Raw genomic sequence first — 144,179 nt, forward strand, 5'->3', positions numbered from 1 at the left:
TACTGTTGATCATAATATTTTATTAGAGCGTATCAAAACGCGTATTGGGATGTCAGACTTAGCCTTGTCTTGGTTTAACTCTTATCTTACTGACAGGATGCAGTGTGTCTCCCATAACAATGTGACCTCGGACTATGTTAAGGTAACATGCGGAGTTCCCCAGGGTTCGGTTCTTGGCCCTGCACTCTTTAGTATTTACATGCTGCCGCTAGGTGACATCATACGCAAATACGGTGTTAGCTTTCACTGTTATGCTGATGACACCCAACTATACATGCCCCTAAAGTTGACCAACACGCCAGATTGTAGTCAGCTGGAGGCGTGTCTTAATGAAATTAAACAATGGATGTCCGCTAACTTTTTGCAACTCAACGCTAAGAAAACGGAAATGCTGATTATCGGTCCTGCTCAACACCGACATCTATTTAATAATACCACCTTAACATTTGACAACCAAACAATTAAACAAGGCGACTCGGTAAAGAATCTGGGTATTATCTTCGACCTAACTCTCTCGTTTGAGTCACACATTAAGAGTGTTACTAAAACGGCCTTCTTTCATCTCCGTAATATCGCTAAAATCCGTTCCATTTTGTCCACAAATGATGCTGAGATTATTATCCATGCGTTCGTTACATCTCGTCTCGATTAATGTAACGTTTTATTTTCGGGCCTCCCTATGTCTAGCATTAAAAGATTACAGATGGTACAAAATGCGGCTGCTAGACTTTTGACAAAAACAAGAAAGTTTGATCATATTACGCCTATACTGGCTCACTTGCACTGGCTTCCTGTGCACCTAAGATGCGACTTTAAGGTTTTACTACTTACGTATAAAATACTACACGGTCAAGCTCCTGCCTATCTTGCCGATTGTATTGTACCATATGTCCCGGCAAGAAATCTGCGTTCAAAGAACTCCGGCTTATTAGTGATTCCCAGAGCCCAAAAAAAGTCTGCGGGCTATAGAGCGTTTTCTATTCGGGCTCCAATACTATGGAATGCCCTCCCAGTAAAAGTTAGAGATGCTACCTCAGTAGAAGCATTTAAGTTTAATCTTAAAACTCATTTGTATACTCTAGCCTTTAAATAGACTCCCTTTTTAGACCAGTTGATCTGCCGTTTCTTTTCTTTTCTTTTCTACTCTGCTCCGGGGTGGACCGCTAGCCTGTTCATCGGATGGGGACATCTCTACGCTGCTGACCCGTCTCCGCTCGGGATGGTTCCTGCTGGCCCCACCATGGACTGGACTTTCGCTGATGTGTTGGACTTTCACAATATTATGTCGGACCCACTCGACATCCATTGCTTTCGGTCTCCCCTAGAGGGGGGGGGGGGGGGGGTTACCCACATATGCGGTCTTCTCCAAGGTTTCTCATAGTCATTCACATTGACGTCCCACTGGGGTGAGTTTTCCTTGCCCGTATGTGGGCTCTGTACCGAGGATGTCGTTGTGGCTTGTACAGCCCTTTGAGACACTTGTGATTTAGGGCTATATAAATAAACATTGATTGATTGATTGATATATATATATATATATATATATATATATATATATATATATATATATATATATATACAGTATATATATACCCTTTTTTAAATCGATTTTTAAAAATGACGGATCAAATTAGAATTGGGATGACTAAGAATTGTTTTTGTCCACCCCAAGAAGTGAGGTTTACCAACCTATACACATGGGTGGTCACACTGGCTGTAGGGTGCAGACCTCTGCTAAAGCCCCACCCGAGAAAGGTTGCCATTGGGAGACCTGGTTCTTCTCATGCATAAATCACAATGTTTTCACAATATCCACTGGAAAAATGCTGTCGGTATTACACTTGCTTTCAAAGTTCAAAGGCCGCGGCCCCGTGCTGTTGACAGCACGCGACGCACACACAACACCCAGCGCCGGCGGCGAACTTGAAGGGCATTTACATTTTATTTGTGTGACATCGCCAAGGCAACCTGTAGAGAAGGAGGAGGACGAGCAGGAGGAGGCGGGCCGGTGCTAAAAATAGTGGAGACGTCAGAGCGCTGGTACATATATGTCCATAAAGTGTGCACACTACATTCCCCAGATAACGGCAGATGACTCGTGGATAGCAGCTTGCACGCACACACACACATGCACACACACGCACACACATTGAGAGAAGTATAGGTGCAATCTTGGGGGGCGTGGTTGCTCACCTGGGCCGTGCAACAAGGTGAAACGGGCAAAGTGCAAAGGGCAAAAAGTGAGGAAGGTACTATTTTTACTTCTTCATCCTCGGGTTGCACGTTTACCACAATTCTACTTCTGGTTGTGTCTTCACTTCCCCGATATAAAACACACGCACACAACCATAGACCTTATAGTTCCCAAATCCAGGAAGTCTCCTCTTTCTTAGTGTCGCTTCTGATGGATGAAGGCCTTTTTTTTTTCATGTGCAGGGTGAAGTCATCATCAGCGTGTTTTTTTCTTCTTCTCTGATGTGCATGATGAGTTTGGCCGAAGCCTTCATGGAAGAAAAAAAACTTCAAGGTGGGGGTGGGGGTCCTGGAGGAGGAGGTTGGGGGGGGGGTCAGGAAAGAGTCCACGACATCATCTCTCCAGGCCTTTTAAGGAACTCTTCCAGCGGATGGCTGACAGCGCTGGCCCACTTTCCCACTGGAGCTTCCCATGCAGCCCCTCTCTCCTCTCCCACAGGACGCCATTAGCCAACACAATATGGCCGCCCCTCCGTGTTGAAACAAACGGCTTCATTCGCAGCAAAGCAGGAACGCTGGTTGCGACACGCGTGTGTTGCGTCGCGGTGACACTTTAACGAGGGTGCGTGCACAAACAGATGAGAGCATGCGAGTCGATTCATCACAGCGGCCCCAGATGTTGTCAAGGAGGAGGAAGAAGAAGAAATAAGGGGAAGTGAGGCCTACTCTACACTCACACTTGACCCTTCACCAAATCCACACACACACGCACACACACACTGTAAAAATTTACCAGGATTTTACACCATTTAATATTATTTTTAACAGTAATATTCTGTAATCAAAACATATACTGTAACATTACAACAGATGACTATGATTACAGAAATAATCACAGTCCTCTATATCAGGGGTTCTTAACCTATTTGACCTCAGGGCCCAACTTTTCCACAACAGAGGGGCCCGGACCCACTCAAATATTAACACTGAATTACAGATCTTACTCTTGAGATTAATCGCATTCAATAGTTATATCTAACCTACTTACAGTTTAACAGGATAAACCTTGTCAAATAATATGAAACCATGTGTTCATCACAAAAATTATTATCAAGGCTTAGGTCAGGCTGATTACAAAAACAAATACCAATCAAATATACTGCAAAAGTGGGCACTTGTGAAAACTGATGAAAAAAATAGTTAACATCCAATTATGCTGTGCTACAATTGATAAATTAATAATAAATAATAATAATGTGTATTTTTCCTAAATAAACTGTTGATAAATTGAAAGTGCAAATGAAAACCCAGCTTCACCTCTTTAATCATATTTTTTGCGCTTAAACTTATGGCTCCACACTTCTTCTGTTTGTTTGAGATTGTCATTACTGCCAAAAGTGGTGGAAAAGTGTATTACAACTGAGTACCGCTGCGACCCATATGGACCACAGCTGAGAAACTGATATTTTGTGTTGGCCCTCTCCAAAAATGGAAAGAAACACTGCCTTATAAGCTATCACAAAGTTTTTTACGGTAAATTCAAATTAATTAGCATACTTGCCAACCCTCCCGAATTTTCCAGGAGACTCCCGAACTTCAGTGCCTCTCCCAAAAACCTCCCGGGACAACCATTCTCCCGAATTTCTCCCGATTATCAGCCGGACTTAAGGCACGCCCTCTCCAGGTCCGTGCGGACCTGAGGTATAGTGTTCTGTGGTTACTTTTTGGTTGGCCAACGGTATTGTGCGCCCTGACGGCAAGTGTGGGAGTCGGTTCTGAAGTATGAAGTAAAGAGACGTAACTTCCTCATCTCGCACTGAAATTCAAGTATTTTTTTTATTTATATATATATATATATATATATATATATATATATATATATATATATATATATAATAAAATACATATATATAGCTAGAATTCACTGAAAGTAAGTATTTATTTTATTTATATATATATATATATATATATATATATATATATATATATATATATATATATATATATATATATATATATATATATATATATATATATATATATATATTAGGGATGTCCGATGATGGCTTTTTGCCGATATCTGATATTCCAATATTGTCCAACATTTTAATTACCGATACAGATATCAACCGATACCGATATCAACCGATACAGATGTATACAGTCGTGGAATTAACACATTATTATGTCTAATTTGGACAACCAGGTATGGTGAAGATAAGGTCCTTTTTTTTTAAATTAATAAAATAAAATAAAATAAATAAATTAAAAACATTTTCTTGAATAAAAAAGAAAGTAAAACAATATAAAAACAGTTACATAAAAACTAGTAATTAATGAAAATGAGTAAAATTAACTGTTAAAGGTTAGTACTATTAGTGGACCAGCAGCACGCACAATCATGTGTGCTTACGGACTGTATCCCTTGCAGACTGTATTGATATATATTGATATATAATGTAGGAACCAGAATATTAATAACAGAAAGTGTAAATGGGGGAGGGAGGTTTTTTGGGTTGGTGCACTAATTGTAAGTGTATCTTGTGTTTTTATGTTGATTTAATAAAAAAATAAAAAATAAAAAAATAAAATTAAAAAAACAATACTGATATTTTCCGATATTATATTTTAAAGCATTTATTGGCCGATAATATCGGCAGGCCGATATTATCGGACATCTCTAATATATATATATATATATATATATATATATATATATATATATATATATATATATATATATATATATATATATATATATATATATATATATATATATATATGTACATATAAGAAATACTTGAATTTCAGTGAATTCTAGCTATAAATATACTCCTCCCCCCTTAAATCCTCCCCCCCGGCTCCGCCCACCTCAACCCCCCCAAATCTCCCGAATTCGGAGGTCTCAGGGTTGGCAAGTATGTTAATTAGTCTCTTAAGGGGTTCTGGAGATTATGTTGCATACTCTTGCACAGTAGGTGGCAGTATGCTGTTAAAACGAGAGCGTAATTAACAAAACATTTATAACTGTGAAGTTACAGCATTTGGTTGTAACTGTAATTAACTGTAAAATCACAGCTCTGCAGTAACAGTAAATTGCTGTAATTTCACAGTAAATTACTGTAAATGTTACTGTGAAAATAATGCAATTGTTAGCCAGAATTTTGCTGTGAATTTACAATGAACATTTTTACAGTGTGAGTGACAGACAGACACACGCAGACAGAGGGACACTGGAATATAAAGAAATAAGTGACACAAACTGACAGGAAGTGCTGTTTGTGCGCCAGTGAAGGTGCCGGATCTCATTAAAAATCCAAAGAAAATAAGTATACAATATGAAATCAATAAAAAGTAACACAATAAAGCAGACAAGTGAATTTGTAGACTAAACTTTGGTGTCGACCAATCTCATCTGATGTGGGATCTGAACCGAGGGTGTCGTTGTGGCTTGTGCAGCCCTTTGAGACACTTGTGATTTAGGCTTGTCCAGGGTGTACCCCGCCTTCCGCCCAAATGCAGCTGAGATAGGCTCCAGCACCACTCGCGACCCCAAAAGGGACAAGCGGTAGAAAATGGATGGATGATTGAATGATTGAATTGGTGCCGTAAAAACGTCTTATTTCGAAGGGCATCTTGGGTAAACCAGACGAAGCATGCTAGTGCTGCATTGAGAAGAGTGATGGAAGCGGACAGGACAGCTGCAAGGTTGTTCTCAATTATTGTGCAGGGTTCTAGATAGAAGACGTCCATATTTAGCAAAATGAGCCAAATAGGAGACATTTTGGGTAGCTGTGGTCCCCAATAAAAAAGTGTGCATAAAGTCAGGTATAGTGGCATATAAAAGGTAAGCAGTGTTGACATAAATCCTCTGCTTTTGCAGACTCATGAGCTTCGCAGCTGCTCCTCGCGCTCGGACTTTTCCGCACTCGTGAACCCAAAACTCAAACTAGTTATCCCCACCCACCTCCCTCCTCCGGTTGCCACGGCACCGCGCCTCTGTGTACCTCACAGCGCACGGAACCTCGGGCACCCTTGTCCGCCTACCGGGTTTAGCAGATCCTCTCCTTGTACTCGGAGGAGGTGGGGGGGGGTGAAACCTCAATTACCGGCAACACTTTTTCAAGCGCCGCACGGCCTATTATGGTCAAATGAGACGCGATGGCGGGCCGGGAGCAGCGTCTCCTCCCCAGTAAATCTGAGAGCGTTGTCTCGTGCTCAGGGTGCTGTGACAGGCCGGGGTCGGGGGGGTCGCACCTCCAGGTGATGTGTTTCCATAAGGCCGCGGCAGGCAAATGCACATATATGGCGTGCTCTTTATTTAATAGCCACCTTTTAACTGCCTATATGAAACTTGAAAGCCTCATTTGAAATAATGTTACCTCTCCAAAATGCGTAAACTTTAGTGGACAAGGCCTAAAATACTCCCCCACCCCTAGGCAGCCTGGACACTGTGAGGTGAACTTGACAGTCAGCACGTGCACTCTAGTGGTCGGCCCAGCAGGAAATAAGGGACGGCTACGCAGCTTTAACGTGCTTCCTATTGAGACGGCGGGGGAAAGGGACGGGGGGAACATAAACAAAGGTTAATCTGGATGCTTATTGTCTCGGCCTGGGGTCTCCACAGGGGCGCTATGCTGGTCTCTGTCCATCTATAGACGCATTGATGTCTCATAATAAACAGTACTGGAGGATATAAGCCCATTATGTCTCTGGAGAGGGAGGAGGGGGCAAGCATGATAGCAGTGACAATAAAAGAAGCCAGGTGCCTCCGCACTCCCGGCCTTCGCTATAAACAGCACTCTCGCCGCAGTAAATGTCAGGTAGGCACTTTTGCACACATACACACACACACACGTCTCGCTGCATGCGGACCCACTCCTGGAGATTCTGCACATCTTCAGCAATCCTCGGAACCGCAAAAGGCCCCACTTAGCCCGCCTCTTTAAGTGTGCGTTCACACGTGTAGGTCGTCGGACGATGTATACGTCACATAACACGGCATGCCTATTGTGTCCTATATTATTTTTTTAACATGTTGACCGTGCATGCCAGGGCAGCATAATAACATCACGCTTGATAATCAGGTTGCATTAACCACAGCGTGGGTGTTGGTTTATGTACAGCTGATTATTCATCATCAGGGTTCTTTTTGAAAAGTCAGCTTGTGGTTGATGAGACAACTTTGCTTCCAGCTGCTTGAACAGTTTTTGTTTGTTTTTGTTTTTTTTTAATCCCTAGCGCCACTAGATGGTGCTGTTGCACCGACTCAAAATGGAAAACACAATCCTCCAATTTGTTGTAGAAAATTATTACTAGGTTTACATTTTTGACCTCTGCTTGTTTTTTCAAACAATGTTAAAACATGCCAAAACACTATTTGTTTGTCTGTTTACTTATCTGGAAAGGCAAAGCAAAATATGAAGTGACAAGTACAGTTCTTTTCAAAGAGTGGGGGGCGGCACATGTGACCCCGGGGAACATGCTTTATCAGTATCCTGCAGTATCGTGCTACATACGCCGCTTCGAAAAGCTGTGCACTACAAAACATGCTCATTGTAGCCATTAATCCTGACTTCCTCATTTTGATTTAATTGTTTCCATCCATCCATCCATTTTCTACCGCTTGTCCCTTTTGGGGTCGCGGGGGGTCGCTGGAGCCTATCTCAACTGCATTTGGGCGGTAGGCGGGGTACACCCTGGACAAGTCACCACACAGATAGACAGACAACATTCACACTCACATTTACACACTAGGGCCAATTTAGTGCTGCCAATCAACCTATCCCCAGGTGCATGTCTTTTTTTTTTTTTATTACATATTTTTTTATGTTAATTTTTTTTCTGTAGTGAAGTTGATATTTTCTATTGAGGGGGCCAGATAAGGTGGTTCGGGCATATGATTAGGATTCCCCCCGGACGCCTCCGTTAGGAGATGTTTAGGGCACGTCCGATCCGTTAGGGGGCCACGAGGAAGACCCAGGGAGAGTATGTCTCCCTGCTGGCCTGGAAACGCCTCGGGATGCCCCGGGAGGAGCTGCATTTAATGGCTGGGGAGAGGGAAGCTTAGGCTACTGCCCCTGTGACCCGATCTTGACTAAGCAGAAGAAGATGGATGCAATTTTATTTTTTTGTATCAAATGGTTCAAGTAGGTCAACATTTTTTTGTTTAAATAAAGATTTCCTTTTTTAAAATTCCAGGCAAAGTGATGCACCTTAAATATTTTCTGTTACAGACTAAAACAATGTTAATAAAGTGATTTCTTGTTGTTTCTTTCTTTTTTCTTTTCCTTAATGTCAATAAGGATAGAATGTTACGTAGAGGTATTATACCATTTATAGTTGTGGTGGAAAAGGAGGGTGGGGGATGTTTTCTTCTTTCTAGGGGGTGTAACAGAAAATAATTTAACAGCACTGAACGAGAATGAAATGTTCAGAATTAATATTTTTAATTAATTAATTTGTATTATTATTTTTTGTTGAGACAAAGGTTATTAATGTATTTAATATGTGTTTGCTTACTATGGTATATTATTTATTTATTTATTTTTTTGTTCACTGTTCTGTTACAGAGAACAAGGAAATTGGATAAAACTGCTATGGTATGAAAAGGGGTAGGATTAAATGAACTCTGCTTCTTCCTACTCTTTTTCGGACGTGTTGTAATTAGAGATGTCTGATAATATCGGACTGCCGATATTATCGGCCGATAAATGCTTTAAAATGTAATATCGGAAATTATCGGTATTGGTTTCAAAAAGTAAAATGTATTACTTTTTAAAACGCCGCTGTACGGAGTGGTACAGAAGCAGTTGCGTCTCCCAGTCAACAGCCCCTCCCCTCTCCCACACACAACACAGGAGTTGCAGCACGACTGCAGCATGAGAGGTTTACTGGCGACGCTTGATGACCTCATCAAACCGCCGCGAGCGGAGCATAACAACAACAAGAGTGTTGTTGCCGGTGCTGCAGCCGTGGCAAACAAGTGAGCTCGCTCGGTGACTGACTAACAACATGGTTTGGGATTATTTTAAAGTGTCTCTGACGGAAAAAAAACTGGCAATTTGCAATGACTGCAAAAAGTTAATTATGCGAGGAGGAACCAAGACGTCTTCCTTTAATATGAGCAATTTGATCTCCCACCTCTTCAAGAATCATAAGGAGATACACGATGAATACAAGCGGAAGATGGATGAAAAGCAAACACCGAAAAAAAGTAGTACCACACAGTTGTCGCTTAAAGACTCAGCCGAGAAAAAACAAAAATACAACAAAAACCACCCTAAGGCGAAAGCCCACGTTGTGGTCAGGGACAACGCACGCAGTATGTCAAAAGCTACGGTGGAGTTTGGTGTGGCTAGTCTGCCCTGCAGGGCGCACATTTTGCAGCTTGCAGTGAACGGAGGTGCTCTGTCTCAACGCAGCATTTCAGAAGCTCTGGCTGACTGCTAGGCCACTTCAAGCACTCACCACTAGCTTGCAGCACATTTGTGTTACTCATACAAATACGTTAGAGCAGGGCAGATTGAGCTCAGTTTATAATTTCCTGTTATACAGTATGCCAGGCAGTCTTGCACTAAAGGAGGACTATGTTATTGTGTACTTTATTACTCTAGTATACTCCGGACTGAAGCTGTGTGCCTTCATTGTTTTTGTAGCTGTATATGTTTAAAAAAAATAAAAAATAATGCACTTTGTGAAAGTCAAAGTATAGTACTTCCCATAGTTCACTGTGCAACCTACTAATAAAAATCTCAATCAATCAATCAATCAATCAAGTTGTAGTCGGTATCAGGATTATCTCAGGGAGAGCATGTCCCAAATTCCAAGCTGCTGTTTTGAGTCATGTTAAAAAGAAGAATGCACTTTGTGACTTAAATAATAAATATGGCAGTGTCATGTTGGCATTTTTTTCCATAACTTGAGTTGATTTTAATTTTGGAAAACCTTGTTACATTGTTTAATGCATCCAGCGGGGCATCACAACAAAATTAGGCATAATAATGTATTAATTCCACGACTGTATGTATCGGTATCGGTTGATATCGGAATCGGTAATTAAGAGTTGGACAATATCGGAATGTCGGATATCGGCAATAAAGCCATTATCGGACATCTCTAGTTGTAATGAAACAACTGGAAATGTGCAATGCATTACATTGTATCGTATGCATGTTCCAAATAAAGTGAAACTGAACTGAATATTAATAAAAAATAATATTATTATTCTCAACAATCTTTATTCTTCACGTCCTCTGTTTGTAATGGGGATCCAAATAAATAAACCATAGAGATCAACAAATATTTGACGAACCAAAGCCAGTTTATTTCATCCATACGAATATTAATTCATGAAAATGTATTTAATCAGAAAATGTCGTCGTACGTTAAAATTGTATTTACTTTTATTTTTCCTGTTTGTTTCAATAACGTGTAAAAAAAGAACTACATGCAAAATGGAGGTCGAGCAACAGCAGCCGTCGCAAACGATGCCGCAAAGCAGCTAAAATAGTCGCGCAGCAGCTCCTGATGTTCTGCCTGAGAAGCCCCGTCGGTCTCTCCGTACGGCACCCGAGCTGAATACGGTATGTTCCTCCACTCGATGCGTTATTATACCATAAATAAAGTACTTTTAGACGTGTTTCCAAACTAATTACTGTACGGTGTGTGTTTCAGAAACATGCCGCCAAAAGGTCCCCTGCAGTCTGTCCAGGTTTTCGGACGTAAAGTAAGTAAAATTCAGAGAATTAGCACACATGTGGCGGTGCTGCTAACCCGTGTGGCCTGGGCACATTAGCTTATCGAGTTAGCTTCCACGGAGCTCTTTAGCATTTTGTTAACGTTATCGCGTTAGTTATTGTTCATCCTAACACGTGTGTGCTTGGAAGGCGCTATCATAAATATAGAAAAGTGTATATTGTGTCCAAAACTGGTAATCATTTAAGGTAATACCCCAGTTAGCCCGTGTTGAATTGGCTAATGCAGACAAGCTATGGCCGACTTCATCGATGGATTCATTACAGTCATTAATTTATCACAAACTATACATGTGTCATGATATGAGCTGTTATTCTATTGTTTTTTAAAAGACCTGTCAAAAAATCATGGTTAGTTGCTAATGAGAGGAAATAAACAGTTGCAAGATGCTAACGGGGTGATTGTGTGACAGAAAACTGCCACAGCAGTCGCCCACTGCAAGAGAGGCAATGGCTTGATTAAAGTCAACGGCAGACCCCTGGAGATGGTGGAGCCTGCTACCCTGCAGTACAAGGTGAGCAACTATTATATATTTCAACTTGACAATGTCTCTGCACTTATGCCATAACTTACTGTTCCGTAACAAAAAGGGCTGAAGGACCAAATCCTCAAAGGTGTGTGATCCATGAATGGATTAATTAATGTCCTTGTTCAGATATAACTGGTATTGTTCCTGATGCTGTTCACATTTTTAGTACTAGTTACAATGCTTTAAACTGGATGTTCTCATAGGAAAGTGACCACTGAGTTTAGAGTCATCAGCAGGTTACAACAGCGATCGATTAGAACAGTCATTAACTATGACTGGCAGACAACAAATTTTGTTGGACGATAAATTCATTTATTATTTTATTATTCCCTTCGGAATAAGCGGTGAATTTATCTACAAATCATTGCAGATAAACTACTGATTTAATAAGATGTAACAATAACGCATGTATACCCTTTCAAACGCAACACACTTGTAGTTCTCATATTTAAACATTGTAATTGAAATGTAAACTTTTGAATATCCATGTCAAAATACAGTGACGTGAGCATCATTCGAGAAAATAGAGGAAAAAAGTAACGTTTCTATCTGCATGCAGTGCTGCCACACAAACCCCCAAAGTAAACTTTAGAACATAAACACTACATTCTGTTGTGACCTCTGTTTTCAATCTGTCACATCAAAAACATACCTTGTCGCTGGTTACTAATAAATACTCTAGAACTACAACTGTTTCAGAACTAACAGTGTTGGGATTGTAATCATCCGAACATGATTAGCAGCAAAGTGGGCAGCTGTCAACGTTGTGGCTCTGAGAGCAAAGGGAGGCGACAATATTCTCCCCGTCTTGCAACTCAGTGGGACGTTTAGGCAAGAGGAACAGCGAGTAGCCAAGGCGAGCGTTTAACACATTTTGTTTACATCCTAGTTTTTAATTGATAATTCATTCTAAAACACAGACGTTAATTTATTACAGAAAAATGAATGTGTAAAAAGGCTGGTTTTTGCGGACATATCACATGCTAGTATATAAAATAAACAAAATATACTTTTGTCTGTCATGGTTATCATTACTATCGCGGTATTGTTGAATGTGGTCAAAAAGTACTTCTACGCGCTAAAATCTTTTAACCAAATAACTCAAATAGACACAAAGTGCTGTCTTGGCAGAGGAAACATCAATTGTTCTTGCTTCATAGGAGCCATATCATTTTTGTTTAAATATATTTATCTTCTTTAATTTTAGAATGTCTTTTTTCATATAAGCAAATTGGGTGCTCACTTCAGTTCACTTCCAATTTATGTGACATCGCGTGAGTTCTTACTTACTTATTAAACTTAGTTTGTCCCGTTCCCATTGGAACATTGGGCGATGAGTCCCCTCCATTTTCTCCGGTTTCTCATGTGAGTTCACCTCCTGTTGAAAACAGTGTTTCAACTTGAAACTGGACTATATATTGATAATTTTATGCAAGGACAGGACAGCCTTTATGTTCAATGTGAATACTGTATCTTGGTATTTTTGACATTTATGTGTTTATACAAGTTTAGATTGGGGTATGATGTTTTTTCTTAATAGGGAGACCTTAATGTCTCTCGTTTTAATGTTAGTATTTAAGCTAGCTAGCAAGCTAACACTAGTGAGTTAATTTTTATTAAAGTGCAGTTATCAATCATTTTAGTTCAATATGGCAATACTAACCGTCGGGAGTTTTACAGCAGTTACCATTATTACTGTTTGTGCTTTTAGTACACATGCCTGCAGCTGCTGAAACCGGTGCAAAGAATGACCCCACTTGCAGCCCGTAACCATGCATGCGATTGGCAATAATCAACGCTGGCAAAGTTATCACATTCATTTATCGTATGATTAATTGACTCTTTGACTAATCGGTTGTTTTACTATTTTAAGAAGGCTCTTAATGATTGTTGTTAATTATATATTGTTTACTCTTGGCCATATACATCTTGCCCAAGGACTAAGGTTGGAAACAAGCTTTGTAGCTAAAACTTACGCGTTTACAGCAATGTTGATCAATGTGCGTGGTCCCTGTTCAAATAAACTAATGAAATATTGAATATTGGCCAGGGTCTCCCTATTACTTTCTGTGACTGTGTTGGTGCATTGATGGATCAGACACTTGCTATGAATTTTGCTGTTCAGTTGTTTGTTGGATACCGTTGAACAATTTTAGTTTAGAGGAGGTTACATGGATTTTAGTGCAGTTTAGGTCATAAATATTCTTAGCTTCCTGTGAGTAGCACCTGCAGGTTATATGTACTTAATATCCACCTTTGACTGTCTAATGCAGCTGCTGGAGCCTGTGCTGCTGCTGGGCAAGGAACGTTTTGCTGGAGTTGACATCAGAGTCCGAGTGAAGGGAGGTGGACATGTCGCACAGGTTTATGGTAAGCAACAATGCTAAAGGCCACATTGTGAAGCCTGGCTTTGAGTCATCTTACGTTGTATTATTTCCTGCTTATCAAAATGTACAAATACTCTTTTCACCTCTTCTAGCCATCAGACAGTCCATCTCCAAAGCACTGGTGGCGTACTACCAGAAGTGTAAGTACAACAACACTGTCAGTTATTTAAGTGATTATTGGTCCAAAGTGTAATTGTGCTGTCCCCCTCCCGGCAGATGTGGACGAGGCCTCCAAGAAGGAGATCAAGGACATCCTGATCCAGTACGACAGGACCCTGCTGGTTGCCGACCCACGTCGCTGCGAGTCCAAGAAATTCGGTGGACCTGGAGCCCGCGCCCGCTACCAGAAGTCCTACCGTTAATCGCAGTGTACATTTTCAAAATAAAGAGGAACAAAACATCTCATTCTTTCCAGTTTTATCTGTTACTCTTTGCATAAACACAAGACTTTTCTAATTTCTGACACTGTGTTGTGCTTGACTTCTGTAAAGAACAATTAGTTCATTGTTACATTGCTAATTTGCTAAATCCAATGTAACAGTAGTCATTCCAAGTGAAGCTACTTTTACTACAATGAAGATTAAAAACACTTTTTTCTTACCTTTCCTAAATCAGACCCTCCAGGATTTTTTAATACACTTTTTACACGACCTAGCAACTTCTCTGCACATTTTGGCGTACCTGGAGGCGTTCGGGTGGCATCCTGACCAGATGCCCGAACCACCTCATCTGGCTCCTCTCGATGTGGAGGAGTAGCGGCTTTACTTTGAGCTCCTCCCGGATGGCAGAGCTTCTCACCCTATCTCCAAGGGAGAGCCCTGCCACCCGGCGGAGGAAACTAATTTTGGCCGCTTATACCCGTAATCTTGTCCTTTCGGTCATAACCCAAAGCTCACGACCATAGGTGAGGATGCAAACGTAGATCGACCGGTAAATTGAGAGCTTTGCCTTTCGCCTCAGCTCCTTCACAACGGATCGATACAGCGTCCGCATTACTGAAGACGCCGCACTGATCCGCCTGTCGATCTCACGATCCACTCTTCCCTCACTCGTGAACAAGACTCCGGTACTTGAACTCCTCCACTTGGGGCAGGGTCTCCTCCCCAACCCGGAGATGGCGCTCCACCCTTTTCTGGGCGAGAACCATGGACTCGGACTTGGCGGTGCTGATTCTCATCCCAGTCGCTTCACACTCGGCTGCGAACCGATCCAGTGAGAGCTGAAGATCCTGGCCAGATGAAGCCATCAGGAACACATGATCTGCAAAAAGCAGAGACCTAATCCTGCAGCCACCAAACCAGATCCCCTCAACGCCCTGACTGCGCCTAGAATTCTGTCCATAAAATTTATGAACAGAATCGGTGACAAAGGGCAGCCTTGGCGGAGTCCAACCCTCACTGGAAACGTGTCCGACTTACTGCCGGCAATGCGGACCAAACTCTGACACTGATCATACAGGGAGCGGACCGCCACAATCAGACAGTCCGATACCCCATACTCTCTGAGCAATCTCCACAGGACTTCCAGAGGGACACGGTAGAATGCCTTCTCCAAGTCCACAAAGCACATGTAGACTGGTTGGGCAAACTCCCATGCACCCTCAAGGACCCTGCCGAGAGTATAGAGCTGGTCCACAGTTCCACGACCAGGACGAAAACCGCACTGTTCCTCCTGAATCCGAGGTTCGACTATCCAGCGTAGCCTCCTCTCCAGTACACCTGAATAAACCTTACCGGGAAGGCTGAGGAGTGTGATCCCACGATAGTTGGAACACACCCTCCGGTTCCCCTTCTTAAAGAGAGGAACCACCACCCCAGTCTGCCAATCCAGAGGTACCGCCCCCGATGTCCACGCGATGCTGCAGAGTCTTGACAACCAAGACAGCCCCACAGCATCCAGAGCCTTAAGGAACTCCGGGCGGATCTCATCCACCCCCGGGGCCTTGCCACTGTGGAGCTTTTTAACTACCTCAGCAACCTCAGCCCCAGAAATAGGAGAGCCCACCACAGATTCCCCAGGAACTGTTGCATCAAAGTCACATGTAAAATCCGACAAAAATAGCTCCAGTGTCTGCCACATATTTTAGCAATTTTTTTCTGGTTCAATGTAATCTAGTTGGGTTTCACCTTGCACTTCATGTGCTGTGGCTCAGATAACCAGCAGAGGGAGACAAAGGACGCAATAGTGTTTAGTGACTTCATGATTTTACACATGCAAGTCCACTACAGCTAAAAGTCCTTTGTAAAAAAAAAAACAACAACAAAAAAAAAAAAACATTTTAACAAACAGTGCAATGCACAGACAAAATGCAAATGTTTAGTCATGGTTATTAGAGACTGTAATATAGTTCCACAACAAAAACATTGCTAAAATAATTGAAATTGAGCATTATTATCTTTGTAAAGGCAGAATTAATGAGCTGGTGCAGGTGTAGCTAATGTTGTTATAGCCTTCATCGCCATCATAGTGAGGAACTGAGCTGATGTCCAGATGTTGTTGGCCTAGCTGCGGGCCGCCAGCAGCAGCCGTTCCCGCTTGGCGAGCTACTGGCCCACTAATAGGGGTTTACTGTTTACAGCCCTCCAATAATCAACACCGCAGGGAGGCCCACTCCCCTACTGCTACTGTTGTTTACTACTGTTTACTCTTAGGGTCTTACCTCCTCCGATGGATGCCATGCTGCAGCGGGAAGCCATGGCCGTCACGTGCACGACACTAGAGGGAAAACAAAGCAGGAACGATTACTTAAAAAATAATTTACAAGTATATAAAGAAATCAAGATGTCCGATGAATGCGTGCAACATTTAATGTGATGTGGCGTGACCGTGTAAATGTCAATACAATGACAGGCATCAAACCAGATGACATACTTTATTAGCGAATGTTCACCATTTAACATCCCAGATGCCCACTTCACGGCTCTGTTGTGTAACGTTCCAACTTTGTAGAAAAAAAATACGCCTTTCCTCTCTGCATGCTGATTACTCAGTAAAGGTCACTGTTGTTTTGAAAATAAAAAAGGATACACACAATGTTGACAGCGGCTGAAATGTCAATAAAGTGTGCAGGATTTCTTCCTCTACGGCCGCGGCACACACTTAGCACCTGCCTTTCCTCTGTTAACACCTACACTTCCAAACCCCGAGGTGCGAGACCAGGATGCATTTTGTCATCATGAGCACCACCTCTACCCACACAATTTAACGCATGAAAACATACAAACATATTTATGTCTATGTTAGTTAAGGGTGTCTCGATCCAATACTGATATCAGATATCAGTCCAAAATCGACAAAAAAAACAAGTTTGAGAGTATATGGTCTTGCATGTAAAATGTTCGATACAAGCAGCGTGTTCACTTGTGGAAAGCTGGAGAGCCAGTTAACATCTAAATGTCCTCCAATAAGCACACAAGGTTGGTCTTTTCTTCTGTTTTAGTCAAGTCATTTACAAAAGGTAAACATGATAGGCTTAAGGAGCTAGCAGCTACACAACAGCTACGCACACAATAGCAGACACACTGCAAAAACTGAAATCTAGATAAGATTAAATATCTCAAATAAGGGTGATATTTGCTTATTTTCTGTCTGATAAGATAATTCTTCTCACTAAGCAGATTTTATGTTAGACTGTTTTACTTACTTACCCCCCCCCCCCACCCACCACAAAATAATCCAACGCTTAGTCACCCGTGACTTACTGTTAGTTTGTGTGCGTAATAAGGATGTGCCGTGTCATAATGCGATCGCTCCTCTTTCAAGTAACTAACGATAGTTGCCACCTTGCACCATAGCAATAATCAACTATACATTTAGACTTAGACTTCCCTTTATTGTCATTCAAATTCGAACTTTACAGTACAGATAAGAACAACATTTTGTTGCATTAGCTCATTGTAGTACAGGATAAAAGAGCAATAAGGTGCAGATGTAAATAGATTACTGTACAGATAAATATATTGCACTTTTACATATGCATCCATGTTTATGGATGTATGTTATATTGTCTTTATATTCCAGCGAGTTAATCCGTTTTTTGGGGGGAATTGAGGGGATTATTATGATGCGTTCATTCGTTCAAGAGTCTTATGGCCTGAGGGAAGAAGCTGTTACAGAACCTGAAGGTTCTGCTACCCAGGCTGCGGAACTTCTTTCTAGAGTCCAGCAGTGAACACAGTCCTTGGTGGGGGCGGGATGATGGCCATAGTCAGGGCACTGGTACACCAGAGTAAACGCATGAGCATGCAGTGTCAGCAGGGGTCAGCAGAGTACGAACGGGAGGAGTAGTGGCTGCGAACTTTCTGCTAGCGTCGTTCTTGCACATTTTTATGCAACATGAGCATCAATCCAGCGGCTTGTTGGCCAGCGATCCAATAATTGCATCCGGACTTCACTGGAGCGGCCACCTGGAGGTTCTAAACAAACCGTTTGGGAATCGGATGTCGATGACAACTTAAAAGTGAAATCCCACGCTCCTTCGGGTTTCCCCTGGCTAGCTGATGACTGATTCATCTCGGCTGCTTGCTTGTTTTGGGCTCAGAAAGCAGCGATCACCAAGCTACTGGCTCGTTCGCCCTCTTCCATCTTTGTACGCTACAAGGCCCGCCCCTCGCGCAGTGTGACCCGGGTCATTCAAGGGTAACCGAGAGCTTGACTGCTACGCCCCCTGACCCACCGCAAGGTCACGCGCCGCGCCGCACACACTGCGCCCTTTGCCCCAGTCTTCCCTGCTCAAGGCCGCCATGCTGCAACCTGCGCTGGAAGGTCAGCGCTCGCCTCTCTTCGCCGGGCAACCGGCTCGAGTTCCCGAGGCGGCACGCCAGACGTGCTTTGAAGTGCAGAGGTTATCTGTCATGGCTGACACTTCTGTTGTTGTTTCTTTTTGAGCGTCCTGCAGCTACGCCGTGATGCTTTTATGATATTATCACCACAACAGTACACTTCCATGACATGCTCATTACCATTCATGTGTTATTAAAGGAGAATTGACTTTAAACATGCTGGCGTTTTCTTGCTAACTAAGCCGTGATGAAGCCTTGGTGGAGGTAACAGTTGTTGGGCTGCTTTGATCCAATTGTAAAGGCTAACCATTGTTTTGATGAATGTACGTATTTGCTAGTGGAACACTGCTAAAAGTCAGTGTTCAAAAACAAGGGAAAAAATTTCAAAAATTAGGGGTATTTTACTTGAACTAAGCAAAATTATCTGCCAATAGAACAGGGGTGGGCCATTAATTTTTACCGGGGGCCGCATGAGCAACCCGAGCACTGCTGGAGGGCCACATCGACAATATTTCAATTAAATTTTGCTCAATATTATTTTTGATATATACCGTAAGATAAATAATAATAATAATAATAATAATTAATAATAATAATAATACTTTCATTTAACCTAACTTAACTTTATACCAAAAGCACTGCTTTGGGAATCATTTGTACCCCTTTCAGAGATCACATTTAGTTCCCCTTAAACATCCTCATGTTGCACAATGAAATGCAAGCATAGGATGAAGTGTGCATTCCTGTAACTTTCTCTAGTAACAGCATTCCATGATTAATATAAATAAATTAACATTAATAATAAATGACAGTAAAATAAACTGAGGAGTCTTAGTGTAACTTTGTGTGGTGTTTGAGTTGTCCGACTTTTTGTGTGGCCATAAACGCACCAGTGGTTTAGTGGTATGCGTGTTGGTGACAGATGACAAGTTCGTTTTGGCCTGGTTTGTACGGCAGAAAATGACTAGTTTTTCGAGATAGAAGTGTTTTACTCATGTTTTTGGTGTGGTTATGGCCGAATATAAACAGTTTTGCTCAATAAAGTGATTGATATAATTCCTGGCCTTGAAGCATCTCGATAGACGTTACAATAATTGAACGGTGTTCAATTGAACGGTGTTGACGAACACCGTTAGGGCCGCTTGTTGTCACTGTCACTCAGAGTTGCATTGCAAAATTACACAGAATAAATGTGTTTATTTTGTTTAGAATTCAGATGGGATTTGATTTGGTGCGCGGCATGTATTTGCTGTGCGCAGAGGACGCTTGAGCAGTGCGCAATTGCGCAGGCGCGCACCTTAGAGGAAACGTTGCTTGGCAGTCCATGTCTTGTGGAAAACACGCCATTCGTCATCAACTTTTCTCTTTTTAGCGTCTCGGGTGTAAACCGTGCATCACTTGTCGCTGTGCACCTTCACTCACAGGTTACACACGGACATACGCCCAAAAATAACACTTTTCAAAATAAAAGCAGCACAGTTGTATTGCGCGCACGACATAGATGTTTTTTCAACTTTATTTTGTCATTTGTGATTGCAGCTGTTCACATTCACTCACAATCACGCACACGCAAACGTCCACACAGAAGTAATACAAATAAAGCTTTTCAAAACAAAAGCAGCACCGTTGTATTGCACACTCGACATAGATAATTTTTAAAATGTATTTTGTAATTTATGATTAGCCTCACGCGGGCCGGACAGGGACGCACAAAGGGCCGGATGTGGCCCGCGGGCCGCAGAATGCCCAGGTCTGCAATAGAACAAGAAAATTTGGCTTGTCAAGACTTTACAAAATATGTAAAATTATCTAACCTCAATGAACCCCAAAATACCTTAAAATAAGTATATTCTCACTAATGGGGACGGCGTGGCGAAGTTGGTAGAGTGGCCGTGCCAGCAATCGGAAGGTTGCTGGTTACTGGGGTTCAATCCCCACCTTCTACCATCCTAGTCACGTCCGTTGTGTCCTTGGGCAAGACACTTCACCCTTGCTCCTGATGTCTGCTGGTTAGCGCCTTGCATGGCAGCTCCCGCCATCAGTGTGTGAATGTGTGTGTGAATGGGTGAATGTGGAAATACTGTCAAAGCGCTTTGAGTACCTTGAAGGTAGAAAAGCGCTATACAAGTATAACCCATTTATTATTAATCATAATAACAAGTGCACTTTTCTCGATATAAAAAACAAATATGAGACCTTTTTTCTCAATATGTTGAAAAATATTCTTAAATTAAGTAAATTCTAGTGCCATTATCTTGACATAATGATATGCGCTCTGTATTACATTTCTTGAAACCAGCAAACTTATACTAAAAAACTAGTTTATTTTTCTTAATGGAAAGGCAACCGCTTGTTACTCTCGGGGTCTCAGGCAAATCATATTGTCTAAGGCCAATTTTTTTTTTTTTTTGTAATTTTGAAGAATTTATCTGAATGTGCATGAACTATTTCTGTTCAAAATGGTTTGAAATGTCAAATGTTTAAATATTAACTGTCAGTTTACTGTACTGTGCCAAAATAAAACAGCAAAGTCCATTTGGCTGTCATCTGTTTTAATTATGAGACACAATTGTGTCAAAGTCATGATTTTTTTATTTCATGCTTGAAATAAGAAATTATTATTTTGAAAAAGCAGTTTCATACTTGTGAGTGTTGATGACACAACTTTGCAACAGTTGATATTCTAGTTCCAAGCATGTTTTACTCAATATAGGTCATAAAATCTCAGCAACAAGCTGTAATATCTCACTGAGATAATTTAGGACCAAAACACTTAAAACAAGTAAAACACTCTAACATCTGCTTAGTGAGAAGAATTATCTTATCAGACAGCAAATAAGCAACTATCGCCCTTATTTGAGATATTTAATCTTACTTAGATTTCAGTTTTTGCAGTGAAGCCAACTCTTCTACTCCTGAACCACTGCACACAAACATGCACTCCTACTTAGGGTTGAGTGTCCTTTACATATTGTCCAATACGGGCGCCAAATGGGTACTTTTGAAACAGTGCCAATGCTTAAACGCTGCCCAAAACACACTCAAAAATAGGAAACGCACATTTTGTCAAAAACAATGCCTTTTTTAAATGGAGTTTTGTCATTTAAATTATAATTCAAAATAAAACAATTGCATTCATTAGAATGTATTTTAATAATATAAATCTATTTGATATAAATAAAATGATAAACAAGTCATAAATTCACAAATCCACAATAAATTAATGCAGCAAAACCAGCAGCAATGATGATAACGAAATTTGGTATTTTCCTTCCCCTACTGTGTTGCCTGTGTACAAGACTGGTCCAAAGATTATATACATATACAGTATATATACATATATTTGTACCGGTATATATATATATACATATATACACAGTACAGGACAAAAGTTTGGACACACTTTCTCATTTCAATGTGTTTTCTTTATTTTCATGACTATTTACATTGTAGATTGTCACTGAAGGCATCAAAACTATGACACCTGTGAAGTGAAAACCATTTTAGGTGACTACCACTTGAAGATCATCAAGAGAATGCCAGAGGTGTGCGAAAAAGTAATCAGAGCAAAGGGTGGCTATTTTGAAGAAACTAGAATATAAAACATGTTTTCAGTTATTTCACCTTTTTTGTTAAGTACATAACTCCACATGTGTTTCATAGTTTTGATGCCTTCAGTGACAATCTACAATGTAAATAGTCGTGAAAATAAAAACGCACTGAATGAGAAGGTGTGTCCAAACTTTAGGCCTGTACTGTGTATATAAAAATATTTCATATATAGACCAGAGGGGGAGCACTTTTAAAACCGACACACAGTCAATTTGAAAAATCCCTCTTGTTTGGGACCACCCTAATTTTGAAAGATTTCACCACCAGGGGTGCAAATAAGACATTCTCAATGGTTTCCCGTATTGGGACCATGATTTCGGTCCTAACTTGTTCACCGGTTCTCATATGAAAGGTACTTTTCCTTGTTGATGTCTCAAAAATGGTAGGAACACACACACACACACACACACACACACACACACACACACACACACACACACACACACACACACACACACACACACACACACACACACACACACACACACACACACACACAATAAAGTAAAGTATTATTTTCATGTGCATAATAACACCGGCATGAGACAAGCAGTAACAAAAATGTTGCTAAAAGGAGCTTTTTTAAAGCAGATCTGGAAAAAAAAATAGCAGTGACGACTACAAGATATACATACTGTATATATCTATATCTATATTTATATAATATATAACATTGATTGATTGATTGAGACTTTTATTAGTAGATTGCACAGTACAGTACATATTCGGTACAATTGACCACTAAGTGATAACACCCGAATAAGTTTTTCAACTTGTTTAAGTCGGGGTCCACTTAAATTGATTGATGGGGGGGGTTAGGTTTGGTTGCTTTCATCAGTCATCAAAAATTGCGTACGGAGGACCACCAATACATATCTGTTTATCATCTGTAGTCCGTATGGGCCGGTATTCAGTTGAAATACACTTTTGCACCTCTTGTTCGCAGTATTGACAATCGCAAACAAACTTAAGTGCACAAATTAGGACTACAGTGGTGAAGCTGTATTTTCATTTGCACTTTCATCCTATTGACAGTTTATTTCAATAACATATACAGTACTATATTATTACTTATTAATTTAGTTAGAATGTATTTATTTTAGCACTGCATAATTGTATGCACATTTTTTTTTTTATCAGTCTTTACGAGTCCCTTCTTTTGCAGTACATTTGATTGTTTTTTTGGTTTTTTGTAATCAGCCAGACCTAAGCCTTGATAATAATCTTTGTGATTAACGCGTGGTCTCACATCATTTGACAAGGTTTATCCTGTTCAACTGTAAGTAGGTTAAATATAATTATTAAATAGCATTAATTTTTTTAAATTTTTTATCAGTCTTTACGAGTCCCTTCTTTTGCAGTACATTTGATTGGGGTTTTTTTGTAATCAGCCTGACCTAAGCCTTGATAATAATCTTTGTGATTAACACGTGGTCTCACATCATTTGACAAGGTTTATCCTGTTCAACTGTAAGTAGGTTTGATATAATTATTGAATAGCATTAAAATCAAGAGTGACATTTCTAATTCAGTGTTAATATTTGAGGGGGCTCCGGGCTTCTCTGTAGTGGAAAGGTTTGTCCTCAAAGTCAAAAAGGTTAAAAAGCTGTGGTTGAGACTAGGAGGAAATTGTTTTTTTCATAAGTCCCCTTAAAAACACTGATTAAAAAAAAGTAAATCATAAAATCTTGCAATGTTTTCTAAAAACCTGCTCAGTGGCCTTGTGGTTAGAGTGTCCGCCCTGAGATCGGTAGGTCGTGAGTTAAAACCCCGGCCGAGTCATACCACAGATCATAAAAATGGGACCCATTACCTCCCTGCTTGGCACTCAGCATCAAGGGTTGGAATTGGGGGTTAAATCACCAAAATGATTCCCGAGCGCGGCCACCGCTGCTGCTCACTGCTCCCCTCACCTCCCAGGGAGTGGAACAAGGGAATGGGTCAAATGCAGAGGGTAATTTCACCACACCTAGTGTGTGTGTGACTATCAGTGGTACTTTAACTTTAACATATAAGCGTCAAACCATCGCAATTTTCATGGCAAAATGAGTCTTTTTATGTAATTTCCCCCACAAAAAAATTCACCAAACAGCCTGCGAAATCCCGCAGGGACTGATTGGTATTATGATATGCGGCGATGCAGCAGCATTTAATAGGATGGTCATTTTTAGCCATCTGCCGCGAAGCATCAGCCGTCATTTAACGAGCCGTCACGCGTTGGGGAAAAGACGAGGAAAAAGCGATAAGAAGAGCAACGTTTTTGGCAAGTCTCCCAGCAACCTGTTGCTCTCCTTTGCGGGCTTTGGCCTCCTGGGCCGTCCCGCTAAGGAGCGCGTGGGCCGCCTCCAGTCCAACCTGTCAGTGGAGGGGCGGGGGGGGGGGGGGGGGGGTGTGTGTGTCATGGTAGAGAATGTTACAAGCAGAGAGGGGTGTGAATTGATCGCCCCGTGCCATCCGCCGCCCGAGCGTCTTTCGCCCTGTCATGGCGGATTAAATGTTGTTGAAAGGGGGCCTGAACGCTGCCACCCTTCTTTGACACCCATGTGTTTCGACAGAGGGGGGGGTTGGGGGGGCGGTTAAGCGTGACGGAAGCAGGAGGCCCGGGTTGAGGCGTCCCACCTGGCCGCCAGAGCCGCATCACCCGACAGGGAATTGTAGCGCTGGTAAACTGCCGTTAGTCATAACTGCAATACCAGACCTTCCACTGCCAGCCTGCATCTTTTTTTTTGGGCGGGGGCGTGGGAGGGGGGGGGGGGGTGTGTCTCCGAGGCTCAACACCTTATCCGACGTCTCCTGGCGCATTCCGAAAAGAAAGAGATGAGAGCGTGACAATCGGGAAACAACGGCTGTTAGTTACAGAAAATGCATTAACGGCGTGAGCCCGGCCGGCGCGGCGCAGAGGAAGTGGTGGGATTACGCCGAGCTCGGACCGAGCGGGGTTCACTTCCTCCTCCCCTCCCTCCTGCCGCAGTAAAGTGTCCAAATTTACAAGCCCTCTGGGGGGGGGGAGAAGACACGGATACGCCAACCTCATCCCCGTCAGGATTTGACAACTCCTGATTCTAAGATAATGCTAAATCAGCGTTTGACAGTCGCCAGCGGGGCATCAGGAGGTCAGGGGAGCCAGGGAGATTGGGTTTGTGAGGGGATGGAATTCTGGGAAACACTGTCAGCGATTCCGTATATTTCAAGGCCAAACAATCTGGACCAGTTCTACCAGAATTTCCCTGAATCATCCGACTCAACCAGCAATGATAGCTTTCCTGCGCCAAGCCTCTAATGCAGGGGTGTCCAAACTTTTTCCACTGAGGGCCGCATTCTGAAAAATCAAAGCAAACGGGGCCATTTTGAAAATTTTTTATATTAAAAACCAATACAATATATGTATAAAAAATATACATTTAGGCCTCCACTCAGGCTTGATCCCCAAAGGGTTTTGGTCAAAAAAATATTAAAAATGTGTCATTATTCAGTATTATTATTCAAGTTTTAAATCTCTAGATCAGGGATAGGGAACCTATGGCTCTAGAGCCAGATGTGGCTCTTTTGATGACTGCATCTGGCTCTCAGATAAATCTTAGCTGACATTGCTTAACACGATAAGTAATGAATAATTCCGCCGGTAATCACGATGTTAAAAATAACGTTCAAACTATAAAACATTCTCATGCATTTTAATCCATCCATCCGTTTTCTACCGCACCTGTTCAAGAAATAACAATGTTATTAAAAAGAATTAGAGACCTATTATACTCTAAAAATGTTGGTCTTACTTAAAAAATGCACGCATTTAGTTGTCCATCCATCCATCCATTTCCTACCGCTTGTCCCTTTTTGGGGTCGCTGGAGCCTATCTCAGCTGCAGTCGGGCAGTAGGCGGGGTACACCCTGCACAAGTCGCCACTTCATCACAGGGCCAACACAGACAGACAACATTCACACTCCCATTCTCACACTAGGGCCAATTTTAGTGTTGCCAATCAACCTATCCCCAAGTGCATGTCTTTGGAGGTGGGAGGAAGCCGGAGTACCCGGAGGGAACCCACGCAGTCATGGGGAGAACATGCAAACTCCACACAGAAAGATCCTGATGACGATTGTGAGGCAGATGCACTAACCCCTCTGCCACCGTGGTTCCTGCATTTAGTTGTATTCAGTGTTAAAAAATATGATATGGCTCTCACGGAAATACTTTTTAAAATATTTGGCTTTCATGGCTCTCTCAGCAAAAAAGGTTCCCGACCCCTGCTCTAGATCAACATTAGGTCTATCTGTCAATATAACGGTTTTAAAGATTGAAATTGTATGCTCTTGTTGTCAAAGAAAACCCTGTTTTTTTATGGAAAAAATACAAAATATGCAATATTTTCACACAATAAAATTTTTAAGTGGAATTTTTGAGATTATATAATAACTGGAGCCTTAAAAAGGTCAATAACTCATAACAACATTGATTTTAATTCATTATTATTTTTTGAGCAATGACACTTAAAAACAAATCACACTAAAGTTATTGGGGATCCAAATAATTATAGTGTTAAAAAAAAAAATCTATTTTTTTGTTTACTTTTAACACAATAATCTCGAGATCAATTTCAGATCTATTCGTCAATTATACGTTTTATTGTTGTTTATGTTTTTCGTTTGTTCGTTTTAGGCCCTTCTTTATAAAAAAAAAAACCTCAGTTTTTTTATATGGCAAACACAAAATATGCAACATTTTCCCCCAAAATATCTCAGATGTGACGTAATTGGAGCCTTGAATAGGTCAATAATTCATAATGACATTGAAGAAAGAGACAGCCTGCATGGCAGCTTTGTGTTATTAGAGTATACATTGCGACATTTTCTTGTTACCTGCGGGCCACAAATGGCCCCCGGGCTGCACTTTGGACACCACTGCTCTAATGCGATGGCGGCGGGCCTCACTGGGCAGAAACAGGAAGCATTTTGTGTGGCGCGGGTTGTGACCCCTCTCATTTAGCCCCACGAGTCAAGGGCAGCCCACCCCTGATGAGACACGGGAAGCTTCCGGTCCTGCCAACAAGGTGTGGAAGGATATTGGTGGAGATTTTAAGCAGGGGGTGGGGGGGTTGCTGTCACTCAGAGTGCACATCTGTATGTGTCAGAGAGAGGGGGGGGGGCACATCTGTTGAGCGGTTACACACCATGCAGGCAAAGATCCGACACTTTACATGTGGTTACTAGCTTAGCGTATGTTTCCATTGTACATCAAAAAATACTAAACTACATCAGTAACGTGAGAAATTGTCATATTTGCTCCTACATTAATCCTGCACATGGTGAGCGGATGCAGTTAGCGCCAGAGATTGTGGTGTTTTGTTTTTTTTTTGGCCCAAAACACGGATGAGGTCATGGGAGTTAATGTTCACGCATCATCTGAGATTTCACTTTAATGGAGGCGAAGCGAGGAGGAGAGATTTGGCTCGACGGAGAACGGGAATTTAATGTCCAGTATCGGATTCCTCACACCATGCTGTTGCCTGCTGGTACTGGTTCTGTTTGATTCCTGCACGGCCGAGAGGAGCAGTTTATGTACACAGTGTGTTGTTTAACATTAAGCGTCTTTAGCCCCGCCCCCGACTTCATCTCCAATCTGAATTCTTATTAGCGTTTGCATGACAATATCATAACTGGTGATGGGTCAAACGATACAGAAGCATTATGCAATACCGATACCCCGATGTGTTTGTCACTTTAGGGAAAAAAACACATGACCGGACATGTAGGCCGATATTGAGAAAAAGAAAAAAATCCAAAGTGTGGAATCACCTTGATCTTATAGCGCCAATGCTATTTTTCTGTTTACTATCGGGCTCATTGATCAAAGTTGCAAGCTTTCTAATGTATAAAAAAATACTTCGCTAACCGTTAATTTAACTTGGAATGTAGTGACGTTTTTAACCCAGCAGATGGTGCCATTGTGAAACACCAACATTGAATCAGGGCAGTGTCAATACAGCCAGTGAGTGAGACACACATTCACTGAGGCGCCATTTACCCATCTCTCATCACTTGGGTTGCAGCTTTCGATTATTTCAGTCATCCAGTACTATCAGTCTGTTCGATTAATTGAGTAATTAAATAAAACACAGTTCATGGCCTCAAAAGGTATTTTAGGGAAAATAGTTGAAACAATATATATATATATATATATATATATATATATATATATATATATATATATATATATATATATATATATATATATATATATATATACACACACAAACCCTGTTTCCATATGAGTTGGGAAATTGTGTTAGATGTAAATATAAACGGAATACAGTGATTTGCAAATCCTTTTCAACCCATATTCAATTGAATGCACTACAAAGACAAGATATTTGATGTTCAAACTCATAAACTTAATTTTTTTTTTTGCAAATAATAATTAACTTAGAATTTCATGGCTGCAACACGTGCCAAAGTAGTTGGGAAAGGGCATGTTCACCCCTGTGTTACATGGCCTTTCCTTTTAACAACACTCAGTAAACGTTTGGGAACTGAGGAGACACATTTTTTAAGCTTCTCAGGTGGAATTCTTTCCCATTCTTGCTTGATGTACAGCTTAAGTTGTTCAACAGTCCGGGGGTCTCCGTTGTGGTATTTTAGGCTTCATAATGCGCCACACATTTTCAATGGGAGACAGGTCTGGACTACAGGCAGGCCAGTCTAGTACCCGCACTCTTTTACTATGAAGCCACGTTGATGTAACACGTGGCTTGGCATTTTCTTGCTGAAATAAGCAGGGGCGTCCATGGTAATGTTGCTCCAAAACCTGTATGTACCTTTCAGCATTAATGGCACCTTCACAGATGTGTAAGTTATCCATGTCTTGGGCACTAATACACCCCCATACCATCACAGATGCTGGCTTTTCAACTTTGCGCCTATAACAATCCGGATGGTTCTTTTCCTCTTTGGTCTGGAGGACACGACGTCCACAGTTTCCAAAAACAATTTGAAATGTGGACTCGTCAGACCACAGAACACTTTTCCACTTTGTATCAATCCATCTTAGATGAACTCAGGCCCAGCAAAGCCGACGGCGTTTCTGGGTGTTGTTGATAAACGGTTTTCGCCTTGCATAGGAGAGTTTTAACTTGCACTTACAGATGTAGCGACCAACTGTAGTTACTGACAGTGGGTTTCTGAAGTGTTCCTGAGCCCATGTGGTGATATCCTTTACACACTGATGTCGCTTGTTGATGCAGTACAGACTGAGGGATCGAAGGTCACGGGCTTAGCTGCTTACGTGCAGTGATTTCTCCAGATTCTCTGAACCCTTTGATGATATTACGGACCGTAGATGGTGAAATCCCTAAATTCCTTGCAATAGCTGGTTGAGAAAGGTTTTTCTTCAACTGTTCAACAATTTGCTCACGCATTTGTTGACAAAGTGGTGACCCTCGCTCCATCCTTGTTTGTGAATGACTGAGCATTTCATGGAATCTACTTTTATACCCAATCATGGCACCCACCTGTTCCCAATTTGCCTGTTCACCTGTGGGATGTTCCAAATAAGTGTTTGATGAGCATTCCTCAACATTATCAGTATTTATTGCCACCTTTCCCAACTTCTTTGTCACGTGTTGCTGGCATCAAATTCTAAAGTTAATGATTATTTGCAAAAAAAAAAAAAAAAAGTTTATCAGTTTGAACATCAAATATGTTGTCTTTGTAGCATATTCAACTGAATATGGGTTGAAAATGATTTGCAAATCATTGTATTCCGTTTATATTTACATCTAACACAATTTCCCAACTCATATGGAAACGGGGTTTGTATATATATACTTTCCGCTGTTTGCTGCCACACAGATCATAGCACCCACACACCATTGCTCTCATGTGCGCTCTATTGCAGCGGACTCACAGAAACTATTTGGAGTGCTCGGAACTCCATGCCGCCCAGTTTTTATAAATTTTTATACATAGTTTAACTCTCATTAAACGATTAATCGTTGCAGCGCTACTCATCCTAACCAGTAGTAGGCAGATCAAGTTCGGGTCCGGTCTTATAATAAATAAGAAGTGGACGCTGAAGTCGACAATTACATACATGCCTTTTAAAGACACACACTTAAACTTTTTGCCATGGACATTTTTTTTTCCAAGTTCCACATTTCACAACTGATTAAATGGTAAATGGGTTATACTTGTATAGCGCTTTTCTACCTTTTTTTTTTAAGGAACTCAAAGCGCTTTGACACTATTTCCACATTCACCCATTCACACACACATTCACACACGGATGGCGGGAGCTGTCATGCAAGGCGCTAACCAGGACCCATCAGGAGCAAGGGTGAAGTGTCTTGCACAAGGACACAACGGACGTGACTAGAATGGTAGAAGGTGGGGATTGAACCAGGAACCCTCAGGTTGCTGGCAGAGCCACTCTCCCAACTGTACCACGCCGTCCCCAGATTAGAACCATTCCACCATCAAAACACTCCAACTTACACTCCTGGATCCAGGATTTCCAACTTTTCTGTAACACTTATTCCCTATCAAAAAGTCTTACTACTTCCACATTTGACCAATTCAAACTGTCTCAAAGTCAAAATTATTATTGTTAATATTAGTCAAGTACTAATATGCCAAACCTTTTAGCTAATTTTGTAGGTATACAGATCTGAGTAGTATATTTTGGTACTTGGCACTTGCTAACCGTTAGCATGTTTATGTTAACATTAGGGAGGTAATGATCAACTGTATAATGATAAACCATGGTAAAACTTCCCACGGTTAGTATTACCGTTTTAAATTAAAATGAGTGTAAAACTGTGATTGATAAACTTTGATAAAGTCATGGACCGGTGACACTGCTCATTTACTGGAAATACTAGCTATAGCCTGCTAGCTTAAAGACGATCATGAAAACAAGAGGCATTAATGTCTCTCTCCATTGAAAAGACGACATTCCCCGATCTGAACTTGAATTAACACATTACTGTCTGAGCAACTAAGGTATTAAATTGTGCACATTAAACCTGTGCTCTGCTCGCTTCAACAGAGAGATCGATCCATACTTGAAGCAATATGACAACAGGAAATGAATTTGCGTGACATCCCACAAATACGTGAAGCACCCAACATACGTTTTTTTCTTAATCACTAAAAAAACATTACAACTTTTCTAAGTTATTACTGTGGTGGAAGGTCCGAATCTTAAACAGCAACAAAAGTGAATTTAGTACAAAAGTTGTATTTACCCATAATCAAATGGTACAAAGTTGGATTGAATTGTCATGCAAACAGACAACGTCCTCCGGAGACCTTGGATGAATCGAGAATCATGCGAGTCATACATAGACTTGGTCTACTTGGCCATTTATGTGCTTTCCTCGTGTGTCAAGGTCCCGTTGTTTTGGACCTGTTTATTCTGCAACCTCCTTGAATCCTTAAGCCATAACAAACAATCAAAACATTTTGTAGAATGGTCAGACCGACCATATATTCAACTTTAACCCACATATGCTCATTCCAATGGTACAGAATAGAAAAAAGAGAAACGATCAGACATTCTTAATGCTTTTCGACCTCGCTCTCTTTTCGGACTGTGACAGACACAAAATATGGTACAAAGGTCAGAAATGCCACCACATTACGATAGAAGATAAACACATTTACACACTAAAAATAATGAGGCTCCTAAGTAGTGAGAACAATATTACTTTATACAACATATTTCTTCTGCCAAGAAAATAGATTGTGTCTATTTATTTATTGTATTATATTTCTTACATTAGTGTGTGAATGTGAGTGTGAATGTTGTCTTTCTATCTGTGTTGGCCCTGCGATGAGGTGGCGACTTGTCCAGGGTGTACCCCGCCTTCCGCCCGAATGCAGCTGAGATAGGCTACAGCACCCCACGCAACCCTAAAAAAGGGACAAGCGGTAGAAAATGGATGGATGGAAAACTTAGTTATAAGTGTGTAGAAGTATTTTTCGAGCACATTCAACAATACCTTGATAATAGTAATAACCGTGATGATTTTGGTGACAATAACCATGATATTATTTTTTTAATACCATTACATTCTTAGTTAGCACGTTAGCTTTTTTGGGAGGCAAATTTTGTCATCATATTTTGGTACTTGACGCATGCTAACCCTAGCATGCTTGCTTTTTTACATTTTTTGTTACATTTTCTTGTAACTTATGCAACATGATCACTACTACTTACTTCTGCTACTTCTCCCTACATTGTTTTTGTTTTGATTTAAACAATGGAAACTCTAGTGTTGATAAAGCTTTGATAAAAATGTTGTCGTCATATTTTGGTACTTGACGCATGCTAACCCTAGCATGCTTGCTTTTTTATCCCAGGTACGCTCCTAACAGTCGTATTTTTGGTTACTCGAGCAGGCGTGCTGATGGATAGATTTTCAGTTTGGATTTTCAGCAATCACATTAAATTTCTACTGATTTTGCATTTTCTTGTTACTTATGCAAAATTATCTTGAGTACTTACTTCTGCTACTTCTCTCTACATTGTTTTTGTTTTGATTTAAACAATGAAAACTCTGGTGTTGGTAAAGCTTGTCCTTCATTTTACGCTGATGATATACAATGTGGTTATGAACACTGTACGGTTACTAGGGGTGTAACGGTACGTGTATTTGAATTGAACCGTTTTGGTACGGGCGCTTCGGTTCGGTCCGGAGGTGTACCGAACGAGTTTCCACACGGACATTATAAGTTGCGTAACGTACGTTGTGTAAACGATGCACACTGAGGCACAACACACGGCATGCTAGCAGCTAACGGGCTACGATAGACTGACCATACGTCCTCTTTTCACCGGACATGTCCTCTTTTGCGGAGCTGTCCGGGCGGAGTTTCTTAAATGCCTCAAATGTCCGGCATTTTGAGTTAGGGTTGCGTGTATTTTCAATGTACGTTCAGGGTTAAGAAGGGGTTAAAAACAAAACAAATTGTGCGTGCAGCAGCATTCGTGAGGGACGGGCAGAGACAGAGAGAGCGAGAGAGTTATGATAAACGCGCATGCGTCGCCAGGCTCTGCTTTTTATCCATAGATTTATCAGATTAAATTTTTTATTATCTATAGCAGGGGTGTCAAAAGTGTGCTCCGGAGGCCATTTGCGGCCCACAGCTAATGTTTTAAAGGCCCACGGCCCATTCTAAAAATAATATTAAAATAAACAAAAACATAACAAAAGTGAAATAAAAAAGCTTAAAGGGTAAATATAATTTAGAAAAAGACGCAATGTTGACTAATAAAACAAAGCTGTTTTTTTTTCTTTCGAACTGTCATTGCTCAAAACATAATATTGAATCAAAATCAATGTTATTATGAATTATTGACCTATCCAAGGTTCCGATTACTTCACATCAAATATTCCACTAAGAAAAAAATTTTTGGTGGAAGATTTTGCAAATTTGGTAAATAAATAACCCAAAAATTTATATTTTGTCGTTTTCTTACTGTACCGAAAATGAACCGAACCGTGACCTCTAAACCGAGGTACGTACCGAACCGAAATTTTTGTGTACCGTTACACCCCTAAAGGTTACATTTTTTGTTTACATTAATTCAAGGGTCAGAGCTTTAGAATAATTTCTTTCAGTGTTGTCTTATGAGGTGTTAACAGTAATGGTGGGTTATTGTGTGATATACGGTATTCTTGGGTGTTGAAAATATTTTTTTTTATACCGAACCAAAAAAAATGTGTCACAAAACAGTGATAAGATCCAAACCGTGGATTCCACCCCTAGTAATACCTAGTAGTACCTCTTAGTGATCCCTTATGGCGACCATAGTTGAGTTGTGTCAGTGTCAGTAATCCAATCCTCAGTGTGCTCCATGGCGACAACAATCATCTTTTTAACGAATGACCGTCTTAAATTTATGCCCGGCCACTTGTGGTATTTGTCCCTGACCAGCTGTTTTCTCTCCTGAGGTAAATCTATAAATCAGGGGGAGTTAATCTGAAGAAGCTTGTGTGTGTGGGGGGGTACTCTTTACCTCCATTGGTTACAGAGCATCCATCAAGTGCTCAATGAAGGCTCAACAGATCCCCGTAACCCCGTCATCACCCCCACAACCCCACCTTGGTTCCTCCTTGTTCTCCTGTCAGGGAAATTCGATTTCATTCAAAGAGAGGTTTCTTCTCAGGATGTAGAGCAGCATCACGTGAATATGGTTGCTATCTGCGATCTTCACGCCGCTCTTCTATTGACAATAACTCTTCCTCCATCTCGGCCGATTCTTGACGCTTCGGAAAGTCGATCCGATTGCCCCGTCGTCCATCATGTAACTTTAACTGGAGGTGACTCAAGGCCCCGGCCGTGCGATGGCAAATCATCTCCAGCGGGTGACAGCTTTTGGAACATTCCATTCAATAGGTAAAGGCCTCCATTGGGTTAACAATCCCGCTTCTGATCATGCTTTAATTGTACGTTACTCCGACTCCACTGCCAAAGAGCCTACACAATAGGGATGGTTGATATGGCCTAAAATCTATATCATGGTATATATTGCAGCCAATTGATATTTTTGTTTGTATTATTTTCTCAAATTTCAAAATTTACTGGTAATATCGGGTTATTTTCTATTGTAACATGGTTCTAGCTACACTTCTGTTAAAATGTAATAAACACTTATTTTTCTGTTGTTTGGACACTTTATATTAGTTATGGGCGATACAACAAATTTGGGGATCGATCCAATACCAAGTAGTTACAGGAGCAGTATTGGTCATACAAATGCTGATACTTCACATTTCCAAGATAATTGAATGAAAAAAAAAAAAATCACAATTTGAATCAAGCAAAAACACAGGAGGGCTGTGTAAAAATATTAATTAAATATTTAAATGATTTCCTTATTCCCTTTTATTACATACATAATTTATAATAAAGTCAAAATAATTAAACAAAAGGCAAAAATTGCTTTTGGCTCTAATTTCCTGAGTTCGTAAACAGTAAGAAAAAAGACAAAAAATGATTATGTAATAGTAAAAATTATTGATCTAATCAATATTGTATCAAGCAATAACGGATATTATACTTGGTATCATCATTACTGTCAATATTTGTATAAAAGACAAAAAATTATGTGATAGTAAAAAATATTGATTTCATTAGTATTGAATCCACCATTAACTGATTTTATACTTGGTATCATCATTATTGTCAATATTTGAATTGACCCGGCCTTCCTTTTTTACATTCCAGAGCTCCAGCTTAGCAGATAGCTATGCTTTTTTTGTATCCTCCTACAGCGTGTAGTGTAGCATGTTTTGCTATTCCTTATCCTCTAGTCCTCCAGTAATAAGGTTATATGTAGTTCCTTCGAATATTTCAACTGGTCGGATTTCCTACTTAAAAAGTTGGAGCTTTCTCACCACTCCCGAGTTGGCTTCAATGGTGGCTGCTCTGAATAAAACAACAACATAAGCTTCTATATTATCCGTTATTCACACTTCTGATTAGTTTTTGTCGCTCTAAATCAGCCATATACAATGTATTGTTGGACGTTTATACAAACCCCGTTTCCATATGAGTTGGGAAATTGTGTTAGATGTAAATATAAACGGAATACAATGATTTGCAAATCATTTTCAACCCATATTCAGTTAAATACGCTACAAAGACAACATATTTGATGTTCAAACTCATAAAAATTTTTTTTTTTTGCAAATAATCATTAACTTTAGAATTTGATGCCAGCAACACGTGACAAAGAAGTTGGGAAAGGTGGCAATAAATACTGATAAAGTTGAGGAATGCTCATCAAACACTTATTTGGAACATCCCACAGGTAAACAGGCAAATTGAGAACAGGTGGGTGCCATGATTGGGTATAAAAGTAGATTCCATGAAATGCTCAGTCATTCACAAACAAGGATGGGGCGAGGGTCACCACTTTGTCAACAAATGCGTGAGCAAATTGTTGAACAGTTGAAGAAAAACCTTTCTCAACCAGCTATTGCAAGGAATTTAGGGATTTCACCATCTAGGGTCCGTAATATCATCAAAGGGTTCAGAGAATCTGGAGAAATCACTGCACGTAAGCAGCTAAGCCCGTGACCTTTGATCCCTCAGGCTGTACTGCATCAACTAGCGGCATCAGTGTGTAAAGGATATCACCACATGGGCTCAGGAACACTTCAGAAACCCACTGTCAGTAACTACAGTTGGTCGCTACATCTGTAAGTGCAAGTTAAAACTCTCCTATGCAAGGCGAAAACCGTTTATCAACAACACCCAGAAACGCCGTCGGCTTCGCTGGGCCTGAGCTCATCTAAGATGGACTGATACAAAGTGGAAAAGTGTTCTGTGGTCTGACGAGTCCACATTTCAAATTGTTTTTGGAAATTCTGGACGTCGTGTCCTCCGGACCAAAGAGGAAAAGAACCATCCGGATTGTTATATGCGCAAAGTTGAAAAGCCAGCATCTGTGATGGTATGGGGGTGTTTTAGTTCCCAAGACATGGGTAACTTACACATCTGTGAAGGCACCATTAATGCTGAAAGGTACATACAGGTTTTGGAGCAACATATGTTGCCATCCAAGCAACATTACCATGGACGCCCCTGCTTATTTCAGCAAGACAATGCCAAGCCACGTGTTACATCAACGTGGCTTCATAGTAAAAGAGTGCGGGTACTAGACTGGCCTGCCTGTAGTCCAGACCTGTCTCCCATTGAAAATGTGTGGCGCATTATGAAGCCTAAAATACCACAACGGAGACCCCCGGACTGTTGAACAACTTAAGCTGTACATCAAGCAAGAATGGGAAAGAATTCCACCTGAGAAGCTTCAAAAATGTGTCTCCTCAGTTCCCAAACGTTTACTGAGTATTGTTGAAAGGAAAGGCCATGTAACACAGTGGTGAACATGCCCTTTCCCAACTACTTTGGCACGTGTTGCAGCCATGAAATTCTAAGTTAATTATTATTTGCAAAAAAAAAATAAAGTTTATGAGTTTGAACATCAAATATTTTGTCTTTGTATTGCATTCAATTGAATATGAGTTGAAAAGGATTTGCAAATCATTGTATTCCGTTTATATTTACATCTAACACAATTTCCCAACTCCTATGGAAACGGGGTTTGTATATGGTTCCGTTATTGAATTTTAAACTAAATTTTTTTCATGTGGTACATACAGTCTACAATGCTAGCAATAGCGTCTGTGTTTCCTATTCATCCATCGTGAAAGAGTGCATATTTTCCCAATAAGGAGTTTATATTCAGACAAGGCAAGCCCAAGAATACCATTCGTGGATGTGGCCATCTTGATTAGCGACCCCTCGTAACTGGAACGCTCACAACTAGGTTGTGATGTAATTTTCCAGCTCCGACTTCCAACTTCCGAGGTAAAGCATTAGAAGCAGAATCGCAATGTGGCGGGACATTAGCCGCTAGCTCACGAGCAAGGATGCTACATTGTGTTAAGGACGCTTTCTTTCGCTTGCCGCTGTCAAATTTGCGGGACACGGTTAGAATGTGTCATCAACATGCATTATCATGATGTGACGATAGTATTTAAAGCTCTATTGTCAGCCAAATATATATTATTTATAACTTATATTGTCTCTTTTGCGCAACCCTAGTACACAAATAGCCAAACAAGCTATCAGTCTTTAACCACGGTCAACAGCGATGCTACTTTAGTAGTTCTAGGAATGGATTTTAAGTATCTTGCAATGTTCTCCATAAAAGTCTGCTTTCCAGCCCTTCAGAAGTGCGAAACATTATAAGATAATTTCTGTAGACATGCAACAGACTTCAAAGCGTCCACGCTGTGCGTGAAGCATGTAAGCGCCTTCATCTTGATGCTCATCCAGGCCTTTTAGTGACTGTTGTTCCAGGTGAGAGGAGTATTTTCACACTCTCCTCCAAACAGGCCTGGCCTGGCGACCACACGGGGAGCAGGAATCAAGGAAAACGTGTTGGCCAAACAGCACGCGACGAGCGCCCTGACGACGTTACCCTTCCAAGGACGTCGCTCGGCGAGGCCTCGGTGATTAATTAGCGGCCTGCCGAGAGCAAAGACTCCCGTTGTCCTGCACGCTTATGACGGGGTCAGCAGGGTCAAGAGGAGGCTGACAAAGGGGGCGTGGGGGTCGAGTTGGTGCATCGCAGTGAGATGACTCCATCGCCTCCTACTGTTCATCATTTTGACTGTTTTCTTTCCATCGGAGAAGCGTGAAGAAGTGACTCAAACTGACCCAAAGGAACCACTCACACTCGTGGAATGTTCAAATGAGCGTCCAGGGTGGTGGTGGGACGTGGGCGGGGGGGGGGGTATTTGGGGTGGTGTTTGCCAAAAAGTCTGCAACAGTGCGGATTGTGGGAAATCAAAATAATAGCAGTTTAAAGTTTCAAAGCAGAGACTTTGACTGCGAGCCAAAAGGAGCCGAGTGCTTAGCGCCAGGCTAGGCTATGGTGATTAGCTGGGGAGGTTTGGTATGGTGGGGGCAGGGGGGTGGGGGGTGGGGGGTGGGGGCGGGACAGATCCCCACTGGCGTTAACTGTGGGTGGCGAGGAGATAAAACGCTGCGTTGTTTATGCTGCCTGTTTGTGCTCCACATCCTTATGTCCCTGCTATGTAGCACAGATGCTAAAGGCTCCTAATAACGAATAACAGCGCTAGGACAGTCTCCATTAGACGCCTCATTTCAATTTAGTTCAAGAAGATCTGCTTATTACCTCCACCAGGGAGGCTACGTTATCACTGACCGTTGTTTTGGTATGCGAGCTAGCAGGATTTGGCGGGTGTATGGGCTGAGAAGGACTTTGACTGGATACAAGCCAGAACTCTTTGACAGCTTTGATTTATACTTGGCACACACTTAAAAAGCAGAGCCAATGGATTTTAGTGTTTTAATCCACCTGGGGGGACACAGGACCCTCTCTTCTGGAGGTCCACCTTAAGTCTGGGGGGTCCCACCTGTCCCCTTTTAACGGATCTGAGCAGTGGCGTATAGATAGGCTCATTTGCCAGTGGAGAGGTGGTCCGCCTTGCTCCATCCTCAGCCCGTCAACGCTGCACAGTGTGAAACAACACATTAAGAGCCCCCCACCACACACACACACGCACGCCCACACGCTCACATGCACACACACACACACGTCGCCGTCCAAATGCCGGACGGGACAAGTGCTTGCTTTAACAACGACCACCACGCATCCCCGTTGTCTTGCTGTGTGGTCCCCTCCCCTCCCTTACCATCTTCCTGGACCCCCACCACACGATGGAAGACATAAACTTCATGAAAAAGTCAACAAATGTATTTTTCTAATGTCTTTTTGGTCAATATATAGACTGAAAATGTGACATTTGTAGTCTGTGATCAAACAAAGACTTTAAATATGTTTAAAAAAACACTATGAATGACATGTCCAGTCACTAGTTGTCTTTTGTTATTTGACTCTCTGGGCGATTGTCATGAAAAAAGTGACAGAGCGCTATTAATAATTTAACAATTCCTTTTTCTACCGCTTGTCCTTCTCGGGGTCACGGGGGTGGCTGGAGCCTATTGTGCCTGGATTATTCAGCTACATAAAAACTCTCTCCTATATTATCTCCTATATTAGGGGATCTCTTAGATTAGGGAGACCAAACATTTTCCACCGAGGGCTGCATACTCCTTGGTCAAATCAAAGAATGCGGGGGCCATTTTGATATTTTAAATTTTGCAAACAGGCTAATATGTATGTAAGGAGTATGCAGCCCTCGGTGGAAAATGTTTCATTCACAATCTCTATGTAAGAAAAGAACATATGTTTTTCTTTTTTTTTTTATTGCTTTCTAATTTCTAATATACAGCAAGTACGTGATGGATAACAATGCTGCTATGTGAGTACTATATTGCGCCCATAGAGCCCTCTGAAAAAACATCCAAAAACCATATGCAATATTAAATTCGTGACCTGAATATTAAAGTCAAAGTCAAAGTCAAAGTCAAAGTCAGCTTTATTGTCAAACAACTGTTTGTACAGGACATACAGGTGGACGAAATTACGTTCCTCTCACAACCACGGTGTCTATAAATATAAAGTGTAAAAGAAGAATAAAAAAGACAACAATTTAAACAGTCGCATGAGGGGGGGGGAAAAATATACAGGGGAAGAAGATAATTACCAGAATATCTATAATATCTATCTATTGTATATACAGTATTGCAACGTAAGTATTCAAGTATTCAGATGGGAGTGCAAAGTGCAATGTAAACAGTGTAAACAGTTAAAACAGTTAGCAGCATTTTGAGTCCGGAGTAAAGTGGCTAAGTGATAGATGGTGTGTGTGTGTGTGTGTGTGTGTGTGTGTGTGTGTGTGTGTGTGGGTGAGTGGGGGGGGCAATTATTAGCAGTATTTTTGATAGAGGCGCGAACATAGACAAACTATTTTTGGCAGCGTTGTTATCACAGAGAGAGCGAACTAGATTATGCCATAGCTAGCTAGCTGCATTGTGAAGTGAAGTGTGAATTATATTTATATAGCGCTTTTTCTCTAGTGACTCAAAGTGCTTTACATAGTGAAACCCAATATCTAAGTTACATTTAAACCAGTGTGGGTGGCACTGGGAGCAGGTGGGTAAAGTGTCTTGTCCAAGGACACAACGGCAGTGATGAGGATGGCGGAAGCGGGGATCGAACCTGAAACCCTCAAGTTGCTGGCACGGCCACTCTACCAACCGAGCTATACCGCATTTCCTCTGAGTTGGTAAAAGTTGATTCTAGATTATAAATGCTTCCGACTTTTAAGGTAGAATGCTGTTGCCATAAACCGAGATGTTTGTCAACATTGACATTCAATTTAAACCAGATGGTGAGAAAGACACTAAAATACGATCGTTTGCGCCCACCTTTTTTTCTTTCTTTCTTTTTTTTTTTACCTGCGTGAAGATTATGAATAATTCTTCATTTAAACGAGAGGATATGAACGTCCCATCAGTCAGCATCCCAGGGAGAGTAGACATTGTACAGTAAGTGATTGTTTTGTCATGTTCATAGTTTATATTTCTTGTTTAGCACTTGGCATTACTGCTGCATGATGCTTAGTGTTTAACTAAATCTGGATCTGTTTAGCACACAGTTTCTACAACTTGTAGCTCATTCTCCTTATGTTCAGACTCAAAAATGTAAAGTTCAGGATCGTCATTTGTCCCTGAGTAATCGTTATGGTCTCTCATGAAGTCTGCCAGGATTAGTAATTGTTGTTGTTGAAGGGAATAATGATTGTTTTTTGCCGCCATGTGCTAAAAATTTGCAAAATAAATGCATATTGCATGACTGTGCCTGTTACTACATTACATAAATACTTACATGCATATAAAACGTTGATGGATGTTTTAGAGCGCTTTATAGGCCGAATAGAGCAACTCTTATTGACTCCATTGTTAGCTGACTTTTGCTAGCGTTGATTTACGAGTTAGAATGCATAAAAAAAAGAAAAACATATGCGTTCTTATCTTACATGATTGTGAATGATAGGCAAAACTCCCAAAAAATGCAGTTCCCTATTGAACAAAAATACCAAACACGTAATGTTTTTTTCCTTTTGATCAAATTATGTCACGGTTTTGAATAAGTAGAAATTTGCATTAGTATTTTACAAATTCAAACCTGAAACATTATCTGATCAAAAGGCCTTCAAAAGGGTAAAAAAAACATTACGAGTTTGATATATTGGTTTAGGACTAAAGTTTATTGAGAAATTTGAGCAAAAAAAATCCATCCATCCATTTTCTACCGCTTGTCCCTTTCGGGGTGGTGGGGGGTGCTGGCAAATCCATCCATCCAATATGAATCCAACATGTAATTGAATGCCCACAGAGGGTTAAACTGTTTCCCCTGAAATATGCATTGAAGCTTTAAAGTGTTCGATTACTCAATTATCCGAAAAAAAATAATCTATAGATTACCCGATAGCTAAAATAATCGATAGCTACAGACCTTGAAACTGTCATAACGAGGACTATGGGTTGTTTGTTTTCCCGAGATGCAAGAATAGTTGGAGTGGACGTGGCGTGAAGGTAAAAACATCATTTAATTTTACTATAACAAAAAGAACAAACTAAAGGGTACAAACAAAAGGCGCGTACAAAAGCGGAGAACAAACTTGACTAAGGAAACAAAAACTAGCACATGGGCAAAAAACTATGAACATGAAACAAATAAACACTTACTGTGACAAGAATATAGACAAAACTCACTTGGCATGGAACTATGGTAGCATGGGTGACATGGGTAGCAGAAGTCAAACAGAGTTAATGTCGCCAGGCTGACTTCCTGGCAACTATCGGCTTAAATAGTCTTGAACATGATTAATGACAGGTGTGTGAGTCCAAATGAAGCAGGTGCGTGACATGAGGACAGGTGAAAACTAATGGGTTGTCATGGAAACAAAACAAACAAGAGCGCACAAAGAGTTCAAAAACCAAACCGAACATAACCAAAACAAAACATGATCACACAGACATGACAGAAACAAAGTTACCATTGCCGCCTTACTGTGCTATAGACTCACAATTCTTACATTATAAAAAAACACTTTCCGGGATACAATTTTTACGAAAAAACGACAAACAGTACTGAGAAAGTTGCCATATATGGACTTCCTGAATTAGTGATGTGAGACGTTCAAAAGATGTCAAGTGAAGTTATCATACTCAAGATATAGCGGCTGCATAAAACACGAGATACGTTCTACATAACACTGCATTCCCACATCATGTAGAACAAGAGTTTTGAGCAGGGGTGGGCAATTAATTTTTACCGGGGGCCGCATGAGCAACCCGAGCACTGCTGGAGGGCCACATCGACAATATTTCAATTAAATTTTGCGCAATATTATTTTTGATATATACCGTAAGATAAATAATAATAATAATAATAATAATAACACTTTCATTTAACCTAACTTAACTTTATACCAAAAGCACAGCTTTGGAAATCATTTGTACCCCTTTCAGAGATCACATTTAGTTCCCCTTAAACATCCTCATGTTGCACAATGAAATGTAAGCATAGGATGAAGTGTGCATTCCTGTAACTTTCTCTAGTAACAGCATTCCATGATTAATATCAATAAATTAACATTAATAATAAATGACAGTAGTATAAGCACACGTATGACTGAGGAGTCATAGTGTAATTTTGTGTGGTGTTTGAGTTGTCCGACTTTTTGTGTGGACATAAACGCACCAGTGGTTTGGTGGTATGCGTGTTGGTGACAGATGACAAGTTGGTTTTGGCCTGGTTTGTACGGCAGAAAATGACTAGTTTTTCGAGATATGTTATGTCAGACCCACTCGACATCCATTGCTTTCGGTCTCCCCTAGAGGGGGGGGGGTTACCCACATATGCGGTCCTCTCCAAGGTTTCTCATAGTCATTCACCGACGTCCCACTGGGGTGAGTTTTTCCTTGCCCGTATGTGGGCTCTGTACCGAGGATGTCGTTGTGGCTTGTACAGCCCTTTGAGACACTTGTGATTTAGGGCTATATAATTAAACATTGATTGATTGATTGACGTGTTTTACTCATGTTTTTGGTGTGGTTATGGCCGAATATAAACAGTTTTGCTCAGTAAAGTGATCGATATAATTCCTGTCCTCGAACCATCTCGATAGACGTTACAATAATTGAACGGTGTTCAATTGAACGGTGTTGACGAACACCGTTAGGGCCGCTTGTTGTCACTGTCACTCAAAGTTGCATTGCAAAATTACACAGAATAAATGTGTTTATTTTGTTTAGAATTCAGATGGGATTTGATTTGGTGCGCGGCATATATTTGCTGTGCGCAGAGGACGCTTGAGCAGTGCGCAATTGCGCAGGTGCGAACCTTAGAGGGAACGTTGCTTGGCAGTCCATGTCTTGTTGAAAATACGCCATTCGTCATCAAATTTTCTCTTTTTAGCGTCTCGGGTGTAAACCGTGCATCACTTGTCGCTGTGCACCTTCACTCACAGGTTACACACGGACATACGCCCATAAATAACACTTTTCAAAATAAAAGCAGCACAGTTGTATTGCGCGCACGACATAAATGTTTTTTCAACTTTATTTTGTAATTTGTGATTGCAGCTGTTCACATTCACTCACAATCACGAACGCACATACGTCCACACGAAAGTAATACAAATAACGCTTTTCAAAACAAAAGCAGCACCGTTGTATTGGACACTCGACATAGATACTTTTTAAAATTTTGTAATTTATGATTGGCCTCACGCGGGCCGGACAGGGACGCACAAAGGGCCGGATGTGGCCCGCGGGCCGCAGAATGCCCAGGTCTGGTTTTGAGCATACACACTGTATTAGTTTAGAAAGTTGTATATGTGGAATAAAATAGGAACACTTTCAAAGTAAATTCAAATTCAAAGCATTTGTCGGCGATAATTCAAAAGTGAACATTGTTGTCTTTGTAAAGGCAGAGTTTTTGATACATGGTGTCATTAGATGGGTTTGTATGCATGCTTTGGTAACAGGCCTACCAAAAGTGGGAGCAGGGGTAGAGTGGGGGTGGGGGGTGGGGGCGCACTTTGGCAATCGCGACACTTTGCTCCTATTGTGCAACATGAGCCGGGGCTGCTGCACATCAGTTTCACACAGCGTGACTAAGCCGCCAGTAACAGGAGCTCAGGCCGACCATCCCCGTGGACCTCGGCCTGCACGTCCACGCTACAGACCGCCACGCCGTGCGGGCCGTTCCAGAACCCTTTCGAGGGGTCCCCCCCGCCCCCCGCCCCTCAACCCGAGGGACCCTAGGGACCCTTTGAGAGCAAACAATGAGGTCATCTCCGGGCTCTCGTCTGGCGAGCGAGGATTACGCTGGCACACACAGAGACGAAGACTTGGGAGAGTGAACTTGGATTAAGTCATTAAAGGGTGACTCTTGCAGACATGGAGGAGAAGAAAAAAAGACTTCCAGACATGTTTTCACCTTCTTCTCATGTGGGAAAAAAACATGTATGTCCTCTGCACCACTCAGCCCAGTCACGTGGTGCTCATCTATCAGCGTGTCAATAAAAAGTGCAGAGTGAGGCATCCCGTCTGACTCACTTCTTTGCGTGCACCTGCAATTCTTTTTACGCACACTGTGAAACACAACCTCCAATAACATCCACGGAGGTAACACTAGAATTTTTATCGTATCAAACAGGTGGCGCCGACCTTCACGTCCGGTGAAATGTTGGGCACGAGGCACGCTCGCTGTGTGTGTGTGTGAGTGTGTGTGTGTGTGTGTGTGTGTGTGTGTGTGCGTGCGTGTGTGAGCTTTATTCTCGTGTGACAACATCACACCTCTGGAATAAAACGCTCATTGTGCACAGCGACGTTTGCAATGAGCGACCGCGCACAATCGATATGCGAAAAAGAGAGGTCCTGTGTTTGGACAGTAACGTTAGTCTTGAGACATTTGGGATTTTTTGGAGACGCAACCTGTTGGAGATAATTCACAGCCGTGTCAAGGATGGGAAGCACACACACAGGCACACACACACACACACACACACACACACACACACACACACACACACACACACTCACACACACACACACGTGGAGCACTTTCAGCCCATACATCAACACAATGTAGACAAACCTTTATTTCTACTTTATATATTTTTTTATGAATGGGTAGTCACCAGATTTAGATTTATTTTGTTGAACTGATTGAATTTGAATTATTCAATTATATCACATTTTTTAAAGATGTTTTTATTATGTGTCATTATTTTTTCAAAGCTATAAAATAATCAAAAATAATTGTGTGCACATCATACATGATTGCTAAAAATGCAGTATCAGCATTATGGTATATAAAATATTTGTCATTTTAGTCCAGAAAGTGTGTTAAAAAATAACAACATTAATAAATATATTTTTAAATTTACCAATATGATAATGATATATATGGAACCATGTATTATTTACTCTATAACACTACTGAGTTGAACAAGTGAGTTGTTTTAATTATCGGTAATAAAATGTAATAAAAAATCAGTTTAATTAATAATACAAAAGCATACTATTTACATTTATACTTTATTCTTTTTATTTTATTTTACGATCATTATACTGTATTGTTCATTGCTCATACAACTATTTAAAGTTAAATGATCAGTTTAGTTTAACTCAATAAAATAAAACAATCCTCATAAAATTATCTAATTAAAATATATTTTATTGATGTATACATTATATTTATTTTTTTAATTTTACCACCATTTTACATTTTTTGTTTTTCTTCCCATTTAATTATTTAAACTTCATTGATCATTCTATTTATTGTGTTTTCTGTTTTGCATGGGTAAAAAGTATTATGGATATTTTTGATGATTTTAATTTTTCAGCTAAACCTGAAAAAAACATAAGCCTCTAGTGTACTTTACAATGAAATATGGAATATGTGATGAAAAGAAGTTGAGAAATAGTCCAAGCTTTTTTTAAAATTATTATTTATATAATTTTACAACATTTTGCTGATTTGTTCACAGTTTATATAATTATTAATACATTTAATGTATCAGTTTAGTTTTACTTAACAAAATAAAATACAATATAAATAAAATAAACTAACAAAAATCTATATTATTGATATAAAAAATGTTTTGTATTTAACCACAATTTTACAGTTTTGTTCACTGTTCATTTAATCATTTAAACTTCACTGGTCATTCTATCTATTGTTTTTTTGTTTTGCTTGAATAAAATGTATTATATATATCTTTGATCATCTTTTAGCCATACTAGCAAAACCCTTAAGCCCTTAGTGTACTTTACAATATTATATGCAATACATAATGAGAGACGATGATAAAAAAAAATCCAAGCTGGCGATCAAACACTGGTTTAGGGTAACAAAGGCCGTGTTCTTTATCCACAATGTTGTTGTTTAAATGAAGCAATCATAAAGTGTCTCTTCTCACTTGTCAGCGCTGACATCAATCAATATCCTATTAGATTTTCCTGGAGCCAGTGACATTATCCCCCCCCCCCCCTAAAAAAAAGTCTGCTGTTTTTGTTATTGGGGGTCATTTTCATTGTAACGCAAGCCGCTTTGTTCTGAGCTGAGGGGCTTCAGGAAAAACTAATATTGGTGGACAGTCACACTCGCCGCTATCTGGGCCAGCATCCGCCGCTCCCTGATGCGGGCCGATGGAGGCGATGGCGAGCCTGACGCCGTATCCGTTACACATCAAAGGATGCAGGAGAAACTGGATCGGTTCATTTTGCCACTTTTTGTGTCGTTTGGCTAAAAGAAAAAAAAAAAAGATGGCGGACGAGGGTGGAGGCAGACGGAGGTCATTGAGGTCACCTCGGCCGGGCTAGACGAGATGACCTCTCGTCTGCTGGGGGCGGAGGGGCGGGTCAAGGCCCCTCTAAGTCCACATCAAGTCTGGAGAGGCGAGTAATCCTTCACTTTCTCCACTGAGGACAGAATCAATCTTGAGGCAAGTGCTGATCACTCACAACTAAATCGCCTTCGCCCGCCAGACGATACGCCTTCGCTCGGCGTTTAATACGTTGAAATGGACGAGCAGCTGCTAAAATCTGCTAATTAGCCCTGGCGTCAGTTGACGGCGACAACACTTTAAGCCGCTCCGTCAATGCGAGTCCATCTGCTATCGACTCGTAATGTAGCGCTGCTGCGTCACGGCGAGCTAGCGGCCACGACGCTAATTGACAAACTTCAGCCGCTCGCACTTTGAACTGAAACTGGGTCGCCCTGAGAGTAGACGTACGGGGGTGTAGGGGGGTTGATCCCCTCTCCTCTCCCCCTTTGAAACCCAAGCTCGCCGTCTCGGCCGCCATCTCGGACCGCGAGTGAGAGCAGGCGTCTTGTTAGCTTAGCTAAAAAGACAAAGTGTATCTGTTGTGCTTAACATGTATTTGTGAAGCTTCACTGCAAAAAGTCAATTTTCAAAAACAAGAAAAAAAAAATACAAAAATTAGGGGTATTTAAATTGAACTAAGCAAAATTATCTGCCAATAGAACAAGAAAATTTGGCTTGTCAAGACTTTCCAAAACAAGTCAAATCAGCTAACCTCAATGAACCCCCAAATACCTTTAAATAAGTATATTCTCACTAATAACAAGTGCACTTTTCTTGGTGGAAAAAAAAAAAGACCTTTTTGCTCAATATGTTGAAAAATATTCTTAAATTAAGTAAATGCTAGTGCCATTATCTTGACATAATGATATGCGCTTGGCATTACATTTCTTGAAACCAGCAAACATACTAAAAACTGATTTATTGTTCTTAATGGAAAGGCAACAAGGCAACCACTTGTTACTCTCGGAGTCTCCTAGCCGCTCAGGCAAATAATATGGTCTAAAAATGCATTTTTCAATCGATAACATGCCATCATCGCGCCAAGTGCATGCTCTTTCAGTCAATTAGTGTGCATATATACAGCCCGGGCCCCGGTCAATAATGTTTTAATTGTAATTTGGAGGAATTTATCTGAATGTGCATGAAGTATTTCTGTTAAAAATGGTTTGAAATGTCAAATGTTAAATGTTTAAATATTAACTGTCAGTTTACTGTACTGTGCCAACTGTACTACTATATGAGTACGTATTTTCTATTGTTTCATTGAAAATAAAACAGCAAAGTCAATTTGGCTGTCATCTATTTTAATTATGAGACACAATTGTGTCAAAATCATGATTTTTTTTTTCATGCTTGAAATAAGAAATGATTACTTTAAAAAAGTAGTTTTATATTTGTGATTGTTGATGACACAGCTTTGCAACAGTTGATATTCTAGTTTCAAGCATGTTTTACTCAATTTAGGTCATAAAATCTCAGCAACAAGCTGTAATATCTTACTATAATAATTTAGGACCAAAACCCTTAAAACAAGTAAAACACTCTAACATAAAATCTGCTTAGTGAGAAGAATTATCTTATTAGACAGAAAATAAGCAAATATCACCCTTATTTGAGATATTTAATCTTACTTAGATTTCAGTTTTTGCAGTGTTCCTTTTACAGTATTATCTACTTTCTCTACAACTTCTTCACACATTCTTTGCTCAAGTTTCCAAAACAAGTTGAGCAAGGGTCTTTATGAAATACTGCAATTTACACTGACATGCTACGTCATTTCTAAACAATGGTCATTTTTTGCATTTACTTAAACCAGCTAGATGACAAACAAACACTGCCATTTTGCCGAAGGACTGTCGTAAGTGAGCTTCGCCGGCCAGGGAGAGTTGGCTTCATTGCTCTGGTTCTCCATGCCGACGGCCGACACATCAGCTCGCGTGAGGAGTGAACGCATCAATTACATCTTCTTTGGACTTTTCTTTATTACGTGCATTTATGTACCGTCAAGTTGGCGAGCGCACCATGATTTTTTTTCTATTGTCCTTCCGAGACCTCTCATAAAAAATAAAAATTATCCCATAGTATCACTGTCTTTATTCTAAGTAATCAGCGCTCAGTATGGTGCAGTTCCACACCACAGAAAACTACACTTACAATAAAAAAAAACGTTTTTGACAATTATTCACAAATAATATACGAACCCTGTTGCCATATGAGTTGGGAAATTGTGTTAGATGTAAATATAAACGGAATACAATGATTTGCAAATCATTTTCAACCCATATTCAGTTGAATATGCTACAAAGACAACATATTTGATGTTCAAACTGATAAACTTTTTTTTTTTTGCAAACAATCATTAACTTTAGAATTTGATGCCAGCAACACGTGACAAAGAAGTTGGGAAAGGTGGCAATAAATACTGATAAAGTTGAGGAATGCTCATCAAACACTTATTTGGAACATCCACAGGTGAACAGGCAAATTGGGAACAGGTGGGTGCCATGATTGGGTATAAAAGTAGATTCCATGAAATGCTCAGTCATTCACAAACAAGGCTGGGGCGAGGGTCACCACTTGTCAACAAATGCATGAGCAAATTGTTGAACAGTTTAAGAAAAACCTTTCTCAACCAGCTATTGCAAGGAATTTAGGGATTTCACCATCTACGGTCCGTAATATCATCAAAGGGTTCAGAGAATCTGGAGAAATCACTGCACGTAAGCAGCTAATCCCGTGACCTTCGATCCCTCAGTCTGTACTGCATCAACAAGCGACATCAGCGTGTAAAGGATATCACCACATGGGCTCAGGAACACTTCAGAAACCCACTGTCAGTAACTACAGTTGGTCGCTACATCTGTAAGTGCAAGTTAAAACTCTCCTATGCAAGGCGAAAACCGTTTATCAACAACACCCAGAAACGCCGTCGGCTTCGCTGGGCCTGAGCTCATCTAAGATGGACTGATACAAAGTGGAAAAGTGTTCTGTGGTCTGACGAGTCCACATTTCAAATTGTTTTTGGAAACTGTGGACGTCGTGTCCTCCGGACCAAAGAGGAAAAGAACCATCCGGATTGTTATAGGCGCAAAGTTGAAAAGCCAGCATCTGTGATGGTATGGGGGTGTATTAGTGCCCAAGACATGGGTAACTTACACATCTGTGAAGGCGCCATTAATGCTGAAAGGTACATACAGGTTTTGGAGCAACATATGTTGCCATCCAAGCAACGTTACCATGGACGCCCGTGCTTATTTCAGCAAGACAATGCCAAGCCACGTGTTACATCAACGTGGCTTCATAGTAAAAGAGTGCGGGTACTAGACTGGCCTGCCTGTAGTCCAGACCTGTCTCCCATTGAAAATGTGTGGCGCATTATGAAGCCTAAAATACCACAACGGAGACCCCCGGACTGTTGAACAACGTAAGCTGTACATCAAGCGGGAATGGGAAAGAATTCCACCTGAGAAGCTTAAAAAATGTGTCTCCTCAGTTCCCAAACGTTTACTGAGTGTTGTTAAAAGGAAAGGCCATGTAACACAGTGGTGAACATACCCTTTCCCAACTACTTTGGCACGTGTTGCAGCCATGAAATTATAAGTTAATTATTATTCGCAAAAAAAAAATAAAGTTTATGAGTTTGAACATCAAATATCTTGTCTTTGTAGTGCATTCAATTGAATATGGGTTGAAAAGGATTTGCAAATCATTGTATTCCGTTTATATTTACATCTAACACAATTTCCCAACTCATATGGAAGCGGGGTTTGTATATTTGACTTGATTGACTACATTTTAAATAAATAATTTACTGTCTGAAAGCGTGAAAGTGTTTGACACAAACTACAAGCACATGGATATAGTTATAATTAATTAAATCAATTAATCAATCAATCAATGTTTATTTATATAGCCCTAAATCACTAGTGTCTCAAAGGGCTGCACAACCCACAACGACATCCTCACAAGCACATGGATATAGTTATAATTAATTAAATCAATTAATCAATCAATCAATGTTTATTTATATAGCCCTAAATCACTAGTGTCTCAAAGGGCTGCACAACCCACAACGACATCCTCGGTTCAGATCCCACAAAGGAAACAATGCATTAATTTATTATTATCATTGTTGCACCAAAATGTGTACCTTCACCTATTTGTATGAAGCAACATTTTGTGTTTTAAAGCAAAATATCTGACTCAACATTCGACCACAATAACACTCAATAACAACAATAATAATAAACCTTAATTTAATGTGATGCATGCTTTGTACTTAGCGAAATAGGTTGCTTTTGGTAAAAAAAACTACTTTAACCCAAATAAAACATAAATTTGCACACATAGCTGACACATGCACGGGATTCAATTCCAGTGCGATTGTTTGTCAGCCCAGCACTAACGCTGCAATGCAACTATGCGGGGAAATTTACCATTACTTTATATTTGTATCAGTGACAGAGCAGGAAGGGGCTAGTAATACATTTGTGGTCAAATTTAATAAGAAGTGCCCTGTCATTCATTACCGTATTTTTCGGATTATAAACCGCTACTTTTTTTTAGCGCTTTGTACCCTGTGGCTTACAAAACGGTGCAGCTAATTTATGGCGTTTTCTTTGCTAACAGCCATAATATTTTGTATTCAACAAATAGTTTTCATAAAATGCTAAGAGACACTGAAAACGTGGGTTATTGTGTGTGCTATGATGTCATCTTTTGGACGAGTTCGCTCACTGCGGGTGCTGCAGGTTAAATGTCTACAGTATTTATTTCTGTTTAATGCCTTAAACCTGAAGTACACATTTGTTTACATGTTTGAAGTACAATCGTTTGGTTTCTTTATTCATCACTCCAAGCATCATTTGTAAGTTTTACAGTATAACTAAAACATTTCACACTAACTAAACCGTCACGTTTGAGTGTTTTCATGCATATTTGTACCTGCTATTGTAATGTAATCAAGCTAGTATCGTTCGCATTAGCTAACACGTTTATGTTAATATTGTGTTTATATATTTTTTGCCTTTTCAAAGAAAATATGTGCATCATTGCAAATATTGTGATGATGTCATATGGACCAAGCACCACCACAAGTATCTTGGTAATCTAAGGCAGCGGTCCCCAACCTTTTTGTAACTGCGGACCGGTCAACCCTTGAAAATGAAAATACAATCATGTGTGCTTACGGACTGTCTCCCTGCGGACTGTATTGATCTACAAACCCCGTTTCCATATGAGTTGGGAAATTGTGTTGGATGTAAATAAAAACGTAATACAATGATTTGCAAATCCTTTTTAACCCATATTCAATTGAATGCACTTTGTCGCTGGGATAGGCTCCAGCGCCCCCCGCGACTCCGAAGGGAATAAGCGGTAGAAAATGGATGGATGGAAGACAAGATGTTTGATGTTCAAACTCACAAACTTTTTTTTTTTTGCAAATAATAATTAACTTAGAATTTCATGGCTGCAACACGTGCCAAAGTAGTTGGGAAAGGGCATGTTCACCACTGTGTTACATGGCCTTTCCTTTTAACAACACTTAGTAAACGTTTGGGAACTGAGGAGACACATTTTTTAAGCTTCTCAGGTGGAATTCTTTCCCATTCTTGCTTGATGTACAGCTTAAGTTGTTCAACAGTCCGGGGGTCTCCGTTGTGGTATTTTAGGCTTCATAATGCGCCACACATTTTCAATGGGAGACAGGTCTGGACTACAGGCAGGCCAGTCCAGTACCCGCACTCTTTTACTATGAAGCCACATTGATGTAACACGTGGCTTGGCATTGTCTTGCTGAAATAAGCAGGGGCGTCCATGGTAACGTTGCTTGGATGGCAACATATGTTGCCCCAAAACCTGTATGTACCTTTCAATTTTAATGGCGCCTTCACAGATGTGTAAGTTACCCATGTCTTGGGCACTAATACACCCCCATACCATCACAGATGCTGTCTTTTCAACTTTGCGCCTATAACAATCCGGATGGTTCTTTTCCTCTTTGGTCCGGAGGACACGACGTCCACAGTTTCCAAAAACAATTTGAAATGTGGACTCGTCAGACCACAAAACACTTTTCCACTTTGTATCAGTCCATCTTAGATGAGCTCAGGCCCAGCGAAGCCGACGGCGTTTCTGGGTGTTGTTGATAAACGGTTTTCGCCTTGCATAGGAGAGTTTTAACTTGCACTTACAGATGTAGCAACCAACTGTAGTTACTGACAGTGGGTTTCTGAAGTGTTCCTGAGCCCATGTGGTGATATCCTTTACAAACTGATGTCACTTGTTGATGCAGTACAGCCTGAGGGATCGAAGGTCACGGGCATAGCTGCTTACGTGCAGTGATTTCTCCAGATTCTCTGAACCCTTTGATGATATTACGGACAGTAGATGGTGAAATCCCTAAATTCCTTGCAATAGCTGGTTGAGAAAGGTTTTTCTTAAACTGTTCAACAATTTGCTCACGCATTTGTTGACAAAGTGGTGACCCTCGCCCCATCCTTGTTTGTGAATGACTGAGCATTTCATGGAATCTACTTTTATACCCAATCATGGCACCCACCCGTTCCCAATTTGCCTGTTCACCTGCGGGATGTTCCAAATAAGTGTTTGATGAGCATTCCTCAGCTTTATCAGTATTTATTGCCACCTTTCCCAACTTCTTTGTCACGTGTTGCTGGCATCAAATTCTAAAGTTAATGATTATTATTTGCAACAAAAAAAAATTGTTTATCAGTTTGAACATCAAATATGTTGTCTTTGTAGCATATTCAACTGAATATGGGTTGGAAATTATTTGCAAATCATCGTATTCCGTTTATATTTACATCTAACACAATTTCCCAACTCATATGGAAACGGGGTTTGTATATTGATATATAATCTAGGAACCAGAAATATTAATAACAGAAAGAAACAACCCTTTTGTGTGAATGAGTGTGAATGAGTGTAAATGGGGTCGGGAGGTTTTTTGGGTTGGTGCACTAATTGTAAGTGTATCTTGTGTTTTTTATGTTGATTTAATTTAAAAATAATTTTTTTTTATTTTTTTTTCAGTTTAATTTTTTATTTCTTGTGCGACCCGGTACCAATCGATCAACAGACCGGTAGCGGGCCGCAGCCCGGTGGTTGGGGACCACTGATCTAAGGGAAACCCTGAACTTATACTGTCAGTAGACTCAATATGGAAGCACTAAAAACTATAACATGGCCAACAGGGACGAAGTAGAAGGAGGTTTAAATCGTAATATAACTCCTTTAAGACATCTATGTTAATACTGTGTTTATCAAAGCAAAAAAGATTAATATAGTTGTTGTAGGTGAGTGTATGGGTCATTTAGTACCATAACATAACTTACATTGGAGCACAGCACCATGACTTCATAAAGATGATTAAAGATGGTTCATGCATTAAACAAAGGAGTCAACTATAAACATTATTTTGAATTTCATTGTTATAATTGAGACATGCGTTTGCCGACCCTACAAGCTCAAAGCACCGTGACCTGCAGGTGAGGCACTGTTGTCGGGCCTGCGACCGCATCACTTAACCCCCCATGATTGGCTAATCCATATCCCAGGTGTGGAGCTGCCTTACAAGGAGTGCTGTGTCTGTCACGGCGCTAGGGCTGAGGGGCTGGGGGGTCCTAAAGTTCAGGTTCATTAACAGGATCGCCTAAGTCAGGGGTGTCTACATTTCTTTCACCGAGCGCCACCTAAGGATGCAGGGGGGGGGCAGCCACTGTAAAAAAAAAAAAATTTAGTTTTGTGAAAAACCTGAATTCTTTTAAAAATGTATATTTAAAGACAAAGCTTTGTGTTATTAGTTTTAGTGTCAACTTTTCATATTTCTCGCTTTACATTGTGCCTATTTGCTCTATGTTTTCCTTTAGTTGTGTTTAATTTTATTTCTACAATGGGACGATAAAAAAAAACTCACCCCTGGCCCGTAAAAAGAACAAGCAGCATCAATAACAAATATAGAAGTAAAAAACGGCTAGGGTTAGCCAAGATAGCAATTCATTGTTAATCCAGTAAGTCTTTAGGCATTGTTTTCAGAAACATAGGAGACAAAGATGCAAAGTATGCAAAGCAAATCATGACACTTTTGTGATATTTCTTAAATAAAGTAAACAAATAAATTAAATAAAAAAGTTTCCGCTGAATTTTTACTTCAGCTAGGCTAGGCTAACACAAACGCTTTAGTATAGAAGTAGTATCATTTACAACAATTTCATACTGTCGTATATTAACCTGACATTGACGGCCTTGTTGATTTCTGCTTTTTGGGTCGGAACTTTTCCGGGGGTTTCTTTATCGGGGACAGATTTACAGCGCTCCTTGCCTTGAGAGGCCTGTTTGACTTTGTGTTCGGGATATCTCGTGATTCACCTTGACAGCTGAAGCGTCAACCGCCCCTCAACCCCACTGCTGCTAATGGGGAATTTACGGCCCGTGGTGCAGGATGCACAGTAGCCCGCTGGCGAGAATACGCAATTGGGCCACAGCGGGGGAACGCGGAACACAACGAAACTGACCTATTTGCTTTATTCATCGATATTATCAGTTATTGACTGAGCAGGCACTAAATGCTATCATTAGCGGCTAACCGGTTAGCAAGATGCCCTTATCTTTGTATGTAGGTGAGACTAATGGTACTTGCAAGATGGCTGACACACTACACCGTGGACTAGTGTCCTGACCTTTCACAGTTATTAACATCTGGCATTTAAAAGTGTACTAACGGCATTCATTCCGCTGACTCTCTCCTGACATGTTCATTTTCCATCCTTTTCCCCCACTTAAGTGTTGACCAGCAAACCCTTACTTTATCAAAATTTTATTCCGAGAAAAACAACACAGAAATGCTAACTAGTATGCTACCATCTAGATAGCTGCTTAATGGTCAATTGAGCTAAGCTCTAACGTGCTCGTTACTGGCTTGTAACAATTAATACAACTATTTAATGTTAAAACTACAGTTTAGCAAATTCCAGGAATTTAAAAGCATTTTTTCACATATTTTTTTGAAACGTGTAACTTGTAGTAAAGTGTATTTTAAGCTAAATATTTCCATTTGCGTTTTTTTAGGAAACCACAATAAGTAGGTAGTAGCCATTGTGTACATCAGGGGTGTCCAATCTTGTTCTACTTAGTACGGCATGCTGAAAAATCAAAGGATTTGGTGGCTATTTTGATATTTGTAATTTTGCAAACAGGCTAAAACATATGCTAAGATGTTATACATTAATAAAGAAACAATCTCCCAACACATCAGCTTGTATGGGCGAAAGCGTATTATTACTAGTAAGAGATTTTTCTCGACACCACATAGGAAGTTGTCGACATAGCCGGAAAGTTTGAGGATACGGTTTCCTCCATTTGTGCATATTTTTATTCGGATTCTTGTGTTTTTAATTATTTTATAATATATTGTAGTGACGGGAGTATTGGGTATAGTTCTGAGCTATGATTCATTTGCCTGCTTATTGGAGCCAGAGCAGTGTTAGTTGGAAAGTGTGCAGTCCATCTTGCTGAAAGGTACATAAACAGTGTTGGTTTGGAGACGCCAATAAAAGGCTAATTTGTACAAGGGTTTCTGCAGGTATCAGCAGTTCTAATTTAATGCCTTTTTAATGCAACTTAAAACTAATTTCATGCCCATGTCCTACATTAGATCATTATTGTCAAAAGCATACAATTATCATTTGACAATGATAATGTTACATAGTTGAAAAGTTTACATTAAATGTGGCCAAATTAAGCACTAACGTAATTATAATACATAATGATAATAAAAGTAACCCTTTCGAACACAATAGACATATTTTTCAGTACTGTATTTTTTACCATTGTAATTGGAAAGTCAATATCCTAAATGAGTAAACGCTCTCAACCTCTGTTAGTAAACATGTAACTTGAATAAATATTGGACATCTTGAAGTGCAATGTTTTCAACAGTTGGAAAAACCGGGTACATCTTTTTTGCCATCACCTTTCAACAAATTTGACATATAGTACATGCACGTTGCTTGTTGATGGGCTCTCATGTTGCTCATTCAGTTTGAAGATGAAATATTCCCACACAAGGACATTTGGCTTTATAATAATATTTTTCTCCTCCTAATATTTGTTAGTTAGCAGTGCTTCACACAGGTGTGTCACGACTAGCAAAGCGATGTCTGTGAATTCTGTGTGTAGGCTAGCGGCCTCGTCTGGTCAAACCGAAACAAAGACTGTGGAGGACTAACAAGAGGCTTCACTCTGTTCATGTACTCCTACTGTCAAATAAGCGTACTCAGCTGCTGAGAGCGATGCACCGAGTGAGACCACGGGTCCATTTAGAGAGCCGGAGTGAAAGAAAAGAAACACACACAGACATAGCAATTTATCGAGGGCTGCAAAGTTATACAGTTCATTTTCATTTATCGTTCAATCAATTGACTTATTGACTATCGGCCCAGGCCTACAATCGTGTGATTTTTTTAATCCCTCTGGACATCATATTTATGCTTTTTTATGCTTTAGTTTTCGCAAAATCCATGTAATAACTTTCATTTCTTTTTAATGACCCGCGGAAACCCAGTGAACACAGTCGCCGACATGACAATATGTTATACTGTTATCCAATAGCGCTCCTGAGCTAATTTCCTTGTATGTCTGGGCTCCAAGGACAGTAAGGCTACGTTCACACTGCAGGGTATGTGCCTATTTCAGATTTGTTGATAAAATCCAAAAATTTTATGGAGTATATTATATTACAAAATAATGCAATGTCTGTGTATTGTGAACGGAAAGCGTCAGTGAAGTGACCTGCAAACGCATGTAATCTAACATTGTTGTGGAACTAAATACGGCCCCCAATTCGTGAAAATTTCAGTCCTAGCTGACAACAAGCTATCCATACACTTGGGTAAAACGGAATCCATCCTGTTTGGGTCCCACATCAACCTTAAGAAAGTCAATTACTTCACTATAAAAGTGGGTGACATTGTTATCACCAGGAAAGATGAGGTCACCTACCTAGGTTCCATTCTAGAGGCTAACCTTTCCTGTGATAAAATGGCAACCAAGGTAATCAAAAAGGTTAACCAACGAACGAGATTTCTCTACAGAATCTCCTCTCTGGTCAACAAAAGCACCATGAGGATTCTGGCGGGAACTCTCGTTCAACCCTTTTTTGATTACGCATGCACCTCCTGGTACCCTAGCACCTCCAAAACCCTCAAATCTAAACTCCAAACATCCCAGAACAAGCTAGTCAGGTTACTTCTAGACCTCCACCCCAGATCCCACCTCACTCCTACCCACTTCTCCAAAGTGGGCTGGCTCAAGGTGGAGGACAGAGTAAAACAACTTGCACTGAGCCTAGTCTATAAAATCCACTACACCTCCCTGATACCGAAGTACATGTCAAACTACTTCCTTAACGTAAATGACCGCCATAACCACAACACCAGGGGGAGCTCCACTAACCACGTTAAACCCAGATTTCGAACTAACAAAGGTCTTAACTCATTCTCTTTCTATGCCACATCAATGTGGAATGCGCTCCCAACAGGTATAAAAGAAAGGGCATCTCTATCATCCTTCAAAACCGCAATAAAAGTTCACCTCCAGGCAGCTACAACCCTAAACTAACACCCTCCCCGGATTGCTAATAATCAAATGTAAACAATCAAATTCAGATACTTTTTCTTATGCCTTCTGATCTCTCTCTCTCTCTCTCTCTCTTTCTCTCTCTCTCTCTCTCTCTCTCTCTCTCTCTCTCTCTCTCTCTCTGTCCACTAATTGCTGTCCATATCCTACCCCCCCCCCCCCACCCTCCACACCCCTGATTGTAAATAATGTAAATAATTCAATGTGATTACCTTGTGTGATGACTGTATTATGATGATAGTATATATCTGATAGTATATATCTGTATCATGAATCAATTTAAGTGGACCCCGACTTTAACAAGTTGAAAAACTTATTCGGGTGTTACCATTCAGTGGTCAATTGTACGGAATATGTACTTCACTGTGCAACCTACTAATAAAAGTCTCAATCAATCAATCAATCAATCAAAAAGCACATTCTGGCAATTTCAAGGATTTTGTGCAACCTATTTCGCGTAGGAGATTACGAAGGAACGGGGCAAGGATTTTGGCCATGGCAGTTTGTATTTCAATATCTGTTCCAAGGAGTTTGTAGTTAAGGAGTCAAAACCAGGAGTGGTTGGACATTGACAGATGTTCTATTTGCCACTGACTGTTTTATGCTCAATCATCCGCCATTTCTTTTCACGACCGTCTATTTTGCCAGAGAATGGTGACGTTTTTCATAGGTCGGATGAACAGGACCTCAGCGTTGGAACTGTATCGGATAAATATCAGATTTATGCCCACATACAAAAAAGGGCCTGGGTCCGATTTTAAAAAAAAAATCTGAATTGTACTGTTCACACTGACATTAAAAGAAAATCGGATTCAGGTCACATGTGGGGGAAAAAAATTGAAATTGACCTGCGTTGTGAACATGGTCTACAGCTGCCATACATGCACAAACCTTTCTTAAGGTAGAAAACAATCTAAAAAATATATTTTGCACTGCATGAGAAATTGTGTTAAGGTTGTGTAGCTAGAAAGTAATGATGAAGTAATTATGAAGTTAACAATATTACAACATGAGTTAACACAAACGGAACAGTTGTCAAAGAGATTATCCATTGGGATCTCATATTTGTGTTACGATTGGAACGCATGGCTGCGATGGTCGTGTTCCCTCCAATGCAGAAAACAAGCGGGAGCAGCGTGCAGGTAGGATTAAGCCTTTTAATTATTACGGCAGGATAAAAATACAAAAACTGAGGACGCTAAAAAACCAAAATGTCACCAAGGGTGAACAGCGAGGAAAAAACTGTAGTGCGGCAAAACACTGGGGCGAGTTGAAAAACTAGAAGAAACTTAAACTAGTGCTGGGTGACAGAAAACTATAAAGGGGAGTGATTAACCAAAACACCTGGTGGGAACACTAATTGCTAAACAAAGACAGGTGAGGAGAACCAGTGCCCATGGAAACCAACAATAAACAGGGAAAGAGGGGGCACCCAGGAAACAGACTAAAACATAGGAACCTACTAAACATAAATCATGCCATGACCCGGGTACGGATCATGACAATTTGATGTTGACAAAACGTATGACGTCAACTTAAGTGAGCAATTTTTAATAGTAATAATTAGAAAAGCATTATGCATACCTCCACCAGGCATATCTCCCAGTAGTAAAACATCCTCTAAAAAAATCCTGAATCCAGATGTAATGTAATCCCTTGTGCCTTATCTCATTTCTCACATGTCATGAAAGGTAGATGAAAATGTGCCTATACCTTTTTGTGCTATGTTTGTTCGATAGCAAAATGAAATAAACGGAGTAAAACCTCTCGTCAGTCATCCACTCTCTTTGTCTCTGTAGGTGGAGGTGCGACTGTTAGCTTACACACAGAGAGGTTCAGCCTCGTTACGTAAGGTAACATAATAAAAAATAATGAATGATGAATAAAGAAATAATCAATAAAGGTCACATGAATAGATTATGTAATTTCCTTAACTTGTCTGAATATGTGACAGATGATAGATTGTCTCATTTATCAATTAAGTTCAATGTGATCAGAATTTTTCTTCTTTGCAGTTTGTACAAACTTTGACTTTAAACAGTTTTTAAAACTAGATCATATTAGTACATTGTTTGACTTCTTTGCTTAGTCCATTCCATAATTTAAGTTCACATACTGTACTGATATACTGATGGTTTTAAGTGTTGTACATGCATACAAATGTTTTAAGTTCTCTTTTGTTGAGAATAATTGTTCTACATTCTTGGGTAGCAGGTTATAGTTTGCTTTGTACATAATTTTAGCTGTTTGCAAATGCACCAAATCATTGAATTTCAATATTTTTGATTCTATAAGGCTTGTATGTTGTTTATATCTAATATTTGGTACTATTTTAACTGACCTTTTTGTAACAGGGTCAGTAAATGAAGCGTACTTTGGTAGTTATTTACGCATATTTCTGCACAATAACTCAGATATGGTAACACTAGCGAGCAGTAGAAAATATGGAGAGATTTTTGGTCCAGAACATATTTCGCTTTATTCATTATTGATGTATTTATCACCACCTTATGTTGAATATTATTATGTAATTTCCAGTCCATTTTATCCTCTTTTATTACACATAGAAATGTGATTTATTTCACCCTGTCAATGTTTCCTCCCATCTGTTTGTATTTGTGTTTGACTTTCTCTCCTACTGCTACCAAAAAGCATTATCTTAGTTTTACTGAGATTTGAGGAAAACCTGTTTTTGTGAAACCACCTCTAAGATATATTTAAACCTGCTGATGTGAGTTGGGGGACAAGAGCGGGCCCGACTTAATTGGCTTCCTCTGCATTTCAACTTGTTCACGTCACATTATGACTTTTGTTCATGTTTTGCCATCAAGTTTTCTTGTTTAGTTGTAACAGTGGGTTGTAAACAGTCCCTGACCGCTTTTTGGACAGCCGTGGTGTAAGTTACAGGCTTTTAATGCGGCGTAAAAGTGAAGGTGCCTTTCTTGCTGCTCGTCACACAAGGTCAGGCAAGTCGTACAAAAATAGGAATCCTCAACATTCCCGCCTGCAAGGCTTCCAATTGTGGCGCTGTTAAGTTGCAACAAGTTATGAATCAGCATTAAGTATTTAACGGGAAACACAGACAATAAAATATACTGTAATATATCCTGGCGTGGAAAAATATTTGATAAACAATGCATCCTTGTTTTCAGAAAAATACTGACTGGGCGGCCATTTTACACGTTTGTTGCGGCACCTGTCGCGAAACCCGAGGTGACATTTCTATAATGTGTACTTCTTTCCCCAGTAAGTCGCAGTGGTGTAAAAGCGCGTTAGGAAACAGCGATGCTTGATGGCGTGAGGCGGCCACAGAGCGGGATAGAGTTTCACATTCTATATTTAAGCTTGGTTGGTGCCGAATGTCCCGGCTGAGCTATTTAAATGCCACCGGAGTCCCACTCTAGCAAACACAGGCCACGTTGCCACAATATGATGGACCTTTTCGAGACCAACGCTTATCTTTTCAACGATCTGCGCTACCTGGAGGACGCCGATCATGGAGCGCTGCAGCACTTGGACATGGCGGGGGTGTCCCCGCTCTATAACGCCGACGACAGCCCGCTGTCACCAGGCCAAGATCGCGTGGCATCCGAGACGGGCGAGGACAGCAGCGGCGAGGAGCATGTCCTGGCGCCGCCGGGCCTGCGTTCCCACTGCGAGGGCCAGTGCCTCGTCTGGGCCTGCAAGGTGTGCAAGAGGAAGTCGGCGCCGACCGACCGCCGCAAGGCCGCCACGCTGCGGGAGCGGCGGCGGCTGAAGAAGATCAATGAGGCCTTCGACGTGCTCAAGAGGAAGACGGTGGCCAACCCCAACCAGAGGCTGCCCAAGGTGGAGATCCTGCGCAGCGCCATTAGCTACATCGAGAGGCTGCAGGATCTGCTGCACAGTCTGGACGAGCAGGAGCATGCACTCAAGGCTAAAGAACTCGGTGTAAGCGCTCGCTGGACCAGGCAGGTCCACATGCTTGTCCTCACACAAGGTCACTTTAAACATGCGCATGCATCTTGACTGCCCGTAGGATAGAAAAGTAATCAGGACTAAAACTGGGGAGTCGGGATAAGTAAATGCTTCCGACGTACAATAAAAACTTTGTATAGATTATCAATGAATCGCATTGTAAGTGCGCTAATTTGCATGGAAACTGGTGTGACGTTACTGTAGGTGAGATTGTATTCTTGCATCATTCCTGTGAGAATCCTGCGTATGACTAAAGCATTAAGGAGTGGGACTATTCAGGCCTAGCTGCAGTGTGCTCAAACAGCCACCAGGTGGCATCTGTGAGCAGATGATACTGTATCATCTCCTTTTCTTTCGAACTTATCAGGTCTTTTCAGATCGGTACTGCATTCTTCACGCATTCCGAGGCAAAAATACAACCTCACATACTGTATGTCATAACATCCTCTCTGCATGACGTATTTCCTTAAAGCAACAATGAAAGAGTTAGCATAGCAGCTAGCTAGCTGGATAACGGTTTGTTGAACTTTGTAAAGTTCTGGAGTGCCAACTTATTCAGACTAACCATAATCAATTAGCGATATGTTTATGTTTCTCCAGGTGGTTGGTTCCACAAACCACTGGAAAAAGTCCGCAGAGTCCTGGGCCGCTGAGCATTCCAGCGCCAGATTGTTTAACCAAACCGAAGGTAAATGCAGCAAAAATGTGACTGAATTTGCACTGCATTGAAGTTTTTTTTGTGCTGCGTTCAGGGACCAGCGAGTCGTCGGCGTCCTGTAGCCTACTGCGTTTGTCCTCCATCGTAGACAGCATCAGCGGCGAGACAGGCACCGCCGGCGGGGACGTCTCCGAAAACTGACCTTTGCGTTACGTTCTGTACATATGTTTTTTTTCTAACAATTGATGTATTTATTTTATATTACAATGACGACAAAGTGTCCACACAAGCTCGCTTAACTATTTCATAATTTGTACATAGTGCTGCCTGAAGTAATTAAATACTCATTTTGCATTAATCTAAATGAGTCCTGTGCTTAGTTAACCCTTGTGTAATGTTCATATTGTTGTTACTCAGCCAGCGTTTGTGGGTCTGATGGACCCGTTGCATTTTGTGGCTTTTAATGCCTCACAATCAAACACTTTTATGTTAAAATGTTTATTGGGATAAGGTAAACATCTTTTAACATAAAAGTGTTTGATTGTGAGGCATTAAAAGCCGCAAAATGCAACGGGTCCTTCAGACCCACAAATGCTGGCTGAGTAACAACAATATGAACGTTGCACGGAACATTTCTCTGCCAGTTTCTGCATCCCACAGGGATTCTTCTTTTGTGTTTCTGCACCTGCGGTTCCCACACAAGGCTGCAACATTGTTTGTCAACACTGCTCTCATTTTCTCGCACATTTGACCCTCTGATGTTTTGTGTACCTACACTCTGTCTTCCTCCTGTCTAGGCCTGCTGTGTGTGTGTGTGTGTGTGTGTGTGTGTGTGTGTGTGTGTGTGTGTGTGTGTGTGTGTGTGTGTGTGTGTGTTACACAGAACATACATCAATTTCCACATTTCTATTAGCCCTGGGTCCAGTGGACCCGGACATCTTATATGTAATAGAAATGTGTAGGGGGGGTGTATGCTGTGTGGTCATTAAATATGTATTCTGATATATGTTCTTCACAGAAAATGAGCCAAAGTCAGTGAGTCTCAGTTTGAAAAATTAATTAATTGTATCATTTTTCTTTTAATAAAAAATGAAAACGGGTCCCACAGACCCGAACACCCCACAAGGGTTAATGAACGACACTCACACTGGCCACTTCATTAGGTACACACAATTAGTTAATTAACAACACTGGCCGCTTCATTAGGTACACGCAATGCCAATGCAAGAGTTGTTTTTTTTTCCCTGTGCAAGAACCAGACAGAAACCTGATAGCGCCAACAAGTGATGTGATTTTATGGGGGGTTTTTACTCACCCTCTCATAAGCCAGGCTGCAGATCTTCATGCAAAAGGAAAGAAAGGTTTGTTTAGGTTTGATAATATCATGAACAAAACAGGCATGCATGCATAATTGAGATTCAACAAAGATTTGTTATTGTGTTTGGAGTGCAAAGGAGGGTTTAAATAAATGTGCAACATGCAGCAGCAGCACGAGTGTCAGCTCTCAGCATGACGCCATCGGGACGAAATGAGGTTTTCAGCACATAAAAGCTCACCTCCTGCCCCTCACTTAACTCTGCCTCTGACCCCTGACAACAGCGCCGCTCAGAAGCCGCCGAGCGCCACTGCGCATGCGGAGCTCCGCGGCTTTTCTGGTCGTTTTTAGCTTTGCCCCCGCTGTTGTTCCAGGAGGGGACGCGCATTTGATCCCCGCCCGCCGCCGATGTCTTCTTCAGCTGTGCGGGAGCAATTCGGGTGGCTCGGCGTGTTGTTTTAGGTGCGCACTGTTCCCAGAGAGAGGGGCGAACCGGACAAACGTTTTGACACATTGTGAGAAATATCCGCATTGTATCCTTGCAACTGTCAACAGCACGTTTACACGAAAGCCTTCACTAACCGGCTCTCTGCTTAATAAAAGTTTTTAAAAAACAATAAAAAACGTTATTAAGTTGCATAAGATTAACCAAACTTTGACGGATAAATTATTAAAACACCGTACTTTGTAATGAAAAAGTGCCCAAAAAAAATGTGTCTTTGGATTATATTAAAAACTGTTGATATAATGCTAATTTGTCATTTTATGTGCATAATCAAACTATTTTACAAAAACTTTTTGCTAAATTCAAGCACTAAAAAAAAATAAAAAATTGAGGACTTACTAAAATAAAAGATAATAATAATAATGGATTAGATCTATAGACACTCATAGCGCTTCACCAAGAATCATTCATTTTCAACATTCATGTCAATTAATTCAAAAACGACATTGCGAATGAGCAATATTTGTGTATAAACAAATGACAACAGAAATAAATGTCATTATTTAGTGTCTAACTAATATAAAACAAGTGCTGTGTCAGAAATAATCCATGTATCAGCTACAGGAAGTAAAATAAGGATTTAATAAGTAGGAAATTTGAGAATGTTTTGTTGCAGACCAAACTTTATTAGTAGAAATGTGTCCAGCTGGCGTAAAGAAGAAGGTGCTAATGGCGACCCAAACACCTCTGCTGGTGAGCTCCGAGGTGTTTGCCGCTGCGACGCAAACCGGCCGGGCTTGAAATGTTACACCTTCTCCCCGCTGCAGCTGGGCCGCATCTGCAACGCCACTGCCGCCGCCGCCGGCGGAACAATTGGCCGGCGCGCTCTCCCGCCACGTTAGAGCGGCGAGGAGTCCCCATTAATGTCTTCACAACGTTCACCTTTTTGAAAGGATGAGGGAGACCCATGTGGGCCCTGAGAGCACACACAGCGAGCAGTCAGAGCAGATGTGGGAATCTCTGCAGGGTACTGGGGGGTGAGATGTTGGGATGGGCCTTGTGGCCGAGCCTGTGGGCTATGGTAATTAGATCTGGCCAATGTGGGCCCTGGGCTCAGGCCTCAGGGGCATAAAAGGGGGGCTCAGGGCAGCAGAGCCCTCACATCACTCAGAGGTTGCCTCTCTGCCCCCCACTCCTCAAGCATCCCTCGCAGCTTCCACGCCATGGACGTCTTCTCGCCGTCGCAGCTCTACTACGACAGCGCCTGCGCTTCCTCCCCGGACCCCCTGGACTTCGGCGGCGAGCTGGCCGGCTCGGACGAGGACGAGCACGTCCGCGTCCCCGGCGCCCCGCACCAGCCGGGCCACTGCCTCCAGTGGGCCTGCAAGGCCTGCAAGCGCAAGTCCAGTTTCGTGGACCGCCGACGGGCCGCCACCATGCGGGAGCGGCGGCGCCTGAAGAAGGTCAACCACGCCTTCGAGGCCCTGCGCCGCTGCACCTCGGCCAACCCAAGCCAGCGCTTGCCCAAGGTGGAGATCCTGCGCAACGCCATCCAGTACATTGAAAGCCTGCAGGAGCTGCTGCGCGAGCAGGTGGAGAACTACTACAGCCTGCCAGGGGAGAGCGGATCGGAACCGGGGAGCCCGTTGTCCAGCTGCTCTGACGGCATGGTAAGACCACCCTCATGCACTCCTTCACCTCATTCAGCGGCCTAAATGGGCTCCGATCTAGCAGGGATTAGACCGTAAGGGAACAAAATGCTGCTTTACAGGTACCACCTGATGTATTTTCACTGTTTAAGCCGACAGTTCCAATTTGACCTCAATCGTGCGCTTCCTGTCTCCCACGGTCATTTTCCGAAAGAGAGAATCAGTAATGGCTTTCCCACCGGCAGACACTTTATTAGCCACTTTATTGCCCCCCCAAAAAAGTGCATTCCACGGCGTGCCCCGCGCACCTCTGCCAGGATTTGGCGCAGATTTACAAGGAGAAAGTGTCGTCTTGCATGAGGCGGTGTGGCTTGCACTGACACAATCGATTGGCCACGCTCGGAGAGGAAGGAGCCCTCGCCGCCCGCTGGGGGCTTCAAGGTGCACCCCCCCGTCCCCACCACCGCCCCCTCTCTCGCCATTCCGCAGACTTCCAGAAAGCAGGATTTATTAGCCCCTTGCAGTCATATTTATGTCATGTGTGTATTACGGAGGGCTGAATTCTGCTCTTTTCTTCCAGGCGGACAGCAACAGTCCAGTGTGGCATCAGATGAACTACAGCGGATTCCCTTACACTAACAACGGTAAGACCCCCAAATACCTCCTTCTCGCTGTACCCGACTAACCCCCCCACTCTTCCGTGCTTTAGGAAGTATGTTGGACAAAGCGGCGGTCGGCACGTCCAGCCTGCAGTGTCTCTCCAGCATCGTGGAGCGTCTGTCCACGCCGGAGCTCGTCCCTCGGGCCGTGTCGTCGCCCGCATGCTCAAACTCGCAGCCCTGCACGCCGGGCAGCCCCGGCGTCGGGCCCGTGTACCACGTCCTGTGAGGGGCACTTTTTGTACAGCACATGAGAGTGTAAATATCCAATGTAAATGCTCATTTATTCACTGTCTGCTTATACACACATATTTAATGTCATGTTCATTAAATATTTCACTGTTTTGTATCATCATCTACTTTCAATTTTATTTAGAATTTAGTGGGCTCAGCATGAACATGATCTTTTACTGAAAAAAAAAAGAGTTTAAAACGCGACTAAATGAGACAAACAAGCGGCACAAAAAGAGTGAAATCTAAACACGCTGCATCAATAAAGTCATTTTAGCGTCTCCACGTGTTTGTGGGGGTGTGAATAACGGGAGGGGGGGCTGCTGCTGAGAATGTACCTGTTTGTTCTTTTCAACCAAATGTGAGTCATCATCAACACCCTCAATTGTTCCATCAACACTCCCAGTCGAGAGCAAATGGCCTTCAATAGCACGTATTGTTTGATTGTGACGAGTTGAAGGACTGGGGGGGTATGAGTGTATTTGTGTGAAAGTCATCACGTGTTGCTACTGCAAAGGTTTATTTAATCCGAAATGGGGGAATATATACAAATCAAAACACTGAATGAGTTATTTTTCCTTCTAACGTTGTGTGTCACTCAAGAAAATATTCAGATTGTTAAGTTGACTGCTGAAAACCTTATTTCGTCTCACTGAAACATCATTATAGTTTTATATTTTATTGCAAAAAATATTTAGGTGAATAAATCCTTTTTTTTTTTTTTTTTTTTTTTACAAAAATATGTAAACATGTTTTATTTTTTACAGTATAACTAATTAAAAAACAATGTTTTATTACCTTCAAACAAAAAGGATTAAACCTGATTTACTAAAACATTAAAAGTGAAAATGTCGTGTTTCTTTTTCATGTATTAAAAAAAATCAGCAGTTAAAATGGGATTTTAAGAATCCCCATGGCCTTAGAATGGATAAAGTGAAGAATAATTCTGTATTTGATGCATCACCGAAAGGCAAAAAAAAATAATTTTACTACAGCTCACCATAAAAAAACACAAAAACAATTTTAGCTACCATAACATTTGTTTGCAGCCCTTTCCACTTCTGTTGGCAGGGACATAAGCTGTGCTGCACTGACCTCCAAAGCTGTGTACGTCGCTCCGAAAAGTCAGTGATGCAATTTTCGATGAAAACAAGTCCATTTATGAATCACTTGCACACCAGACCCCTGTAGCACAAACCAGATGTAAGAAAATATGTATTTTTTCCATTGTACATATTCAAAAAGCATATAATTTGTTTTGGTTGTACATGTCATATTTAAAAAGTGAAGATTATGAATTTATATTGAATTTAAAGGTACATTAGTTTATTTGTCTTTTACTGTAGTACTCGTGTTACACCACAAGAGAGAGCTATTTCACGGCGTCCCTTTCCATAGAAGTCCACAGCACCTATACTTCACTAAAATTGTAAATTAAACGACCCAAGCAAGTTATTTACTCATCAGTCTATCTTACCTATCTATTCATCAGTTTTGGGGCTCATGTTAAGATTCTTATCGTACATATAAAACACAAAATTGTTGTTTTCTGCGTCTTTGTTAACTCTACTTGACTCTCTCATTCATAACACAAGGCACGTACCCGGATGTTATCTCCAGTCTGTATGATTGTTGTTCATTCGATAAACTTCACTGAGTTAACCGAAGTTGTCTAAACGTCTAAACATTTTAAAAGTGTCTAAAATAAACACTTACTTGTTAATTGTTGCGTGTTAGCGCTCACTAAATATGAGCTATTCACCTGCTGGGTCGTAAACAACATCCGGTCATTCTAAGGAAGTTAGCATATCACTTTAAAAGGTGGGCGGATCGTTCCTAATATCAGTTAATTTGCTAACAAGGGCAAAACTGTAATAGTTTTGGAGCAATACCAGTTGGAAGATATCAATATTATTCATGTCATGTAAAAGTTTATTTTCGTTAAATTGTTACTGTCGAATTGCCAGTACTGGCCCTATACTTATTAGAATATATTTTACAGTATTGCCGGTCCCTTTAAAATGGTGCCCAAATTGTCTGCTGCCCCCTGGCGGCTTGGCGTGTGCATGCATTAACATAACAAAAACCTCAGCTGCAGCATTCACTGTACACAAGCACATTAATTTATTTGTACAAATATAGTATGTATAACAATTGCATATTAACAATGTGTTTTCTTTTTAAATCCATGAAGCACAGGACCGCCATCTCCAAAAAGTCCAAAAAGAAACAGTACCTGTGACTGGACGATAGGAAACAATGTATTGTCATGTTTGAGGGACAAAATAAACATGGATTTTCACGACGGGTACAAATCTGGCAGTGTGGCACATGTCGCACTTTTCATGTGAAATAATATCCGAGTGTTTTTAGACGCGTGTACTTTGAGGAATTAAAGAAGGAAATCAAAGATGAGAAGATTATTATGCTTTTTGGTCACTTTGGGATGAAAAGACAACAAAACATGACAAAAGAAGTTAAATATAAGGATCAAAAAATAAACCAAAGCACAAAAAGTCACATCAATAAATCATCAGGAGTGTTTGACAGCATCAAAATGAAAATATCCTCACGAGGGAAATAATACGGTTGAACATTCCACATTTTCACCGGCGCTCACAATGATTGTCAAAACACCAACATCCACATATTTGACACGCTTCATCACAATAGTCATCAGTGAACACAAAAGGAGAAATAAAACTCTGATAAACCTCTAATCTCATAAATGAAATATTATCATTTGGTTGACATTCTGCGTGTCATCTAGCATTATTGCACAATAACCATAAGAGGGAGAGGCCATTCGTAAAACACATAAACTATGGAAAATAAATGGATTCAAATTCAAAAATACGAATAAATATGTGAGAAAAAAAGATATATTCTTAGTTTTTGTTTCTGTTTTTACATTATTATTAATACAGTTCAGTGATGAGTAATAATTCCAGATATAGGTCAGCAATTGGCTGTGGTGGTCAAATAAAGCTTGCACGTGTTTATTGCTAAACCTACCACATACAAAACGCAGCCTTTGCTACAATCAACAACCTCTTTTTGCTTCAAAAAAACAAAATACGATGAATGTGAAAGCAAACGTCTGCAGAGAAGGATGTAGAAAAGGTAAAAATTACGGTCAAAAAGCACCAAATTCATCAGGACAAACACTCTGCTTTTTTGCCAGGGAACGCCGGAAGGGAAAAGTCCTCCAACTTTGGGATCTTCAGCACCAGGAGATCCGAAACGTCACGTTCTGCCTCACTTCTGTTTGTTCTGGAACAACCTGACGTACGACAAAAACAAGAGAAAAACACGCTGAGAGCAGCAACTTCCTGTTTGCTGACAGAAGTCACCATCTTGTCACCGCTAGGTCTTAGACTTGGACTTAGACAAACTTTAATGATCCACAAGGGAAAGTGTTCCACACAGTAGCTCAGTTACAAAGGATGGAAAGGATAGTGCACACAAGGGCACAAAAAAAGGGCGAAAACAAAAAGTATAAAGTAGACTAAAAATGTACCATAGTAGCAATATAAAATATAACATATATGCAATATTTACATATTATATATATATAGTATATAATATATACTGATATATTACATTACTATATTATATTATATAATTATATAATATATACAATATATTATATTATTATATTGTATTATATGATTATATAATATATACTGTATATATAACAAATCCCAATTACCATGTACAATATTACAGTATATGTAACAGCTGCAGCAAAAAAAGGGCAGCATAAAATAAAGTGTAGATCCAGCAGAAAATATAGATTATAAACAAAGAGAGGTAGCTAACATAGAAGCGGTCAGATAATAGACAAATGTCATCTATTGCTGTATGGCGAGTGATTATACAGCTGGATGGAGTGCAGAATGAAGTGTAACTTTACAGTTTATATATATATATATATATATATATATATATATATATATATATATATATATATATATATATATATATATATATATATATATATATATATATATATATATACATATATACATATATACATATATACATATATATATACATACAGTATATATATATATATATATATATATATATATATATATACATATATATATATATATATATACATATATACATATATACATATATACATATATATATACATACAATATATATATATATATATATATATATATATATATATATATATATATATATATATATATATATATATATATATATATATATATATATATATATATATATATATAGTTCATATGGAAAAGTCAGGGCCAAAGAAAATTCACACTTTTTTATTTATGTAAAATTATTTTTACACTTTTTTTAATCCAACTTGAATTTTAGTTGATACAAAATAAAATCATGCAAAAAAATTTCAAAAAATGTATCTTAGTGCAATATAACTAATTTAATATTAAAGCTGCAAGCAAGCGAACAACAAGCCCGAGCACCTCCGTGCAACTCTGGGTTCACGCGAGTTGGCGGCCACGCATGATGTAGTGCGATGCCCTGACCCACCACCAAACTTTCAAAAAGATCAGGTAGTTATGACTGGTAAGGGGGCGATCTTAGTGTTGATAAGCCAAACAGAAATGCTAACTTTAGCATGCTAACAGTTAGAATGCGTCAGGAACCAAGTTCCATCAATCAATAAATCAATGTTTATTTATATAGCCCTAAATCCCAAGTGTCTCAAAGGGCTGCACAAGCCACAACGATCTATCCATTTTCTACCGCTTGTTCCTCTCGGGGTCGCGGGGATGGCTGGAGCCTATCCCAGTTGCATTCGGGCGGAAGGCGAAGTACACCCTGGACAAGTTGCCACCTCATCACAAGGCCAACACAGCTCGACAACACTGATAGAAAACACTGATAGACAGCCTCTGCGGGGCTTGTTGCGCTGCTCAGGCCCTAATAATTACAACCTACATTTTTATATTTTCCTGACACATCTTTGTCCATGAACCCAAGACAGTAAACTCTCGTTTTATTTTCAGAACCAAAATCCTGTCAACAACCTTCTAAAAGAGGATTTTAACATTATGAGAGCATTCTAAACGTGAATTAACACCCATAAAATCCCCTTTACAGTCTTAATCTAATACAGGGCTGTCAAAAACATTTTAGATCAGGGCACGAATCCTGGCACGATAATTTAAAAATAAAGACAACTTCAGATTGTTTTCTTTGTTTAAAAATAGAACAAGCACATTCTGAAAATGTACAAATCATAATGTTGTTGGGTTTTTTTTACACTTACATGTTACAGTTAATAGTATTCTATCTTTATTTGTCGTTATTTATAGTTTCTGAATAAACTATGTGATAATGTTCATCAGTCAACTCATTGGTGTTGATTTTCAATCTATCAAGATACAAAAATAATATCAAAATCAAATTACAGTTTGTTATTTATGTAGTTTGATAATTTTCCTCAACTGGTGCACTAACATCATGTGGTTTTTTTTTTTTTAAATCTACTCCCAAGTGTCCAAAAACATGCACCTGGGGATGGTTGATTGGCAACACTAAATTGGCCCTAGTGTTTGAATGTGAGTGTGAATGTTGTCTGTCTATCTGTGTTGGCCCTGCGATGAGGTGGCGACTTGTCCATGGTGTACCCCGCCTTCCGCCCGAATGCAGCTAAGATAGGCTCCAGCACCCCCCGCAACCCAAAAGGGCCAAGCGGTAGAAATGGATGGCTGGATGGATACTCCCAAGTGAGCCGTACTGGTAAAATCACGGCACAATAACTTAGAAATAAGGACAACTTCAGATTGTTTTCTTTGTTTGAATATATGAAACCACATCCTGAAATTGCTCAAATCATAATGTTGTTGAGGTTTTTTTTTACACTTACATGTTTCGGTTAATAGTATTCTATCTTTCTTTGTCCAGATAAAAAAATAATATCAAAATCAAATTACAGTATGTTATTTATGTAGTTTGATTATTTTCCTCGACTGATGGACTAACATGATGTGGTTTATTTTGTACATATGTGGCATAATCTACAAAGATACAAATAGTTGCTATTGCGACATCCAGTGGACACATTTAGAACAGCTGTTTCTTTCATGAAAACATTTCAGGTTAATTTTTATAATTAGCAAACTTATCCAGCGGGCCGGATAAAACCCGTTCTTGGGCCTGAACCGGCCCTCGGGCCGTACGTTTGCCACCCCTGCATTAAAGTTTAAAAGGCATGCAATTTCAAGTAGTAAATATATTTTTTCTGTCAAAATGAAAAAAATCAATTACCTTTAGTGAGAAAATATTAAGTACTTTATCGACACGTATCATTTCCAGGTGTTTGCGGGCCGGATAAAATGATGTCGCGGGCCAGATCTGGCCCCCGGGCCTTGAATTTGGCACCTGTGCCTTAAACTAACGCTGCGCGCCACAGGGGACAGTGAGGACGTCGGGGGAAATTTGCCACTATATTGTTTTCAGTGACAGAGCAAGAAGGGGTTTGGAATGCACCCATACTTGCCAACCCTCCCGATTTTCCCAGGAGACTCCCGAATTTCAGTGCCCCTCCCGAAAACCTCCCGGGGCAACCATTCCCCCGAATTTCTCCCAATTTCCACCCAGAAAACAATATTGGGGGCGTGACTTTAAGGCAGTGCCTTTAGATTCCTCTACAACAGTGGTCCCCAACCACCGGGCTGCGGCCTGGTACCGGTCCGTGGATTGATTACCGGGCCGCACAAGAAAAACAAAAAACAAAAAAACTTTTTTATTTTTTATTTTATTTTTTTAAAATTAAATCAACATAAAAAACACAAGATACACTTACAGTTAGTGCACCAACCCCCCAAAAAAACTCCCTCCCCCATTTACACTCATTCGCACAAAAGGGTTGTTTCTTTCTGTTATTAATATTTGTGGCTCCTATATTATATATCAATAGAGTTCAATATACAGTTTGCAGGGATACAGTCCGTAAGCACACATAATTGTATTTTTTTATGACAAAAAAAAAAAACCCCCCGGTCCGTTGGCCAAATTTTCAAGCGTTGACCGGTCCGCAGTTACAAAAAGGTTGGGGACCACTGCTCTACAACCTATCGTCACGTCCGATTTTCCTCCATACAAACAGCGTGCCGATCCAGTCACATAATATATGCGGCTTTAACACACACACAAGTGAATGCAAGGCATACTTGCTCAACAGCCATACAGGTCACCCTGAGGGTGGCCGTACAAACAACTTTAATACTGTTACAAATATGCGCCACACTGTGAACCCACACCAAACAAGAATGACAAACACATTTCGGGAGAACATCCGCACCGTAACACAACATAAACACAACAGAACAAATACCCAGAACCCCTTGCAGCACTAACTCTTCCGGGACGCTACAATATACACCCCCGCTACCACCAAACCCCCCCACCTCCCATCTACTGAATTTGGAGGTCTCAAGGTTGGCAAGTATGAAGGCACCTCGTCTTTCATTAATTAACATTTCAAATGTGCGTATAAGGAGTGGCATCCCTGGCCCCGCCCCCGCCGCCCTGAAAGTAGTGAAGCGCCTCACCTACGACATGTGGTTCTGCTGACTGGACAGGTTCTGCTGCTGCTGCTGCTGCATGAGAAGCTGCTGCTGCTGGCGCCGGCGGGCCGTGCGCAGCTTCTCGAAGCGGGCCTCCATCTCCTCCAGCACCTTCGGCGTGTAGCGGACCACCAGCTTGACGCTGTCCTTGGCCGCCTTCAGGAGCTCCACCGCCTTCTCGTGGTGCTCGCCCTCCACGCTCTGAACAACAATGATGTACCGTCACTTTGGAGCCCATAAAAGCGGTCTGTAGCGGACGTACCACCCCGTTGACGGACAGCAGCTGGTCGCCCCGTTTGAGTCCGCCGTGACGCTCCGCCACCCCGCCGGGGATGATGCGGGAGATGTAGATGGGAGAGTTTTGCTCCTTGCCGCCCATCACGTTGAAGCCCAGGCCTTCTTCCGTCTTGGGAAGCTCCACAACCCGCGGGTGAGAGTGACCCTCACTGGCGGCGAAGGCGGCCACCGTGGCCTGCATGGACGAGAACGACACTGGTTAGCCGCTTAAAAAGTAACGTTTTAATCATTTTCTAATATTAATTTGTGTCCCTAGAACAGGGGTCACCAACCTTTTTGAAAGCAAGAGCTACTTCTTGGGTAGTGATTAATGCGAAGGGCTACCAGTTTGATACACACTTAAATAAATTGCCAGAAATAGCCAATTTGTTCAATTTACCTTTAACTCTGTGTTATTATTAATAATTAATGATATTTACACTTAATTGAACGGTTTAAAAGAGGAGAAAACACGAAAAAAATGACAATTAAATTTTGAAACATAGTTTATCTTCAATTTCGACTCTTTAAAATTCAAAATTCAACCGAAAAAAAGAAGACAAAAACTAGCTAATTCGAATCTTTTTGAAAAAATAAAAAAAATAATTTATGGAACATCATTAGTAATTTTTCCTGATTAAGATTAATTTTAGCATTTTGATGACATGTTTTAAATTGGTTAAAATCCAATCTACACTTTGTTAGAATATATAACAAATTGGACCAAGCTATATTTCTAACAAAGACAAATCATTATTTCTTCTAGATTTTCCAGAACAAACATTTTAAAAGAAATTCAAAAGACTTTTAAATAAGTTTTATATTTGATTCTACAGATTTTCTGGATTTGCCAGAATAATTTTTTTTGAATTTTAATCATAATAAGTTTGAAGAAATATTTCACAAATATTCTTTGTCGAAAAAACAGAAGCTAAAATGAAAAATTAAATTAAAATGTATTTATTATTCTTTACAATAAAAAAAAATAAATTTACTTGAACATTAATTTAAATTGTCAGGAAAGAAGAGGAAGGAATTTAAAAGGTAAAAAGCTATATGTGTTTAAAAATCCTAAAATCATTTTTAAGGTTGTATTTTTTCTCTAAAATGGTCTTTCTGAAAGTTATAAGAAGCAAAGTAAAAAAATTAATGAATTTATTTAAACAAAAGAAGACCAAGTCTTTAAAATATTTTCTTGGATTTTCAAATTCTATTTGAGTTTTGTCTCTCTTAGAATTAAAAATGTCGGGCAAAGCGAGACCAGCTTGTTAGTAAATAAATAAAATTTAAAAAATAGAGGCAGCTCACTGGTAAGTGCTGCTATTTGAGCTATTTTTAGAACAGGCCAGCGGGCTACTCATCTGGTCCTTACGGGCTACCTGGTGCCCGCGGGCACCGCGTTGGGGACCCCTGCCCTAGAACCAGTTTATAGGCACCAAACGTGACAAGAATCTGTCATCTTCTTCACTTTGAAAGTTTTAATGACGTCATGAAGGAAAAACAGCCTTTCGCAGGCATCGCTACACATCTTAAAAAGCTGTCAGTCAGTCAGAGACATGTGAGCTGTACATTTGTTTTTTCCTCAGCGTATATCACCAAATAGACCAGGAGTCCCCAAACTACGGCCCGCCAGCGTCCAAAATCCAGCCCGCAGGAAGTCCCAAGTTAAAAGAAAATTGAAAAAAATATTAATTAATAAAAAAACATTTTTTTATTATTATTATTTTTTAATCTGTCCTTTCTAACCATTTTCTACCGCTTGTTACTATCTGTGTCTCCTAGCCGCTCAGACAAATCATATTGTCTAAACATGCATTTTCCCATCGATAGCGTGACATCATCGCGCTCGGAATATGTATATATATATATATATATATATATATATATATATATATATATATATATATATATATATTAGGGACACAATCTAATGAAAACATAGTCTATTTGTCCTCCCGTCCCACATTGACGTATGTGATGTATTTCCCATCGCGGAGTTAAAAGGCGACCTTCAACAATTTTTCTCAAGGTCCTTGGGCGAGACGAAACAATTCGGCAAACACACACGTACAACATACACACGCACACAACACACATCGCTGGAGGCTTTTTTGTTTTACACAGTCTCGTCCTCTCCACGAAGGACGGTGCTCTTTTTCCGTGAGCCCTGAGAGGGTACGCGTCAGGCTGGCATTTGCAACCTGAGCACGGTTTCACACCTCTTTCATCATCGCTCTTGCTGCCCTACTGGACACTTTATTAGGGACACAATCTAATGAAAACATAGTCTATTTGTTCTATTACCTGTTTAGTCTGTGTGCAGCGCTGCTCATGCCTACAGTATTCTATTTTGTTGTTGCTGCTTCAAGAACCTTCCATTCCCTGAGGCCACATGCTAATGTAATTTAAAGGAATACAACAGAATACGGGATGTATAAAATACGCCTTTAATTGATTAAGTATCGACATGAAGTGAAGTGAATTACATTTATATAGCGCTTTTTCTCAAGTGACTCAAAGCGTTTTACATTGTGAAACCCAATATCTAAGTTACATTTAAACCAGTGTGGGTGGCACTGGGAGCAGGCGGGTAAAGTGTCTTGCCCAAGGACACAACGGCAGTGACTAGGATGGCAGAGGCGGGGATCGAACCTGCAACCCTCAAGTTGCTGGCACGGCCGCTCTACCAACCGAGCTATACCGCCATGAATTGTATATAATTCTTTATTTTACATGTATCATGTTCTAATTATAATTCCGTCCTTTTTACGTCCGCCTTCTTTTTCAACATTTTTCATCCAATTCAAGCCACTTCACTTTCAAAATGCATGACACACATGCTGACATTTTCTTATTTATCAGAAATCCCCACACTTCCAGGAATTCCATATTTTCCAGGACATTTATTACCATGCAAAATGAACACACAATTTAAACGTCAACATTTCTCAACCATTTTAAACTATTCCGACATCAAAACATTCCACTCATCCTGGGCATTCTATGTTCCAAAAATTCACGTTTTTCCCGGAATTCCCCCTTTTCTGTAACTCTAAGTCTCTTTTGAAAAGTGTTACTACTTTCATATTTCTCAGCCGATTCGAACTGTTCCAAAGTCAAAAAAGTATTTGTTTTAGTAATTTGCTAGTTTGCTACCAAGCCAGCTTTTTAGCTATATTTTCTGGTATATGTCAAATATGTTGTACTTGAAGCATGCTTACTGTTATCAGGTTAGCTTTTTTGGCAAATTTTGCAGGTGTATGCCACATAGTTAAATATTTTGTTACTTCACGCATACTAACGTTAGTATGTTAACGTTAGCATTAGGGTTGTACGGTATACCGGTATTGGTATAGTACCGCAATACTAATTAATCATATTCGGTACTATACCACCTCTAAAAAGTACCGGTCCCCAAGAGGTCCTTTAAGACATGACTAGCTAGCTAGCGGCTAAAGTCCAGCCGCAGTCGGCAGTGTTATAGCTACTTCTAAATCACTAATCCTCGCCTCCATGGCGACATTTAAAGTATGTTTCTTACAAGTATCATCCCTGCAGGACAAGGAATAGCTAAACTTGCTTCACTACACACCTTAGCTCACTGGCGTCAAAATGTAAACAAACGCCATTGGTGAATCTACACCTAACATCCACTGTAATGATACCAAGTACAGTAGTGTATCTAGTCGATACTACTATGATTACATCGATATTTTTTAGCATGACAAAATCTATTTTCTTTTTTTTTTAATGTATGTTATGTTTATAAACTCAGGAAACATGTCCCTGGACACATGAGGACTTTGAATATGACCAATGTATGATCCTGTAACGACTTGGTATCGGATTGATACCTAAATTTGTGGTATCATCCAAAACTAATGTAAAGCATCCATACAACAAAAGAATAAGTGATTATTAGATTTTAACAGAAATGTAGATGGAACATGTTAAAAGAGAAAATAAACAGATATTAACAGTAAATGAACAAGTAGATTAATCATTCATTTTGCACAACTTGTCCTTAATAATTTTGACAAAATAATAGAATGACAAATGACACAATATGTTACTGCATATGTCAGCAGCTAAATTAGGAGTCTTTGTTTGCTTACTTACTACTAAAAGAAAAGTTGTCTTGTATGTTCACTATTTTATTTAAGGACAAACTTGCAATAAGAAACATGTGTTTAATAAACCGTAAGATTTTTTGTTAAAATAAGGCCAAAAATGCAATTTTTTGTGGTCCCCTTTATTTAGAAAAGTATCGAAAAGTACAGAAAAATATTGAAAAGTATCGAAATATATTTTGGTACCGGTACTGGTACCAAAATACTGGTATCAGGCCAACACTAGTTAGCATGTTAGTATGATAGCTTTTATGGCTTGTTTTGCAGGTACACACTCAAAAGTCCAAAATGTTGTTACTTGACGCTATCTGGCTAGCGTGCTAACTGTAAGCATTTCGGTTCAACTTCGGCTTTTCAGCATTCACACGCAATTTCTACCAAAATTGCATTTTCTAGTTGTATAAAGTATTTTACACATATACTATTGTAATTTTTATTCTGCTCTTTTTTTCGTCCGCCTTCTTCAAATTTACCTCCAAAATACACCCTGAAATAACTTTAGATAAAACTGTTACCAAGTTGTGTGCAAATAATGGATATGCATTCAAGGAAAACATTTCAAAAACGTTCCTGGATGACATTCTGACAATATAATTGCATTTGTGTACAAATATTGGAGTATTTTCTTAAGGAAATTTCAAATATGCAAGTGAATGTGTCTATGTATATATATATATATATATATATATATATATATATATATATATATATATATATATATATATATATATATATATATATATATATATATACACAGTATATATATATATATATATATACACAGTATATATATATATATATATATATATATATATATATATATATATATATATATATATATATATATATATATATATATATATATATATATATATATATATAAAGCAGAGGTTACTGTGGTTTATCCGCTAGACAGTGCTTAAGGGTAGAGCGAAATATTCGTTAGGTCAGGAAAAACACGGAGGCTATTTCATCCCTACAAACCTGTTTCGTATGTTTCCCTGCTCTTCAGGGGAGTTTATTTATAGTTTATTTTATTTAGAATAAACTCCCCTGAAGAGCAGGGAAACCTGCGAAACAGGCTTGTAGGGATGAAATAGCCTCCGTGTTTTTCCTGACCTAACAAATATATATATATATATATATATATATATATATATATATATATATATATATATATATATATATATATATATATATATATATATATATATATATATATATATATATATACTACCGCTCAAAAGTTTGGGGTCACATTGAAATGTCCTTATTTTTGAAGGAAAAGCACTGTACTTTTCAATGAAGATAACTTTAAACTAGTCTTAACTTTAAAGAAATACACTCTATACATTGCTAATGTGGTAAATGACTATTCTAGCTGCAAATGTCTGGTTTTTGGTGCAATATCTACATAGGTGTATAGAGGCCCCTTTCCAGCAACTATCACTCCAGTGTTCTAATGGTACAATGTGTTTGCTCATTGGCTCAGAAGGCTAATTGATGATTAGAAAACCCTTGTGCAATCATGTTCACACATCTGAAAACAGTTTAGCTCGTTACAGAAGCTACAAAACTGACCTTCCATTGAGCAGATTGAGTTTCTGGAGCATCACATTTGTGGGGTCAATTAAACGCTCAAAATGGCCAGAAAAAGAGAACTTTCATCTGAAACTCGACAGTCTGTTCTTGTTCTTAGAAATGAAGGCTCAAACACAACATTTTTTGGGTGACCCCAAACTTTTGAACGGTAGTGTATATATATATATATATATATATATATATATATATATATATATATACAAACACAAAACAATGTTAAATAATGTAAAAAATAATTTATTAAACATAGATGTTTTAAACAAATATTTTTGCATTATATTATTTTATTTTACTAAATATTATTAAATATTGTTGTTTTTTATGCCAGACTTTTCAGTATAGCTCTTAGTAGCACACATTTTTCCACATTTAATCTATTGTTTCCACAGCAAAATGTTTGGTTTCTTGAAAATTGTACATAAATGCAACCTTGTTGTGTTGTTACCTTGGCGGTGGCTCTGGCCTGATACTCTGGGCAGCCGTTGACGGTGATGGTTTCATGCATGTACTGGTACACCTGACAGGGGTAACGACACATTGTGTTAGAGCGTCTTTTAAAGACACTTTGCTACACCGCATGCCAAGAAAAACCTCTTTTAAATGAAGCTGTTTAAATTGATTTCACAGTGAATCAGTCAGCTATGCTGCATCAAAGAGCGTATAAAGGCGGAGGAGCTTTGTAGTGAATGTTCTACATTGTAAACATGGAGGGTACGTGGGGCATTACTGCCACTAATGGACATAATTACTGCAGCGGAGAAAGGTGAAGGTGCAGGTGAACTTGTACTGCATTGTACTGCAATGTAGAAACGAGAGGACGCTATTCTTCCATGCTGGCAGATTTTAAATGCAAAAGGTCAATCATGGTGATTGAAGACCATCAGCAATATCAGCTCGCTCTCAAAACTTGGCATCCTTCACGGCCCGTTTGCTCGTCTTCCTTTTCTTTTTCCCCCGACCAGGAGGCTGATTTGTTGAGACGAGTCTCCGCCGCCACCAGGAGACGAGTCATCCAACTGTCTTCTCGGTAGATGAAGTGCACGGTGACGCCAGCGTCCCCTCCTTACCTCTCTGATCGCTGTGCAGAACTCGCTCTGCAGCACTTTCTTCAGAGACTGCAGCTTGTGACCCGGAACGTCGCCCGACTCCTGCAGCTTCTCCAGCAGCTCGATGGCTCGGGCAACATCTGGCGGAGAAAGCAGAACATCTGTGAGGAGGTCACGCTACAGACTAAAATAAAACCCAACAACACTATTTAATTAACTCGAAAGCTACGGGAAAGGGTGAGGGAACAAATCAGTAGCTTCATGGTTACATAGTTTAAAAAGAAAATTTGGATTTTGTACTTATAATAAATAATACACCGTATTTTCAAGTCTATACTTTTTTCCAACGCTTTGTACACCGTGGCTTATAAACGGTTGCGGCTAATTTATGGATTTTTCTTCGCTTACGGCCATAATTCTTTGTATTCAAAAAAATAGTTGTCAACACCGACAGAGAATAATGAAAGGGTGTGCTTTTATTTGTGCTATGGCGCCATCTTTTGGATGAGTTTTCTCACTGCAGGTTGAAAACGTATTTTCTGTTTAGTGCCATGAACCGAAAGTAAATCTCGTTTTGTCTACTATTTTTAAGTTGTAAGTTTTACAATACAACTAACTTTACAAAACCGCCCTATGTGTAATGTCTGTGGGAGTATTTTCATGCATATTTATGTGTGCTATTGTAATGTAATCAAACTAGAGTTGTTAGCATTAGCAAATATGCTAACACCTTTACAGGTGTCTGCATTAGTATGATTAACTTACAAAGGCATTCCTTTTGAAATGTTTCGGTTTTGTAATTTCCCCGAGAGGTCACAATTAAGGTATGTAAATAAACATTTACAAAATCATTTGTACCGGTATATATCTGCGGCTTACTGTCTGGCTAATGTATGTAAAAAAAAAATGTCCATCTAAAATTTGGTAGGTGCGGCTCGAATACCTGTGTGCTCTATATCCCAGAAACTAAACTAATTTAGAATAGGGGTGTCCAAATTTTTACCACTGAGGGCCATTTTCAAAACCGATATGTTTTAGCTCGATCCCATACCTGGAAGGGTCTCAATCATGAACATGTTGAAAATAAATCATGATTTTATTTTATTTTTTAAATATTTTTGAACACTTAAATCTGTTGATTAATTTCAGGTCTATCTGTCAATATAAAATACAAAAATGTTTAATCTGTTTTCCCTATGTCTGCTCCTTTTTTTGTCAGCTCCTCTTTTGCCAATGTTAATGTAATTGGAGTTCACGTTTTTAAATGTTTGTCATTGTAGCAATATGGTCATAAAGTTACAGATTTTGGTGATTTCTGATAGTTTGTGAGGGCACCAACAGGTCTTCTGTGTGTGGGTGCGTGTTGGCAGAGCAAGGCATACAGGACAGCTGAGCTTATTGTTTTGTTCTGTTGATAAAGAGAAAGTTGATCCATCACCCTCTTGTTATGTTTGTTTGATATACAGTACTGTATATATAGCACTTTATGTTGTGTTTAAAGTGTACAAACCTTCACTATAATATGGATTTTTGTCAAGGCTGGAACTCATTATTCATATTTACAATGTTTCTTATGAAGAAATTTGCTTTACTATGCAAACTTTTGTCGAACTTAATTGGTTCGTAAATCAAGGTTCCACTCAATAGACCAGGTGTGGGCAAACCTTTTGGCCCAGGGGCCACATTGGCTTTTGAAATTTGACATATGGGCCGGGCAAGGACATGATGCATATAATGTCTGTTGGAACTGAGAGTAAGCTTCTCAAACATGGGCTATTTTAATCATAATACATCTATTTTTAATATCATCAAAGAAATGGTACAAATGGTATTAAAGGCTTAACACATTCTCTTTTAGAGGAAGCAGTGTTGTGGTTCACCCATTTTTGCCAGTGCGTCCAAGTCTAGTATTAGTTTTGTTGTGACAATTCTCAAAACAGGTCTTTGCTCAATCTGCTCAATATTTGGCGGGCCGGACTAAAGGGACCAACAGGCCGGATGTTTGCTCACCCCTGCTAAAGACATTTAGAAAATATACACATGTATGTTCTGTTAAACCAGGGATCAGCAACCCAAAACCTTAAAAGAGCCATATTGGACCAAAAGTACAAAAAACGAATCCGTCTGGAGCCGCAAAAAATTAAAAGCCTTATATAAGGCAACACATGAAATAAGTGTCTATATTAGCTATAATAGCCTACTATCAAAAATACTATGTGTCGCAGGCTGAAGCAAATCTTTGTTGACAGAAATGTTGAAATGTTATATTTATTCTAACATTCTAACATTAGAAACCACTAGTAAATCAGAGGCTACTCAGTAGGTGAGGTAACCCCTGGAAATTACTGGCTTTTAATGGCCAACGGTATAGATGTGTGTGTCCAAGTTAAAGGAAACGGCAGGCTGTCTTCTTTTAATTGATTTATTGCAATCTTTGGCAAGCTAGGTAATGTTTGCTGTGGTCTGGAACAACATGGCACACAAACAACTATCTGAAATGCAGCCAATATTGCATACAGATAATGTGTCATGAGACATGCAAAACTAAATTATATACAAAGAGGATAAAAGTCAAGGATATTAAATGAGCTCAAATATACCTACAAATGAGGCATAATGATGCAATATGTACATACAGCTAGCCTAAATAGCATGTTAGCATTGATTAGCTTGAAGTCATGCATTGATTGATTGATTGAAACTTTTATTAGTAGATTGCACAGTACAGTACATATTCCGTACAATTGACCACTAAATGCTAACACCCGAATACATTTTTCAACTTGTTTAAGTCGGGGTCCACGTTAATCAATTCATGGTATGCACTGACCAAATATGCCTGATTCGCACTCCACACAAGTCAATAACATCAACAAAGCGCACCTTTGTGCATTCACGCACAGCATAACATGACAAAGAAGGAGTGGAAGATTTTTAATGAAAACAAACAGTTGCGTCACAGTCCACACTATGGTGAGTTCAAGAACCGCCGAAATTAGTAGGCCAAAACGATGTTCACCAAATACTCTCATCAGTGAAGCATAAACACAAACATATTAGACAGTGGGCTTTCTAAACAATTGGGAAGGTTTGTGTCATCTTTGTCCTCAAACAAAAAACATACTTAAACAAAAAAATTATTTTACCCGCATCCTTTTCCATTTTCAATCTTTTTTAAAAATGCTCTAGGAAGCCACTAGGACGGCACTAAAGAGCCGCATGCAGCTCGAGAGCCGCGGGTTGCTGACCCCCGTGTTAAACCATTAATGGTAACTTATGTCCTCGTTATATTTTTGGGTTTAAAACATTTTAACAAGGTTGCAAACAACCCCTTTATTGCGCATAAACACTGTTCATTTAGTGGTGCCTGTTCTTATGAATGACAGAAAATTCGACAGAAATGTGAATCACATTAAGACAGCGCGTGATTGATTTTAGACTGCATGCGACATTACAGCAAATTTTTTTAAAAAAATCCATAGACTCTTCATGTGCTCCACAGCGACTTGACATGGAACCAATTGATCGAGTCGCTCGCGATGCTCCATTACCAGTCCTGCCTCGCAGTAACAAATCAAGGTGAGGAATGTGCTGACTGATGAGAAACTATGAAGCAAGGAGTCGAGCTGCAGATGATTATGTGTACAGTAGGTTGTAACCAGGGAAGCCCATGCGTCCTGACTGCTATCACAATCTATTGTTTTGGATACATTTGTGTGTTTTGGTATTTCTAATCCCTTGAAAAAAATAATGTCTCCGAATATGTAACCCCAAGTACAGGCTGTCTTTAATAGCTGAAAATGGTAAATTCTCCTCATCTATAGCCTTGGACTGGGCCCCAGCCACACTTTTGGACCATAAACTATTTTACCCATTGGACTTATTGGCTCTTTTGCTGTAAGAGAGTGAATAATTCTTCATCGAGGCTCACCTTTGGCAGAAGTTTTTCTGTGGTGCTTACGAACACAATCGACAATGCTTTTGCGGGAGTGAGACCAACGCTGTAACATTTACATGTAACCCTGTTTCATTAAGCTCCTCTGAAATCTTCCAGAAGACCCGATCTCTGACTGTTCGACAACGGAATGCGAGTAGAGTCTAACACCCACATCTGCAAGGAGGGGATTAAAATGTAATCATTTAGCGTTGAAACTGTTTGCATCTTGATTTAGCACGTTTTGGAAGGTAAGAGCAAACTCTCACAGTTAAGCACAAATGGCTGTGCGAATGAGGCGATCGCGATGCAATGACAAACGACGGAGAAAGTATTGTACATATTTGGTCTGTCGGAAATAAAAATATCAGACATATACTGTATACACATAGCAAAAAACAAAACAAACAGTAAAAAAAAACACCCAACAGGCCATTAAAATATCACTCGTCAAACAAACATGTCAACAGCGCTAAATATATCTTGCGGCGTACCTCAGGGATCAATACTTGGACCAAAATTGTCACATTTTTACATCAACGACCTTTGTAAAGTTACAAAAGACTTTATTTGCAGATGACACAACTGTGTTTTTTTTCAGGAGAGAACACACAGAAGCTAATACAAATCACAGGGGAAATGAAAAAATTAAAAAGTTGATTTGACTAGAACAGACTATCTTTGAATCTCAGTAAAACTAAAATAATGCTATTCGGTAACAGCAGAAGAGAAAGTCAAACACAAATACAAATAGACGGAGTAGATTTCACATTATAATAGATGATAAAATGAATCTCAGACAAAAAATATGAAACATAAGGTGGAAAGAAATATTTTAATAATGAATAAAGAAAAATATGTACTTAACCATAAATCACTCCATATTCTCTACTGCTGGCAAGTGTTATCATATCTGAGTTATTGTGCAGAAATATGGGGAAATAACTAAAAAAAAGTACGCTTCAGTCACTAACCGTGTTACAAAAAAGGTCAGTTGAATAGTACATAATGTTGGATATAGAGAACATACAAACCCTTTATTTATTGAATCCAAAATAAAAAAATCAATGATTTGGTAAATTTATAAACAGCTAAAATTATGTACAAAACAAACTATAACCTGCTACCTAAGAATGTACAACAATTCTTCTTAACAAAAGAGGAGAAATGTAACCTTAGAGAACAATCTAACTTAAAACCTTTGCATGCACGTACAACACTTAAGACCTTTAACATATCCGTATGTGGAATTAAATAATGCAATGGATTAAGAAAATAAGTCAAACAATGTACTAATACGATCCAGCTTAAGAAACTGTTCAAACTGCAAGTGTTCACAAAGTACAAAGAAGAAGACTTATGATAAATGTCTTGAACCTATTGAAAAGGATATAGCATTTATTCCATTAAGTGAATCATAACTGACTTAAGTATTTATGAAGAGAACTGTTGTATTTAGAGTGATTTGATGTAAGCTGTGTACAAATTGAGAACAGGAAGTGGGCAAATGTGTAAGTAATTGCTGGGAAGTAAAAAAAAAAACAAGGTAGAATTAAATAAGTGTTGCTTCTACCTACTCCTTTTCAGACATGTTGAAAGGAAAAAATGAAAATATGTACAATATGTGATGTATCATATTGAAACTTTATACATGTTCAAAATAAACTTCAAACTCCTAACTTTTCTGCACATGTCCCTCTCCTTCGTGCAGACTGACGACGACGCTCTTTTCTGCAGAAACCTCGTCCCTAGCCCCCAGAAAACGCAGAACCTCTACACACCTTTGGAGTCATTTTGATATTTTAAGCCTTAACTTAAAAATGCAAATCCTATCGCTGCTTTTAGTGTAGATAGTACCTCATTGACTGCAGTTTTAGCTAACCTGATTTTAAAGTCAAACATGTTTTGTTTGAGATAAATTAGTGCAAGCGTTGTTCGGTAGCATCTGTGTTTTCAGCATAAAAACGGTGCTTACATGACAGCGTAATTGTGCTCCAAAGCATAGCGCCTGGTAATAAGTGTCCCTTGTTGACACCGAGCTCCATAACTCTGAGGTAATGAAGACGGCTGGCTGCTGCCCGCCAGGCCTCTCGTTCGCGCCGCGAGGCTCAGATAGATAACAAAAAAAACTATAGACCAGGCGGTGTGAAAACTACGCGAATGCGGCGGCCGCTTATGTGATGGATTGTGTCAACATCCCAGGGTGGCTCTCCAGTCAACTGCACAGATTCCCAGCTCGGGATGCACTCCGCTCGGCGCTATTGTGCTCAAGTAGGTCATCAAATGCACTGCGGGACCAGGCATTGAATGCACCGTGACAGAAATAAATAAAAACACGACGTGGCTGCAGGGGATAGCGCTCACGTCAATGACCAAATGACCACTGCGAGACATGTGACAGGCAGGAAGGAACAGAGAGGGTTCTGGTGCTGGTTCATCACAATCATTTCCTCAAACAGGAACAGGAAGAGGCAAGTTTGTCCTGACCTGACCCAACTTTCCATTTCCTCCTTAATGACACTCCCAGATGAAGACTTGAAAGAGATTTCAACATGCAAACCAATGCCTAAAGACCCCCAGACTCAAACCTAAAAAAAAAAACCCAAAACATCTCTGCGTCCAAATACACTGAATAAAAATAGCGTGCAACTAATTAAATATTAGCATCATGGAAAGAAGCTGTACTAACTTCACCAACCTGGGGAACTTCACTCCATTCACATTGCACCAAAGCTTCCTGTTTACTTCCTGAAGTTAAAGTTAAAGTTAAAGTACCAATGATAGTCACACACACACTAGGTGTGGTGAAATTATCCTCTGCATTTGACCCATCACCCTTGATCACCCCCTGGGAGGTGAGGGGAGCACTGAGCAGCAGCGGTGGCCGCGCCCGGGAATCATTTTTGGTGAGTCAACCCCCAATTCCAACCCTTGATGCTGAGTGTCTACAACAAGCCGTGTAGGCATACCTACAGCCTTTTTCCTGGGGAACATATGTTGTAGGATTATTTTAGGACTGTCACTGTAATATGAAATCTGGAAATTTTACGGTAAAATTCTGACTGAATGCCATTTTTTGTTGTTTTTTTTACACCAAATTACTATAAACTGAAAAACTGTGACCAAAGACATGCACCTGGGGATAGGTTGATTGGCAACACTAAATTGGCCCTAGTGTGTGAATGTGAGTGTGAATGTTGTCTGTCTATCTGTGTTGGCCCTGCGATGAGGTGGCGACTTGTCCAGGGTGCATACTTGCCAACCTTGAGACCTACGATACCGGGAGGTGGGGGGTGGGGGCGTGGTCGGGGGGTGGGGGAGCGTGGTTGGGGGCGTGGTTAAGAGGGGAATATATTTAAGCTAGAATTCACCAACTCAAGTATTTCATATAAATACTTGACTTTCAGTGAATTCTAGCTATATATATATATATATATATATATATATATATATATATATATATATATATATATATATATATATATATATATATATATATATATATATTTATTTTATTATACATATTTATAAAAGAAATACTTGAATTTCAGTGTTCTGGAGGCTTTCCAGTAGATGGCAGTATTGTCCTGTTTAAGAGTGTCACAACATTGCTGTTTACGGCAGACGAACTGCTTTACGGTAGACTAAACGGGACTGCTGTTGTTGTGTGTTGTTACCGCGCTGGGAGGACGTTAATGAAACTGCCTAACAATAAACCCACATAAGAAACCAAGAACTCGCCCTCGATCATTCTACAGTTATGACATCATTGGGCAGGCAAGCTGTTTATATTGTGGGAAAGCGGACGTGAGAACAGGCTGTCCCCACTCAGGTCCGCATTGAGCTGGAGGGGGCGTGGCCTCCAGCTCCAGCTGAATACCGGGAGTTTGTCGGGAGAACATTTCTGCCGGGAGGTTATCGGGAGAGGCGCTGAATACCGGGAGTCTCCCGGTAAAAACGGGAGGGTTGGCAAGTATCCCAGGGTGTACACCGCCTTCCGCCCGATTGTAGCTGAGATAGGCTCCAGCGCCACCCGCGACACCGAAGGGAATAAGCGGTAGGAAATGGATGGATGAAAAACTGTACCATTATTATTTTTTCTGTAAAATGTTGAGGACTAAACTGCCAGATCTATGGTCTTTGTTTTTACATTGCATTACTGTGAATGGAAAAATTGCACGAATTGTTACGATTGAGTTGCCAGTTTTTCGCTTTAAAATTTTAGGGTCGTTCTTTTTACAGAGTTGAGATTTGACGATAAACGGTATTAATGATAAACCGTGGTAAAAAGCATTCACTACCGTTTACTTCCTGTTTTTTTGTCTACAACAGCCCGTTTAGGCAGATAACTTGTTGAGCCTGACTCAATGGCACCCTCTGCTGGTTTCATATATGCATGCATCGTGATGAGGCTCTGGTCAAACCATACTTGCCAACCCTCCCGAATTTCCCGGGACACTCCCAAATTTCAGTGCCCCTCACGATTTCCACCTGGACAACACGGTGGACGAACGGATATACTCATTCATGAACGGATTATTTTTATATATATATATATATATATATATATATATATATATATATATATATATATATATATATATATATATATATATATATATATATATATATATATATATATATATGCCCCCCCCCCCCCCCCCCTGCTGCAAACTAGTCAGAGTTGAATCATTACGCTCTATGCTGGTGGCTGCCAGTTTCAGATCTGCAAGTATCATAAACTTTGTCAAGCTGCTTGTTGTTAAAAACTGTCTTTTTTTTTCAGGTAGAGCAGGCTACTGACAAGTTGGAACCTCACTATGCTCCGAATCTTCCTGTTTATTTCCGGTTTGATTTGTCTACAACAGCCCGTTTAGGCAGGTATCTTGTTAGGCCTGACTCAAAGATGCCCTCTGCTGGTTTCGTATCTGAATGCATCGTGATGAGGCTCTGGTCAAAATGCTTGTAAAAACAGCTTTTTTGTGCCAAATGAAGGCTGCTATCCAACTAACAGCCCGTTTAGGCTCCGAACTAGTCAAATTTGAATCATTACGCCCTCTGCTGGTGGCTGCCAGTTTCAGATCTGCAAGTATCATAAACCTTGTCACGCTGCCTGTTGTTAAAAACTGTTTTTTTTTTTTAGGTAGAGCATGTTACTGACAAGTTGGAACCTCACTATGCTCCGAATCTTCCTGTTTATTTCCGGTTTGATTTTTCTACGACAGCCCGTTTAGGCAGATAAGTTGTTAGGCCTGACTCAATGATGCCCTCTGCTGGTTTCGTATCTGAATGCATCGTGATGAGGCTCTGGTCACACTGCCTGTAAAAACAACTGTTTTATGACGAATGAAGGCTGCTAACGAAATACAGCCCGTTTAGGCTGCTTATTAGTCCGATTTTAGTTAATTAGGCCCCCTTTAGATCTGAAAGTATCATAAACCTTGCCTCATGTTAAAAACTTTTTTTTCCAGGTAACGGAGGCCACTGATGAGTTGGAACCCCACTCTGCACCGAATCTTCCCTTGTATTGCCAATTTTGATTTGTACAACAGCCCGTTTAGACAGGTAACTTGTTAGGCCTGACTCAATGATGCCTTCTGTTGGTTTCGTATCTGAATTCAACATGATGAGGCTCTGGTCACACTGCCTGCAAAACATTTTTTTATTTTTTTTAATGACGAATGAAAGCTGCTAACTACCTAACAGCCCGTTTAGGCTGCAAATTAGTCAGATTTTTGTCAATTACGCCCTCTGCTGGTGGCTGCCAGTTTTAGATCTGCAAGTATCATAAACCTTGCCTGTTACTATTTTTTTTTTTTTCAGGTAACAAAGGCCACTGACAAGTTGGAACTTCATTTTGTACCGAATCTTCCAGTTTATTTCTCATTTTGACGTCTGTACCACAGCCCGTTTAGGCAGGTAACTTGTTTGGCCTAACTCAATGATGCCCCGCTGCTGGTTTTGTATCTGAATGCATCATGATGAGGTTCTGGTCACAATGCCTGCAAAACATATTTTTTTTATGACCGATGAAGGCTGCTAACTGAGAGCCCGTTTAGGCTGCTAACTAGTCAGGGCTGAATCAATTACGCCTTCTGCTGCCAGTTTTAGATCTGCGTGTATCATAAACCTTGTCACACTGCCTGTTGTTAAACTGGTAACGGAGGCTTGTTACTAGTTGGAGCCTCACTCCTGTTTACTGCCTGTTTTTTTTGTCGACACCAGCCTGTTTAGGCGGGTAATTTGTTAGGCCTGACTCAGGTCTGGCTTTCATATCTGAATGCATCATGAGGCTCTGATCACACTGCCTGTTAAAACGTTTTGTTTTTAAAGACGAATAAAGGCTAACTAAAAGAACGGCCCATTTAGGCTGCTAACTAATCATTATGCCTATCTGCTGGTGGCTGCCAGTTTTAGATCTACCCTGCTTGTTGAAAACTGTTTTTCTTTTCAGGTAAGAAAGGCCACTGACAAGTTGGAACCTCCCTCTGCACCTAATCGTGCCGTTAATTGCTGGTTTTGATGTCCACAACAGCCCATTTAGGCAGCTAACGAGTTATACCTGACTCGATGACGTCCTCTGCTGGTTTATGAGGCTTTATTCACACGGTCTTTAAAATCGGTCATTTTCGGACAAACAAAAGCTGCTGACCAGTTGGAACCTCACTCTGCGACAAAGCTTCCCGTTGATTTCTGTTTTGATGTATACTACAGCCCGTTTAGGCTGCTGATTAGTCAGGTCTGACTCAACACCGCCCTCTGCTTGTGGCTGCCTGTTTTTATCTGCATATATTGTAAACGGGCCCTGCGATGAGGTGGCGACTTGTCCAGGATGTACCCTGGATAAGGCTCCAGCCCCCCGTGACCCCGAGAGGGACAAGCGGTAGAGAAAGGATGGATGGATGGATGGATAGATACTATAAACGCTATCATACTGCATGTAAAAAAAAACTATTTTCCATGAGCGCACGCTGCTGGCATGTCGGAACCTCACTCCGTTCACATTGCACCAAGTCATCCTGTTCGCGTCCTGTCTTGATGTCGACAACAACCCGTTTAGGTTGCTGACTAATCAGTGCACACGCTCTGCTAGTTGCTGTCTGTTTTACCTCTGCATGTGTCATATGAGGAATGAACACATTTTTTTCCCGCCTTTTTCCTGGAGGCGAAGGCGATGCGACGATTTTCCGGTGTCAGCTTGTGGACATAAATGTATTTATAACTATATCTCAGATGACTGATACTGTCCGCGTTTGGCGCAGGGAATATATCTTTTTCTGTGAGCTTATGGCCAACATCATATTTGAGCATAAATGCCACGTGGACATAGTTTCACGTTGAAATGTGTGACAATAAAAATCACCAATTATCATAACTGATTTTAAATGGACCACATGTTTTGGGTTTGCGGTTGTAGTTTGCATCGCGCTGAGGGCTAACTCGAATGTTTGCACCCTGTCATACTTTAAAACGACATAGGCTGAAGCAGACATAACAATATTGTAGGAATAGTACTAGAATGGCTGCAGCCATGGTGGAATATGAAAGTTGCCTCCCATTACCTGCATGTGGATTGCAGTGAACGCGTTTTTTTTTTTTTTTTGCATAATAATCATTAGGATGAGTACTGATATTAAAAACGATGCAGGACGGGAACGCAACACCGTGCACGGTCTATCGGCACACACATGAATGACGTTTCTTCTTCTTCTTCTTCATCATCATCCTGTGCAGTCTCGTCTGACGACGTGAGATTTGCATGAAACTGCGATGGATTGTGCTATAAAGAGGTCAGAATAGCAAGAAATGAGCCTTTACCTCGATCCAGACTGAGCGGCTGTTGGAGCACTGTCGCCATGACTGCTGTTTACTGGAGTCGACTCGCACTGGAGGGAAGCTGCAGCATCACACACACACACTGAGAGAGAGAGGGAGAGAGAGAGAGAGAGAGAGAGAGAGAGAGAGAGAGAGAGAGAGAGAGAGAGAGAGAGAGAGAGAGAGAGAGAGAGAGAGAGAGAGCGAGAGAGAGAGAGAGAGATAATACACTCTACTACCTCCCCAGGAATATTTTTTCTTTTTTTAAAATGTATTAAGTAAACACAACCACAAAGCACAAAATATCACTGTCATTAAACTCATTATTTTTTTCCAATTATTTTTTTGTTAATATAATAACAACACAAAAATTACACAGCACAAAATTGCCCCTTTGTAGTTTTTTTAGTTAATATTTTTCCTGGAATTCTTGTGAATCAATCAATCAATCAATCAATGTTTATTTATATAGCCCTAAATCACAAGTGTCTCAAAGGGCTGCACAAGCCACAACGACATCCTCGGTACAGAGCCCACATAAGGGCAAGGAAAAACTCACCCCAGTGGGACGTCGATGTGAATGACTATGAGAAACCTTGGAGAGGACCGCATATGGGAGGGGGAGACCGAAAGCAATGGATGTCGAGTGGGTCTGACATAATATTGTGAATGTCCAGTCCATAGTGGATCCAACATATCAGCGAAAGTCCAGTCCTTAGTGGATCCAACATAATAGTGGGAGTCCAGTCCATAGTGGGGCCAGCAGGAAACCATCCTGAGCGGAGACGGGTCAGCAGCGCAGAGATGTCCCAAAAAACAAAAAACCATCACAGAGCACAGGATGACCCCTTAAAAATTTGAACACAAGATAAACATTTATTTTACAACAAAAAATACATTCACAGAGCACAAAATAATTTATAATAATTTATGTAATATAATGTGTATAATAATTCGTATGTAGTTTTTTATAGACTTGTTTTTCCACTAATAAAATTCCCAGAGCACAAAAAGAGTCCTCAATAATTAAAAACAATTTTTTTAAAAAGATAAATTACATTCACAAAGCGAAAAAATAACTGATAATAATTTAAGTGTATTTGTATTTTTTTTCACTGATGATTTGTAAAAAATAATAATAATAACTTCAAAAAACAACACACAATCAGTAAAGGGATGCTTCATAATTTATTTTCATGTAATTTTATTAAATATGTTTGAAAAAAATATATACATTCACAGAGCACAAATTGACTTCTCAATAATTTTTTTATAAAATGTTATGGAATAAAAAACAAAAATCACTCGGCACAAAATGACCCCTTTATATATTTTATTATATTTTTTCCTTGAATTGTTTTCAATAAAAAAAGAAAATAATTACCAGAGCACAAAATGACCCCTTAATAATTTCTCAAAAAATTCATTAAACATTTTGTAGAATAAAATTTACATTCCGGAGCACAAAATAACGCCTAATAAGGTTTTATGTATCTTTTTTCATATTTGTCACTGAAAAGCAAAACAAAAAAATCCAAGAGCACAAAATGACTTTTATAATTTCTAATGTATTTATCGTTATTATTTTGAAATAAAATTACATTCACACAGCAAAGAATAACTGCTAATAATTTGTATGTATTTTTTTCATCGAGTATTTGGCAATAAAAACACAATATTAAAAATACTTTATTTGAAAATAAAGTATTCATTCACAGACCACAAAAGTAATCATCAATATTTCTAAACAAAATTTTATATAACTTTTTTTGATTAAACAAAATCACAACACAAAAGTACACCTTTATCATTTTGATTAAATATTTAAATAAAATTCACAGAGCAGAAAATAACCACTAAAACTAGTAATTTCTATTTTTTCCATAATACTAGGCATAGTTAAATAATGTATCATTAAATTGTTTTCAACTTTATTTTAAATTAAAAGTTACATTCCCAAAGCAGAAAATAACCCCTAATAATTTGTATGTACAGTATTTGTATTTTCTTTTCATTGATTATACGTCATTTTTCATATATGTAAAAACTAAATTAATAGAGTACAGAATGGCTTCTCGAGCATTCCTTGTGACATTTTATGGTTAATTTTGTGTTGAATAAGAAACTAAAAAAATCAAAGAGCACAAAATGAACTGAGATTAAGTATTTATTGATCAATAGTACACATACAATGCCGCTGCCTGCATAAATATACTATATTTGTTCACGCATAAAGCCACAACAAACTCAATATTTATTCTGCCTTGCTGTGGAGTGAAGAAGGGTCAGTGGAAGTACTGAGAACTAGTAGTTCTAAAACAAAAGGACTTGTGCATTGTTATTATTATCATTACTGATTGTAATGGCATTGATTTAAGCTGGCAAAGCAAAAAGCAGCATGTCAGTGATTGCACCGTGGGAGGCTTCATCGTGCACATGCAGCTGTTGACCTCCTCGGCTGCACATCACGTGCATGTTTTCGCGCCGGCACGTGCAAAAAACTAAGTCGTACATAATCCATCTAACTATCAATCCATCCATGCAACCATCCATTCATGCATCCATGTAATCATGCATGCATGCACCCAAGCTTGTGTTGATTGCAGCCATCTTAAACTCTTTGGGATTAATCCTTCATGTTGTTGGCCCTTATGTACTTCACATCTGCCGCCTATAATGTAGTATTAGATATTGCTTTTTTTTTTTGGTTTAAAAGAAGTAGTATAAATTAGCTGGAAAACTGCAGTGCACACTTTTACAGTGAGATGCTGTGTGTTTATTTAATATTTTAGCGAACTAGCATTCACAACAACACGGATCAGCAAGAATGGCTGGGATTATCTTTTCCCGGTGATGTTACTTGCTTGCCAGCTTGTTGCCAGCCAGATTAGTCTCCTCTGTTTCATTGGGGCTGGTTCACACCACAGAGAATGGACGAGGAAAGTCGGCAAAAAAACCTCTACTATTGATTGAGTACCAAATACTTGTTTTTTTTATTACATTTCTCATGACCTCTTGCTGGATTGAGGGTGGTATTGCATCTTTTCTACAAAACCCAAAACCAGTGAAGTTGGCACGTTATGTAAATGTTACATAAAAACAGAATACAATGATTTGGAAATTGTTTTCAACTTATATTCAATTGAATAAACTGCAAAGACAAGATGTTTAATATCCAAAGTGAAATTTTTTTTTGCAAATATTCATCAACTTAGAATTTAATAGCAGCAACACATTGCAAAAAAGTTGGCACAGGGGCATTTTTACCACTGTGTTACATGGCCTTTCCTTTTAACAACACTCAGTAAACGTTTGGGAACTGAGGAGACACATTTTTTAAGCTTTTCAGGTGGAATTCTTTCCCATTCTTGCTTGATGTACAGCTTCAGTTGTTCAACAGTCCGGGGGTCTCCGTTGTGGTATTTTAGGCTTCATAATGCGCCACACATTTCCAATGGGAGACAGGTCTGGACTACAGGCAGGCCAGTCTAGTACCCGCACTCTTTTACTATGAAACCACGCTGTTGTAACACGTGAATTGGTATTGTCTTGCTGAAATAAGCAGGGGCGTCCATGATAACGTTGCTTGGATGGTAACATATGTTGCTCCAAAACTTGTACGTACCTTTCAGCATTAATGGTGCCTTCACAGATGTATAAGTTACCCATGTCTTGGGCACTAAAACACCCCCACACCATCACAGATGCTGGCTTTTGAACTTTGCGCCTATAACAATCAGGATGGTTCTTTTCTTCTTTGTTCCGGTGGACACGACGTCCACAGTTGTTTTAACTTGCACTTACAGATGTAGCGACAAACTGTAGTTACTGACAGTGGTTTTCTGAAGTGTTCCTGAGCCCATGTGGTGATATCCTTTACACACTGATGTCGCTTTTTGATGCAGTACCGCCTGAGGGATCCAGGGTCCGTAATATCCTCGCTTATGTGCAGTGATTTCTCCAGATTCTCTGAACATTTTTGATGATATTACAGACCTTAGATGGTGAAATCCCTAAATTCCTTGCAAAAGCTCGCTGAGAAATGTTGTTCTTAAACTGTTGGACAATTTGCTCACGCATTTGTTCACAAAGTGGTGACCCTCGCCCCATCCTTGTTTGTGAATGACTGAGCATTTCATGGAAGCTGCTTTTATACCCAATCATGGCACCCACCTGTTCCCAATTAGCCCGTTCACCTGTGGCTTGTTCTAAATAAGTGTTTGATGAATATTCCTCAACTTTCTCAGTATTTTTTGCCACTTGTGCCAGCTTTTTTGAAACACGCTGCAGGCATCAAATTCCAAATGAGCTAATATTTGCAAAAAATAATAATTTTCCAGTTCGAACGTTAAGTATCTTGTCTTTGCAGTCTATTCAATTGACTATAGGTTGAAAAGGATTATCAAATCATTGTATTCTCTTTTTATTTACGATTCACACAACATGCTAACTTCACTGGTTTTGGGGTTTGTAAATACTTGTTTTTTTAATTACATTTTTCATGACCCCTTGTCAGGGTGGTATTGCATCTTTTCTAATATCAAATCATTATTGTGTTTTTTTATTCCACCTAACACTTGAAAAGGACGGTCAAAAGTACTAATGTTTAAATATGGCGTTTTTTTAAGAAAAAGAAGGTGAACCGAATTTTTTCACCTGAGCTGCCTTTGCTGGATTAGTGTTGGTATTGCAGCTCGTGCCTTCAATTATCAATTACTATCTGTTGTTATTTGTCCGCTTAAGACTGATGATCAAAGTTAAATTACTAGTGATGAAAAAGCACAAAAATAAAAACAGAGTTTTCTCACCACAGCTCCCCCCCCTTGGGAAAAAAAATAAACAGCCTTTTTCACCACAGCTCCCTCTGCTGGATCAGGGGTGGTATTACAGCACTTGCCTTCAAATATCAAAACATCAGTATCTGTTTTTATATGTCCACATGGGACTTAAAAATAATGATCAAAGTTATATTACATAAATATGTTTTTTTTTTTTTTTTAAATGAATAGAGACTTTTTCACCACATCACACATGCTTGAAGGGCAGTGGCATTGCAGCGCTTGCTCCTAATATCCAATCAACACTATCGGTTTCTTTTTGTCTACTTAAGACTTCACAAGGATGGTCAAAGTTGAAAAGTACTAGTGTATAAAAATGGCTTTTTGAAAAAATTTAAACAGAATATTTTTCACCACAGCTCCCTCTGTTGGATAAGGGGTGGTATTGCAGCACATGCCTTTTATTGACAAATCATCTGGTTCTTCTTGCCCACTTAAGATTTGAAAAGAATGGTGAAAGTAGAAAAGTATAAATAGGGCTTTTTTGAAAAAAAGCAAAACAGACTTTTTTCACCGCATCTCCCTCTGCTGGATCCGGTGCGGTATTGCAGCACGTGCCGCCGAATGTAAATTCCTCACCTCTCAGGCCTCGCCCACTACTATGAAATAATCTAGTTTTGCACTTTTCCGGAGTCTTCCCAGAGACTTATTCTATTATCGACATGATGGCCTCGCACAGCCGCAAGCAGATGTGAACTTCACATGCGGGTTTAGCCCAAAGATTAGGGCAGCAATCCGTGGGGGCGGAGCTACAGAGTCAGAAAGTGGGATTAGTGTGGCGCGCTCTCAACGTCAAGCGAGGGCCGGGGGGTGGGATTGATTTTCTCTTTAAGGGGCCTAGAAAAAGAAACATTGCAGTCCTGCAAGATTTGTTTTCTATAAAGTGGACAACTATTTCCTTATAAACTCAGCCCATTTAGCCATCCGAGTAAAAAACAGCGAGCACTTTTAGCCCCTCTGCAGGAAAATGCATAGCATAAAGCTGCCCCTTTCGGTTGTTTCACCGCCTGAAAAGGTCTGTGCAATCAGCAGGGACGGCTATACGGAGGCAGCAGCGTAATGAGCCTCCTCTGGGCTTGGGTTAAGGTCTGATGGGCCTCCAAAGGCAACAATTAGTCTGCACCCTCAGCCCGTTTAGTGCCAGCGTGGTCGTGACACAGCACCCTGCCAGCAGATTGCGCAAAACGACTCTAGGACGCACTTTTAGGCCATTGAAGATCTCAAGAGTGTGGCTAGTGACACGCCCAGGCTGCTAAGCAAATGCAGCAGCTTCGAGCGCCGATAAACATATGCAAATGTTTTGTGAAAACAAACAAGATCACTCTAGGCAAACTGCCTAATTGGTTCTACTGTTTTTTGTCATTTGCACGCACACACACACACACACACACACACACACACACACACACACACACACACACACACACACAAATGCATTTGAAGGGACGCCTTCTTCTTTGTCCCCTGAAGAAAGGGCACGTTCATTAGTGGCAAAGTGAGCTAAGGTGGACATAGACACAGGATTTTGCAGCACTTTTGGAGATTTGTTTTCCATTGGCAAGGTATTATTGTTAAAACAAAGATAATAAGGATACTGTTTCTACTGTAAAGTACTCTTAAATGTCTAAACGTGGCTTCATTTGAAGCTTTTTACGAGTGTTAAGTGTAAAGGTCACGTACAGTACATAGTTCACATTCCTAAGATGCACCCTCTCTCCCTTCAGGTGCCCCCCTGACGTCACCGGAAGTCGCAGAAAACTCGGGAGAAAGTTTTGCAATAGCGATGCACATGCAAATCCAACGCGTCCTCTCCAGGTGCACTTCTGGTAGGCAACTGTGGAATGTTCGTGCACGACGACAACATGGCGAGAAAGGGACGGCGGCTGCAGCAGCGGCAGCGTGGCGCGGCTGCGTGGACGATGCACGCCAGGCGGACTACCACCGAGCCTTCGCCTCTGCCCGGGACCAACCCGCTCAATACTGGGCCGAAGTTGGCCAGGACATTCGCTGGTTCGAACCGTGGAGCAAAACGTTGCATTTGGAGGACACCGTGTTCCCAAAGTGGTAGGTTTGAGTGGGTAGTGAGAAAGACGACCCGAGGAAGTGTGACGTAAACGCACCACTGTCCAAAACAACACATCACGTTATTTATCTGCTTGGTAATACGTCATCATTTATTGTTTTGTTTTTTTGTTCTTTTAAAAAATAACTTTATAATGTGTGCAGGTTTAAAATACACTTCCTATTTTGTTTTCTTTTTTTTTTTTTTTACGACCGAACAACAGTTTCACTTTAAATTGTGCCGTTTTAAATGTGTACGTATCCAAATACAAATCTATTTGGATAATTTCGTTGTTCTCTTCGTTGAAATAATATTGACATAATTTCTCATTTGGAAACATTTGCTGAATATACAAACACCATGCAAAAACTAATAAACAAACAGTCATTTCCGGTCGCCGTCGTTGTTTGGCTAATAAATACACTCAAAGTCAAAGGTTAACAAATGTGCGAGTAAACATTGATAACAAATAACATTAACATTATATTGACATAATAGCTTATTTGGAAACACGTCATTTACAAATATCACACGATGCTGGTAAATTAAGATTAGTATTTAAGAGCTGCAAAAAATAATAAACAGTCAAATTCCGGTCGCCATTTTTGTTTGGCTAATATTTAAAACACATAAATTGGAAAGTCAACAAACGTGTGAGTAAACATTAATAACACATGCATGCCATTTGTGTATGGGGCAGTAATAACATTGGTAAAGAGAATAAAACCTAACTTGTATTAGTGTTTACCTCTAAAAGAACAGATTAGCTTGTTTGCAGCTAGCATTCCAAGCAGCTAGCTTTAGCTATTGGTTATTATTACTGGTCTAAAAATGAAGGCTTGTCTGTGCTCTTTAAATGTAATGCATCTGACTTGTAGTATAAAGTCTTATAGTGGAATGTAAAATGTCCCCTTAGAGAACATAATACTAGGGATGATGTTTGATAAGAAATTATCGAGTTCGAGCCCATTATCGAATCCTCTTATCGAACCGATTCCTTATCGATTCTCTTATCGAATCCAGATAGGTTGTTGTATATGGAAAAAAACACACAATATTTGGTTTAACAAAAGCTCACTTTTATTTTATAAGAAAAAAATAAAATAAATAATTAAATGTTGACTGTTGTTACCCCCCTAAAAAAATAAAATAAAAAAAATAAATATTGACTGTTGTTACCTAAAGTATATTAAGTGGGATTTTTCAGAAAAACAAATATATACAGTAACACAAAAACAACCTGTTTCTGTGATCACTATAGGTGTATGAATAATAATATAGTGTTAAATAAAATCAGTCCCTTGGGCACGAAACTGAAAATAATACAGCTCTCCAAAAAGTGCACTTCTGCTGCTATTGGAACATCCTTCTGGGGTCCATCAGTGTGGCCTCCTCCAGGAATGACTCCACAACACCTTTCTCTAACCTTCAGGTTATGTACGGCCTGAACATGTTTCATCATGCTTGTTGTACTTCCCCCCCTTACATGAGAGCAGCCTGGCAATAATTGCAGATAGCCGTTTCCTCGTCGTATTTTTTTGTAAAATGAAGCCATGCCTTGAGGCGTTTTTTTCCGGTCCATTGTTGTTGCTGCTTCTGTATCTGCCGTCTAATGACTGAGCTACGCCATTTCCTGGGACGTGTCACAGGGCATTTCCTGTGGGACGGGATTCGTTCCCAGGGATTCGAATAAAGAACCAACTCTTTTTCTTTACTATAGTGGCCTCGATAAAGGGAACCGGTTCTCAAAAAGGGATTTGAGTCCATGGAATCGGTTCTTTTCTTATCGAACGGTTCTTTTTTTATCGAACAACCGGGAGAACCGGTTTCGAACATCATCCCTACATAATACTGTAAGAACCTTATGTAATCCCATGAAAAATAGATTTTTTTCCGGTACATATGTCATGTATGGTGTTTTCTCCAGACTCCATTTACGTGCATATTATTAGAACTTAAAATCGGTTAATTTGATCTGAAATTAGCTGAACAGGTCAGAAATGCCGGTTTTATTAATTTTTCTCAAGCCACCTCGCCTCCAATTAAGATAGACCGTTGCTGGTGTTTTTAGAAAAAACTCCTAAATTTGTTGTGTTTTCCTGTCAGGTTTATGGGCGGCAAGCTGAACATGTGCTACAACGCCGTGGACCGCCATGTCGAAGAAGGTCGCGGCGCTCAGGCGGCCATCATTTATGACAGTCCTGTGACGGGAACTAAACAGATCATCACCTACAGAGAACTTCAGAAGCAGGTTATTACCGTTAGTCTACTTACTCTCTTCCATGAAAACATCTTTATCTGTTTTTTGTTTCAGGTGTCGCGGCTAGCCGGCGTCCTGATAAAAAACGGCGTGAGTAAAGGCGACCTTGTGGTCATCTACATGCCCATGGTGCCGCAGGCCATGTTTGCCATGTTGGCATGCGCCCGCATCGGCGCCCCGCACAGCCTCATCTTTGGCGGCTTCGCGTCCAAAGAGCTTTCCGTGCGCATCAATCACGCCAAGGTGAGCGAGTATCCATATTCTTAGTCAATGTTTTTTTTTTTTACGAAATGCATTCTAGTCGACCACTGCTATGCATTTCAGTGTTGGCTCCACCTAGTGAGAAAGCTGGTGAACTACAAATAAGCAAATTTTGAACAACACATTTTGTCAACATGTTTCGATTAAAAACGTTACTCACAGTTGAAAGTGGGAAAAAGGCAAGTCAGGCATGTAGACTATATTGTCATACCTGTCAATAAACAGTTGGGGGCAAATCGTGACTTGTTTGCATGTTGCAACTCCTAGTCTAGCAGGGGGCAGTGTGTATTAGGAAGAAGTAATTTGGTACCTTGGTTTTCATAATCTCTTCCCAAAGGTCAGACGAAAACCAAATTGTACGAAAACCGAAGCAAATTGACTAGTTTGTTGCGTGCAATGTTGGGCCGTACTTATAATGGTAGACGGTAAACAAAACCGGGGCAGACATTTGGCAAACGTTGTATCGATCCGTTGTGGTGAAGAAGGAGCTGAGCCGGAAGGCAAAGCTCTCAATTCACCGGTTGATCTACGTTCCCGTCCTCACCTATGGTCATGAGCTTTGGGTTATGACCGAAAGGACAAGATCACGGGTACAAGGGGCGGAAATGAGTTTCCTCCGCCGGGTCTCTCCCTTAGAGATAGGGTGAGAAGCTCTGTCATCCGGGGGGAGCTCAGAGTAAAGCCGCTGCTCCTCCACATCGAGAGAAGCCAGATGAGGGGATTCGGGCATCTGCTCAGGATGCCACCCGAACGCCTCCCTAGGGAGGTGTTTAGGGCACGCCCGACCGGTAGGAGGCCACGGGGAAGACACAGGACACGTTGGGAAGACTATGTCTCCCAGCTGGCCTGGGAACGCCTCGGGATCCCCCGGGAGGAGCTGGACGAAGTGGCTGGGGAGAGGGAAGTCTGGGCTTCTCTGCTTAGGCTGCTGCCCCCGCGACCCGACCTCGGATAAGCGGAAGAAAATGGATGGATGTTCTCGAAAACCTGTAGAAAAACTGAGGTACCGCTGCATTATAGTGTCTGATTTTTGTTGCTCTAGCTCAGTGGTTCTTAACCTTGTTGGAGGTACCGAACCCCACCAGTTTCATATGCGCATTCACCGAACCCTTCTTTAGTGAAAAATAAAATGTTGTTTTTTTTCAAATTCAAGACAAAGTTATGTTTTTGATAACACTTTAGTATGTGGAACATATTCTAATTAACAAAGACATAATTTAGAGTTTTTTGGACACTAGGGGAACATATTCTAAGTAACAAAGACTTAATTTAGAGTTATTTGGTTAGGGTTAGGGTTATAATAAGGCCATGCCGTTTAAGGCATTAATAAGTATTTAATAATGACTAGTTAAGAGCCAATATGTTACAAATTTGCATGTTAATAAGCAACTAATGAATGGTGAATATGTTCCCCATACTAAAGTGTTACCATGTTTTATTACTGGTGCACAAAATGAACCGTGCATGAACATCACCTTGTTCAAAGAACAAAACCAACACAGTGCATAAACTCACAACAAATTACACACCTGCAAATCAGTGTGACTGTTGTTGCCGTATCCGTAATACGCCGATAGGGAGAAGTTTTTATTTACACGATGAGTTGGGTGTGTCTTGACCTCCGCCGAACCCCTGAGCCCGACTCACCGAACCCCTAGGGTTCGATCGAACCCAGGTTAAGAACCACTGATCTAGCTTGACAAACTAGCAATATTATTCGGGCTGTCAAAAGATTAAAATATGTAATCGTGATTAATTGTATTGTCCATAGTTACTCATAATCAATAGTGATTAATCTGAGATCAAAACAAGTTTTTTGTCTGTATTAAGTGTACCTTACAAAAAATATTTTCACTGGACAATGTTTGCTTCATGCAAATGTTGGTTTGGACACAAACACTCTCACAGACACACACACTAGCTCTCTCACACGCTGACCACTTCTGACGCAGGTTCACTATGGAAATTAGCGTTAACTCGTTATTACTGCGTTAACTGTGACAGCCCTAATCAATACTGGGGTTTTTCCAGCCTAAAATGATCATCACTGCCTCGTTTGGCATCGAGCCGGGCCGCCGCGTGGCCTACGTCCCTCTGGTGGAGAAAGCGTTGGAGCTGAGCGCTTACAGGCCCTCCAAAGTGCTCATCTACTGCAGAGACAATATGGTGAGTGTGTGCAGCTCAAACTGCACGGCAGATTAAAAAAAACTGAGACGCATTTGTCCTCACAGGAGAGAGTATCCATGAGTGGGGACTTAGCTCTGGACTGGGACGTGGAAATGGCCGCCGCTCGGCCCCACGACTGTGTTCCCGTCGCCTCTAACCACCCTCTCTACATCCTCTACACATCCGGCACCACCGGGACCCCAAAGGTGTGGTTCGGGTAGGCTTTCCTTTGATATGCATTGCTATATGTTGTTGCTGCACCACAGGGGCTGGTGAGAGACACAGGAGGGTGCGCTGTGATGCTCAAGTGGACCATGTCCAATATTTATGGACTGAGGCCTGGAGAGGTGAGTTCTAGCATTGCTTCTGTATCCAAATGTTTGCTGATGCTATTTTTCCGAAATCATATGTTGACTTTTGTTGCAGGTTTGGTGGGCGGCGTCAGACCTGGGCTGGGTGGTGGGCCACTCATACATCTGCTATGCTCCTCTGCTCCATGGAAACACCACCATCCTCTATGAGGTGGGTGTCTCTTTTAATGTTAATGAATCAAGTTCCTTGTTCCTTCTCTTGCTATTATTCTTATTTTGTACATAATAATAATAATTAATACAGTCTTAAGTCAAATAAAACGGAAGCGATATGTCAAAGATTCTCTAAGTGACAGGAGCGCTGTGCTGTTTTTTTTCAAAGACCCATTGCAAAAGCTAAGTGTGTGCGTATTGATCTAAATATTGATAGTATTAATAGCAAGGTGGGTATTGGTATTGGATCAATAATAGCGAGATGGGATCGATACTTAAGCGGCAGTTTCTCGGTTCTCGCAAACTACTCGCTTTTCCTCAGCGTTTATGCGACCGCAGTGTCTCTCCGAGTCTGTCAGTGCAAACAGTGCACTGACTCTCGCTATCTCTTCTGCTCACTCAGGCAAACCCACTTCACTTACTATTAACTTTATTTTTTAACCAATATCTCTCTTCAATGGAAGTTATTTTTGTTGTTTTGTTGACATTTGTGTTATTTTACACTAGTCACTTTGTTCTTAAATAATGTCATGTAGTTAAACACGATAATAATAATTTTACATTTTTTTATTGTAGCACATTGTTTTATATCGAAGCAGTAAGTTAAAAAAAATTGTTTATTTGAATAAAATATTTTCCCTGTGTTATAGTCACATTCAACAATCAAGAGACAAATTCACAAGATTATTCAATGAATATGACTAGAGCTGCAAAACAGCTTCAATTTACGTTTGGTTGCTTTGATTAATCATTTAGGGAGTGTGGCTAATAAAAAAATGTTAATATCCAGACAGCATGGAATACCAGGGACATACAGTAGTTGCCGCTGCAATTGAGCGCACATTAGAGCGCACTCTGCTGTTTTTTATTTATTGCAAAAGCACTTGACAGGAGCTCACTGTTGTTTTTTAAGACCTTTAACTAATGCAAACGCATTAATTTAAGATCCTCTATTTGACTGTAGCACACTTGTCAAATATCCTGTATTCAGCAGGAGCGCTATGCTGTTTTTATTTAGGACATATTGCAAAAGCACCAGTCAAATATCCAATTTTTCACAGGAACGTTCTGCTCTTTTTAAAAATATACATATTGCTCAAGTACGAGTCAAAGATCTTCTATTTGATAGGAACACACTAGTAAAAGATCCTCTATTTGACAGGAGTGCTCTGCTGTTTTTTCCAATTAAAGACATATTGCAAAAACACTAGTCAAAGATCCTCTATTTCACAAGAGCACTATGCTGTTTTTCAAGGAACTTTTGCAAAAGCTCTAGGCAAAGATCCTTTAGTTGACAGTTGCACGCTGGTATTTTTTAAGACCTATTGCAATAACTCTAGTCAAAGAGCCTCTATTTGACAGGAGCACTCTTGTTTTTTTTAAGACCTAATGCAAAAGCACTAGTCAAACATGTTCAATTTGACAGGAACACAGTGCTGTTTTTTTTTAAAAGACTGTTTCCAAAAGCATTAGTCAAAAATCCTATTTTTCACAGGAGCGTTCTGCTCTTTTTGAAAAAATACATATTGCTCCAGTACCAGTCAATGATCTTCTATTTGTCAAGAACGCACTAGTAAAAGAACGTGTAATTGACAGGAGTACTCTGCTGTTTTTTTTCTAGTTAAAGACATATTGCAAAAGCACTAGTCAAAGATCCTCTATTTGACAGAAGCACTCTCTTGTTTTTTTAAGACCTATTGCAAAAGCACTCGTCAAACATTTTCTATTTGACAGGAACACGCTGCTGTTTTTTAAAAGACCGTTTGCAAAAGAATCAGTCAAAAATCCTCTATTTGACCGCAACACATTTGTCAAAGATCCTCTATTTAACAGGAGCGCTATGCTGTTTTTATTTAAGACATATTGCAAAAGCATTAGTCAAAGATCCTCTTTTTGACAGGAGCGTTCTGCTCTTTTTTTTAAATTACATATTGCTCAACTACAATTCAAAGATCTTCTATTTAACTGGAGCGCACTACTAAAATATCCTCTATTTGACAGGAGTGCTCTGCTGTTTTGTTTCTAATTAAAGACAAATTCTAAAATAACTCGTCAAAGATCCTCTATTTGACAGGAGCACACTTGTCAAAGATCCTCTTTTTGACCCGAGCGCGCTGCTGTTTTTTAAAGACATATTGCAAAAGTACTAGTCAAAGATCCTCTTTGACAGAAGCGCACTAGTTAAAGATCCTCTATTTGACAGGAGCGCTCTGCTGTTTTTTTTTAAGACCTATTGCAAAAGCGCTAGTCAAGCTGCTACTCCAAGAAAAGATGCTTCATTGTCGTACGGACACGTCTGCCTGAAGTTGAACATTAGCCTCTAGCCAACATAGACCACAAAGGCTGTTCGGTTTTATCCATCCGTTCAACTTAAAAACTCACCTCCAGATATCCCATCGAGGCTCCTGGTGCCAACTCTGCAAACCCAAACAGTGAGGGAGAGTGGAAGTGACAGTTGAAGCTGTTTTGTATTCCCGTCGGCTCACTGGAAAGAGAGCCGGGGTTGAATGTAGATCTGAAACAGAAAGATGGTGGAATGAAAAAGAAAAATACACTAACTTTGTGACTCGCTGTCTTCAGGGTAAACCCGTAGGGACTCCGGGCCCCGGCGCCTTCTTCCGCGTCCTGTCCGAACACGGCGCGGCCGGCATGTTCACAGCGCCCACCGCCATTCGAGCCATTCGCCAGCAGGACCCCCACGCCGAGAGCGCGGCTGCATACTCCCTGCCCAAGTAAGCGTCCTGACTCTGATCGTAGACTTGGATGCGATGCTTGACAGACGCGTGTCCTTCCAGGCTGAGGTCCATATTCCTGGCAGGAGAGCGCTGTGACGTGGAGACGCTGGAGTGGGCAAAGAGGACTTTCAGGGCTCCAGTCCTGGATCACTGGTGGCAGACGGGTAGGTAAAGCCTAAAATGATGTATTCAGTTTGCGTCTGTGGTACCAGAACCTAGGTTGGGCGGATTGTAAAAGCTTGGGAAAAACACAACAAATGCTCCTCAATGCTAAGCTAATTAGCATCAGTTGCGTTACGAGCGAGTAGCGGATTGGCCATCACAGCACGCGGACAGAAGAACACACTCAACATGCACGTCACAAAGGCAGGACTGTAAAGGTGGAGGTTAGGGATGGTTAATATGGCCTAAAATTAATTATCATGATATATATTGGAGCCTCACGTAATAACAATATGTATCATTATGTATTATTTGGCATATAAATGATAATATAACCGTTTCTAAACGGGTTAAAAAGGCTCCCAATCTAACTGCTGACCAACATTCCCTCTAAGGTGCGCGCATGCGCAATTGCGCACTGCTCAAGCGTCCTCTGCGCACAGCAAATATATGCCGCGCACCAAATCAAATCCAATCTGAATTCTAAACAAAATAAACACATTTATTCTGTGTAATTTTGCAATGCAAATGACAACAAGCGGCCCTAACGGTGTTCGTCAACACCGTTCAATTGAACACCGTTCAATTATTGTAACGTCTATCGAGATGCTTCGAGGACAGGAATTATATCGATCACTTTATTGAGCAAAACTGTTCAACAGCCCAGTAAGGCAATTAGTCTAGGAGAAGGATCTCTGATATAAAATACCCCTTCCAACCCGCACCAAGCCAGCGTGGAAGGTGTAGGGTAATAACCAGCATGAAGAGTACGCCAAGAGAGATCGTTCACTATGGCAGAAACATGCTGAGGCTTTCGTCCAGCAGTGGACTGACAACGGCTGCTGATGATGATGATGTTTATATTTGGCCATAACCACACCAAAAACATGAGTAAAAAACTTCTATCTCGAAAAACTAGTCATTTTCTGCCGTATAAACCAGGCCAAAACCAACTTGTCATCTGTCACCAACACGCATACCACTAAGCCACTGGTGCGTTTATGGCCGCACAAAAAGTCGGACAACTCAAACACCACACAAAGTTACACTATGACTCCTCAGTCATTCGTGTGCTTATTCTACTGTCATTTATTATTAATGTTAATTTATTTTTATTAATCATGGAATGCTGTTACAAGAGAAAGTTACAGGAATGCACACTTCATCCTATGCTTACATTTCATTGTGCAACATGAGGATGTTTAAGGGGAACTAAATGTGATCTCTGAAAGGGGTACAAATGATTTCCAAAGCAGGACCCCCACCCAGACATATTGTACAATACTAATCCATAGCTTATGAAAAACAAGATTTCTTTTATTTTCATTGCAAGTGGGCCAAATCACTAATATTACAAAATAATCTCATGAAAATGACTCCTCTCATTTGAGTGTTATTATAAAAGATTGGTTTGAGACGGGTGTGCTGCTGGTATTGCCACGTGTGATGTTGCTCACATGTGCTCCACTGAATGCTCAGGGAGTTTTTGTGTTTGCTTAGACACATGAACAATTAGAGGGAACATTGCTGCTGACGTATGCTTTGACATTCTGTGTCATTGTCAATGGTATTATTTACTTAAAACTGTTAATCTACTTGCTAATTTACTGATAATATATGGTTACTTTTTGTTGTAACACGTTTCTATCTATACCAGTGGTACGTCAAATAATTACTTTTAAAAAAAAACTGTGTAATGTGACAGTGGCCAAAAGTATTCAATATACTTTATACATCAAAACTCTGCCTTGTTTTTAATGACTATTTAGGCCTACTACGCTACTGTATTTTAATGTCGGCCTTTATGGTGGTACTTGGAGAGTCAAGCGTTTCCAAAGGTGGTTCTTGGTAAAAAAAAAACACTGATCTACACTTCCGTTAAAATGTAATATGCATGTATTCTTCTGTTGTTTGAATACTTCATATTCATTTTGGGCAATACTACAAATGTTTGTTTGGATCCAACACCAAAGAGTTACAGGGACAGTATTGGTCATATCAATGTTAATACTTGAAATTTTCAGGATCAATAAACGATTCAGTTTGGTTCATTCAACTATAATCTGACAATATCGATTATTTAAATAATTTCCTTATTCCTTTTTATACACCATTTATAATAATGCAAATGGTGCAAAATAACTAAACAAAAGCAAAACAATTGGCTCTTATTTCCTGAATTTGTAAACAATAACAAAAACGTTTTTTTGTTATATTAAGAATATCAATCAAATCACTGTAGTATGAACAATATACTGATACTGTCCTTGGTATCGTTACATTCAATATTTGTATCGATCCACCCACCATTTGTTTCCATTCAATAATTCTAGCTTAGCAGTTGGCTATGTTTTTTTGTATCCTCCTACGATGTGTAGTGTACCATGTTTAGCTCGTCCTTGTCCTACAGTGATAATGATACTTGTAAGAAACAGTTCATTTGCTGCCATGTATGTTAATATTGGTGATTTAGAAGCTGTGCTTTGCAGGGACGTTAGCCGCTAGGGAGGATGCTACATTGCGTTGTGGAAGCCTTTGCTGGCTTTTCACTGTCAAATTTGCTGGCCACAGTAGGAATGTGTCATCAACATGCATATCACTACATGACAATGGTCTTAAAAGCTGTATCGTTGGCTGAATTGATATCATTTATATCGTCTATGTCGCGCAACCCTGTTGGAGGTCAAAGGGCATTCGTTTGGGCGACGAGACGGGTCTGGTTGGTAGCACATGTTAGTTATGGAAACACTTTTGGTCAGTTTGTACTAGTAATGTAATGTTTTAGTTTATATATTTAAAAAAGCACATCACAATTGAAGGACTAGAGAGACTGTGTGTTCTCCATAACCCTCATTATGTATTTCCTTTTGATACGGTATGCAGTTGTGAAGGCCACCTAAATACCTCATTACCACTTTTTGGCACCCTTCCGTTTGGGTTGCACCCAAGCTGATTGAACTTGTCGGTTTTAGTTCCAGCTGACTTGTGAACAATACCCTCCATCGGCTGATTTATGCGGCGAGGAAAGAAAAGCCGCCGGCGCCGACTTCATTTCTGTGTGTCTGGGTGCTTAAGACTGAAGTGAATATCTGTCAGCCTGCGATCTAAATGTGATATTCACCTTCTTCACGCCTCAGCACCTCGCTCTCCTCAGCTTCAAATGCTGGTGCTCACCTTTTAGAGGAAAGTTGTTTAAATTAACATTTTTTGGCTAATTTAGCATTTAGGGAGAGATTAGCTTCCGCTTTGTGGTGCCCTTATCGTTATTCCCATGTGCAGACACCTCAATCACTGGGCATCCTGCTGACACGGCAACTTTTTACCTTCACTAACATGGCCCAGTATGCTATTATTAGCATTTCTACTCTGCTATTTGTTACGTGCTGGTACAATATTGGAAATATTATTATGGTGCAATGTGGAGGAAAACACTTGAGTCACTAACGACAATGCATAATGTGTGTTATGGTGGAGCTCACACAAACACGTTATTCTAGTACAATAAATATCACACAGATACGAGAAATTATGACATCATACTGCTAAATCCGATAACATTAAAAATAGCACTGATTAATACAAAAAACTATTCCAATGAATGTATGCTGTAGGTGTAAAAATTAAGCACTCCTTTTCTTTATTGTTGTAAACTTAACCTGAGCTCATCGTGGGGATGGGCGATACTGATAATTTTGGTATCGATCTGATACTGTGTAAATACAGGGTTAGTGTTGCCGATACCGATACTTTTGACTTAAAATGTCATCATAATTTGTGAATTTGCCCCAAGTTAGTTAATTATGATTATGACATCACAGGAAACATATTTTATGGAAACAAAAGTGTTTTTAATAAATAATAATCCCTTAATGATATGTTTTACTAACAACAGGAAGAATAGTCTCCACTGCGGTGTAGACTAATGGGGATCCTTAAAGGCCTACTGAAATGATTTTTTTTTATTTAAACGGGGATAGCAGATCTATTCTATGTGTCATACTTGATCATTTCGCGATATTGCCATATTTTTGCTGAAAGGATTTAGTATAGAACAACGACGATAAAGATTGCAACTTTTGGTATCTGATAAAAAAAAGGCTTGCCCCTACCGGAAGTAGCGTGACGTAGTCAGTTGAACATATACGCAAAGTTCCCTATTGTTTACAATGATGGCCGCATGAAGTGAGAGAGATTCGGACCGAGAAAGCGACAATTTCCCCATTAATTTGAGCGAGGATGAAAGATTTGTGGATGAGTAAAGTGCAAGTGAAGGACTAGTGGGGAGTTGAAGCTATTCAGATAGGGAAGATGCTGTGAGAGCCGGGGGTGACCTGATATTCAGCTGGGAATGACTACAACAGTAAATAAACACAAGACATATATATATACTATATTAGCCACAACACAACCAGGCTTATATTTAATATGCCACAAATTAATCCTGCATAAAAACACCTGCGTGTTTGTTACGCTAGCTCCTAGCTCCTCTGCTAGCTCCTAGCTGCATAGAACACGCCAATACAATTCAAACACCTGATCAACACACACAATCACTCAGCCCAAAAGACCGTTCACCTAACCCAAGGTTCATAAAGCTTATATATTTTAAAAAAGTTACGTACATACGCAAAAAAAAGTTGCGCACATACGGTCAAGCGATCAAATGTTTACAAGCCAAAGCTGCATACTCACAGTAGCACGTCTGCGTCTTTGTCATCCAAATCAAAGTAATCCTGGTAAGAGTCTGTGTTGTCCCAGTTCTCTACAGGCGTCTGTGTATCGAAGTCAAAAGTCCTCCTGGTTAGAGTCTCTGTTATCCGAGTTCTTCCATCTTGACTGCATCTTTCGGGAATGTAAACAAAGAAGCGCCGGCTGTGTACTGTTGTGGCTGACTACGTTCGAAAAATACGTCCATTTCGCACCGACAACTTTCTTCTTTGCTTGCTCAGCTTCCTTCTCCATAATGCAATGAACATGATTGAAACAGATTCACGAACACAGATGTCCAGAATACTGTGGAATTATGAAATGAAAACAGAGCTTTTTCGTATTGGCTTCAATGTGGAAGGCATACCCGTGTTCGCCGGTCTACGTCACGCGCATACGTCATCCTCAGAGGCGTTTCGAACCGGAAGTTTAGCGGCAAATTTAAAATGTCACTTTATAAGTTAACCCGGCCGTATTGGCATGTGTTATAATGTTAAGATTTCATCATTGATATATAAACTATCAGACTGCATGGTTGGTAGTAGTGGGTTTCAGTAGGCCTTTAATAAACTAAACGAAACTACAAAAAGTGTGCAAGATAACCAAAAAGCAACAATGTAACAAACATAATAAATAAATAATACAAAAAATAAATAAATAAAAACGTTACAATTCAGGCTGATATTTGTGAAAAATAAAGTCAATAGACACTAAATGGTCCTTAGTGTGTGAATGTGAGTGTGAATGTTGTCTGTCTATCTGTGTTGGCACTGCGATGAGGTGGCGACTTGTCCAGGGTGTACCCCGCCTTCCGCCCGAATGCAGCTGAGATAGGCTCCAGCACCCCCCGCGACCCTGATAGGGACAAGCGGTAGAAAATGGATGGATGGATGGATGGATAAAGTCAATAGAGCAAGAAAGGGGGAGGGGCAATGTGTGCCTGAGTGAGCAGCAGAGAGAGAGAGAGAGAGAGGTGTTCTGTTGCGCTGACAAACGAGGTCACAGGAACTTTGTGAGCAAAATCGACTTATTTACGGATGTCATCAATAAATGTATCCATCCCATCATGCTAGTTGAGATCCAGTACCAATACCTTGATATCAATACTATCAATATTTATATCAATACACATGCCCATAGCTCATCGTAAACAAACATGGCGTCGGTTGTGTGGGACTTCTTCACTGTTTCAGAGGAATGCAATTGTGTGCTATTTGCACCAAATGTTCCACAAACATTCCGCGGAGGGAAAATAAACATTGTACTTCAACACGTTAAACCTTATCGGCCACATGAAACGCCAGCATCGCTACGACAGTGTTTTGAAAGCTTACGAAAACCCCTGCTATTAAAAAAAAACTACTGCTAAGAAAGGTGTGCACAAACAATAATTACATTTAAATTGGAAAAATAACAGATATAAATAAGTTAAAGGTATCTGTCTTCAGAGGCAGGAATTATATCATTAAAAATATTATGCATACCTACTTCATTAATAAATTGCAAATACTGAAATTGACCAATTTTGTTCCATTATACACTACCGTTCAAAAGTTTGGGGTCACATTGAAATGTCCTTATTTTTGAAGGAAAAGCACTGTACTTTTCAATGAAGATAACTTTCAACTAGTCTTAACTTTAAAGAAATACACTCTATACATTGCTAATGTGGTAAATGACTATTCTAGCTGCAAATGTCTGGTTTTTGGTGCAATATCTACATAGGTGTATAGAGGCCCATTTCCAGCAACTATCACTCCAGTGTTCTAATGGTACAATGTGTTTGCTCTTTGGCTCAGAAGGCTAATTGATGATTAGAAAACCCTTGTGCAATAATGTTCACACATCTGAAAACAGTTTAGCTCGTTACAGAAGCTACAAAACTGACCTTCCTTTGAGCAGATTGAGTTTCTGGAGCATCACATTTGTGGGGTCAATTAAACGCTCAAAATGGCCAGAAAAAGAGTACTTTCATCTGAAACTCGACAGTCTATTCTTGTTCTTAGAAATGAAGGCTATTCCACAAAATTGTTTGGGTGACCCCAAACTTTTGAATGGTAGTGTACATATCACCACATGGGCACAGGAACACTTCAGAAACCCACTGTCAGTAACTACTGTTTGTCGCTACATCTGTAAGTGCAAGTTAAAACTCTACTATGCAAAGCCAAAGCCATTTATCAACAACACCCAGAAACGCGGCTTAACTGGGCCCGAGCTCATCTAAGATGGACTGATGCAAAGTGGAAAAGTGTTCTGTGGTCTGACGAGTCCACATTTCAAATTGTTTTTGGAAACTGTAGACGTTGTGTTCTCTGGAACAAAGAGGAAAAGAACCATCCGGATTGTTCAAGGCGCAAAGTTCAAAAGCCAGCAACAGTGATGGTGTGGGGGTGTATTAGTGCCCAAGACATGGGTAACTTGCACATCTGTGAAGGCACCATTAATGCTGAAAGGTACATACAGGTTTTGGAACAACATATGTTGCCATCCAAGCAACGTTACCATGGACGCCCCTGCTTATTTCAACAAGACAATGCCAAGCCACGTGTTACATCAACGTGGCTTCATAGTAAAAGAGTGCGGGTACTAGACTGGCCTGCCTGTAGTCCAGACCTGTCTCCCATTGAAAATGTGTGGTGAATTATGAAGCCTAAAATACCACAACAGAGAGGACTGTTGAACAACTTAAGCTGTACATTAAGCAAGAATGGGAAAATATTCCACTTGAAAAGCTTCAAAATGTGTCTCCTCAGTTCTCACACGTTTACTGAGTGTTGTTAAAAGGAAAGGCCATGTAACACAGTGGTAAAAATGCCCCTGTGACAACTTTTTTGCAATGTGTTGCTGCCATTAAATTCTAAGTTAATGATTATTTGCAAAAAATGTTTACGTTTCTCAGTTAGAACATTAAATATCTTGAATATAAGTTGAAAAAGATTTGAAAATCATTGTATTCTGTTTTTATTTACGGATTACACAACGTGCCAACTTCACTGGTTTTGGGTTTTGTACTATGAATTGCTGTGTGGGTTGAACCAGTATTAGACACTTTGACTGATCCTAACATTCTGACTCTCTCATGTTGCTAAATTAATATAAAGTCATATTAGAAACAGCCTTCAGAATGATGCTTCATAAGCATCATTATCCTGGTAGCCATGGTGATATTTGACAGTGGATCTTGTCAGGTGAAGCGGCGCAGAGGCGACGACGACGTGTTGCACGTGTTGCTCGCCGTCTGCCATTTTGAGGCCTGATATTAATCCCTGTGCTATTTTTAGGAGCCGGGAGGTAGGGAGGGGGTTGGTGCTGATGTCAGCAGTGTTGCCAGGCAACAAATGTGTGCTCCCAAGTGGTAGGGTTGTGGCACCGTATGCCGTACTTTGGGCATTGTTGCAGATTGTGACCTAATATTAATATTGAATTTATAAAAGCTAAACATCGTATTGACATTTTCACACACTCAAGAATAAACGTCTTTTAGGACAAATATTACACTTTCCTGTGCGGCTGCTTGGTGTGTTATGAGCGGCTGGATAGTCTCTCAGTAGCTAGTTAAAGAAATCCTCTCTGTGATTCAGAGTACACTACAAGAGTGGAAGTGTTTTAATTTATTGTGACCCGCCTCGTTTCAATTTGGCACTACTTGTACAAATGTTGTAAAGCAGCTGGTCTGCCAGAAAATAAGAAGACAAAGCAAGAAGGATTATCAGTGGAGCCACCTTAGCAACACTTTTTCTATATTTAGCGAGTAATCACAGCCACTTAGAAACGCGTTAGCAAAAAAAGCGACAAATCTAGCAGAAACTTTTGGGGACTTTGGAAGAATGTATCGCAATGTTTTGCAACTTTGTGGGAACACTTTTGGGAACGCCCCATTCTGTTCCCAGCATGACTGTTGGGGGAGTTTGGTGTGGAAGAGCCTCATTTGGTGAGCATGTTGGCAACGTTCCTTCTAAGGTGCGCGCCTGCGCAATTGCGCACTGCTCACGTGTCCTCTGCGCACAGCAAATTAATGCCGCGCAGAAAATCAAAAATCCCACCTGAACTCTAAACGAAATAAACACATTACAATTTATTCTGTATGATTTTGCAATGCAACTCTGTGAGTGACAGGTGACAACAAGAGTGGCCCCAATGAATAAAACAATCTTTGTCAACACAGTTCAATTATCGTCTGTCGAGACACTTTACGGACAGGAATTCCATCAATTACTTTATTGAGCAAAAACCACACCAAAAACATGAGTAAAAAAACTTGTATCTATAAAAACTGGTCATTTTCTGCCATACAAACCTGGCTTAAACCAATTTTGTCATCCGTCATATCAACAGAAGCCGCTCGCTCTGTCTCACCTGCACCAACACACGCTCTCATGGCACTTAGCCAGTGCTGCATTTATGGCCACACAAAAAGTCGGACAGCCCCAACGCCACACAATGTGTAAATGCCAGGTTGTAACACTCTGACTCCTCTATCAGATGTGTGCTTATTTTACTGCCATTTATTAAAGATGTTAATCTTAGGATATTATTCATGAAATGTTGTCACTAGATTTCATAAATGCTAATAAAAATATGTATTTTACAGACAAAAAGTTACAGGAACTAAATGTAATCTCTGAAAGGGGTAACATTTCTTTTAAAGGCAGGACCCGCAGCCAGACATACAATACTAGCACATAGGTCATGAAAAACATGTGGTCAAACATTTTTTTGTTACTGTCATTGTAAGGGGGCAAAATCACTTTTATCAGAAATTTATTTTAATAAAACATTTAAATTGTTATGATGTCAGGTTTGGGACAGGTGTGACGCTGGTGTGGCCACAGTGTGCACGTCTGATGTTGCTCACATGTGCTCCCCTGAATGCTCAGGGAGTTTGTGCGTTTGCTCACACACATGAAAAATTAGAGGGAACATTGCCATGTTGGGTTTTTCTTGGACGGGGTCACCGCAGCAACCTGATAGCTTCATAGTAGCTTCATGATAACTTTATATTAACTTCATGATAAGTTCATGGTAGCTCCATGATAACTTCATAATAGCTTAATGATAGCTTTATGGTAGCTTTATTGATAGCCTCATAACATTATAGTAGCTTCATGATAACATAGTAGCTTCTTTATAGCTTTATGATAATTTTATAGTATAGGCTGATCATATTCTGAAATCCCAAAAAGAGGTCACACATATGCGTGCCAAGGCGGGCAGCACGCCAAGGCCGGGACTAGGTGAAAATTTGCCAATGACACTTGAACTTGCTTTATAAATAATATATTTATTTAAATAAAGCATTTTTTCTCCTCTGTTGACAGCAGTGTTGGCGCTAGGAATTTTCAAAAGGGACCCCATCAAGTCATAAAAATGGGGTCCCAGAGTAAATTTTTGGCGTCCCACTTTTTTGTAAGCGTTTTGAAAACAAATGATAAACGTATGCATTATCCTGTTATATCTCACATTCTATATTGTGTTTTGGAAAAAGGTTGTCATAAATGTTACTTAATTCATTAAAATAAAAAAGAAGACAAATTTGTATATATATGTAAATGTCTTCAGTTATAAACATTCATTCACTTTCTTCTTTCCGTCATGGATCTAAACTTTACCGCTGCTGGTAGTTTTTTCTATGTTTTTATTTAATAAGTGTGGCCCACTTTCTCATGGCCTCCACACCATTATTGATATTAAACAACTGCATACTCTTTGGATACACTTGGGTCATAATAAGAGCATGTCTGTGTGTTGTTATTTTTTACTTGTTTAGTTTGCTACTATCTCAAGATTGCTTTATCCGCCATTGTTACTATTGTGCTTTTTCCCAGGAAGTGACGTTCTTCAGGCTTGTGATTGACTAAAACACCCATATAGTTAGATGTTCAGGCATGCACTTGACAATTGTTGAACAACAACATGGAAGACGCAATAAATTGATGTGTTGTGTTCTACTCACCAGAGACGGGCTCTCCCATCACGTCCACGTGCCTCGGCCTGGGCAACTCGCTGACGCCCCCTGCAGGGCAGGCAGGCAAACCTGTGCCCGGATACAAGGGTAAATAAAGACGCGGGCACCAATAACAACCACTTCTTCCAGTTGTTTAAAGCCGTCTCCTGCAGTGTCCGTCATTGACGACGACATGAAACAAGTGAAGCCGGGCACTCTGGGAAATATTGTTGTGGGGTAAGCATCATCATCATCATCATCATCAAGGCCACCAAATGAGTGCCAGAATAAGCTACTACTATTTATAATAATATATGGAATTGTTACTAAACTGATTTTTAAATATTTCTAAAAACTATGAACGCCGTATTAAGAGGTGTAGACCAGGGGTGTCCAAAGCGTGACTGGTGGGCCATTTGCGGCCCGCAGCTAATTTTTTTTAAGGCTGACGGTACTTTTAAAAAAATACTATTAAAAAACAAACAGAAAAAAAGTTTAATAAAAGAGCCAACAGGTGACTGCGATTAAAGCATTGGAAGTAAAAAATAATATATATTGTTTTTTTTAATATAAAATAATATATATTGTTTTTTTAAGATATAAAATAATATATATTGTTTTTTTCCGCGTCGTAGTATAAATAATACAGTACAGGCCAAAAGTTTGGACACACCTTCTCCTCATTCAATGCGTTTTCTTTATCCATTGATGAGCTTCAAGCACACCTGTGAAGTGAAAACCATTTCAGGTGACTACCTCTTCAAGCTCATCGAGAGAATGCCAAGAGTGTGCAAAGCAGTAATCAGACCATAGGGTGGCTATTTTGAAGAAACTAGAATATAAAACATGTTTTCAGTTATTTCACCTTTTTTTGTTAAGTACATAACTCCACATGTGTTCATTCATAGTTTTGATGCCTTCAGTGACAATCTACAATGTAAATAGTAATGAAAATAAAGAAAACGCATTGAATGAGGAGAAGGTGTGTCCAAACTTTTGGCCTGTACTGTATATAAATATATTATTTTTTTTTTATTACACTTTTATGAGTGGGGGCCTTTTGGATTATCACGGAGCCCCTAAAGGGACATGGGGGATTTTTTTTTTTTTTATAATTTTTTTTTTTTTTTTTTTAGACATGTATCTCGTGCGCACGACAAAAGATTATAAATATAAATTATATTGAATCAAAAGCAATGTTGTCATGAATTATTTACCTATTTAAGGCTACAGTTACTTATATTCCAATTTTTTTTTATAACTTTATAAAAAGTGCACGAGATACATGTCTAATAAATACATAAATAAATAAAATATTATACAAAAAATTGTTTTCCCCCCATGTCCCTTTAGGGGCTCCGTAGATTATTATGCATTGTTCAAAAAATTATATTGAATCAAAAGCAATGTTGTCATGAATTATTTACCTATTTAAGGCTACAGTTACTTATATTCCACTTCCAACATTTTTGGGAGGAAAATATTGTATATTTTGTGGTTTTGCCATAAAAAACAGTTGTTTTTTTTCGCGTCGAAAGTATTAAAAATATATCCGACTTATTTCTAACATCTAAACAACTGAGACCCTATTGGGTCCCCGGGACCTTTAACCTTCACCCAAATTTAAAGGGGAGCCCTAATGGTTACTATAAATTGGTTTTAAAAATGGAAAAATATCAAAATGGCCCCCGCATGCTTTCATTTTTCAGTGTGTGGCCCTCAGTGGAATAAGTTTGGACACCCTTGGTGAAGACTATCAAGAAGACATTTGCATCATTAGCTGGGGATCTTGGAACATAACACCACAAATAGCAGGGATCTACTGTACTCTCTTTGTAATAGATTACCTTTGCCTCCCGGTGCTGCTTCCTCCTTGTGGCAGAACTCTGAGCTCTTCAAGGAGATCTACTTCTCCAAATTCCCGGTTTGTTGACTTTATTTTGGTCTTCGGGTAGCCATTGTTGATGGAGGCCATGCTGAGTGGTCACAGAGCGCCCTCTGTTGGAAAGACAAGGAAGTAAGTGCTGACAATCATTGAACTGTTTGTGTCTTCTTCAGGGCTTCTATGACACCATGGACGCCGGTTACATGGACGACGAGGGCTTCCTCTACATTATGTCCAGGTCTGATGATGTCATCAACGTGGCCGGCCACAGGCTGTCCGCCGGAGCCTTGGAGGAGGTAGTGGACCCTCGAGGGACGTTCGGCTCAAAAAACGTCTCAGTCTCACGCTTGTGTTGTGTGCAGTCGGTGTTGCAGCACCCGGCCGTGGCCGACTGCGCCGTGGTGGGCCTGGAAGACGCGCTCAAGGGACACGTCCCTCTGGCCTTGTGCGTGCTGAAAAATGGTGAGGAAGCAGCCAGACGCTTCCCGAAAGGAAGCATAAGCCACTCATGATGTCATCCTTCAGGTGTGAGACAAGGCCGGGAAGAGATCGCAAAGGAGATGGTCCAGCTGGTGAGGGACACTGTGGGACCTGTGGCCGCCTTCAAGAACGTGCTTTTTGTCCACGGACTTCCCAAGACACGTTCTGGAAAGATCCCGCGCTCGTCGCTGGCCAACCTGGTCAATGGCAAGCCGTATAAGGTACTACTTGATTCTGAAACATCCATCAAAGATCCTTTATAAGACAATATCATATCGATTTTAAAGGCCTACAAGGAAAAACACTTGTCAAAGATCCTTTATATGACAAAATCAGCCCATTTTTAAATTGGCTTGCAACAAAATCACTGATATTTATATGAACAAATCATCCACAGTTTTAAATGGCAAATACAAAACACTCGTCAAATATTATTCATATGAAAAAATAATCCCAATTTTTTAGGACAAATACAAAAACACTGGTCAAGGATCTTTCATATGACAAAATCATCCCCCTTTTTAGGGTAGATACGAAAACACTGGTCAAAGATCCTTCATATGACAAAATAATACCCTTTGCATGTTCGAATACAAAAATACTAGTCAAAGATCCTTTATGTGACGGACAAAATCATCCCTTTTTTCAGGGGTGAATACAAAGAAAACTAGTCAAAAATCCTTTATATGACAAAATTAAGGGGAAAATGCAAAACACTAGTCAAAGATCCTTTAAATGGCAAAATTAAAGGGCAAATACAAAAACACTAGTCGACGATCCTTAATATGACAAAAACAGCCCATTTTGAAATTGGCTTGCAACAAAATCACTGATCTTTAAATGACAAAATCATCCACAGTTTTAAATGGCAAATACAAAATACTAGTCAAAGATCCTTTATATGACAAAATAATTCAATTTTTTTTAGGACAAATACAAAAACACTGGTCAAGGATCTTTCATATGACAAAATCATCCCCCTTTTTAGGGTGGATACGAAAACACTGGTCAAAGATCCTTCATATTGCAAAATAATACCCTTTGCATGTTCGAATACAAAAATACTAGTCAAAAATCCTTTATATGACGGACAAAATCATCCCCTTCATAAAAGGGTGAATACAAAAACACTAGTCAAAGATCCATTATGTGACAGACAAAATCATCCCTTTTTTCAGGGGTGTGAATACAAAGAAAACTAGTCAAGGATCTTTCATATGACAAAATCATTCCCCTTTTTAGGGTGGATATGAAAACACTGGTCAAAGATCCTTCATATTGCAAAATAATACCCTTTGCATGTTTGAATACAAAAATACTAGTCAAAGATCCTTTATATGATGGACAAAATCATCCCCTTTTTAAAGGGGTGAATACAAAAACACTAGTCAAAAATCCTTTATATGACAAAATTAAGTGGAAAATGCAAAACACTAGTCAAAGATCCTTTATATGACAAAATTAAAGGGCAAATGCAAAAACACAAGTCAAAGATCCTCTTGTAGACAATCATCCCTTTTTCAGGGGCAAATACAAAGTCAAAGATTCTTTATATGACAGAATCATCCCCTTCTTCAGGGGCAAATACAAAGTCAAAGATTCTTTATATGACAAAATCAGCCCGTTTTTAAATGGCCTGCAACAAAATCACTGGTCAAAGATCTTTATATGACAAAATCATCCACACTTTTAAATGGAAAATACAAAAAACACTTGTCAAATATTCTTTATATGACAAAATAATTAATTTTTTTTAGAAAAAATACAAAAACTCTGGTCAAGGATCTTTCGTACTTCCCTTTGCAGGTTGGAATACAAAAACACTAGTCAAAGATCCTTTATAGGACGGACAAAATCATCCACTTTTTAAAGAAACACTCGTCATAGATCCTTAATATGACAAAATCATCCAAACCTTTTCAGTGATGAATATAAACAAACTAGTCAAAGATCCTTATATGAAAAAATTAAAGAGCAAATGCAAAAACACTAGTCAAAGATCATATATATGACCAAATCATCCCAATTTTTAAGGAGCAAATAAAAAAGCACTGGTGAAAGATCCTTTACATGACAAAATCATCCCCTTTTTCAGGTCCCAATGCAAAAACACTTGTCAAAGATCCTTTATATGACACAATTAAAGGGGGAATACAAAAACTGGTCAAAAATCCTTTTTATGACAAAATGTTCCCTTTTTTAGGGTGAATGCAAAACAAAAACACTAGTCAAAGATCCTTTATATGACACAATCAAAGGTGGAATACAAAAACACCGGTCAAAGATCCTTACATGACAAAATCATCCCCTTTTTTAAAGGGGCGAATACAAAACCACTATTCAAAGATCATTTGTATGACAAAATCATCCTATTTTTAGGGAAGACCACCAAACCGTTACTCAAAAATCATCCCCTTTTTCAGGTGCGAATACAAAATCACTTGTCAAAGATTTTTATATGATAAAATCCTCCCCTTTTCAGGGGCAAATGCAAAAACACTAGTCAAAGATCCTTTATATGACACAAAGGGGGAATACAAAAACACTGGTCAAAGATCCTTTATTCCACAAAATGATCCCCCTTTTTTTTAGGGTGAATGCAAAAAACACTGTTCAAAGATCCTTTATTCGACAAAAGTATCCCCCTTTTTTAGGGTGAATGCAAAAACACGGGTCAAAGATGCTTATATGACAATCCCCCCCTTTTTTAAGAAGCAAATTTAAAAACACTAGTCAAAGATCCTTAATGTGTCCAAATCATCCCCTTTTTTAAGGGGCGAATACAACATCACTATTTAGGGATGACCACCAAACCGTTACTCAAAAATCATTTGACAAAATCATCATCTTTAAAAGTGATTATTACATTACTAATCAGTTGCTGTGTTGATTACGATCTAACAATGCCAAAAAAAACATTACCCCCCTCCACCCCAGATCACGCCCACCATCGAGGATCCTGATGTGTTCAAGGACGTCGAGACCATGGTGGAGAAAGTTCTGAGGCCCCACGGTGCCTGAACGCACCACCACCATAACGCTAATCACTTGCTAACGTTAGCATATTGACTCCGTGCTGGTGTATTTGAGTGTCTGCAATACTTGCACAACATGTTCCAAACGGACGTAAAGATGTTTACATGACTTTTTCATTCAAACATTTTGCTGAAATAATAAAGTCATTTTACTCAGTCTTTCTTTTTAATTTCTTTTGCTCACCACAACATACGTACAAGTCATAAATCAATGAAAATATACACACAAGATGTCATCTTGAGTCCTTGTTCGTGCAAATTGAAGATGTTTAAAAAACAAACAAAAAAAACGGACATAACTTGATGGTGAAAAAGACATCAAAATGTCACAGCAAGCGTTTCTGAAGTCACCTCACGTTGTTTTGTCAACAATCTACGCACACGATGATGGTGACCGGAAGTCAGTCTTCCTGGTTAACCTCCGAATGGGCGGGGCTGGATGTCTGAACGCGTTCCTATTGGTTGAAGCTCGGTGCTCGTCCTTCCTGGAAGAAACATGGCTCGCAGCAACCACTAGAGGGCGCCCTCGTCTCAGCACAATGAAAAAATAGAAGGATGTCAGGATTATGTGTTCTGAGAGCAGCATTATATTATCTATGGTCCACTAACATTTCTTTGCACAAGAGGTTTTTTGTAATTTTTTTTTTTACACATAGACGTGTGTGTATGTATATTAAAAAATGGCATATTTATATTAATTTACAGATAACCTACAACATGTTTTGTAGAAGAAATAAATAAAGACAGTACGTCGTATGCTTTACATGTAAAAGGTAGAAATGGCCGCCAGCCTGCAGGATAGTTTTAATTTAGCACCGGCGGCTGGAGGCCACGTTAGGAGCGAGGGAGGGGCTGGTTGGTGAGGTTTGGAGATGGGGGCTTCTTGGCAGTGCGAGTTGTCCCAATGGCGTGCCCCCAACTGTCCCCCCCGACCACACCTGAACCCCTCCAGCCATTTTGGCCTGTCCAGCAGCTCCATTCAGAACTGGGCCTAAATGGAACAAACAAATAGGTCCTCTTACAACACAGCGTGCACAAGCGCCCTCTAGCGGCTGTTGACGGGATAGGCGATACAAGTAACTTTTAAAAGGACAGAAAACATATAAAATTAGTGTAATAGAAAACGAAATAGCTCATAAAAAATCAATTTGTTTTATTTCTACAAATTTTGGGCAATAAAAAAATGAGCTGGGATCTGAAAATAGCCTAAACACTCATATTTTACATGCACAATAACAGCAATTTGAATTTTTATGAGCCCTTCCACCGAGTCAGTGCCATTTGTGTCCCCGGGAAATAAAAAATAAAAAATTAATGCACGATATAATTGATTAAAAACATATAAAGGAAACTATCCTCTTTGATCTGATTGCATATTTAATAAATATACTTTTAACTACTTTGAACACTGGAAAAATAGCATTTGTTGACAGTCTTGCTTCCTAAAATTGGACTTTACTATGAAATAGTAATATAATAATAATTTTGACACATATGTATCACTGCCTGTCACAACTATACTTAAATTTGACCTATTTAAAGAAAATTACACTCTAGTGGTGTCCCTCAATTTTCTACCCTAACATATTACTCCCTCTGAAAAACGTGGAATATTTTACATGTCACATGATGCACAGGACGTCAACATAAACATATTTTTCTGTATATTTGATGATATTTCAACTCAGCACAGCCCTACCTAATTGACGTAGAATCACTAATTAATGTCAACAAGCTAATAGCATAAATGTGGTTATAGTTCTTGCGTTTGCTAATCCTACGATAAAAACTAATTCCTGTTACTCAAATGAGTCATCTTCAGCTTAAAACAAAATAAAGTTGTATTTTAATATGCGCTTCATCAGATTTAAAGTTGAAAAAGGACTACATTTACGTGTATTTTGAAAGATTTACGACAAGAAAATGGCACCAATTTAGTGTGAAGGTCCGTAATCATAAATAATAATATACAGCATATAAGTGAGTATTTGTGATGGTCTTTAAGGATTCATGCAGACATTTTTTCCACAGCATTCACATTAAAATCGAGGCTTCCCAAACAAAAATCTTATTAAATAAGTCAGTTTAAAATAGTATTCTCTATTTCATTCCTGTCATTATTCATGCTTCTTTATTATCAGTGTGTGTTTTCATCTTACCAAGTTTGGGAAACCCAGATTTGAACTATTTGCAGCTTACCAATGTCATGCAGGAGCAGTATTAGTAGTAGAAACAGGGAAGTAGTAGTAATAGCAGCAGCACGGTATTATAATTAGTAGTAATAGTATTAGTAGTAATAGCAGTACTTGCAATATTTTTGTTAACTTGGTCTTAAATGTGTCACATTGTCAGTCTGCCATCTTTGACCACACCTCACTTACTAGGATATTGCTGAAGACTCCAGTAAACATTTTCAAACGTACATTTTTGCAGAGTTTTTTGTTTGCAACTGTGCACCGATCCACCAGGGGGCAGCAGATGACTAGAAGGTGAGCTGGTGGGCGTGGCTACAAGTGTGTACATTGAAGTGCTGCATGTCAGAGACTCCTTGGGAGTCATGCAGGCCTCAAAATGATGAGCAATCAAAACGAAGAGGATGATGAGCCTCATAAGACGTCTTCTTCTTCTTCTTCTTCTTTATTAAATTTCCTCTTCTTCTACTTTGTAAAACGCCCTCCTTCTCCCTGGCCTATACCTTTAATGCATTTTAATCACATTCCTCCCTCATGTGACTGATCGCCCCGCAGACCTCGCATCATTACCTGGCTTTCATTTCTTTGTTTCGCTCAGGAGGCTATTGAAACTTTTATTTTGAAAGGCTCCCTCCCTCACAAGCTGCGGGGCCGGCCTCTGGCACAAACACTCCCGGGGCCATTTCAGTAGCTGATCATCAAGGCGGTCATCGTGCTCTGCAGGTGTTCGCTTGGTCACTTTTATTCAGCGGTGAGTCAACAGCATCGCAGCTATGTCCATTCAAACGCCCATAGAGATAATTGCTCATTTACCATGGCTTCGAATGTCGTCATGGTGACATATTTACCACTGTATTTCTAAGACGACTGAAATATTTACATTTTAAACGAAACTCAGTTGACAGTAAAAAGTTGTTGTCGCAATTGTCGGATATGAATTCTAACCATAACCAACCATGCATCACTATAGCACTTGTCTCAAACTAGGTGTACCGTCACCACCAGTCACATCCCGCCCTGACTTATTTTGATTTTTTCGGTGTTTTCCTGTGTGTAGTGTTTTAGTTCTTGTCTCGCGCTCCTATTTTGGTGTTGATTGTCATGTCATGTATGGATGTACTTTGTGGACGCCGTCTGCTCCACACGCTGTAAGTCTTTGCTGTTGTCCAGCATTCTGTTTTTGTTTACTTTGTAGCCAGTTCAGTTTTAGTTTCGTTCTGCCTAGCCATCCCTAAGCTTCAATGCCTTTTCTTAGGGGCACTCACCTTTTGTTTATTTTTGGTTTAAGCATTAGATACCTTTTTACCTGCACGCTGCTTCCCGCTGGAAGAGTATTACACGGTTACTCCGCCGAGCTCTAAGCAGCACCGACACTCAACAACAACAACACATCATTTGCAGACTATAATTACTGGTTTGCAAAAAATATTTTTAACCTAAATAGGTGAAATTAGATCATCTCCCATGGCACACCAGACTGTATCTCACGGCACACAGTGGTTGAAAAACACTGCCCTAGGGCACTACAAAATGTACTTGGGGTGGCAAAGAGTAATACAGTAAACCGTCGTTTATCGCTGTTAACCGTGGTAAATTAATTTCCACGAACTAGGAATCATTTATGAACAGAATATTTTCATAGCTATAGCATTAAAAAAAAATGTTTATGACTTTCTAAATATGTTTTAATATTAGGCCGCCCTCTGGACATAAAATAACATCCACATAGTCACTTTTAATAAGGCGTTTACCGTATTTTTCGGACTATAAGTCGCAGTTTTTTTCATAGTTTGGCCGGGAGTGCGACTTATACTCAGGAGCGACTTATGTGTGAAATTATTAACACATTACCGCAAATGATCAAATAATATTATTTACCCGATTGTAGCTGAGATAGGCTCCAGCGCCCCCCGCGACCCCGAAGGGAATAAGCGGTAGAAAATGGATGGATTATTTAGCTCATTCACATAAGAGACTAGACGTATAAGATTTCATCGAATTTAGTGATTAGGAGTGACAGATTGTTTGGTAAACGTATAGCATGTTCTAAATGTTATAGTTATTTGAATGACTCTTACCATAATATGTTACGTTAACATACCAGGCACGTTCTCAGTTGGTTATTTATGCGTCATATAACGTACACTTATTCAGCCTGTTGTTCACTAGTCTTTATTTATTTTAAATTGCCTTTCAAATGTCTATTGTTGGTGTTGGGTTTTATCAAATACATTTCCCCCAAAAATGCAACTTATGCTCCAGTGCGACTTATATATGTTTTTTTCCTTCTTTATTATGCATTTTCGGCCGGTGCGACTTATACTCCGAAAAATACGGTAGTTTTTTGCATTTGCTGGAAACACATTAAACGCTGCACAGCACGGCCAAGGCGTAGCTAGCTAGCTAGCAAGCGGGCGGGAGAGAGGGTCTGTGTCTTACATACAGGGAACAGTTTAAGGTCCGTCTCCTCTCTCTCAGCACGAGTAGGTTCTCACCGTGGAGCTGTCCAGCCGCTGCACCGCAGAGGATCCGACTGTAGGGGGCGACAGTGGGAGAAAGGTCAGGCCAAAACCCGCGGGCGGCGTCAGAAGCGGGATCAGGAAGCACACAGCACAGGGACAAAGGAGGAGGACAGCAACCAATTGAACGCCGCCAAGATTTAGGGCTGATTTCCACGCTCCAGCAAACCTCGTTTAACCCTGATAAGCGCTGGCGCCATCAAGCGTGGCCGCCGCTGGCGTCACCTCCGCACTGTTTTGCAACTCGGCAAAACCCACACAGAGGTGCAAGGTGACTTGGGGGAAAGGTGGAGTGGGGGAGCACCAGACTGTCCTTTAAAAGGGAGGAAAGGGGGCGGGGCATAGCTGACCTTATCCATATACACGTCGTCCTCGTAAAGGACTGAGGACAGAGAGACGTCTCAGGACGCATGCCGGATGTTTGGACGATGTGGGAGGGGGGGGGGGGGGTCACTTACCGTCAGGGGGTAACCTCCGCGAGTAACCCGACGTGGTGGTGAGACGGAAGCCGGCCGGCAGCGTCTCGGCCGAGCCGGGCATCATGCTGATCCCGTGCACGTCCCGCGGCGGGAACTGTCTCCTCCACGACGGACCCCGGAAGTCTTTGTCGTCGCACTGAGGGGGTCAGGGGGGATGAGTCAGCATCTTGGTGATAATAAAATGCTGACATTGCAAAAGTCAAACGTCACTCACCTCATCCAACCGCCGGTCGGTGCCAAGCGCCAGGAGATTATTGTACTCGCGCTCCAGGATCTGACGGGCCTGATGACGACACAAAGGCTATTTTTAGCACGAGGAGATGGGAAGTGCTGCCAGAGTGACAGCTGGCAGATCAGAGAGTTTTCGTTTTTGGTTTATTTTAGAAACTGGAGTCCATTTCACTGACATGTCCTATATTTTTTGTTCTTTGCACTCGTTTTTAGCGATGTCTTCCACTGAAGGCTTTCTCAGTCCAATTAGATTTGTTAGATTTTCCATATCGTCGACATTTAGTAGTTCACTGATTGTTGACTATGTTGACATTTTTTGTGTATTCTAGCATCTGTGCTCGTATGCTATACTTATGCTAACAACATGTGGTCCCCAGGGGCGTGATGCGCAGGCCCGCTTGGTGGACACGCCCTGGCATCACCCAACCACTGCCCCGCTGCCTTGTGGGTTAGTCTGGGAAGACAAAAGGCTAGGGGAGCACACCCTGAGAGAAAAGCAAGTGCTGGGAGGCCCACCATAGGCGGTCCTCCGACAGACCGGAGCTCCGGCAGCTTCCTGCAGCTTCCTGCAGCTGTGAGGAGGTGCCGGTCGTCCTGGGTTTCCCTTGCCACCGGATACAGCTCCCCACAGCTAAGAAGTGACGGAGTCTGCGTGTCTCCCTCGTCGAAAAAGACCTCAACGGCGGAGTGGGCGGATGATGGTTGCATAGAAGCTCCACAACGGTCACAAAGGCGGAGGAAGGCTGCAGCAAAGATGGGACCCCAATTGTCTTGGTCTCCATGCCATTGGACCCTGGCCTTCTCTTTGCCAAGGACAGTGTGGTGGCTGTCTGTGCACCAGTCTCCCCACTTTAAAAGATTTCACGCACAGGCGTTCTCCTGAAGGCAATCCCACCAACAGGAGGACAATCATACTTGTTTCGAGTGATCGCCGACGACGATATGCTAACATGTGTGCTATACATATACCTGCATAAACGGTAGCATATGCTAGCAAGTATGCTTTGCGTATGCTATCATGTATGCGACACGTATGCTAGCATGTACACTGGAAAGTATGCCGTTATGTATGCTAGGACGTATGCTAGCATGTATGCTAGTACACAGTACAGGCCAAAAGTTTAGACACACCCTCTCATTCAATGTGTTTTCTTTATTTTCATGACTATTAACATTGTAGATTGTCACTGAAGGCATCAAAACTATGAATGAACACATGTGGAGTTATGTACTTAACAAAAAAAGGTGAAATAACTGAAAACATGTGTTATATTCTAGTTTCTTCAAATTCGCTACCCTCTACTTTGATTACTGTTTTGCACACTCTTGGCATTCTCTCGATGAGCTTCAAGAGGTAGTCAGTCACCTGAAAGGGTTTTCACTTCACAGATGTCATAGTTTTGATGTCTTCAGTGACAATCTACAATGTGAATAGTCATGAAAATAAAGAAAAGGCATTGAAATGAGAAGGTGTGTCCAAACTTTTGGCCTGTACTGTATATGTTACGTGTTTGCTAACATCTATTCTATGTGTGTGCTAACATGTACACTACGTGTATGCTAACGTGTATACTAGCGTGTATTCTAGCATGTACGCTATAGCGAGTATGCTAGCCTATACACTAGCATGTATATTTTACACATACGCTAGCATGTATGTTATATATGTATGCTAGCATGCACATGCTACACATACTCTAGCATGCATGTTATACATAAGCTAGTATGTTCACTAATGTGTACGTTACATTCATGCTAGCACGTACGCTAGCATGTTAGATAGCAAGGGGAACATTGGGTACTTAACTCGCTTCCCTTTGTGAGTTGCATTGACTCAGTGACTGCAATGTTGACAGTCGAATCAGATTCCTTTGAATCGAATTGTCGACAAACTTTTTGTTTCCAAAAAAAATCCCTCTAACTATAATAATAATAAAACACTGAATATAAATATGGCGCAAAGATAAGCACATCAACTACTATCTGTGGTTTATACCATATCAAGCCGCAAGGGGGCAAAGCAAATTCAACTAAATTGTTTTCACAATTTAATAGAGATGTCCGATAATGGCTTTTTTGCCAATATCCGATATTCCGATATTGTCCAACTCTTAATTACCAATTCCGTTATCAACCGATATGATACATACAGTCGTGGAATTAACACATTATTATGCGTAATTTTGTTGTGATGCCCCGCTGGATGCATTAAACAATGTAACAAGGTTTTCCAAAATAAATCAACTCAAGTTATGGAAAAAAATGCCAACATGGCACTGCCATATTTATTATTGAAGTCACAAAGTGCATTATTTTTTTTAACATGCCTCAAAACAGCAGCTTGGAATTTGGTACATACTCTCCCTGAGAGACCATGAGGAGGTTGAGGTGGGCGGGGTTTGGGGGGCGGGGTTGAGGTGAGGGCGGGGATGTAGCGGGGGGTGTATATTGTAGCGTCCCGGAAGAGTTAGTGCTGCAAGGGGTTCTGGGTATTTGTTCTGTTGTGTTTATGTTGTGTTACGGTGCGGATGTTCTCCCGAAATGTGTTTGTCATTCTTGTCTGGTGTGGGTTCACAGTTTGGCGCTTATTTGTAACAGTGTTAAAGTTGTTTATACGGCCCACCCTCAGTGTGACCTGTATGGCTGTTGACCAAGTATGAATTGCATTCACTTGTGTGTGTGAAAAGCCGTAGATATCATGTGATTGGGCCGGCACGCAAAGGTAGTGCCTTTAAGGTTTATTGGCGCTTTGTACTTCTCCCTACGTCCGTGTACCACTCCGTACAGCGGCGTTTTAAAAAGTCATACATTTTACTTTTTGAAACAGATACCGATCATTTCCGATATTACATTTTAAAGCATTTATCGGCCGATAATATCGGCAGTCCGATGTGATCGGACATCTCTACAAATTAACTTTTCTTATTTGGTAAATAAACAAAATATTGTCACAGCAATGATCAATAAAATTCATAATTCAGAGTTAAGATAAAAGAGATGATGTGCAGGTTGAAGTGAACTTTAAAATTGTTTGTTGAACTTCTTAAAAGTCAGACGAAGCTAAAAGTGGTCTAAAAGCTTCACGCAGGACTTCAACAATTTAGTGTTATCAAAATTTAATCTCCTCCTCCCTAAAAGCGTCCGTGACTTCCAGAAGTTACCTGAGTGTTTTGGTTGGGGATCTGCAGCACCAGAGCCAGGCTGCTGTAGTCAAAGTTGTCGTCCAGGGCGACCAGCGCTCCGTGCACGCCGCTCTCGTGCAGGATGCCGGCGTAGTCCCTCAGGCCGATGCTCTGCACCCAGCGGACCACGCGCTCGTTGCTCCACACCAGAACGTCTGCAGGGAGGGGAAACGATTCATAAATTCCTTCTCGCTATTTTTTTGTTCTTGAGCGACGGGAGCTCACCTCTCATTTCGTGCTGGCTGGTCTCCCGCCGTCGCTCCAACTCCTTCCTGTCGTAGTTGAGCTTCTTCAGACCCATGATGCCGTACTGTAAACTAGTTCTGGGATTCAAACACTTTGTAGTTAGGGATGAGCGGTGCGGCCTAAAATCTGTATCCTGATATATATTGCAGCCTCCTGCGATAACGATGTGGTAAATGTATACTTGTATAGCGCTTTTCTACCTTCAAGGTACTCAAAGCTCTTTGACACTATTTCCACATTCACCCATTCACACACTGATTGTGTGGGAAGCTGCCTTGCAAGGTCCTAACCACGACCCATCAGGAGCAAGGGTGAAGTGTCTTGCTCAAGGACACAACGGACGTGACTAGGATGGCAGAAGCTGGGGATCGAACCAGGAACCCTCAGGCTATATAATATATACATATCACAATATATTATTTGGAATGTAAATGATAATAGAACCATTCCAAAACGTCTTTAAAAGGCTACTAATTTAGCTGCTGATATAAGCAGTTACATATTGCGTCATTTTCAGTTCCATTATTTTCTCAAGACTATTATTAATCTACTTGCTAATTTACTGGTTATTTTCTGCTGTAACATTGTTCTATCTACACTTCTGTTGAAATGTAACAAACACGTATTGTTCTGTTGTTTGGATACGTTACATTAGTTTTGGGCGATACTACAAATTTGGGTATCAATCCAATACCAAGTAGTTACAGGGGCTGTTCGGTAGGGATGATGTTTGATAAGGAATTATCGAGTTCGAGCCTATTATCGAATCCTCTTATCGAACCGATTCCTTATCGATTCTCTTATCGAGTCCAGATAGGTTGTTGTATATGGAAAAAAACATATTTGGTTTAACAAAAGCTCACTTTTATTATATAATAAAAAAATAAAATCTAATAAATAAATAAATATTGACTGTTACCCACCTAAAAAAATAAAATAAAATAAATAAATATTGACTGTTGTTACCCAAAGTATATTAAGTGGGATTTTTCAGAGAAACAAATATATACAGTAACACAAAAACAACCTGTCTCTGTGATCACTATAGGTGTATAAATAATAATATAGTGTTAAATAAAATCAGTCCCTTGGGCACAAAACTGAAAATAATACAGCTCTCCAAAAAGTGCACTTCTGCTGCTATTTGACATAACTGTTTGTTATAATGCTTAGACATTTTTGCACTGTATTTCTTTATTGAAAGAACATTCTATGAAGGGAAACGTTCTTTGCAAATGTGGTTACAATGCTAATAAATGAAAAGTTAAAGCTAAAAAAAGAAATACACTTTATTGAGTTAACATTATTTCTTTATGGGGGAAAAATGTTATGAGCTAGAGAATATAACAACTACACTACCCAGCATGCAACGGGAGTTACGAGCATGCGCGGTAGCCCTGAAAAGTGTTGCATGTTGCCACGCTGTGAAAGTAAACGTCAAGAACTCAGCCAACACGCCTCGTCTGCATTATTTATAATTAGACAGACAACACATCTACAGTGTGATTTTGTTTTGTTTATAAGGAAAGAAAAACAAAAGTTAAAAAAGGGAGATATGTTGTATATATATGTATGTGGTGCGGTTGTTTTAAGAACGTTGCGGCAGCTGCCGTAAAGGAGGTGCGTTGCTATGTTTCCGGTTGGTCGTAAAAGTGTTCGTCATGTGTTTTACCCTGCTAAAATCTCTCAGTAAAGTTATTCGATGGATTATAGCTTTTGTTTTGAACTTTATTACACCTTGGAGCGCTTTTTCCCATCCATTGTTTTCCTGCTTTCGCTATCTGCGCCTAATGACTGAGCTACATGACGTCATTTATTGTGATGTCCCACGGAGCATTTCTGGTCGGGACGGGATTCGAATAAAGAATCAACTCTTTTCCTTTACTATAGTGGTCTCGATAACGGGTACCGGTTCTCAAAAAGGGATTCGAGTCAGAGGACTCGGTTCTTTTCTTATCAAACAACCGGGAAAACCGGTTTCGAGTATCATCCCTACTGTTCGGTCATACCAATGCTGATACTTCACATTTTAAGGATCATTGACTAATTCCTTTTTTATCACTATTATAACCAGATAAAAAAACAGGATGACTGTGTAAAAATGTCAATTAAATATTTAAATGATTTCCTCATCTAATTTTACTACATAAAACTTTTTGAGCAAAATAAACAAACATAAGCGAAAAGTAATATTGGCTCTGATTTTAATATTTTGGTTTTTGTTCTTAAAGTCTTCCTGTGTCCAGGAGTTTGTAAACAATACCAAAAACGACAAAAAAAATGATTTTGTGATAATAAAAAATATCGTTTGAGTCAACAGTGTTACTTTCAACGCTGTTACTTTTACTAGTGACGAGTAATCAAATTACTTTTATGTAGGTCACAACGCCGTTAGCGAGACGCTTAATGTCACGTGGCACGCTGCTTTTGTTGTGGTTGACAAGACAGCGTCAGAAGCACAGCAAGTTCAATGCAGGAAATATCTTTTTACTGTTGAAAGCAATAACCGGCACCACACTGAAATGAATTTGATATCAATTAGGAAGAGGCAACATTACACAGCAAACATGTAAGTACACGCAGAGAAACACTTCTACTTTGTGGGAATAATGGACAACAGATCAATAATTGAAGTGACAAGCAATCCGACAATACCCATTTCGTGAAGGAGAATACAGCCATGGAAGAACATTCTGCCTCTTTATTAACTCGTGCTAACACAATCCAGTGAGAAGATTCAACAGAGATGGCGTCACTACACGCAAACTGCGAGTCTGAGCAAACAAACACAGCTTAGCTAATGCTGCTCTGTCTGGGCGCTGACATCACTCGTAACTTAGCAACAGGCACTACCTTTTAAAGGCACATACACACACTCTACCCTCATCTCATCTCAACTGCAGATGCCAGATAGTATTTTTTTTTGTTTAAAGTTACGCAATAATTACTTCCCCTAGGCCAGGGGTCGGCAACCCAAAATGTTGAAAGAGCCAAACTGGACCAAAAAGTACAAAAAAAAAAATCTGTCTGGAGCCGCAAAAAATGTAAAGCCTTATATAAGAGTTACAATGAAAGTAACACATGATGTAAGTGTCTATATTAGCCTACTATCAAAATGACTTTAAAAGTCTTATATAAGTGTTATAATGAAGGCAACACATGATGTAAGTGTCTATATTAGCCTACTATCAAAATGACTTTAAAAGTCTTGTAAAAGTGTTATAATGAAGGCAACACATGATGTAAGTGTCTATAATAGCCTACTATCAAAATGTCTATGTGTCGCAGGCTGACGCAAATCTTGGTTGACAGAAATGATGAAATGTAATATTCATTCTACACATTTTTACAACATTGGAAAGCATTAGTAAAACGAAGGCTTTTGAGAAGGTGTGAAATTACTGGCTTAGAATGACCAAAGGTAAAGATGTGTGTTTTTAAGTTGAAAGAAACGGAAACTGCAAATTAAATGACCTTAAATACACCTAAAATACGAGGCATAATGATGCATTATGTACACACAGCTAGCATAAATAGCATGTTAGCATCGATTAGCTTGCAGTCATGCAGTGACCAAATATGCCTGACTAGCACGCCACACAAGTCAATAACATCAACAAAGCTCACCTTTGTGCATTCAGCACAGCATAAAAAGTTTGATGGACAAATAGAGACAAAGAAGAAGTGGCATAAAACACGTCTTTCTGTGGCAGCATCAAGGAAAGTTGTACATGTGAACAAACTACGGTGCGTTCAAGGACATCCGAAATTAGTAGGACGAAATGGCGCCAAATACTCTCATCAGTGAAGCATGTTTAATGTAAACAGTGGGATTTCTAACAATTAGGAAGGTTTGTGTCATGTTTGTCCTCCTACAGAAACCATATTAAAACAAAAAATATATATTTTTCCTCATCGGTTTCCATTTATATACATATTTGAAAAAGCTTCAGGGAGCCACTAAGGCGGCGCTAAAGAGCCGCATGTGGCTCGAGAGCCCCGCGTTGCAGACCTCCGCCCTAGGCATTAATTACATTTATTAAATAATATTTCCGTTTGTTATTAAATTAGTTTTTTGGCCAAGTAACAAATAACTATAATCAATTACTTTTTAAAAGTAATTTTCCAAACACTATTGAAAATATACTGATACTACACTTAATATCATTAATGTCAATATTTGTATTGGTCCGGCCACACTTGTTTATATTCAAGAGCTCTAGCTTAGCGGTTAGCATATCCTTCTACGGTGTGTAGTGTGCCATGTTGAGCTATTCCTCGTCCTCCAGTGATAATGAAAGATTACTGACTTTTTGCCGCCATGGAGGTGAGGATTAGTGACTTAGAAGTGGCTTTGCGCTATGGAGGGACGCTAGCCGCTAACTTGTCGCTAGAATGTGTCATCAACATGTTTTATCACGATATGACGATTGTTTTGAAATATTGTATGCCAAATTGATATCATTTATATTAGGGATGTCCGCTAATATCGGAGTGACGATATTATCGGCCAGAGGTGGGACCAAGTCATTGCTTTGCAAGTCACAAGTAAGTCTCAAGTCTTTGCCCTCAAGTCTCGAGTCAAGTCCCGAGTCAAGACAGGCAAGTCCCGAGTCAAGTCCAAAGTCAAGACTGGAAAGTCTCAAGTCAAGTCCCAAGTCCTGCATTTTGAATTTCGAGTCCTTTCAAGTCCTTTTAACCACAGACTAATATTTTTACACAGATTGTGTATGCTTTTAAAACGCTGTATTTATTTATTAAAACAAGTGCATTTGAAATTGCAGGGAAAAAAAATAGTGCTGACATTGCACTTCATAATAGCACTATTATCCAGTCATTTTAAACATTTAACTCATTCCTTTACAGAATAAACACATTTGAAAAAACAAGTGCAACTGTACTTATTTGCACAAAAGTGTTAACATTGTATTTCCTTGGCACATTGCATTGTAACTACCGGTAGTTCCACAGCAGTTTCTATCCTGTTCTTACCTTATCTCATTGATCTCATCTCATACTGTATGTGTGTTGATGTGTGCGTACATATGAAAAACATAACAAAAACATGAACAAAACAATGAACAGAGTTGTACTTTTTAGATGTCAGGGCCCTATGCAATATGTTCACATATTCTTAATATAGTATACATTTTAACTGACCTTTATTTGACTATGTTTGTGTTTTTGTAGGTGGCTAAAATACGCGGTGCTGCTGACCGCCGTCTAACGTTACGTTACTGTGTGTGATACATTGACTAACGTAACGTTAAGTATAGGTACCTCATGCAACCCTGCTTAAAAAAAATCACTTGACAAAAAGTATGAATAAGGTAGCGAACTGCAGTAGACGCAACATATTGCCGTGTTTGCAATGACGTTATAACCATAGACATCTTATAAGTAGACGCAGCATTGGCTGCTGTGACATGAGCAATTTGGCCGCCATCTTGAAGTGGTGATGAGGAGCCGGCGAGCAGCCTAAACTGACAGTTGACAGGTAGAAAACAAAGATGGTGTTCAGCGTTTTCCAACTCAAATGAGCGGACTGTTGAAAATAGAAATCGGGTGATTACTTTTCACAAGTAAGATTTAACATTAATGTACTATTGGTTGTATTTTATGAAAATAATATTACCACAGAGTTGAGAAGGAGCAAAGATCTTTAATATTTGTATGTGAAAATCACAAATAAATCTTCTGGGGGAGGATGACGCCCCTACAGGGGTTTGGTTTACAAACTTTCAGCCCCACCTAAAACAAAATTCACCAGCCGCCACTGATTATGATGCATTCTCATTTTAGGCAAAATATAAGACAATACTTTCTTAACAGTATAATTGTAACCAGGAATAAGTCTTCAAGTAACAATATTCAAATACTAACATTGTTGGGTAAGACAGAATTTGGTTTTATTCTGAATCCAGTGAAACAGATTGGTGGTTTTAGCTGATATAAAGACTTTCAGGTGTTTATATATGTTGAAGTATTTGGCAGACGCTTTTATCCAAAGCGACATACATAAAAAATACATATAAAACAATCAGTGTAAACATGATCATTTAAGGGAAGAATGTAATACAAAATATCAATACAAAGTGTCAAGACAGAATAAACTCTCTGCTGCTGCAGCAACAGAGATACAGTCTATAAGATATATAGATATCTAATGTATTCATACATTGTTTATGTAGGATATACGCATGTATATATAACCTAATCATATTGTTTCTTCAATTTAAAAATAGCTGACCGTTTTTTCCCCCTTTCTCTGGGATTATATTCCCAGTTTTGATCTCGGATGTCTGGTCACTTATAGCATATAAGAATATTATATTACTGTTAAGCAAACTATGAATAATAAAACACGCCAAAACATGTGTCCTTTATCATAGCTACACATATAACAAAAAAGCGCGTGAAAATCAGTGGTATTCAGTGAGGTAAGATGAATTAAATGCGCTGACAGTTCATTGCTCCTGCCAAATGAATTGCACTAGTGGAGCGGATCACCACTCCAAGATGGCGGCCCCGCGTCTCGTCTGCGCCTGTAGGCAGTAGCGCGCGATGCTGTGTACCCTTAGAAGATGTCTATGGTTATAATGTTAGCAGTGAGTTTACAGCCTCACTGGTTTAACTACACAGCAAATAAAAGTCATGTTACTTAGCCAATAAACGTTATCTTACATTCAAAACTTACCCTTCTTTGTGCATCTTCAAATGTCGAACGAAGTTGGAAGTTGTTACGTCTCCGTCTATAATATTCGAACTGCATGATTTGCATAGGGCTATTCGTTTTTTGTTGACCGAGTCGTAGTTTTAATACCCGAACGAAATTAACTTTGGCATAATTGTTTCTCACTGCCGCATTGTTTGACAATTCTTCTTCATTGGTTGTCCTGCAATTTGATTGGATGAGAGCTGTGGGATGAAAACAGCGTAGATCTAATTTGATTGGCTGTTGTACTGAGAGCACACACGCTGACAGGAACAACATGCTGATAGACACAGACGAAGAAAAGGAAAAATACGGAGCGGCGCGCTCCCAAATAACTTTTTAATCTTTGGGTTTTGGGGAAAGTAGCAAGTCATGTCAAGTCAAAAGGCTCAAGTCCAAGTGAAGTCACAAGTCATTGATGTTAAAGTCTAAGTCGAGTTGCAAGTCTCTTTACATTTTGTCAAGTCGAGTCTAAAGTCATCAAATTCATGACTCGAGTCTGACTCGAGTCCAAGTCATGTGACTCGAGTCCACACCTCTGTTATCGGCCGATAAATGCTTTAAAATGTATTATCGGAAATTATCGGTATCGGTTTCAAAATTATCGCTATCGGTTTCAAAAAGTAAAATTTATGACTTTTTAAAACGCCGCTGTGTACACGGACGTACGGAGATGTACAGAGCGGCAATAAACCTTAAAGGCACTGCCTTTGCGTGCCTTCACATAATATCTACGGCTTTTCACACACAGGTGAATGCAACGCATACTTGGTCAACAGCCATACAGGTCACACTGAGGGTGACCGTATAAACAACTTTAACTCTGTTACAAATATGCGCCACACTGTGAACCCACACCAAACAAGAATGACAAGGGAGAACATCCGCACCGTAACACAACATAAACACAACAGAACAAATACCCAGAACCCCTTGCAGCACTAACTATTCCGGGACGCTACAATATACCCCCCCCCCCCTCAACTCCGCCCCCCCCCACCTCAACATCCTCCTGCTCTCTCATGTCCCAAATTCCAAGCTGCTGTTTTGAGGCATGTTAAAATAAATAATGCACTTTGTGACTTCAATAATAAATATGGCAGTGCCATGTTGGCATTTTTTTCCATAACTTGAGTTGATTTATTTTGGAAAACCTTGTTACATTGTTTAATGCATCCAGCGGGGCATCACAACAAAATTAGGCATAATAATGTGTTAATTCCACAACTGTATATATCGGTATCGGAATCGGTAATTAAGAGTTGGAAAATATCGGATATGGGCAAAAAGCCATTATCGGACATCTCTAATTTATATGGAATATATACCGCAAACCAATTGTAGTCTTGTAAGCAAAAGTACGGTCGGCGGCGCTTTGTTACCTGTGGAAGCTGTCCACCATCTTCAGGTGCACCCTCAGGTCCTTCTTGGTCAGGTGGTCCAGCATGCGCGCGTCCACCAGGCACTCCATGAAGTAGCTGCGGTACTGAGGTAGTCCGAGACTGGGCAGCCACTCGTTCCCGATCCACTCGTGGTTCATGTCGCCGTACGCCAGCGTCTTCGCAGCGGAAGAAAGCAAGCATGAACATTTCCCGGACGATCCCATGGTGAAGTTGGCTTCTCATTACCTGAGCCCAGCTGCCCTCGTCAGACTGGGACTTCTGAGAGAGGCACAAAAACAGTTTTAGCGGAACGCTCCATTGAGGTCAGGAGACTCAAAAAGCGGCACACGAGAGAAAAGAAGGCGGCGAGAAAGCGTTGGAGGGGAACTGACCGTTTTGGAAGGGGCCGCCATGGTCTCCATCTCCTCGTGGGTCACCCACACGTTGCCAGACGGCTACAAGGGCAGCGGTGGTAGTAGTGGAAGACGTCCAACAGGAGGCGCAAGCAGTGTTAAAGAAGAAGAGCAGCACCGCTGTAAGCCGACAGTGTTTTTGCATCACAGTCAGGACCACCAATGGGCCCGGCTCACCCGGCCAGGGGGTCAAAGGGCGGGGGACGGAACACACAGCACGACACAGCTCCGGTGCGCACAGACCGGTTAGCATGCAATTAGCGCGCGCGACGCCGCCACACACAAAAGTGCACACCCCGGGTCCCGTTTGGACTCACAGTTCTGGAGGTGGGCGGCGCCGACGGGCTGGTGAGGGAGACCATCTCCTGGATGGCGAGGCGGAGCTTGAGGCGGTGGAGAGGGTTGCTGATTCCGATCTCCCGCTGGATCTCCGTGTCGGAGAGGGCCGACATGATGGCGCCGCTCTTGACGTTGGCGCGGCACGCCGCCACGTACCAGGCCGGCATTCCCAGCCACAGCTATGGGAGGAAGAACAAACATGGACAATGTGGATCAGACGGACGACAACCACATTTGTTTCGGTAAGACCAAATCGTGAAGACACGCCGGCGAATGAGGAGGAAGTGATGCTTTGACCATACAGTATTTGGTAAAAGGAGCCTCTCAACTCTTAAGTGACAGCAGACATATGAGAATACGTATTAAATAAAGCTGCTGTATGTAAAAATTGATTATTAGCAATACTGCTTTAAGATTTAACAAAAAAATATAATAATAATTAGAGATGTCCGATAATATCGGACTGCCGATATTATCGGCCGATAAATGCTTTAAAATGTAATATCGGAAATTATCGGTATCGGTTTCAAAATTATCGGTATCGGTTTCAAAAAGTAAAATTTATGACTTCTTAAAACGCCGCTGTGTATAAACCTTAAAGGCACTGCCTTTGCGTGCCGGCCCAGTCACATAATATATGCGGCTTTTCACACACACAAGTGAATGCAACGCATACTTGGTCAACAGCCATACAGGTCACACTGAGGGTGGCCGTATAAACAACTTTAACACTGTTACAAATTTGCGCCACACTGTGAACCCACACCAAACATGAATGACAAACACATTTCGGGAGAACATCCGCACCGTAACACAACATAAACACAACAGAACAAATACCCGGAACCCCTTGCAG

General features: G+C 40.1%; 6 protein-coding genes and 2 long non-coding RNA genes across 20 annotated transcripts in view; 4 read left to right on the forward strand and 4 right to left on the reverse strand.

Moving 5' to 3' along the window:
* Positions 1 to 10,672: 10,672 nt before the first annotated feature.
* rps16 (ribosomal protein S16) lies at positions 10,673 to 14,271 on the forward strand. Its single transcript, XM_062064697.1, has 6 exons — positions 10,673 to 10,778; positions 10,870 to 10,921; positions 11,363 to 11,464; positions 13,753 to 13,849; positions 13,959 to 14,006; positions 14,083 to 14,271. The coding sequence occupies exons 2-6, from the start codon at positions 10,874 to 10,876 to the stop codon at positions 14,226 to 14,228; spliced, it is 441 nt and encodes a 146-aa protein (XP_061920681.1). The 5' UTR covers positions 10,673 to 10,778; positions 10,870 to 10,873; the 3' UTR covers positions 14,229 to 14,271.
* On the reverse strand, positions 12,833 to 27,194 carry LOC133661486 (uncharacterized). Its single transcript, XR_009827952.1, has 3 exons — positions 27,117 to 27,194; positions 16,526 to 16,581; positions 12,833 to 12,857 (listed from the first exon to the last, which is right to left on the reverse strand). It is a non-coding gene; the product is annotated as an uncharacterized LOC133661486 (long non-coding RNA).
* Positions 27,195 to 27,336: 142 nt separating this feature from the next.
* On the reverse strand, positions 27,337 to 69,973 carry LOC133661484 (uncharacterized). The gene is made up of 4 exons (XR_009827951.1): positions 69,897 to 69,973; positions 69,276 to 69,365; positions 65,197 to 65,220; positions 27,337 to 27,375 (listed from the first exon to the last, which is right to left on the reverse strand). It is a non-coding gene; the product is annotated as an uncharacterized LOC133661484 (long non-coding RNA).
* On the forward strand, positions 62,648 to 64,082 carry myf6 (myogenic factor 6). Its single transcript, XM_062066803.1, has 3 exons — positions 62,648 to 63,196; positions 63,824 to 63,911; positions 63,976 to 64,082. Exons 1-3 carry the CDS (start codon positions 62,648 to 62,650, stop codon positions 64,080 to 64,082), a joined length of 744 nt encoding a protein of 247 aa, XP_061922787.1.
* Positions 65,476 to 68,417, forward strand: myf5 (myogenic factor 5). Its single transcript, XM_062066804.1, has 4 exons — positions 65,476 to 65,658; positions 66,348 to 67,311; positions 67,871 to 67,934; positions 68,000 to 68,417. Exons 2-4 carry the CDS (start codon positions 66,865 to 66,867, stop codon positions 68,176 to 68,178), a joined length of 690 nt encoding a protein of 229 aa, XP_061922788.1. The 5' UTR covers positions 65,476 to 65,658; positions 66,348 to 66,864; the 3' UTR covers positions 68,179 to 68,417.
* Positions 69,974 to 70,288: 315 nt separating the features above from the next.
* On the reverse strand, positions 70,289 to 94,649 carry lin7a (lin-7 homolog A (C. elegans)). 2 transcript variants are annotated; one of them, XM_062066805.1, is made up of 6 exons: positions 94,567 to 94,649; positions 82,836 to 82,954; positions 82,214 to 82,285; positions 76,023 to 76,232; positions 75,750 to 75,961; positions 70,289 to 71,463 (listed from the first exon to the last, which is right to left on the reverse strand). In XM_062066805.1, exons 1-6 carry the CDS (start codon positions 94,604 to 94,606, stop codon positions 71,439 to 71,441), a joined length of 678 nt encoding a protein of 225 aa, XP_061922789.1. In that variant the 5' UTR covers positions 94,607 to 94,649; the 3' UTR covers positions 70,289 to 71,438. The 2 variants fall into 2 exon arrangements, with proteins under 2 accessions (XP_061922789.1, XP_061922791.1); XM_062066807.1 differs by having other exon boundaries at positions 75,746 to 75,961.
* A 6,178-nt stretch (positions 94,650 to 100,827) lies between these two features.
* acss3 (acyl-CoA synthetase short chain family member 3) lies at positions 100,828 to 125,778 on the forward strand. Of its 4 annotated transcripts, XM_062064707.1 has the most exons (17): positions 100,828 to 100,963; positions 101,126 to 101,465; positions 103,570 to 103,714; positions 103,778 to 103,966; positions 106,016 to 106,150; positions 106,216 to 106,356; positions 106,417 to 106,497; positions 106,577 to 106,672; positions 109,255 to 109,406; positions 109,470 to 109,573; positions 120,238 to 120,333; positions 120,399 to 120,462; positions 122,068 to 122,149; positions 122,284 to 122,406; positions 122,473 to 122,572; positions 122,636 to 122,811; positions 125,528 to 125,778. In XM_062064707.1, the coding sequence occupies exons 2-17, from the start codon at positions 101,185 to 101,187 to the stop codon at positions 125,609 to 125,611; spliced, it is 2,049 nt and encodes a 682-aa protein (XP_061920691.1). In that variant the 5' UTR covers positions 100,828 to 100,963; positions 101,126 to 101,184; the 3' UTR covers positions 125,612 to 125,778. The 4 variants fall into 4 exon arrangements, with proteins under 4 accessions (XP_061920691.1, XP_061920694.1, XP_061920693.1 ...); XM_062064709.1 differs by lacking the exons at positions 100,828 to 100,963; positions 101,126 to 101,465 and adding an exon at positions 101,859 to 101,911; XM_062064708.1 differs by lacking the exons at positions 100,828 to 100,963; positions 101,126 to 101,465 and adding an exon at positions 101,961 to 102,116.
* ppfia2 (PTPRF interacting protein alpha 2) overlaps positions 125,394 to 144,179 on the reverse strand; it is a 149,266-nt gene continuing 130,480 nt past the window's right edge. For 3 of the 9 annotated variants that reach the window (XM_062064699.1, XM_062064698.1, XM_062064702.1), the window contains 11 exons: positions 143,302 to 143,502; positions 142,964 to 143,026; positions 142,818 to 142,850; positions 142,572 to 142,747; positions 134,454 to 134,551; positions 134,208 to 134,383; positions 131,030 to 131,098; positions 130,795 to 130,951; positions 130,687 to 130,718; positions 130,313 to 130,350; positions 125,395 to 126,616 (listed from right to left, as the gene is read on the reverse strand). In XM_062064699.1, the coding sequence (XP_061920683.1) occupies positions 126,460 to 126,616; positions 130,313 to 130,350; positions 130,687 to 130,718; positions 130,795 to 130,951; positions 131,030 to 131,098; positions 134,208 to 134,383; positions 134,454 to 134,551; positions 142,572 to 142,747; positions 142,818 to 142,850; positions 142,964 to 143,026; positions 143,302 to 143,502 (1,200 nt within the window). In that variant the 3' untranslated portion in view covers positions 125,395 to 126,459. Of the gene's footprint in view, positions 126,617 to 130,256; positions 130,351 to 130,686; positions 130,719 to 130,794; positions 130,952 to 131,029; positions 131,099 to 134,207; positions 134,384 to 134,453; positions 134,552 to 142,571; positions 142,748 to 142,817; positions 142,851 to 142,963; positions 143,027 to 143,301; positions 143,503 to 144,179 lie in introns of all 9 variants that reach the window. The other 6 variants (XM_062064703.1, XM_062064706.1, XM_062064701.1 and 3 more) reach the window with 5 other exon arrangements.

This window comes from Entelurus aequoreus, linkage group LG12 (genome assembly GCF_033978785.1).
Source record: "Entelurus aequoreus isolate RoL-2023_Sb linkage group LG12, RoL_Eaeq_v1.1, whole genome shotgun sequence".
NCBI lineage: Eukaryota > Metazoa > Chordata > Actinopteri > Syngnathiformes > Syngnathidae > Entelurus > Entelurus aequoreus.

Coding starts and splice junctions, on each gene's coding strand:
- acss3 (XM_062064707.1), top strand. CDS start 101,185: ATGCACATGCAAATCCAACGCGTCCTCTCCAGGTGCACTTCTGGTAGG. Junction 106,357..106,416: donor GCACCACCGGGACCCCAAAG/GTGTGGTTCGGG, acceptor GCTGCACCACAG/GGGCTGGTGAGAGACACAGG. Junction 109,574..120,237: donor GGATCACTGGTGGCAGACGG/GTAGGTAAAGCC, acceptor TCTACTCACCAG/AGACGGGCTCTCCCATCACG.
- lin7a (XM_062066805.1), bottom strand. CDS start 94,606: ATGGCGACAGTGCTCCAACAGCCGCTCAGTCTGGATCGAG. Junction 76,233..82,213: donor AGGCCAGAGCCACCGCCAAG/GTAACAACACAA, acceptor TCGTCCATGCAG/GCCACGGTGGCCGCCTTCGC. Junction 71,464..75,749: donor AGTCAGCAGAACCACATGTC/GTAGGTGAGGCG, acceptor GTCGTACGTCAG/GTTGTTCCAGAACAAACAGA.
- rps16 (XM_062064697.1), top strand. CDS start 10,874: ATGCCGCCAAAAGGTCCCCTGCAGTCTGTCCAGGTTTTCGGACGTAAA. Junction 11,465..13,752: donor CTGCTACCCTGCAGTACAAG/GTGAGCAACTAT, acceptor TGTCTAATGCAG/CTGCTGGAGCCTGTGCTGCT. Junction 14,007..14,082: donor GGTGGCGTACTACCAGAAGT/GTAAGTACAACA, acceptor CCCTCCCGGCAG/ATGTGGACGAGGCCTCCAAG.
- myf6 (XM_062066803.1), top strand. CDS start 62,648: ATGCCACCGGAGTCCCACTCTAGCAAACACAGGCCACGTTGCCACAAT. Junction 63,197..63,823: donor TCAAGGCTAAAGAACTCGGT/GTAAGCGCTCGC, acceptor ATGTTTCTCCAG/GTGGTTGGTTCCACAAACCA. Junction 63,912..63,975: donor ATTGTTTAACCAAACCGAAG/GTAAATGCAGCA, acceptor TGCTGCGTTCAG/GGACCAGCGAGTCGTCGGCG.
- myf5 (XM_062066804.1), top strand. CDS start 66,865: ATGGACGTCTTCTCGCCGTCGCAGCTCTACTACGACAGCGCCTGCGCT. Junction 67,312..67,870: donor CCAGCTGCTCTGACGGCATG/GTAAGACCACCC, acceptor CTTTTCTTCCAG/GCGGACAGCAACAGTCCAGT. Junction 67,935..67,999: donor ATTCCCTTACACTAACAACG/GTAAGACCCCCA, acceptor TCCGTGCTTTAG/GAAGTATGTTGGACAAAGCG.